The following is a 144,179-nucleotide window of genomic DNA, read 5'->3' on the forward strand; positions in this document are numbered from 1 at the left end:
AAGGTTTTTAATTGTGTGCCCAAAAGACAGAAAAATATGCAATTAGTGACCAACTATGAAATGTTTGGTAAAAACATTCCTTGGCAACATGTAAAAATTCTATGGCAGAAGGCAGATTTCAAATGCTTTAGCCCTCAAGGCTCTGTGTCCTTTTTCTGTAGTCCTCTTCATCATTGACTCCCAAATGGGAAAATTGTGCCAAATGAAACAAATTCTCATGGAAAACAATCTGCTTACAAAAAGGTTTCCTTTTTACAAATTCATCTGAGCAAAATGATAAAGCATAGGATTAACTTTCAACACGTTATCACACTTAGCAGTAATTAGGAATACCTCAGTAATAACTTACTTCTGTAGACAAGGGTAAAAAAAAAAAAAGAAAGAAAAATTACTTTCCTTCTGTACACATCAACAGTCGACAACAAAGTTTCTGACATATCCCACTGTGGATGTGGTACATGCATGGCTTACATAGTGTAATCAAGATAAGATACATTGAAAAGTATTTTAAACCTTGAGATTTTAATACAAACTAACCGACATTATTTATTCATCCTTTCCAGGAATAACCTTAGCCCCTCTTACATGTGATGTGCTTATCCATATCCCTTCTGAGCTAAGGTGTTGCTGACTCTGGTTTCCCTTGAGATTATAGGGAAAGATACTACAAATTTCATGTGTGTGGAATATGTTTCCTTTTGATTCTGTTCACATAACACTGCATCAGAAAAGATGAAACAATAGAAATAAGACTGACCAACTACAATATTCTTTCCTTTTTTTACTACTAAAACAGCATGGGCATGGTAATTTCCCAACACAGAGTAATCCATATATTTTCATTTAACTCATAAATAATTGTAAATATCTGTCAAATTCGGAGCATATAAATCCTGGGGGAAAAAATATAACAAAGAACCCAACCAATTTAAAGGAAATATAACATAAGTCTCTTCATTTTTATTGCTGCAAAAGAAGTTCACTGAACTTAAACAGTAGTTTCAGTAATAGAGCCAGTCAATTTAAATAAATAGATATATATTAAATATATATAAATATATATTTATATATATATTAGTATATATAAATAAATATATATGCTGATTATCCTATATGCTATGCAATTTAAAAGCAAATATTTACTATGAAGGTTCTTCCCATTTCTTACTTCATCATATCTGATCCATATAATTCTCATGAGACAGAAAAAAGACTCACATGTTCAAAACTACCAACAATATTATAAGTTTTCTTTATCTAGAGCTGCTATTTCTAGCAAATGTGTATCTCAGCAATATATTTTCATATACAGACATTACAATTTTGCTTCCAACATTTAGGAAAAGTTTAAATTAATACAAATTTTTTTTTTTCCTCTTTTGCTGCCGGTCAACATCTAGTACTATGCCATAATTCCAAGAATAAAAAGTGTAATTTGATAGTACTGTATTCAACAACTGTATCCTTTTGTATATTCTAAATTGTAACTACGTGTCAGAGATGGCAAATTTAACTGGGTTCAATATTGGAAAATATCTGGAAACATCTATATAATAGACACCTCCCTCACATTCTAAATACTGAAGTGTAGTGAGTGACATTAATACGTGCATGCACATTTATTTTTTACAATCACACAGATTTTGAACACGTAGGGTATTTTCACTTAGGTTACTTGGGTAAAATACAACATTTTTGGGAATCTGTAATCCAAGGAGACTTGGGAAGATGAGAGACACTGGAAAAAACTATCAACTGGGTTTCACTTAAAAAACACTGTGTTATCATTGAATAGCATGAAGATAGTAAAGATTAGAGTCTCCTTTCTGATTATTATTGTGCTATCATTGTGAATAATTTACTATTTGAGCTGGTTTTTAAGGGCATAAAATCTATGATTTTTGGTAACATCTGGAATTTCAACAGAAAAATTTACTGCAAACTAGACTCATATGAGGAAGAACCAAGTTAAATGGCCTGGAAGCTTGACTTATATAAACACTTATGTTGTCACTCTAATTTCAAAGACACAGTTTTGTATTTCAAAACAGCTGACAGCTTTACACTGTGGTACAAGCCACTCCACTTTTGATTGACATTTAGTAACCCTAAAGATGGATTTTTAATCATGTTTTGTTTACAAAAAGTTGTTGTTTCCTGTTGGTTGTTTGATAGAAACTGTGAAATAATTTTTTCCTCATGTTTTCCCCATTTTACCAACTCTTATTCATATCAAGGAGTGTTATTCCTTGTTAACACCAAGATGAGTAGTGCAGTTGATGCTCTAGGGGAAAGGGGTGCTTGGGGACACCATATTGCAGCCTTTCAATACTTAAAGAGAGCTTATGAGAAAGACAAAGAGAGACTTTTTACCAGGGTCTGTAGTGATAGGACAAGGGGAATAGTTTTAAACTAAAAGATGTAAAGGAAGAATTTTTTTTATGATGTTGGTAGTGAGACACTGGAACAGGTTGCCCAGAGAAGCAGTTGATGGTACTCATCCCTGTAAATCTTCAAGGTCAGGTTGGATGGGTCTTTGAGCAATCTGATCTGGTGGAAGATGTCCTTGCTTGTGACAGAGGTGATCTTTAGGTGTGCCTTCTGACCTGAACCATTCTATGATTTTATGATGGCCTTTCGTGAAAAAATGCATTGTGATAATTTCTGTTGTTTTGTATGCTGTTCTCATTTAAATACTAGCCTTTCCCAAAGAAATTTTGATTCCCTTCTTTCACACACACTTTTCTCCATTTAGTTCTGTCTACTTAACCAAAAGAGGGATGAAATGTTGGTCTAAATAAATCAACATTACAATATCCATTAACTTCCCTATGTCAGCATGTCACTCAAAGATCCCATTTTTTAAAGCCATCTTTATATTTTATCAAAGCTATTTCCTGCATTATGAAAGCTCCAATAACCTGATAACAAGCAACTAGCTTTGAAATAATAATGAAACACTGAGAGAAGTTGTAAATGACAAGTGTGGTTCAAGTTTCTTAAATTGAACTGTCATTAAAATTATTAATGTTGCAACATGGGTGTAGGTACAGTCAGGTCTCCATTAAGCCAGAGATTTGTAGCATTCAGCCCTGGAAGAACAAAAAAATTGCCTAATGGTCTTAAATGTCACTATTCCTCAATTTCACTTATGTCACAGTCAAACATAAAGATAACTATGGGTCTGAATGAAATCCCACAAATATTGATGTCAGGAGTAGTGAGACTAAAAGCTGTCACTTTCCCTATGATCATGTCTCAAACATTAATCATGCTTTCATTTTATAGCATTTTTGGCCTTATTTCTTACTTTAAATTTTCAAATTTCAGTTTTCTTGTTTTGGTTATTGCTAAACCTTCCTATTATAACCTACGGTATCTCTACCTATGATGGCTTTTATACTGTAACTTGGTCACCTCATCTTTTAGTCTTCACTTGGTTTCCTTAGGATTGAGTACAAAGACTTAATGCATTTCACTTCTTGCTGTGAAAATGTTTTTTCTAGCTCTTACATTATTTTTTTTGTTTTGAGGGTTTTTTTCTAGATTGTTTTCTAGGTGTCTATCTGCTCTTAAAAAGAAAATAATAAAATTTAATAAAACATTCCAGCATCAGCATCACCAGGTTTGCATGTCTAATGCTCTCATTCTCTTTTTTTCATCTACTATTGCATTACAACTTTATAACTGTGTTACTGACTCTGACTTCTTAATATTTTTTTTGAAATTCCAATTCTTCTTTCGAAGTAATGTAGCCACTGCCTAAATTGCTAGGTACTGTAATTGTCTTTTACATGTTGGAAACAACTTTAACAGTTGGAGCCAGTTAATATCTCCCCTTTTATTTCAGTTGTTATTAAAGCAGTGCCCTGAAATTAATTGTTCCTGATTAATTTTTCCAAAGTCATGATGCACTGTGTGCAAAAGCTCTTATTTTTTGTTCCAATTGTTCTTTTCAGAATTCTCAGGAGAACTTTTTCTACCTTTGCAAATTACACAGATATGAGTTACAGCTTAAGACCATCACCAGCTGTTTTGTTGGAGCTTTATCATGCTCTTAGCATTAATATGTTTGTGAGAATGCAAAGTATTTGAAAGGATTCAAAAAAGTGGAAGTGCTGCAGGCTTTCTACCTTGTTTTTCTGTGCTGCTTTCTGTTTGTGCCTGTGTGTTTGTATCCTAGGAAACCACTGAAGGTGGAATTTGTGAACTGAGAACTTCTGGTTACATTAAACATTAAAAAGATTCCAGATTTGAAAAGTTTTTAGGAGATTAGGTAATACCAGTTTCATTTTCTATGAAAAAAACAAAGTTCTGATTGCTGTGTAGAAAGATTATTTTAATAAGTGAGCCAAAGTACTGGAAAATATAAACAAATTAACTGATGACATTGTCAAAATATCTAGAATAAGGTTCACTCAATAAAGTTCCTTTAAAAATCCAGGGCATGATTCTCATCTCTGTGTCAGTATTATATCAGTGAAGTTCTACTGAGAGTAATGGAAGTGCATAAGTGTAAAGGAGTATATTTCTGATTTGATCATTCATCAAACTATTGTATTTATTAAACAGAAATGTGGTAAGAGATACTAAAACCAGGACATCTAACATTAAAAATCAGACATCAAGATTAAATTACTTTGTACTTCATACAGAGAGCAATATGCAGTGAATTACTGAAGCAGATGATGAAAGTAGCATGCAAATAAACTCACATTAAACCTAGATTTAACCACAGAAAATCAGTAGTAGGTGAAAATGTAGAATAGAAAAAGAGAATACTGGCATAAAAAAAAATATATAAAAAGTAAATGATGGGTTTGAATTTGTTAAATTCTTGTGAATTTGTTAAATTTTTGTATATATTGTTCTGAAAACAGGTAAAAGAGGACAAGAAGTAAAAATTCTATATGCAGCTACTCTGTATGCATGGGTAGATAAGTGTGCAATTAATTGACAGCTATTCATGATTAAGCACTCAGAAACCCATAAATAGTGGGCTTCTTGGGAAAGCATAGGACTAGCAACTGTTCTGTCCACAAAATACCAGTAAGCCCAAATTACACCTTGCATTCTGTGAAAAAAAGACTTGCTACATCGTTGATTTTGCTGTGTTTTCAAAATGTTTTTTGAAAGAATATTTATGTGAAACATAGATCATAGTGACTTATTAAATAATTTACAAAATAAAAATAAAAACCTTCAAGAAACTCAGAATGTTTTGATATTTTATAGTATATATTATCTTCAGTTAATTATGTGGAATTTGCTGATATTTAAGAGTTTTACAAAAGGACCATGTTGCATTTTATACTGTCATAATTATAGTTTTAGATTCTTCTTGCAGAGACCTGGTCTTATGTAAATGTGGGATTTATCTGAAAGTATAATTTGGGAGGATGGATGATCTTAGTATTTGAACACCAGAGAAGGTCACAAGAGGGTTACTTCTTAACTTTGCCAGACATCTGTGTGACCTTGGACAAAAATCATACAGCTTCAGTTTTATCTGGTTAAAAAAAGAGAAAAAAAAGAATTTTTTTCATCTCTACCCCTCACTCCAGATTATAAAGTTTGAAAGTTTTCAGCATTCAGCATATAACATATTATGTATTATACTTACCTGTATTCTTTGGTATCATGAGCAGACTTTCATGGGACTATATATTGTACATGCCTATATAGGAAATGTTGAGATAAACTTTACAATTCACTTTTCTGGAAAAAAAAAAAGCAGACTCTTTTCCAGTGAATGTTTAAGTCTATGCACTTACATAAAAAATTTGGAAGCGTAGTACCACCTGTTTGGAAAACATACGTCAAGGGGAACAGAGTCATAAGCCAAGTTTTTGTCTTGCCAAAGACTGCAAAGACAAAGGTCTGCTGTTTGTACTTTCTTGTCTTTGGATACAAAACATTAATTGAATTGCAAGGAGAAAGAAATCACTATTCACACTGTATTTGCAGTATTAGTATTGTGGTGGTTTAAAACCAGCTGGAAATTAAACTCCAAATAATTCACTCCCCTTCCCTCCCACCCCCTTCCAGTGAGAGAGACAGATAAAGGCAGACACTATAGGTTGAGCTAACAATTTACCGAAAACAAACAACAATGGAATATGAAATGCACAGTAACAGCAACAATATTAACAACAAAAGTATACAAAAGAGAGGGTGATTTACACACAAAAGGTGTTCACCACCTTGACTCAGTTTGATGTGGGTTCCCAAGACAAAGACAAGATCTCCGCAGCCAGTATTCCCCATCTTTGAGTATGAAAAAACAAACAACAACGATAGACAAACTCCCAGAAAGCTGAATAATCTGTGTTATGCCTTGGATGCCTGCTATGCCTGGTCCTGGATCTCTCCATCCGACTCTGCTTGGGTTTGACTCCACACTGTGCTGCCCCCTCCCCTCAGCTGTGTTTGCCACCTCAGCTCAGTGCCCGTGACTTGGCTGTGTTCCCCTGAGGGACAGGAAGGGCCAGCCAGGGTGGAAGAGGGACTGAGTCCAGAGTCCTGGTCACTGGCCATTTCCCCGAGGAAAAAATGGAACAAAATGTGGAATTTCCTTTTTCTACCCCCCAAAACACGTCCACCAGTGATGACATGGGTGGTATAGAAGAGCAACCTAGCCATGCCCACACAGCTCTAGGCTCCAGCCCCCTCTCTGTAACTAAGACAAGTATATGTGGCATTGCTTTTCTTGCACATAATCATTTATATATCCAATATGTTTTATGTTCAGTACAGTTAAAAGTTCTCCACAGTCTATAAAGCAAGGAAACATATAGTGTTTTGTCACTGCTGTCATCCACTTTCTGTCTGATAGTGGTGTTTTTTCCTCTTATATCCACTATTTTTAAATCATTTAAGATTTTCTACCAACTCAGTGGTTTTGACCTGTGTACAGTGCTTTTCAGGGAAACTTATAAAAAATCTGAAAAAGATTCAGGTAGCAATAATTCTTCATACACATCAAAATATATAACAATCAGCAGTTGGGAGTAGCATATACTCAATATATATAATATATATATAATATATAATTATATATATATAGTATATACCTGGATTAAGGCTGAAGGCTAAAATAGATTTATTTGGCTTTTTTCTGGTTATAACTATAAGGTATTAGTTCTTCTAATATTTTCATGTCATGTTTTTATGAATAGAACAAGTAGAAATTGCATTCAAAGCAAAGAAAAAAAAAAGTAAGATTAATTGGTGACCTTAACAGTTTCATTCTGAGGTGCACTAACTTTTTTCATCATATGTTGTAAATTTAAAAAAAAATTGTTAGAAGTCAGTGAGTCAATAACGGATTCAAAGCTAAACATACATTTAAGTATTGTCTTAACCTGCAGTAGACTTAAACATATACGTGAGCAGTTTCTTCAGTTTGAAACTAAAACACACATAGGTCATAGAATATGACGATAAATAATCATGATGAATGTAGTTCATCACAATGATAGTGAGGTAGCTCATCATCAAATAATGACAAATGTAGTTACATATACACAGGCATGTATATGTATACATAAATAAGGTATACACATACATAAAAATATATAAAGGTGGTCATTTACATATTTATAAATATGTATATACAGAGTTTTAAGCCTGAGAATCCCAAAGTCCTAATTATAGCTATTTTACAAAGTATGTTACAAACAAAAAACAAATCCACCTTATAAAATGCATATCAGAGACTGAAGATGTACATTTTATTTAAATTTCTTTCACATCATAACAGTTAAAGGTGATTCACCTACTACTATTTCTTTTTTAAACATAAGCTTTTACTTTAAAAAAAAAGTATAAATCCTGTATTAAACCTTGGATTGTGAGCCCGATAGAGTGTAGTTAAAGGGAGAACAACTATAATTTATAGAAATAGGATTTGATATGAATTAATAAAAGCGATTTCCAGGTAACTTGAATTAATCACTATATTCTAACTCTCAAGCTATACTTTTGGTCCTAATATATGAAAGATATTTAACTGTTGTATGTGAATCATGTTTAGAATAATAAAGCATAGAAAACTAAATAAGGCATTTCAGTAATGACATGATTTGACTCTTGCTACAAAGAGGGATACTGTACCCTACTGATATAATCATGAGCACAGTATGAGTATGTCTTATTACATCAACACAATTTAACATAATATAAAATCCCACAGAGCAGAAATAATAAGCTGGAGAAAGAGTGTGAGGGATGAACATTAAATACTTTCCACTTTACAAAGGAGATATTGAGGTACAACACAATTATTAGCTTCTTACAACACGTGCAAAGTGCAGAGAGAACTACAGATAAAAATTCTATATACTCTTCTGAATATTATTTTTGATGTTACTATTGTTATGACTTTATTAACAACAAGAGGACAGAAAAGTAATTTAACATTACCGATAGGTCACAACAAAGGTTGCTGGGTAAAACTGAGAATAATTTATAAACAGCTTGATTGAAGAAAGTTTAGTAGCCTGTATATGACAAAGGGATTCAGAGAATACAAATATACCCATTCTATTGTAACTACATAAAATGTCATTCTAAGCCTATCTCTGCATTTTAGTTAGAGTCACAAAGCTAGGTTTTGACAAGCCATGCAATGTTGAACCACAGATTACTAAAGATGGCGTTTAGAGAGGAATGTAGGAACAACTAAAATGATCAAGTGAATTAAGGTTACTGCCAAGTATTGCCATCAGTAAAAGACATGCACTCCTCAACAGAAATGGTGGTCTGCCAGATAGAGTATACTTGTTCAAGTTAAAGGTACATCTTTTTTGGGTATAACAAATTATTCTTCTGCATCTCTTCTGGAAACAATAATTCAAATTCTATGGCTCATACAATGTGTGTATGTGCACGTAAAGTATGTGTGTACATGTTTAATGTAAGTTTTTTCACATTCTAAGCTATGTTTGTGGTAAAGAACAGTGAAACCTGCTTTTCACTACATAGTCTACAAAAAAAGAGTTTCTTTCTCCAAAGCAAGCTTATGTAGCACCATTCTAGAAAATTAACAATTGCACCGGCGAAAAGTAGAATAGTACATCTATTTCTTTTCCAAAGAAAAAGTTTTATTTCCTTTTCCATTTATGTATGCCTTCAGTTGTGCTACTGTTTCATTCAGATACCATTATATAATTTTATAATATTTAATAAATAAGGGAAATAATTCACAGTTCATTTTTTTTCTGTCTAGGTTTATCTTTGTAGCACTAGAAAGCAACACCATGGTTTTTATGCTACTTTTAAGAGAGACATAAGGTCAGAAGAAGTTGCAGTTTATCTACCAAATTGAACAATTGTCTTAAGCACATGTGTAAACACAGTCTTATCTGTGCAATACCCTTCTTCCTAGTCTAACACTTGCACAAGTTGGTCTTTGGGAAATTCTGAGCATCAGCACTCTAAAGTCCTCCATGTTTGAGCACTTTTCCTGCATAGCGTAGGAAAGAAGTGAAAACTATGCATAGAAAAGAATAAAATTTAAATCCAAGAAATCCGGTAAAATAACTGCTCAGAAGCTTTTGGTCTTTTGAGCAGCAAAGGTATTTATGTGTCGACATTGGGAACAAGTGGGATTATCACCACAAAGCACTTGTTTGAAGGTATCGGTGCAAACCAGGGTAATTTATATAGTCTAACTTCTATGATTACAACATCTTACATACATAATTCATATGATTACAACATCTAATCACACATATTGACAAGAGGTGGAGTCTGGGTGGAGCTTGGAGCGAAGCTTTTCTTGGCCCTCAATTCTAGTGGTACATCTACCTTTCTTCATCATTGAGGCTGGGGTCTCAATGATGAGGAATCTGTGGGAATTCAGATGAAATGCACTATTTTGGTTTTGAAATGACCTGATTCCTTGAGAAATTTACCTTAGAAGAGGAATAAATGTATAAATTGACACCTAGTAGGTAATTTTTTTGAGAAAAAGGAACAAAAACTGTTTCTTAACAAGGTCTCTTTAATGCTCAAGAGTAATAAAACTCCGTTGCCTCTTCAGGTAACTCTCAAGCCATTGTTGTTTAAGTTTGTAGTAAACTATTGCAGCCAACAATCTGGAAGTGAGAAATGGTTTCATGATATGGGAGCTGGATTAATTCCATTTAGGAAGAACAACTTAAAGAAGAACTGCATCAAAAGATCTTTCCAGACCTCAGGTTCTGAAACAGACTGAGAAGCCACTTGTACCAATAAAGGAATGGATGAAGAAAGGCTACCATATATGATGTAGTCTAAAAGAGTTGATGATAATGAACTAAAGAAACCTATCTAGGCACCTTAAAACTATTGTGATTGAAGAATAGGTCGATTATGTTGAATCTAGATGCCAAAATATCAAAATAATCCAGAATCATTAGTCTACTGACAAAGATGCCATACACAAAATTACAAGCATCAACATACAAGTCTCCTCTTGTCCCCTCCTCTCCCTTCCTCCCACTTTCATCTTCCCTCCCCACAGAGGGGAGGGGGAAGTGAATGAGCAGCTGCATGACTCTCAGTTGCTAGCTGGGGTTAAACCACAACACTCAGGCTTGTTTATCACCTTCACTTTCTCAGGTCTGCTCTCCTGATATTTCTAATTTATTTTCAAATCCCCTTTTAGCTTTTAACCACATTCAACTGAACTGAAAATCACATTTCTTCTTTAAAAGAACTTTCCTTATTTCATCATCAAAGCTTTCTCTTGAACCCTTTAGAAAGTTGCTGAGCTAGTACGAGCTTCTTCCAAGTGCCCAAAGGGCAAAAAAATTTTACCCTCTGTTGTGCTAAGTATGTGAAAGTAATTATTGATAACCTAAGTTCATCCAGTGAATACTGAAATAAAAAGAGATTGGTCAACAGAGACCTTTTAAAAATTATCTGCAAATGAAAACACTAATGTATTTGCTACTAGCAACAACCTCAGAGAGAATACTTTTTTAAATGATTATCTTGTTCTAAGAAAGTGCTATGGAGTGATGCTTTTAAATTAGCTTTATAATCAGTCAGAACACATTTGAAGAGGATTTTATTTGCAAGGTTTAACCATCAATCTTGGCTTAAATCTGTAATCTCTGGTGGGTTGGTCATTTTCCCAAAAAAGATTTTCAGCACCAGCTGTTCAACCTTTGCCAAAGCTCTGTAAATTGATTGATCTGTCCCAGTTCACACCCTCAGGACATGGTTGGTCTATTGACCCCTATAATCCTGAATGACAGTGTGGATTAAAGCATGCACAGCATCTGAATTAGTTTGTATTTGTGAGTGGAATGAATTCTGTAAGTATGCTCTAAAATTTTAAACCAAATTATTTTTTTAATTAGACTTGTGTATTACAAGAATAGCACTCTACAAACACAAACACAATTAACACATCCATATACAAAGAAGTTTATATGCCTAACAGCACAATCTGGATAAAACCACATTTTACAGTCCCAAGTCCAACTGTACCCAGTGAAAGGAACCTTAGAGGGCAGAGGGATGGAACAGATATCTAAAGAACAAAAGTTATTTTTAAACACCAAGTGTTCATCATGATGAAACTGGAAAAACGCCCTTCTCTGTTTATTCACCTGGGTTTTTATTAATTGATGATATTAAGATACTAGTAAATACTAGAATAACTTCTTAATCAACATTGAAATAAATCTACATATGCTTATTTCTTGTCACAGATAGGGTATTAATATCTTCACTGGCTCTTGTACTCCCTGTGCATAAGAACACAGTGAAAGGATACATTTTTACATTAAACTCTAAATTTTGCAGTAGGTGGTAAGAGTGTGAAGACCTAAAATAATGATCACTTTTCCAACTTATTATCAACAGGGATATGAAAAGGTTAGGATAACGTGCAATAGGATGGCTAATCATTTAACAAGTCATCATGTTCCCACTGTCATTGTTTGAAGGTTAAATGAAATCAAAAGAGCTCTCTTTTTCTGAGTCTATATGTGTACATCATATTTATGGCTGGTCCAAAAAGTGCATATCATGGGTATATTTTAAAACAAGAGTCTGAACACCTGAGTTCAAATTCTGTGCTCCTTCTCCAATCAAATTTTCTTGAGCTCAGTGGAAGTTCTTACCTTAATAAATGCAGAATAAAATGGCTCCTAGATGAAAAGAAGTATGACAACTAGTCATATGAGATTAAATGGAGTTACCAAAAGCAGACATTTATTTTATAATCTTGTCTCTAAACAGTTTGGGGTTTTTTTGTGTTTTGCACATTATTTCATCTAAATTGGTTCTTCAAAAAGGCCACAGGTAGGAAGTGTTAGGTTTTAAAAATTTATTGTCATTTCTTGGTTTACACAGAAACACATTCTGTTCAGAAGTTATTAGAATTGCCAAGTGTCTTTGCTTTCAGGTTAATTTCTTCTGGGACAATGTGGCACTAAGCAGATGATCTATGACTTGATTTCACACAGTTGGGCATCCCAGCATGCACTAGAAATATAGTAAATGAAAGAATAAGGGTGTTTACAATAAAGATCTCTGCAGACTTATTATTGCTGATTTCATTTACCGTTACAAAAATTCAATCCTAAAAGCCCAGAAAAACACATTGGAGCAACTTGGAAATCATAAAGTACATGAATAATGCATTTTCCTATTATTTAATTACTATTTTAATAAAGTACTTGTTTAGTTAGGACTCCTACTTTCTTGGTAGTACAAATACTGAGCTAAGGATCTTTTCACATTCCTAAAGCTTTTATTTACAGTCATCATTAAAGTAGTAAGATGATCTGAAATATTTCCAGTTGCTATAATCTGTATGTTAATTGTCATCTACACTTGAGAATTTTGCCAGAGAGTTGGGGTAAAGACAGCCATGATTTTTGAGAACTCTTCCTTAAAACGTAAGGAAGAGGATTATTCAGACTATTGTTTTAGTTCATCTTTCTTAAACAGAATCTCCACTTGCAGACAAAGTTCTTTATGTAATACAATCTGTTATGTATTCTTCTTTTTTTTAATGAAGATTTATGTTAAAAAATAGCAACAATAGCTGAAATAAAATTTTATATAATATTTACTTCTTTGTTGATCAAAAAAAAGCATAAACACCTAAACTTTTTCAAAGAACTAAAAATTCTGCATAGCAGAAATAAAAAAATAAACTGTTAGGGAAACTGTAGAATTTTTAGCCTTTAGAATAGGCGATGGAAATTTACCTTTTATTTCATTACTCCTTTAATTTTGCATAATATATAATTAAGATTTTTTTAAAGATATAATTCTTATATATCTGCCCCATGTTACATATTTTACATTTGACACATGTAGATATGGCCTTCCTGAATGGGTTGATTTAATCTGCTTAAACCTCTGACTTTCATGAACACTGAAAAATTATGGAATTTTGAGATTTAAGGAATCAAAATCAGGTGCCTAAAGTTTGCTATTAGATAATTACTTGTGGGTAATTTTATATTTTTGAGGTTTAATTTACACTGCATATGACTAGTTTCATCAACTGAGCATTTTTTTCATATTAAATTAAAGGTATACATGTTAAATTTTTCACATATACAAACACACATACATACACAGACACATGTGTTATAAATTAAAAGGATCAGCATCTAAAGAAAAAATCTCTTTTTTTTTTTTTAATCATTTTCAACATCTGTCCAAGTATATACTAAACAAAGAAATTAAGATAGCAAATATAGCCAGTAGATTTCTGTTTATCAGCTAGGAAATACAGATATTTTTGAATCAGGTTGCTGATAAGATAGAAAAAGTAGGATAAAAGCTAGGAACACTTTTGCACACAGGCACAATCCATTGTTACTGATATGAATAGCCAATTGCAGTGACATTAAAATCTCTCTTTTTAGAGAATTAAAGTACTGAATAGTGAAGTTCTAGCCAAAAGAACATTGAAGGACAAGCTGGAGAGTAGCTGCTTAGAAGTCCTCTCAGATTTCTGCTGTCCTATCTTCGCCATGCCCATGTATATTGTAATTGCATATCAGAGATCTCTGAGGGGAAACTTTTCTATTTCCCTTTTCTTTTTACACTAAAGCTTCTCATTTCCTGTTCCTTATAAGAATGAACCCTTGAAGCAGCAGATATTCTCTTAATCTATTATGCTTGTTTTCATGCAGATGGGAAAAGGAATATCATGATTGAAAAGGAATAACTTAAATTAAGGTAGATATTTTTCGAGGTTGACTAAACCAAAACTTTTGTCATAAAGAATCTTAACTGTTAAAAAGTAGACTTAGAGTCTGAAAATTATTCGATCAGATGGGTTATGTAGGTAGACTAAAGAGCAACCTGAAGCAGATGATTGTACTACCAAAATATATCTCTTATTCAAGGGTTGCTTTTGAAACAGGAGTTTCATCAGGCACACTTTTTACTACAGTTATAGTTTCTTCAGTGTTTCAACATGGACAAGAACTTAAGATCAATGCCCCCAGTCAGGAGGAAAAAGTTATTATAACTAGAGTTGAGCTGTTGGGTTGACATGGCTACTGATTACACTTGCAAATTGATACACAAGACAGCTGAATTAATATCTTGTATGTTAGATATATAAATAATGTTTATTTTATGAAACACTTCATCCTGAAGGTAAATATGTGGCTGAGGTTTGAGGTCAGTGTGTTTGCTTTAAAATGAATACATAAATGCATTCAGAACTCCATTCCAAATATGAAAGGAAGCTGACCTTTAAAACTGAGGCTGCACATATTTAATTGCAAGAATATCATACTTTATTTGTGCTAGCATATCCAGCTTTTCCAAAAGTATTTAAAAAAGCAGCTCTGTCACTTTGATATTCCAGAATCTCTAAATACTCCCAAATTGTCTCCAAAAGAATTGTCTTAGGGGCCTCACTATAAAATTTAATTACAGTTTCTAAGAAAGGCAAAGTCCTTTGTATATATTCTCTAAGTTTTTGGCTTTAAAATAAATAATTATCATGGTATAGACAACATTACTTATTTCCAAGTAGAAAACCACCATAATTTCAGTTTTCTAAGCATCACTACATTCTCTCTGTCATGGCAAATGCTTTGATTTCCACCCTGGGAAAGTAGATTCTCTAAATACTCTTGTTCCTATTTTCACTGCAATGAGGGAAGGAAAGACAATGCAAGAAGTAATTTCTGATCCGAACTTTTAGCACCTCTCCTCTCTTTAATAGACAAGATATTCTTATGAAAGGGAGATTCTTCATGTATTAGAGTCTATTCATCTGGTGTGATGTGGGGAATAATACTACAGATATGTGTAAGATCATAGAATTGCACTTGTAAGTGAAGGAGAATTGTTAAACATCCTCCTCAGAAATTTTCCTTGTTTCATTTGCTTGTCAGATGAATTAGAAGGTAAAAATCAATCAAACAAGTTTCAAGGAGGATCATTAAACCATATTGCTGTTGAATAAAAACAACGAAGTACTAAATACAAAAGGATACTTCTTTTGGGTTGTTTAAAACAGAAAATACTACTTAAGACATTTTGCACATTACCATAAACTCTGCATTATTATTTTGGACCTGCGTAAGGAAATGGCATTCAAAGAATAAAAGATCTGACAGTGTTAATTAATGATTAAGTGAACAGCAAATGCAGGCATCAGTACCTTTCCAGAAAATTATCTGGGCACAGGAGCACAGGAAGAATACAGAAACATTACCCAGACATTCAAAAATATAATAAAGCCAAACCTCTACTGAACATGGAAATGAAGAAGAGATGCAGAGAACTAAAATAAGGCTTCTACACTTACAGTTGAAGTAAAACTAAAGGTAAAGTAAATTCTATTCTCGTGCAAAAAAAAGTGGGAGAAATGACAATGGACTCAGAAGAAAGTGAGGCCATCAGTGCTGCCTTGGCTTTTGTTTTTGGTAGCAACATTTATTCTCAAGTGTTTCAGGTTTATGTTACCTAGTGGCAGTGTCTGAAGGATTACATGAAGGATTACATAGTCGTGACAAAGGAAGATGAATTCAGGGATAATGTAAGCAAACTGGGTAAGTACAGGTCCATGAGAGCAGATAGCAAGGGCATCAAAGGAACTGAGCAATTTCTACTAGGCTACTCTCTGTCATCCCCTGGTGGTCTAGTGGTAAGGGCGCGGCGCTGTCACCGCCGAGACCCCGGTCAGGGACACTCCCGGGCTGATGAAGCTCGTTAACCCTTAAAAAGGCAATCCATCTACGTCCTGAGGACCTCGCTGCCACCGTCCAAGCTCGCTTGGCCCCGGCAGATGAACCTTAGGATTAAAGGGTGGGCTCAGTTCCGCGCACACTGTGTCTCACCTAAAAAATCCAATGCGCAGGCTGGAAGGTGGAAAGACCTTCCCCGGATCTTCGCTCATGAAGACTGGCCATTATTATTATATTACTCTCTGTCATCTTTGAGAGATCATGGTAGACTTTCCCAATGGCAAGAAAAGAAATGTTATGTCCGTTTTCCAGAGATAACAAGAAAATAAGTCTAGCTTATATTTTTTTAAAACTGATCTCTTAAGGTTTTGATGTGAGGAAATTTGAAAATACTGACATAAAATACTTGCAGCAGATCAAATAAGAAGTGTGTCACATAATTACTTCTGGTCATTCACAGATTACTTAGATACTGTAGAAATGTTTTCCACTACTAACTGAAAACTAAATTGATCAGTTTGGGTATGGCAAACATTAGTGAACTCTTAGAGCTATCTTACCTGTTCTTTCTGCTGAAGAATAATTGAAGAACTCTGAAATTAAATTCTGTTTCACTCTGGCTTAAGTTATTTTTTTTCTTGTTAGTTTCAAGATACTCCTGAGAGAAACATTAGAAAGTGCAAAACCTACTACAATCACACAGTTTGGTTTTTTTCCGGTGAATCATAAATTTGCTGCTGATAATGAAAACATTCAAGTGGGACAGAAAGATGGGTAAAAATAAGGTCTTCTAGAAGCCCTTAAGTAGTGAAAGGTAGACTAGGAAAATATGAGCCTGCTGACAAATGGGGCAGGGGCTCTAGCAACCCAGGACAAGGAAAAGGGTCAGGCACTGAATGCCTTCTTTGCCTCAGTCTTTACTAGTAAGACTAAGAAGTCGTTGCTTTGAGAGAAGAGGATCAGGTCAGGGAATACTTAAGCCAAGTGCATGCCTGTAAGTACATGTGTCTCGATGAAATGCAGCCAGAAGCACCAAGGGAAGAGGGCTGTTGTCACTGCAAGGTCCCTCTCCATAATTCTAGATTGACTGTAGCAATTGAGATGCGCCTGAGGACTGAAGAAAACCCAAAGTTACCTCTTTCTTCAAGAAGGGAAAGAAAGAGGACCCAGGAAACTATAGCCCTGTCAGCCTCACCAGTATACCTGGGAAGGTGATGGAGCAGCTAATCCTGGAAGCCATTTCCAGGTACATGAAGGACAGGAAGGTGATGAGGAGTTGACATGCACTCATGAAGAGAAAGTCTTGCCTGACCAACATGATAAAGTTCAATGATTAAATTACTTACTTGGTAGATAAGGAGAAAGAAATGGATATTTTCTACATGGACTTCTGGAAAGCTTTTAACACTGTCTCCTGAGTGTCAGAAATTAATATGACAGAGTAAAATTTTATTAAGAATTTTTTTCCCCAAATATTCAGAACCTTTTTTCCTGATATTTTTTAATTATAAAACTCAAACCTGTTGATGTTTATGAGAGTGTGTGATTAAAGAGGTAAATTGCAATGAAGATTTGATGACAGCTTATATAGTTATACTACTAATCTTTTATTATTTTTTTAATCACAGTAAAATAAGGGGGGGGGAAAGAATTCCATTAAATATCATACACTGACTGGATTAGACAGTTTGAATTTTTTCAAGAAAAGTCACTTAACTGTGAAAATACATTGCATATTCTTTCCATCTCAAAAAATTTTCCAAAACATGAAGGCAGTGTGAAAATTAAAAACTTAACAAAAACTGAGCATGTATTCCTTTAGGAAAAAAAAGGTAGTTTTTGAAGTTTCTTTATCCTCCTTTTTTTTTGTCATTCCAAAAGCATATGTATCTGTATGGTTGAACAAGATAGTCAACTGGTAAACTGATCCACCTGAAAAATTACCATTTTTTTCTTTCTTTTCTGAGTTAGCTTTCAAACAACTTTCTGATCTAATGCTTAATATGACATGGCAGAGCACAGCTAGGGATTGAAAGAGTAGCTCAAATGGAAAATAAGGATAAGAGATGTTCAATAGAGCTGAAACCATAATTCCAGAATGCAAAACCAGTTTAGAAGATTCCGTTCAGTTGAGAGTTCCTGCATTAAAAGAAGTTTTAATAGTCTGTGTGTTGGTTTTGTCTGGAATAGAGTTAATGCTCTTCTTAATAGTTGGTACAATGCTGTGTTTTGAATATGGTATGAAAATAATGTTGATAACACACTGATGGTTTAGTTGTTGCTAAGTAGTGCTTACTCTAAATCAAGAACTTTCCAGTTTCCCATGCTCTGCCATGGAGCAGGTACACAAGAATCTGTGCAGGAGCATGGTCCGGATACCTGACATGAACTGACCAAAGGGATATTCCATACCCTAGAATGTCATGCTTTTTACATAAACCATGGGACGTTGTCTGAGAGCCACCAATCACTGCTCTGGGACAGGCTGGGCATCAGTTGGTGGATGATGAGCTATTGTACTGTGCATCCCTTGTGTTTCTTGCAGTTTATTCCTCCCTTTTTCCTTTTCTTTATCATCATCTTCATCATTATCACTATCATAATCAAAAATATCATTAGTATTATTAGTGTATTTTATTTTTTTCTCAATTACTACCACATTTTTATCTCAATTCACAAGTTTTGCTTTCTTCCCCAATTATCCTCCTGGTAGAGGTGGGAGGTGAGGGAGTGAGTAAGCGACTGCATGGTACATAGTTGCCAGCTGGGGTTAAACCATGACAGTCTGTCATCAAAAAGATTCTTTTACTCTTTTTTAAAGGCAGGAAGAGATTAAATGGAATAAACACAGTCATACCATGAATAACCCCATGAGCAAATGTAGAGCCTTGGATCGAAAAGAAAGGATAGGGAAAGGAGACCTCAACAGAACTGGAGGAGAAAGGATAACTATGGCAAAGGCTGTAGGAAAAAAGAAAAGGATGAAAGAGTACAAAAAACATACTTGAAAGAAAAAATAAAACAGTAGAATGGAAATGAAATGTGTGAGACTAAAAAAAAAGAAAAGAAAAGGCATCTAGTGAGAATAAAAACCTGTATCTCAAAATGTCAAATCATTACATTAAAATTCATGTATATATCTTCCCTGCTGGTTACAGCACAAGTATAGATTCAAAGCATGCTCAACTTACCTAAATCTGAGTTATCATCTAAAGTTGGACATTTATTTAAAAGTAGGATTATCTCACAATAAAAAACAGTCAGAAAGAGGAGGCTTCAGAAAGTTTTGACCCTTTTTTCTTTTTGAGACACTGCTCTGAGGATGAAGAATTCTTGTTTCTCCATTGGTTACATAAAAAATTCAGGCAAATAGCTAAAACTTTATGTCTGCCTTTTATAGGATTAGACTTACAAAAGAGTTAAAGTCACTTGTCATTTATATTTGTGTTCATTCATGCATGATGTGCATGAACACATATAATTTATACTTCAAAGTTTTTAAAAAATATATTTAAATATAAAAAAAAGTATTCATAAGAAGTATTCTTAGGATTAAACATGATGGGAGGTCACAAATGTTCAAGGAATCTACCTAGATGGATCTAGAGACAATAAAGTTGTACAATAGAAAACTTTTTCTTCAAGTAGTGCAATAGTGTGAATTAATGCCTGGAATAGCAAAAGAATATTAACTTGCTTTTATATTTTTAGGCACCTTCTCCTATCAATTTTCTTTACATTTCATAGCTGTTTACAAGACTCGTATGTAATCTGCAGTACATTTCAGCCAGGACCTTGTGTTGCTGTAGTAGCGAGCTTTCCTCTCACAAGCATCTCTGTGCTGTGAAAAATTAAGTTGACTTTACAAATGATAAAACGTGCACAGGCTTCTTTTCTTCATTGTGCATTCTGCCCACAGAAAGCTGATACATACAAAGTCATGCAATAGGAGCTTCAGATTCCATAAGTCTTACATAAGTTCAGATCTTTAGCCAAATTTTGTATCAGACTACATGCTTCAGTATATTTTAGTTTTACTCAGAATACTATTTAAACCATCTAGGTTTTAAGCATTACAAATTATTCTAGGACTTACATTTGGCTACACAGATATAAGACTACTATGAACTTTAAACACTAGTTTGTCTTCAAGTATTCTCTTGGCGACACAAAGAAAGTATTGAAAACAAGACTCCTCCTAAACACCTGTCATTATGAATATTAGGCAAAAATTAAATTTTTTCAAATTTATCTATTTTTCATGTGATGCACTTGATTGTAGTTTTTGTACTTTGAAATACTTTTAGATGGTAAATCTTGAATTCACTGAGTGTAAGCCCCATAGTTTTAAGAGTATTGAGAATTAAGTTATAAATATTATCTCAGGACTTGGAGCAATCTCTAACTAAAATGAGTCGCTGAACATCCTAAACACTTTTTTAAAGTATAGAAAATATCATAGAGCAGCTACATGAAATGATTTTCTCTGTGCTTCCCTACAGCTTAAGCAGGAATTGAATGAGCAGTAACCTACAATAGTTGCAGGATAACCTGGAGAACACAGTAGAAACTGCATCGTGCACTATCACCTCAGTTAGAAAAAAATAGTAAGAGCATTTGTGTAGAGGTTCTGGTCTGGAACCAAATATAGACCACCAATGTCTAGTCCAGTATTTTACCCTACAGATATCAAAAATCCTTAGGTTTTATTCATGCAGCAAAATCCCCATGTGTTTCCTCCAATACAGAGTGCAATCTTCTTTATCTGGTATTACATGTGATGACTTATTTTGGAAAGTTGCTCAGGTTTTTCTATCACGTAAAAAAGTTATTTTCCCACTGAAATCAAGGATGCAAGGAGGCTCCATACTTCTCAGAATCAGATTCCCCGGAATAATCCCTTTTACTGAAATATTCATGAATACACACACACATAAACCCAGGAATATAAACATGCACCAACATCTGGAAGCTGTTCAGAATATTCTGATGTTATTCAGCAATGAATTAAGAAATTACCAGTGTAGCCTACTGAGGTGCTTTTATTGTGTTTTTAATAGGACTTAGAAAAAATAATGTGTAAGATACATAATTATAGTGAAGACTATCAAGGTCATATAGGTTCTACATACTGTAAAAGTCTGTTTGTCAGACTTCATGACACATGGCATTAATTAAGCTTGGCAGTGTTCTCATCCTATTCAATATGCCTTAAAACAAAATGGAACACAGATATTTATTTATTTATTTTTAATTACTAGTGGTCTTAAGTGCAAGTTAATGACAGAGATTTTTTTTCTGACTTGCTACTCTATAATATTGCTGGAGAATTTATCACTGATTTATTTATCCATTTTCATTATGTAGAACATCAGTTAGGGAATGCAGCTGCTCCATTCAGAATTACAAACTAGGGAGGTTTTAATGACTTTAAATATCATATAAAAGAACAAATAATTTTTACTACTTTTTCAAAAATGTCCTTTCTGAATCTAAATATTTTCAAATTGTTAGAACCCTATCAAATAAGGATAAAAATCAGTTGAAACATATTTGTACAAAAGAATGCAAATGAAAATAAAAGATGAAGGGAAAAAGCACTTTAAGTATGTATATGCTTTATAAAATAGTAGAAAAACAATATAACAATATATTTATAGATTCATAGAATCATTAAGGTTGGAAAAGACCTCCAAGAGTCCGACCACTAACCCAGCACCATCATATTTACCACTGAACAATATTACCCTGTGCAACATCCACACACCTTTACATTACTTCCAACATATGCAGCCATGCTGTTAGAAACCAAATTACCACTACAGCAAGTAGTGACAGCTTTTAACATTAGCAAAAGGTCCACATTTATCTCTGTTTACTCAGTGACCCAAGTATTGACTATCACACTAGCTTTTCAGTAACTTTCACTTGGTAAATACAAAAATCTAAGCTGTATCTATTGTGATGGCATTTCTAACACAGAAATCTCCTGTTTAAAGACAGTTTATAACCAAATGTGCAGATAAAACATTAACAAAGCATGAACATCTATCTTTCTGGAATCATAAAACAATAGGTATATTAATATGAAAGATTTAATTATATCCACATATCTTACAGTTTATGATTTTGTAGAAGAAGCAGAGCCCTGTGAAACACATAAATTAACATTTTACGGGGGCATATCAGCAACCTGATTACCAAAAAGGCAAAGGTGTTTTACATGGGAAGCATCCAAGTAACGGGCAGTTGAAAAAAACAAGAGAAATGCAAGGAATGTAAATACATATATCCTGTAAATACTATATAAATTAGGAGGAGTATTGGTAGAAACAAAACCAAGAAGCACAATATCAAAACACAATTTTAAGGTCCTTCTGTTGAGAGAGGAAGAAATAGCATTAAAAGAACAATCATGAAGAGAAAAGATTGAAACACCATAAGGTGTATTGTTGCTTAAGAGTTTAGTGAAGCTTAGTTTAAATATCTACAGCTGGCCTTATCACTATCTAAACAGTGCCACTACAGCAATCCCTAGGATGACATTTATTCACAAGAGTTAAGAAGCAGCAACAAATTACCTTAGTAGCAATAACCTAATGAAAGTAGTAAATACTCTTAAAATGAACTGCAAAAAAAAACCAAAAAACAAACCACTAAATAAATGTCATTCCAAATTCTACATTCATCTCTATATTTACTGAATATAGCTAATCACAGAATCACATAAAGTCTGAGTCTGAATTATGCTAGATTTCCAAAGAGTAATGGACAGAAGCTGTTTAATCAAGTCCCTTAAAACTCTGACACAATGTACTAATTTTTCTTTATTTTTTTTAGTACTGCAGTGAAGCATACAAAATACCAGACACTCTCCAGTTGAATCACTAAAAGCAAAACAAGTCTCTCATTGCAGCACAGTCAGTGTAACCACCTGGATTGAGAGAGGGTATCTAATTCTTTTGTTTAGAACTGACTTTAACTGCTTATTTACACCAGGGCCTAGATCACTTTGCTCCAAATACGACTTAAAATCTTTTACCTATCTGCCATCTTTATCATCTGACACTACTGACTCTGTTTCTACTATGAACATAAGCAATACCGACACTCTCACAAGAGAACGGGACAGTTGTTCCTTCTTTCAATCATCTCTTTGGTAATGTCAATGAACCTTATACATGCATTATGTCTTAGCCTTGAAAATATGTAACACAATGCAATAATATACTTGCAGTGAACTTCCTAACTTGGAATTTCTATGAGCTTGACCTTATTTAGCTCATTCACAAGGCTGACATAATTTGAACACAAAGACATCAACAGCACAAAGAGAAGCAGTGAAAAAGCTTATGAAATAGTCCAACTACACATCCATCTACACATCACTAAGTTTATGTAGTGAGATCCTATGAAGAATGTGAATCACCATTTTCAGATATTGAAGGAGACAGAATCAGAATTTTTCATCATTCCTTTTCCCTGAAAATAGTCAAAGTGAAAGAGTTCATAAAGTGTTTGATGCACTGGACAGAACTGTAGCAATTCACAGTTATTTCCCTAAAATATACCACAGAAACTAATTTTCAGTGTGTTTCTAAATAATAAGGCTTAAAAAAATAAACTATTCCATTAAGTGAAGACAATCAAGTAAAGAAGCATGCAGCAGAGTTTTTAACTTTCTTCTACGCCTCTCTAACATTTCTTGGGAAATATTACAATTTCCTGGGAGTAGGTTAAGATATTGTTTCTGATAATTATTTTAGTTTTACCATCAGTAGAGTATTTCCAAATTCCTCTAAACAAAACTTTGCTAAAACACATTGTTTCTTGTTCCAAGGGCAGTTATATTTCATATACCACACTGACCGTGCATATTATTCTTTCAAGAGTCATACATCATTCAAAAGATTGTCTCAGTAACTGGCAGCATGATTTCACTGATGAGCTGAAATACTGAAGAGAAAATAATAAGCTAAAATCTTTTATAAAAGAAAAACTATTCACTTTTGACCAAACCAAGCCTTTTCTTTCAATAGAAATAGAAAATTCCTTTTTGAAGTCCATTAACAGAAGCAAAGGAAATGAAGAACTACATAATGTGTCTGGAAAAGGAAGAATTTAATTCAAAAGTGCTTTTATTCAAAAGCCATTTCATTAGACCAAGGCATAAAAAGCCCCAAATAAATAAGCAAACAAAAAGCCCTCAGCTGAGTCTCTTAGTAACTGGAGTATTTTTATTGTGTGCATGTTGGGGCAAAGTCTCTGGATTCTAATTCCATGCTTAATGCACATTCAAATATACCATGTAAAACACAATAATTTGAACAGTATAAAATTAGAAACTCACAAGACAGGCTGTCAGTCAAGGCAGACCTGCCTGGTAGCCCACCCACACTGCACCCCTGGAGCCTCTGGCTGGTTACAGCACAACTCACTCTGGCCTGGAAGGCACTGACTGGACATCCTGCCTGGCAGGGAAAACTGAACTCTATAAATACACGAGACTCCATGTGAGTTCCCTCTGTCTCCTCTCCTGCAACCTGAACCATGTGGACCATCAGATCTTGTTGGTAAACATTTTTCCTTCCTCTCTCTCCTTCTCTCTTTTTTCTCCTTTCTTTACTCTTTTAATCTATTTTTTCTTTTTTACTTAAAACCTGTGAATTATGTTTTACTAAAGCTAGTATATTGATTGCTTGTATTGAATATTTGCTGTGGAATTTTTTTTTCTGAGTGTTTTAGTGAAATATTTTTGCATGGTTGTATTTTACTCTTGTAAAACCTTTTGCCAAAATATTCTATTTTTCTCACTAAATTAAAAGAATTTCTCTAAGAGAAGTGTGTTTGACTCTTTCTCCAGATGCTAATTTGAGGTTATAAGGAACCAAAAGGCTTATAAAATGTCTTAAATAAAATGTAACCTCCCTAGGCAGTTTATGGCTTAAAATCCAGAGTGTAACACTCAGTCAACATGTACTCCGGCCTGTGAATATTGGTCACCTGGTACTTACACTGGGATGTACCATCTACTTTCAGACTTTCTTTAGCTGGTGACATGAAAAGCTATTTAATCTTTGCAATTCATAGTACAAATCCAATGCTTAGGTACAGTTTTTCAAATTGCCCTTTTAAATTCATGAAAATATCAACTTATTTCAACACTTGGGAATCTTTTTTAAATGTCTTTTTTACTTCAGGTGAAACAAAAATTTCAGGTGATATAGAATAATTGACACAAATACTTTTGGTCACTACTCAATAGCCTTTTAGTGAATAAAATTACCTAAAAAAACAAAACAAAACAAAACAAACAAAAAAACTAAACCAGCTAGTCTTAAATTATTTTAAGTTGAAATATTCAAACATTGAACACTTTTATTTTGTGGTAAGTCCGTCATAAAGATCTGAAGACCAGGTCTTTCAATCAAAAGAGCTTTCATGGAATCCAAGCATTTATTCAGTATCAGTATTAAATCATGGATACAATATTAATTTCTACATGAGTTTACCTGCTTGTTTCTCCTTTACTTGAGGAAGTTACTGCAGTAAAATGTTGAATTGCTATTGCTGTCATGGTGCTTCATCACAGTTCAATACTCCCAGCTTTTACGTACTGCAAATTACTAGAGCAAACAAAGCTGTGAAGTAGGTGGGTATGTTGAACTTATACATAGTTGGAACCAAAGCAATTCAGTGTTATAATAATGACAATTACATATAAAATTATATGCACTTAGGCAATTTACTTAAATTGAAACTCTTAACACAGCATTTTGTGAACTAGACCATTGTGGAAGTCTTTTTGGTTTCAATTTTAGAAAATTATTTCAAAAAGTGTATTGTGTCAGGAATGCTCTTGAGAAGATAATTATGGAAAAATCTGTTTGATATAATTACACTAAGATATGTGTGTAGGAGAATAAAGCTGCATATGCAAAAAAAATAATCTTACTGTGTATAAAATATCTCAGATATATTGAACAAATAAATAAATTAAAATATTTCTTCCATAATTTTACTACCAGAGCTCAAATAAGTCACTTCTTTTCATATGAAATTAACTGTATGAGAAATCAACTGAAGGCCAAAACGTAATTTATTTAGATAATACCATCCAATGGAAGGTAACAAAATCTTTGAAAGGTCACATATATAATGCAATAGTAATTCTTGTCCACAATGGTCTTTCTTATCACTTCACTAGTTTACAGTTTTCTTTATCAATTCAATATGAAAGAAATAGAGATGTCTAAAAAACCACTGATAGAACTATTTGGGAGAGCAGAAAAATTCAAATTTGTGACGATATTTTAATGAAAAAAATGCCCTTTCTTACAACTTGCTACTGACTTTCATCTTTGCCGTAGACTTTGAAATTTAACAAAGTAATCAAATTTTATGAGAGCCAGAAGCAATTTGGATCACAAGGCCATTGTAAATTTGTCTTTTTCTGAAGAGAATTGTAATATATTCTAGTAAGTATAGAAATCATGTAAATGTAGATTTACATGAGCATATGCATACCTATAAATCCTTGTTTACAATAGGACAACTCACTTATTCTGTAAGTGAAATGAATGCAGCATCAATACAAAATAAATATTTATTTGTTTTTCCTTAGAAAAATTCTTTAAAGTCTCAAACTGAACACAAAACAAAACAAAATTAAACAATTGAACTTTGCAGAAATACCCTCTCTTCTATAAGAGCTGAGTAAACACTACAAATGAATTGCCTTGAAGTTGATAGTTTATTGTTTCACATCCTTTTTATCCACCCTACAAGGAGCTGCAGATGTCAAGTGTGAAACAATTCCCCTTCAAATATCCCTCCTTGAAAAATCTGTTCTCTGGAAAATGTGAAGGATTTGGAAGTTAAGGCTGCTCATGGCTTGCACAGGTGTACTCATTCCTGGATAAAAAACTGGCTGGGTGTGTGGGTCCAGAAAGTGATGGTGAATGGAGTTAAACCCAATTGATGGCTGGTCACTCACAGGGTTCCCCAGGGCTCAGTATTGGGGTCAGTTCTGTTTAACATCGTCACTGACAATTTGGACAAGGGGATTGAGGGCACCCTCAGAAAGTTTTCAGATGACACCAAGTGGGGTGGGAGTGCTGATGAAGGGTAGGAAGGCTCTACAGAGGGATCTGGACAGGATTCATGGATGGGCTGAGGAGAACTGCGTAAGGTTTGACAAGGCCAATCCTGCACTTGTATCACAACAATTATCACAACAATGCCACGCAACTCTACAGGCTTGGGGAAGGGTGGCTTGAGAGCTGCTCAAGGTAATGGGCTGACTGGACTATCTAATGTTCCTGTGTGATTAGAGAATTTGGAAACACCACAAAATGTATCTGCACACAGTTGGACATACAGCTGGAATATCAACTCTGGCTAAATTTAAAGTCTGGACCAAAAAAATTTTTGATTAATTTTTTTGAGGATTTTGGGGTTAAGTGTGGGATTTGTTGCCTTGAATTTGTGCAGCATCTTTTACTAGAGATTTTAACATTTCTTTAGTAAATTTGAGTCCCTCATATTTTTCTATTTCAATGTTCATTGGGATCTAAGTGGCACTTTCTCTAGATATACCGCAGGGGAAACAAACCAAAAAAATCAAAGTGATCAAAATAAGAAAAGAAGAACTCTACTCTCCCCAAACCAAAACACACCTCATAACTGAGTTTTATCTTTTGTCTTTGGACAGAATATACAAAAGTATAAGGCTGTTCAAATCATCATGATCATGGGGAGAAAAGTGTTTAAACCTTGTATTCCCCACAAATCAACATAAGGGATAAATAACCCCTCTACTTAACAAATTTATGAAAAGCAAGAAAGAAAAGGGGTTTTGCTTTCTAATAAAAATTAAATGAGAATCTTAAACTTTCATCTAAGTTGTACAACCTGCTGCCTTAGCACGATTTTTCATCTACAACAAGTTCCAGATTTATACTGCTATTTTAGAGGAGGTTTTGTTTTTTCGTTTTGGTTTGGTTTTTTCTCCCCTTTGGGGACCCTATAACCTGCCATATAGTTGACAGTCTTACTTTTTTCTTTCCATTTGAAGTACTTTCTCAGTAAATAGCAAGGAAAATTAATCCTAAATATATAATTTGAATTTTTAACAGTTCCAGTAGACTTTTAAAAAGGCATGATTCTTAGTTTCTGAATATTTAGGACTGTTAATGATTAGGATTACTCTGTGAGTACTTAGCACTGCACTTTGTATCAAAATTTTATTTTGTTTCTATTCAATTTTTTGGGATAATCTCATTCTTCTTCATTTACATTTTCTTCTGTATAAAACCTCCAGATCAGTTTCACTGGTAGATTTTCCTAGTCCATTCCTTTCTCTTCTTTTTTCTTTTTTTTTTTTTTTTTTTTTTTTTTTGTGTGTGTGTAAAGAAGATTGAGGAAAACATTCAATCATTCAATGAAGCTATTCCCGTGTAATTCGAAAGCTACATGAATATGACTTTCCCTCTGTGAACCTACAGAGTGGCATTCCATCTGTAATAATTTCATCCCCAAAATCAATCAGATTAGTCTGTAGGAAACTAGATATTGATTAAAATGCAAAAACCTCTGCCTCCATGAAAAGACGTCACTGGCCTTGATATGTGCATGACATATTATTTATTCTCTTCCTGTGCTCAGTCAGATAACTGTTTTTTCTGTATTTCAGAAACTGTTTACCAGGAGGTAATTTAATAAAAACTGTTTCGTTAAAACATATTGAATATTGAAAATATTATGCACTATTAAAATTTAATTTCTAATATATTTCCACTAAATTTGCCAATCCACTACATTTTTTTCCTGTTTTCCTTGTAAATTGAATTGTGTCATGGAAAATGCCACTTCACATCATTTCTTCAATTCAGGTTTTACAGTTACCCTGTCTTCACTTTATTGTGGCAGCTGTAATTACGTACTCATTTGGAAAAAAAGGAAAAACTAGGGTAAAAAAAAGTTAACTTTGTACTTAAGTGATTTGTATGAGACCTCTTTCCAATGGCCAATATACCACAATGCAGTCATTTCTCCCTCTTTTTTTCTATCTACTTTTAGTTAAATATTTATTTGGAACAAATGTCTCCTTCAAAACAAGCACACAGATTCATGAAAAGTCTTCTTTTAACCTTCTGAATGCCAAAATTACAGTTTCAGTTCCACGTAATTTTAAGCAGGATTGCCTTCTTTGTATTTTTTGAGTTACTTTTTTAGGTTTATAAAGATGCCACAGACAAATGAGTAGCTTTATTTCATTAACAATAAATAATTTCTTTTTTTGTCATAGAAAATATGAGAGAACAGTGTGAAATAATTTTAAATTTCCCACTTTTCTGATATGCTAGGGCACCATTCAGGGTGCCAACAGTATACATGATGTGTAGCTACAGAGTTCATAAAATCTATAATGATATCTACATCTTTGAATGTTCAATTTCTTTCTGAAAACAGAAAAGACCATACATGACATGTGAGAAATCCTCTGAAATTCAAATCCTTTATGAAAAAAAAAATGCTACATTATACCAGAAACAGTTATTGGTAAATGCATTTTTTTTTCATAAAGAAAAAAGTCTAACACACTTCCTACGAAATTTAAATTAAAATAAAATTAGGCTATAAGGTTCCTATGTTGACCATTTTATGGTCACTGACTAGAATAAAAGAGTTTTCAACCTTCTGGTAAACTGTAGATGCTATTCTCATATCACTGGATTATCAACCAGCAAACAATTTAGAATTCATGTTCTACTGTCAGACTAAATGGAAAAGGTTCATCCTGTCATTTTGCTGTTAAACTATAGTGTTCTCTATAATTAGGAATTTCAACTTTGCCCTGGACAACTTTTCATTGACAGAGTAATCTTAGTGCTAATTTTTCCCAATGTAGTTTTGTGTTCTAGTATTCAGCATGTTATAGGGTAACTTGAAAATTCTTATATATAGTATAAGATTCTCTCTCTTTCCCTTTCATATCCTTGTGCACATAATAGTAAGAGAGAGAGGACATTCACAGCCACTATTTTAGTTAGTTGCCTAAATTAGAGGCTTAATCTTCCTAAATTCCCTCTACACAGACATTGTGGTTAACCTAGGTAAGAAGCACTGCCAGAATAAAGCAAAAAAAGAGACATCAAACCAAACATATGAAAAAATTAGGTTATAAGGACATACACTGTAAGCAGGGAAGGCTATTGGGTAACAGCCATGGACTGTATGGGATACCTGTGCTGGACCAGCAGAAAATAGGATGTTCTGTGAATACACCAAACACATGAGAAAAGAAATTGTCATTACCCTGACTAAAATTTTAAATTTCTCATAAAAATATAGCAAAAGGTACCAGCCCTCTTGTTTCTGTGATCTACCTAAGTAGTGGCACACAGTCCCTTAAAAAAACCAATCAAACCCAATGCTTCGCCCGCATGTGATTATCATTACAAGTGATGATAATCCACAGAGAGGGACAGGATCTTCACAATTTGACACAGGACTTTTATGATATCATTGCATTTCTCTGATGAAAAAACAGCTGAAAACAATAAACCTTCAGTAAGATTTTTGCATAACAAGATTTTCATTGTTTTGTGGAAACCTTATTGTTCTCATATAAGAAAATCTCCAAAGTTTTGCTAAAAAAAACAGGCACAGTGCTGGGCTTCCTTTTTCTATTATTTATAATCATTGTCTGCTTGGAAGCTACTTCACAGAGGACCAAGTCCTTCTGATAAAAACCATCTAGTAAGGGCAATGGAAAATTCTGTAATAAACTATACTGTAGTCACTGTCAGAGTGGTGTGCTGAACACTACCCAAAAGATTCTATCAATACATAATTAATTCATTCTTCTCTATATTGCTTAGCAGATTTTTGCAACACTACCCAAAATTTCCGTAAGTTATTCAGGAATTTATAATTATATTATTTGAGTAATGCTCACTAAAAAGAAAATCACTTGTATTTGCATTTTTCTTATTTCCTTCCCTGACCTTTGCCTTGTTTAGTTTTTTTGGTTGGTTTGCTTTGGGATTTCTGTTTGTTTAGTTTTGTTTGGTTTGGTTTTGTTGGGTTGTTTTTGTTTTTTTTTTTTTGTGATGAAATCAGTCACTGCATGATGTCTGGTTGCATCCCGTTACAGTTAAACCCCAGGTGACAATGAAGACCCACACAGCTACTTGCTTACTCCCCCAGCCCAGCAGGACAAGGCAAGAGAAATGCCATGGTAAAAGTGAGAAGACTTGAGGGTTGAGATAAGAACAGTTTAATAATTGTGATAAAATAAAATACAATAATACTAATCAATAATAGCAAAACCTTTTAATGAAAAGGAAAATAATAATGGGAGAGAAATAAACCCAAAGAAAGATAAGTGATGCAAGTGAAAAAACTTGCTCACCGCCAACCAACACCCAACCAGACCCTGAGCAGCAGCCCTCCAGCCAACATTCCCCAGCTTTATATGCCATACAGTATGGGGTATCCTTTTTGTTACTTGGAGTCAGCTGTTCCATCTGTGTTCCCTCCCAGCTTCTTGTGCACCCCTATCTGGTGGGGAGGGATGAGAGGCAGAAAAGGCCACAACACTGTGCAAGCACTGCTTAAAAATGGCTAAAACATGTCTGAGTTATCAACAGTGTTTCAGCACAAAGCCAAAACACATCTCCATAATGAGTGCTGTGAACAAAATTAAGTCTACCCCAGCCAAACCCAGCACACATCCTGAGACTGGGAAACTTAACATTGTGAACACAAACCAATGAATATACTAATAAGATTTAAGAAGCTTGTACTTTGGAGAAAATTAACATATAACAGTGAAGAAATGTTGTACTGAATACTATTGTAGATAGATAAAGCAATTTCTTATTAATGTATGGTCATAAACCATTGCAAAACAATGGAAAACATACAGCTACCCTGTGAGGTAGAGTCAGTTTAATTCTATTAGTGCTTAATTTTATTTCTTTTACAAAAACAGTGATATAATTCAGGAAGAAATAGGAAGTGATAATAGCAGATGAAGTGTGTGTAGTATTTATAAACCAGCTCTGCTTTTCACCATCCCTTGATGGAAAAAATGGAATCCACAACTGTGAACTCAAAGATGAGATGCCAGTATCACTGAAGTGAGATACTATGAAGTCTTGTTCCTGAAAGAAAGAATGACGAACATTGAGGGTGGATAGGGAAGGGGGGACTCCAGGCCAGGGTCTTTCCCTTTTACCCCTGGCTCCAGGGAGGAGTGTGCCCTGCCCCTCCCCCCCACACCACCTCACGGTATCTCATGGCCCCCAGAGAGACCAGGACATCAGCAGCAAGCAGGGAGAGCAGGCAGAGAGAGCTTTATTGTTCTGGGTAACTGCTTAAATACCTTTTAGGGGGATCACAATGTGACCATTGGGAGTCCAGGACAATGATAACAAAGGGTTAACAACCAATAGGGAGACTTTCAGGTATCTCTCAGGACATTCCAAAGGTACAGTGAGGGATCTTGGGAAGGAGAAAGGTTTACACAAAGAGTTACACCACCATTTTGGAAGCCTGTTCACTTTAAACGACTTACAAATTCTACATCCTTTTATATATAGCAGAGAACAACAAAAGAATCCTCCAGGAAGGAAATCTCATGCTCTGCAAAATCTCTCTCCATTCAACCTTCCACTTCTGAGAATGCTTTAGTAGTTTTTATGATGTTCTTTATTTGCACCGTAACTGCTGACTTTGAAGTGAAAATTCAAATTCACTATGTCACATTTCTTGTATGTATACACAACCAGACTTTAAACAAAATACTTAGAATTAACCTCATAATTGATGTTTATCCATGACAATTATGTAGTAAACATCCATCCATCCATCCAATCTTGTAGTCACTGTATAAGAATAATCTTTTGGGTCAATTAAGACTGGAGGAAACTATTCTTCAACTTGAACTTAAATTGGGAACCAATGAGCTGGATGCCCATACTGTAGGAAGGAAACTGATAGATGCTGACTCTGAAACTGTTCATAGATGCTTTAATGGATATATCATAAGCTGTAGGAAGAGATATGTTTCAAATGTCTGTGGCATTTTTTGTACAGTATTGACTTGAGTTTCAGTGTCAATTTATGTTTTAGAATATAAGTGAGCTTATGAAAAGTCAGCAAATCATAAGCTTGCTCATGACATACTTTGGGGGTTTTTTGCATCATTATTAGATGTAGATTTTCTACATTCAGAGAAAATTTGGTCTGATGATAAAGATTGTTTTTTCACTGAAAGATCAATAGTATGCTTGGCTTTTAGATCAGCTCTTCATTCTACTATAAAGTGAGTACATTTATACATAATGCAGAATGATGACCTTTTGCTAAGCAAATGTGAGGATGTTATATTTTTCTCCAGAGTTTCTAAACAAATATTTGTGATATTGGTTATTCAGATTTGCTTATTTATGTGATCTTGTCTGAGTAACCCTGCATTTCTTTTTGAAAACTGAGTGTTTATCAGTTATTTCCTGAAATGTAGATGTTTCTCTGATAGATACTGTTCTTTTAGACACATTTAACATAATAGGAGTTCTGTTACTTAGGTTGGCTTACCATTTTTTTTTCTGGCTCAGATAAAACAGATATCAAATGGGTTTAGTCAGTTTAACTTTTACCATTTAATCCTAAAATAAACAGCTATAAACATAATGTTGAGAATTTCAAAGACATCAAACTAGAGTTTATGTAAATTGCACACAAATACACTTTTCAATGGAAAACACTGCTTTAAACTATGAAAGGTATTTTAAACTACCTTCTTTCCCCCAAAAACACATATATTAAAAAAAAAAAAAAAAAAAAAAAAGAGAGAGAGAGGGCTAAAATCTTTTCCATTTTGTAGTAAATCTGTTTTCTTTCCCCTCTTATGACCATCAAGGTATTATATTCAGGATTTCATTTTTTTTCCAAAAAATTAAGCCATGATTTACTCTGAGAATTTTAGTCTAATGTATTTTGTTCTGTCAGTTTTGTGACTCTTGGGGGTGGTCCTTTGCAGGGTTAAGAGTTGGACTTGATCCTCATGGGTCCCTTCCAACTCTGTGAAGATACAGGGGCGATACCTAATCTTTTACTGACTCGATTCATAGAGAGTTAGCAACTCAAATCAAAATATAGAATCACAGAATCATTTAGCTTCATCTCGACGTGTCACATCTAGACATCTTTAATTGTTTATTTTTCTTAGCTCTCTGAAAATGCAGCCTAAAAAAAGTCTGTATTCCTTTGAAGTTTTTCTTTATTTCCATCTTTTAGAAAGCCTTTATTTTTTTGGTTTCTCAAACACAAAAAACTTCTTACCTTAAAATTGACTGCACCAATATTATTTATTCAAATAGAGACACCAGAAGTTGTTATTCTGCATGAGATCTGAAGGTCCATCCAGTTCTATAAACCACTACTGATATATTACATAAACTATCCAAAAATTCTAAGGAAACCAGACTCTTTTTGGACTTGAGACTCAGCCTGAAGTCTAAAAATACATTGTTTAATATTATAAAAGTATTCTCGCGGTATTAAGGCAACCTAAGAATCTAGGAATCCATAGTACTGTTTTGACAGTGACCAGTGGATGATTTTTAAAGAAGGATGAGTAAGAGCAGTGTATAGAGTGACTTTTCCCTGGCATACTGTCCTAGCCTCTGCCAGTCAGCAATTTAATAGCTTCCAAAGATAGAAATAGTATCTAGCTTTTTTCTTTAACAGCCATTACTGTTTCAACATTCTGCCATATTCTTTTTCAAAGATTGTGCATGTTATGTATATGCTCTGTGTATTTAATGCAGTATATTATGTGTACACATACAAATATTCATCTACAAAAATTTAACAGAATGGAATATAAGATATTATATTTTATATATTTTATTACCTAAATTCTACCTGAATTTTTTAAATGTATATATTTATAGAGATGTATCAACCAGAACTCTAAATAACGCTAAGGATATCAACAAACTTTAATCCTTCCAGATTTTTAGCACTAGTGTGGCATTTATTTCTCCAAACTCAAATAATTCATCTTCTGGTTTTGTACAGTCCTTTCTTATAAATATGTAGAAGAATTTTCATGTGACTGATTCTTTCTTTACATTTAAGGGCTGACATTTTGCCAGTTTACTCTTCCATGCTGATGGACCAGGCTTTCTTTACTTGTTCTGGAAGGAGATATTTGTTAGAAACATGCTTCTGTTTCAGTTTGCTCATTTTAACCTTGACTGCACTGTGAAAAGTACTGTCTCCTGTCTAACAACTGTATATCTGGCCATAATTCATGAAAGGACACAGTAAGCCCAAGTGTAGAAATGGTCCAGAAAGTTTCATGACAAAATGATAAAATACTGCTCACTTCAGTAGTTATACTTGTGATGACCCAGACTAAATGTGTTGCGATTATGTGGAATGGGCTTATCTTCTCTTGAGATGTAATACTAGGAATTTTTATGTGGTATTTGTATTGTTCTTGTTACAGAAAAATGTTATCACCTTGCAACCATTACTATTACCATCCTCAAAATACCCAAATAGGAAAGCTCAGATACAGAAAAAAGTAAATCTCTTAAAAATGTTGAAGTACACAAAAATGTAAAAATAGGACAAAATGGTTTACAAGAGCAAGGTTTTGAAAGTTAGCTGTGGCCAAGGCAAGCACAATAAACTGAGGGTACATAAGCTTGAAGTGCCTATTTGGTTAGAGGCAACCAAATTGCTGCTTCATTTTCTTTGGTTTTTTGTTTGTTTGAAGAAGACAGGAAGCAGGATAGGAAGAGAACTTACATCCACTTTTTCTATAGTCACATGAGTCAGCAACTCTGGCTTTATTTTTCAAGCCTGTAGTAGCCTATTCTAGCTAGCAGGCTCTTGTGCCAGGGAGTGCAAGGCAGTACTGTGACCTGGACACTAATTCAGATTTTGTATGGAACCTTGGATAAAAGCAGAAATAGTTCTGAAATAAGAAGACACATTTTGACCCTTCCTTCAAAATAGTCGAAATGTTGAATTTTGTATATACTTGTCCTACTGTCTCCCCCCATAGGACACCCACCCCAACTTTAAAGCAGCCCAGTCTTACCATGGGGAATGAAGGCACCCCTCAACACACTGTTCTGCCAAAGTAGCAGCAGTAATTCCTGGGCCTTCACTGCAACAAGTCAAGTGCAAACTTAAAATACCTTCTGACTCTTGGTACCTGAATGCTTTTGAATCACCCTTTGGGTCTCAGATACCTATCTTGTACTTCAGATGTCTAAGTGCATTTTTGGATCTTGCTATTAATATTTATTGATTTCAATAGTACTTAAAAGCTGTAGTGATTTCAAAAATCCCATTCATCATCTATCTGTATTTTTAGGAAGCTATTTCTTTTAAAACCCATCACACAGCAAAAAATCTGAACCTGGATTAGCTGAATAACAGGCTGGCCAATCTAATCAATGATGTGGACTTCCTCACTAATCATGCATCTGCTAATGTACATATAGTTAAATAATAAAAGTCTTTTCCAAGAGTCTGAGTTAGTGCATACACTTACTTTCATAGAGCCCAGTGAACCAAAAGGTCAGTTGATGCAGGTAACTATTTTACAGCATATATCCCATTTTTATTTACAGATATTTTAATTTCTTGTTGATGTTTAAAATTTTTCTTTTTATATTTTTCCCCATGGAACACTTAGACATAATTAGAATGAATGGAAATACAGCTAGTGACTATCCACTGAGTTTTATGTTAGTACAAAGGCACTTCTCCTTTTAGGAAAATGTATTTAAAACATTCATATTAGGGTTAATACCTTTTATGATGAAAATTTATTATTTTCTGTACAGATACTAATAACAACAACAAAACAATGGGGTTTTATTTTCTATCAAAAAACCCTGTTCTGGACATGTTGAGGTCACACATGAAATATCCATCTTTTAGTTACAATGGTTTCTTTGGACAGATACAAAATCCAAAAAAACTACAGAAATACCATAAAAGTGTGTTCCTAAAAGGATGATACAGAAAGATGTATCTGTCAGATTTTTTTTTTAATTGTACTGCATTTCAAAAGAAGAGCAAAGAAGAAAATATTTGTCCACAAAGCATACAAGAACACTATGTACAGTATGAACAGTATTGAAACCATATTTTTCCATTAAAGTTAGCTTGCAAATAGGTTTGCCTAATATAAAAAAAATATTTAGATGAAACAAAAGCACTTTTGCATACTTTTAAAAATAGCTATTTGGGTGGAATTATTTCACAGAAGAGAAAGTTTGGTTTACATTTTGTCTTTAAAATAATTTTGGTATTATAATTTAACTTTATTATTTTTTTAAATACACCTCTTAACATAGGAAAGACTGCATTCCAGTGTCTTAAAATAGATCTGCTACTGCTTTTAAGATGTTTATAGAAAGCTTAAAATATTTATGAATCTTTAGGTAGTATTCTTTTATTTTTCTTTCTAAAACTTAGGGTTTTAGATAAAGGATAATTAGAAATCTTACTGGTTAGTTAAAAATTTTGGTGAAATTTTCATTCTGAACATACTCAGAGCTGCATGATCTAAAGACAATCAGTATAAAATTTAAGACTTTTTTTTTTCCTTTATGTGGAAAGTCACCAGATTGAAACTACTGTCAGGTAACTCTGATTTTACTTTTCAATATCATTACCTTTTTTTATTTTTACCTTTTTACCTTTCTGGCTACCTTAAACAGGAAAAATTAAATTTCTTAAGAAATAAAGATAATATAAATATATTCAATTATAAAATGAAAATAGAAACACAAAACAAACTAATTCAGAATGGGTTATGGTGCTGCTTGCATCATAGATTTAAGAGCTCTTTAAATGTTTTCATAAGTTGTTGAAAATATTTCTGTCACATGTTTTCAAGGAGAAAACTGAGATAAAATTGTAAAGAATTACTGAATTTGCCTGAATGAATTTTATTCTTGATATCTCCTATCACAAGTCATGTCCAATTACTAGTATTATTAGCTCACAGGTAAAACAAGTCTAACTTGGTTTTAGTATCATTTACTTTGGTAGGTTGTAGTAGCCCTCACTCCAGGAGGTGTGTGGATGTAGGTTGTAGACATGGATGCTCCAGGCTTTACACAGACCTCTGGCATTACCTGTAGTCTGCTAATGCTCCCAGCAGTGAGAAGTCACACCACATGTCTCAGGGTCCCTGAGTGCTCCGCCCCATGCTGTCACTCCCAGAGGTTGTGCAGACTCCTTACAGTGTCTGATGGAGAAGCTGTTCTGTCCAGCCAGCCTGACAGAGGACATGATGCCCTGGGGAGACTGCCAAAACCAAAGGTGTTGCTGTTTCTTCTTTGACTCTGTTAAATCACCCCAAAAATCTCAAAGTGGAATGGAAGTCTTTCAGGATTCAGAATGTCAGGCATCTAGTAGTACAGTAACTGAAACATGATTTTCATAACTGTTGCTGCTGTAGAGAGACAAGTAAGACTTTATTTACACGTGCAAAAAAATAAAGTATGCACAGGTTAGTTGGGTAAAATTTTGCTTTGTCACTATTCCACTCATTTTTTTTCTTATTTATCATGTATCTCCCCTGCTTATGCCTTCTCCCAGCCTTCAGACAGGCAGATCTTTTCTTAACATGTAAAACAGTTATGAAAGTATTTTACATGATGGTTTGGTTGAGTATCCACACTGGGTGATGGATAACTTTAACTTATGATAACAGTCAAAACAGCTGTCTTGTTTTTATCTTCATGGCAGTATGTATTTGATTAAAAGCCTAAAAATACATTGCAACCTTTCCATGTTCAGGTGATATTCTAAGTGCTACGTACAGCAGCGGCATTTTGGTGTGACCAGGACATGTAATACTTTTGTGCTTTTCCATTCAGTGGTTTCTGTGACTGTGATAAATAATTTGCTAGATTTGTGCCTTCAATCCAATAGAAAATCAAAATGAATTTGTAAAAAACAACTTTGCATGGATGACCATGGTTTTTTTTCTATATGGTAAAGTCATAAATTATATTTGAAGATGAAATCAGCAGGTTTTCAAACTGCTTTTATGTGATGAGAGCCTCACACAGTAAAACTGTTCAAAAATTAGATTTAAAAACTATCGTTATTACTTCTGTAATATGGTTCACAAACTAAGTGAAAGGAGAGTATTTCCATTTGTAACTCCATTTTGTATTGAAAATAAAATAAGAAGTTTGTGGGGTTTTTTTCATATTTTCTGAGTACCTAACACTTTACAAAGGGTATTCAGTAGGAGGGAAAATGGTGACATTAAATAATTATATAAGGAAGTCTATTGATGGAAACCTCTCCAAGATTTTGTGTAAGGTGAGGCAAAATATTTCACTTCTGTAAGTGCATCCAGATCAATGTGGTTTTTTTCTGTAGCTAAGGTAACAGATAAACATACTCATAATCCAGAGACACATCATCTAGACGTAACAATGTGGATGAGATGTAAGACAAGTTTGAGGAGGAAGTCCAGAGGAAGACCATGAAGGTTATGAGGGGGCTGGAGCATCTCTCCTATGAAGATAGGCTGAGAGAGTTGGGGTTGTTCAGCCTGGAAAGGAAAAGGATCCATGGAGACCTTACAGCAGCTTTCCAGTAACAAAATGGGGCCTCCAAGAAAGCTGGAGAGGGACTTTTGACAAGGGTATGTAGCGATAGGGAGCACCCAAGATTTGTAGATGCCCGTGGCTGAAAAAGAACAGCAAAAGGCAAAGTAGTCCAAAAAAAAAAAAAAAAACAAAAACACAAACCCCACTACTACTCACTTGGCATGGATATTGATACATGTTTTGCCCCTACTTTCTAAGAACAAGTGAAATAAAAGAAAAAAGGGAAGAGGGGAGAAGGAGAGACTGAAAGAGAAATTAGATAGGAAAGGAAAGAAGATCACCAGTTGTGGGCCCAATGTCAACATCTGGCAGGGTGTCCAGGGTCCTGGGCTCATGCCACCTGTGCTTTGTGGGAGTGCCTTTTTACCTTTTTATAGGCAAGTTCTCCCAACCCTGAGCTTAGGTCATCTGGACATTTATGGAAATGGGTTGGGGGGCTTTGAGGGTCTTCTGGTGGTCTTGATCCCCTCTATTGGTCTTGCCTGGTCTTTGACCCCATTCCTACATTTCTGCTGTTCCATGTTGTGCAGTCTCCATGGACCAAAACAGGGAAGTTTCTTGAAGAAAAGTGCTGCCCTACCTCACCTTTCCAGTCACATCCTGTTCTAATTTACATGCTGGAATGACCATCAGTGTTTGAGGCATCCCAGCACATTAACTCCTTACTGTCCAGGTTTCTACAGTTACCAAAGAAATTGTGGATGCCCAGTCCCTGGGAATGTTCAAGGCTGGGTTGGATGGGACTTTGAGCAACCATCTCTAGTGAAGGATGACACTACTCATGGCAGGGGATTTGAAACTAAATGATCTTCAAGATTAATTCCAATCCAAACCATTCTATGATTCTATGAACATTTTAGAATATATTAAAGCAGACAAGTGGTTTATGAAGATTCATAAAAGAGAAAATGACTGAGACCTCAGTGACATTCACCTGAGACACATTAATTATAGATTTCTTGTCATTCAGGAATAAGTATGTCTACCCGTAATATAAAAAGGGGCATACTGAAGAAAGAGAGAAAAAAATGTAGTCTTATGCTGAACAAGGGCCAGAATAAGCAGAACCTTCCTGTGCCCATATGAACTTGCATTGTATTTTCCTTCCTCCACATCATAGCACATGCTGTCTTTTCTTAAGGTACCATGAGACAGATAGTAGAAAAAGTCAAAGACTACTTAGCCATTTCCAATAATGAAGATAAAAGTAAAGAATCATTTGACAAAAATGTTTTTTTCCTCTTACTTGCTATCTAGGTCAAGCATTGGCATGTTGGTGTTAAGTAGTACCTTATGTCTCCCTTAATGAAGCAGATATATACAAACCAAACCACACTTTGGCTTATAAAAAGGTAGAAGAACTGTATAGATATTTATTCTGCCCATTCTGCATCTCCATCTTTCATTATTGCCTTTTTTTTTCAATATCTGGTTTGCTGTAAGATATTTCAGTGAAAGGAATTAAAATATAAACAATTTTTCTGTCTGTCACATAGCTTCTTAAACTGACAAAAGCTAACAGGCTTATCTGTGGGAAAAGAATGCTCTTCATAATAAATTACAATTTGTGCCTGCAGGTCAGAGGGACCCTTTGTCTCCCTGTACAAAATACAAAGATGACACAATGACATTTATCTCTGTGGGGCTTCTCTAACAACATCTCTAATGGCGAACAATATATTATACATCTATAACAAAACACTAAACTGACTGCAGGTCTCAGAAAATGTTTTTCTGAAAGTGTGATACATAGCACAATACACTACAGACATTGAAACTACCCACATTAAGTTTTTGTGCAATTAAATTAGAATAGATTAGATGTCACTCATGAATTATCTTCTGCTCTTCTGCAGTAATTCATTTAATTGGGCTCAATGATCAACTCAGAGGTTTCTCATCTCCAGTGAATTTGTTCTGCCCAGGAGCAGAGTTTTCAAGAGATGTATCAATTCTGAATGCTTTTCTTCAGTTCACTCCAGGTTCTCAAGTAATTACATGACTAGACAAGCATTTCAGCAAAAGTCACCAAAAAACCCCCATCATCCAGACAATTTTAAAAATATTACTTCTTTAAAGTTCCTAATTAATTTCTACCTATCCAGCAAGGCATATCTTTAAACTTATTTCTCAACAGATTATTTTTCATCAAGTAATGTCCACAGTTAACAGAGTATAACCACCTATAATATTGCAGTTAGCACATGCCATTTATATACATCGGTAGTACACAAGGATCATGCTGGTTTTTTGGTGGGTTTTCTTTTTAAAATACCATTTAAAGCAGAGCAGTATCCAGAAGAAGAGGAAACTATTTGAAAGTGAAAAGCATATACATTACGACAGGGAAAGCGAGGTATTAATTCACTGTAGGAAAATCTCTCTTCCTTTACCATTAGCAGATGTGCATGGGGCGTTGCAATGTATAGGTACTATTGATGAGTTTTACTGAGTACTTGTAGAATTGAAAAAAGCAATAATATTTTTTTTTTTAGAAAATCAGGTACCTCTTGGTTAAACTGTTAATTGTCATTTTAAAGTGTTTCCTCTTGTCCAAATTTGCTTGTTTCACTATTCTGACAGACTAATTTTCCCCTTTTTTACTGAAACAGAGTTTTGAAAGTTCAGTAATGGAAAACTTTTCTCGTTCTCAGGGAAAAAGACTTTTCTTTAACCTGTGGTCTGCTTGCAAACCTCTGTTCAAGCACTGCCACAACTGTCAAACATCCACAGCTTTCTGTCAAGCCCTATAGTCAGCCACCTAACTCACAATAGCATTCTACTATAATGACTAGCTGATTAAGCTTCATGAGTTGTCCCTGAAGAGAACTGGCAGGAGTGGCAGCAGGAAAGGATCAGGCCTGAGGTTATCCTGTAGAGTAGCACAGCAGAAGGAGGAACAACCAAAGTGATGTCAGGAAGCCACTCCATAGCAGTTCAGTTTTCCACCCTGTTTTCCACCTAGTTAGGGAATGGGAAGCACCAGGATAGGCAGTAGGAAGCTTTCAAAAGAGTGAGAAAAAAGAATAAAATTATGTCTCTTTAAAGCTAGATGCAGAGAGCCTACAAAAGCACAGGTGGATTGATATCTCTTTCCATTATATTCCTATATGACCTCTCAGACCGGTCACAAAATGAAAATGTCATTCACAGAACTCTTGCATTTTACAGGGAGAGTTGATTGAACTAAAATTCAGTGCAAAAGTGAGAAAATACAAAATCCAGATATTTTTATGAAATAATTTGGAGACTATTTAAGATAACAGTAAACAAGGAGCTTAATGCCTAGAGATAGAAACAGTAATCAGAGCTGAGGAAGCTGGTAGGAAGGTGAAAGGAATTGTTTAACTGGGAGTCTTTGTTCTCAGGAAGGACTTTAGCCTCTGACATCTCTCGAAGTTGCAACACAGCAGGATGCAAGCAATCATGAAGATTTCTTGTGTGTGTGAGGGTACCTTCTTGGTACAAGTATCACAGTGATGCACAGTGGGAGTGGGAGTGTACTCTGAGTACTTGTAATTGCCCTCCTAAACATGTTTTTATTCCCTGTACAAATGCATATTGGTTTGTTCACTGTATGAAGTACATAGAGAAAGTTCTCTTCAGTCTGTGAAAGAAACGTGTTTCTAAATTTAAAACTTTTTCAGCTTGCACTAAAATACAATTTGTTTTATGGTTGCTGTCAACAGGAACATGAGTCTCTAAGTGCCACATTTTTGTAACATGGATATTGGTCAATTAGTTTAAGAATTGATGGAATAGAGCAAAATTATTATTTGATATTTGAGGACATAGGAATTCTCTTTTCTATGTAATGGCAGCTACTTTGATTTAAAAAATAGACTTGAATAATTTGTTTCTAAGTGAGCAAGCTGCCAATGAACTTGTCTGAAGCTGCACCTGAATTTTCTTAATACCTATGAAAATGGAGGTTTCACAGCAGTCTGCAGTGAACTGTCAGATCATTGCAGGAATAGAGTAGTATTCATCCCTTTCCTCACCTAAGCTGTTGCATTTCAGAGCTTCAGCATTTTAATTTATGCCTGAGTAGTTATCTAAAGACAAGATTCCATACAGAATATTCACAAAGGTGGTTCTAGAAAGAATTCCCCAGAGCAAAATCAAAATAACATCCATCACAATACCAAAGTGGACAATTTACACACATTCTACCCTCTCATCCTATCACCACAATAAGACAACTGAAATTTCCATGATCCTTCACTCTTTATTCTCTATCTCTGTTCAGTCCATGTTTTGCCCATTACCTCTCCAAATTATTATCCTTATCTCAAATTCCTCAAAGGCTGCAAGTTTTTTGCCAAAAAAGACTATGGCGGATGGACCTTGTCTGGACAATAAAATGATCACCAAAATCATCTGCTACTTAAGAGACTAAAATATATTTGTGGAGATGTTCCTTAAAAAAATATAAACATATATTCATGTGAGTTTTAAGCTCAAAGTTTAACATCAAAAGCCATCATGATGTGAAGTGCTAGTCTAGAATAAAGTTTCTCTGCTTGTATAGATTATTAACAAGATGTTGACAGACTGCTCTTGTATCAGTCTGCTTTATCTTGGATTGTTTACCAACATTTCTCACCCCTCAAACTTTATGTCAGAGGAGACATAATTTCTCATCTCACATCCATAGTAAAACTGACATTAAGGCACTTAGCCTAACTGTAACTGAGAACACTGTGCTCCAGCACATTTACAAATGCAGTCCTGTGCCAATAACCCTCCCAGGAACAGCTATCCTCCTGGGTGTCTGCCTGGTGCACAGGACAGCTGCTGTAGCACACCACTTCAAATAAAATAAAAACAATGGAAAATTATGCAAGTCTTCCAGAGTACACTGTAATAAATTTTACTTAACAGCGGAATCCAGATATTTCTCTTATGATACAATAAACAATCTGGTTTTTAATTCACTGACCTTTTCCTTTTACAGAAGCATGAGGTGAATCTCCATGACTGCCTACATTTAGTGCTTAGTTGTTATGGAAATTTTTTAACGAAGGCAACATTGTATTGCAGTACTCCTGAAGATTCAAGTTTATAAAACTGGTAACTCATGATAGGGTTTTATTCAAAGAGGAGAGTTGAACAAAGTTTTTACTTTCCAGTTCTCATAATTTTTTTATTTTTCAATGGTGCAATGACTACTCCTAAATAAGATCAGGTCTGGGGAATTTATATGTAAGAGAAATTGTTTCTCAGATACATTGTTCAAATGTTAGAAGAAAAACTTGGCAGTTTCAGAGAATATTTCAACTGCTTTAAATATAGGCAACCTAAACATCTGGGCAAACTGTCTTATCTTACTGTACTTGGGTGTAAATGTTTTTCAGGGAATTCAAAATTGATTCCTACTTGCTTCATTACTGACCATACTGAAGGCTAAACCTATGCATATATCAAATTCTTCCCTTTTAAAAAAACATCATAATTGCAGTTCCAATCCTTATTCTCTATAGAAAAGAGAAAGCTGCTAAATAGAGAATATTTATGAAAACTTTATTTGAAACATTATCATATTATTTGTATGAATGTTGGAATTGTGGAATTTCAATATTTTAAATAAAAAGCTATTACAAGTTCTAAAAGTAAAACTACTGTGAGAAAAAAATGAGAAAAAAAGTAAATATAACATTATGGACTACGACACTATTTTTGGTAAATACTTAATTTCAGTAAAATACAATTTATAATAGGGAAAATAAATCCTTTGTGAAATGTGTTGAATTTCTTTGTCAGGCTAGACTGTTTTAGAGCCCTGTGTTAGAAAATAAAATGTATTTTTCAAATTTTTGTGTAGGATAGATGTGTTCATTTTGCCTTAAGTAATATGCATCTCAAAATTATATGTGAGGCATTGCCCTGTCTGAGTGAATAGCAGCAGAGTTTTTTTTCCTAATTATAGAGAAGCTAAGAAGAAATGAAGGGGGGGGGGAAATCCACTCAAGAACAATAGCTAAGTTTAAGGCTGGGAAGAAACTACTCCTCAGTCTTGGCAATGGGGATTTTATGCTCTGGTCAAAAGAAGTAAGATCAAAAGACAGCAACCTATTAAGAAGAGAACCCTACAGTGAGGCTGAAGCTGTCAGCTTCTTGAGGCTGACATAGACTTAGTGAGGATCAAGATTTACAATAGATGAGCATTTACTGAGTTCTCAAACACCAGTATATGCCATATCTTTGTAGGGACTGAAAAGAATGACAAATATAAGTCAGTTAATAATTGTATTTATGCTTCAAAACCTCCTCCAGCTGCTTTAAACATTTTAGTAAAATGGATCCCACTTTGTTTATAAGTATCTGCTCTTCAGTTGCACAATCCTGTTACTTTCCAAGGCTTTCAACGAAAAATCTTCAAGACACCAGGAAAATGACACTATTTCTAACTTTAAAGTTAGCAGTCAAGGTGATGTACTTCAAAGGTTATAACATGAATCATCGGCTCACAGAGGTGTAAGTCGTCTGCTTTGATCAGACACAGTGATGGAACTGAGCAACAAGAGGCAAAGCTGACTCAGGAACCTCCTTATTCTGAAAGATGTGCTTCAAAAATGGGAGTCAATTACTTAGGTCCTCAACCGTAAGTGTTCTGTGGTAATGAATAATGCTTTTGTTTTCAAAATAATGGAAAATTTAAATTTTGGAAAGGCATTTTACTTACTCTAGATGGCAGAAATCAGGATGAAATTTTATGTGGGTACACTTGATCAGTCTAGTGTGCAATCCTCCACTTTATTCTGTAAAATGAGACTGGGGGGGTCAGAAAAAATTCTTCTGGGATAGAAGTGTCTAATAACAATTCTTGTAAGATTTAACAGGATGGTTAAATATACATTTATATAAACAGCATGATAAAACATAACAACTTGTTATATAAATACCCACTACATTTCTTCCCACCCTTCTTTGATGCTTTTTCTCCAGTTTTCCCTTCCTTTTCTGACTTAGCAGCCTACGTATATATAAGCTGTTTAGATATGAGTCAAACTTTATTCATGCTTCAGCATTGCTTTTAGCTACCAGAAAGAAAATTATTTTATAGTAATAAAAGTTGAAACCTTAAAAGAGTTACACAAAGTTTATTGTTCATAAGGTCTACTAGAGACGTGTTTCAACTGTTTCAGCCATTTTGATTTCAAGGAAAAAAGTACTCAGGTTCTTACAGTTTCCCAAAGGAATATACTAGGTAGTTTAATGGATTTCAGCAGAAAACAGTTTTCAATACAAATGTTTCATGCTTGGATTCATCCCATTATTTCTAGAATCTCCGCATATTTCACAGAAATAATGACTTATTGAAGAGGAGGGTTGTGATATTGAGACTATTCAAATATATGGAAGATGTGATGGTTTTCTCCTAGCAGTCATTTATTCTGTAACCCATTAATCATTGTGTAAAAAATGAAGACAGTAAAATACAGAACAGTCTTCAATGATATCTATGGTGATTTGCACATTCTTTGCAAGTGTATTTTATGTTTCGTTTTGCTTTACCAAATCTGTATACTTTTGATATGCTGTAGTCTATTTGGAGTGAATAATGTGTTTGATTTCTCCCTGCCTATTGGTTCCATAATGTTAGAAAATTAAGCTCTAGAACTGAAAGGAGAAGAACATGTTCTTATTGGTAGACCACTCAACAGAAGAATCATGAAAGCCCTAGACTGATAATTACATCACTCTTTCCTGAATGCAAGCAGCTGAAATCTAACTCTCTTGCATATATAATTTAGGAGCTTTAGTCATTGAATTTGTAGAGCGCACTGAAAGATCTGGAAACAAATATATAAATGCTCTGATCCCTTTTTCCTTCCCCATAACCTCTAAATTTGTTTTATCTGAACCTGTAATTTGTCCATATCTGACTACAAGCAGCCCAAGATTTATGAAGAAAAAAATAGAGGTTGATCTCTATTTTCATTGTATCCCCAGTAAAACTTGATTATGTTTGACTTTTAGGGTATCATACAGCAAAGAAGAAGTGGTTTTGGTAAACATTATTAAACCTAGTTATTCCACCTCCTGAGCACAAATTATTACTTTGGAGTAAGAAATTAGGTCACTTTTCCACCTCTTTAAAACAGAATCCCCATGCTATTAGGCTCTAGGAGAGAACTAACAGGTTTGAAGTCTTTGTTGATGGTGACAAGGTGTAGCCCTGGTGGCTTCTGGTATAGAAACATCTCTAAACTTAGTTTTTCAAGTGATCTGTATTTAGACTGAGGGTATAAGAATTTATCTGTAGCCTGATGACAGGGATACTCCTACAGGGGAAAAAGAAAGAAATCATATACTTGAATCTTGTGAAATATGCTCCCTTGTTTTGGGGAAAATATTGCAACCAGAATTTTATATTTTGTGCACTTTTTTATTGAATAAAAGTGGTTGGAATTGCTAATCTACTTTCCTAGATTAAGACAAGTAGAGTGAATATTCAATTCTTTTGACATATTTTCCAAACATACCACAATATCAGTTGATTTTGCCAATGTTTAGATGAATTTCTGAAAATTTGCAGGCATCCAAATTTAGGCAAGTAGTTCGTATGGGAGGCGACCATTCATTTTAGACTGTTCAAGTTGAATCAGTTCTGGAGAATAGGTTATTTAGAGTTTTGACATACCTTGACCTTCCTGAATGCCCAAATATATGACTTGGATTAGTCTGAAGTCATTTAGATACTGTTAAGCACTCATTTTATCCCACAAACTTTTCCACATAAAAGTTCCACGAACTTAAGCAAGCTAGTATTTCAGAACACAGTATAATTGCATAGGACTTAAGGAAGTGACACTCTATTTCCACAGTCAAACAACACATTTATTGTATACTGAGACTATGCAGACAAAAGGAATTTTTGCCATGATACTTGAAATTACTTCTACAACATCATATGCTGTAAAGAAAAGTTCTGCACTCTCCTTTACTTGTAATAAAGCACTTAATGCCTTCAGTTTCACTCCAGGTATGATCATCCTCCAGGTGAACTAGTGAAAAATTTTCACTGACTTCATTTGTTTTGCAAAAAATAAGGAAATATTGCTGAAATCTGTTTGTAGAATCCTAGAGACCTTATTTTTAGGGGACAGGAATTATTTATTTTATTTTTATATTTTTAAAATTGAAATTCAACTCTTTTCTGATTCTGAATTTGATGGTAATAAGAAGTAGTTGATTTTTAATTGCATAAAATTTAATAAAAATCATCAAGTTAAATGAGAATGGTCATGTGTTTAAGACACACTGTTAAGGGAAGGGATATCATGCAGATATGAAAACCTATTGTCTTGGGCAGTCAATATTTGGTGAAACAATCTGCCAGCTTTAAAATGCAGTGTGACTAACTTACTTGTGCATCCTTGCATTTGTGTGTAGATAATAGTGTTACAACAGCTAAAGCTCAGCAACTGCTTGGTATTTTACAACAAAGCCATTAATATACAACTCTACAAAAAGCCACAGCCTCTGGTTGTTTTGTAATTCCTTCAAATGGACTTTTTGAACCATTTTTAACATCACACCACCACTTTGTCAGAATAGAAACTATATGGACATACTCAGTTATACTTGTGGTAATCATTTTCTATATTTCCTTTAAGTTGTCAGGAAAATAAAATTTAAAAAAAATTAGCAAGTATCATCTGCAAAAGTAGAGAAATTAATCTAAAATTCCCACAAAGTCTTGTGACCCAAAGAAGGTGATATACAATGAAGAGATGACAACAGCGACAATACATATGGAACAGGATTGATGTCTTAGTCCCACTTCTATTATTGACTGAACTTGACGCTTTTCATGAGCATCATTTTGCAAACATGAGATGGACTTAAGATTGCACCTTTAAAACAGGGATAGCTAGATGAGATGTACCAGGGGACCTGACTTTTCAAAATGAGTTTTAGAATCCATGTCCTTTGTGATAACTGTGCCTCAGCAGGATTAATGACATTTGCTCTCTTCAAAACTGTATTACGAACATTTAACTAGTGTTCTCAAGCAGTATTTGAACAGAAAATACTATTGAAGACATTGCAACGAGTAGAAACACTACTTGGAAATTCCTGACTTGCCTTTCACAGTAATTTCTTTAGGTTCTGTACATTCCTATGAGTGAGCTACAGCCAGAATCTGAAGTTTGCTGTGTTCTGCCTTATCCTGCTTGTTCCTCATTTTGACAGGAAAAAGGATTTCTAGATATGTCTGAATTACATATAGCAATTTTTTTCTATTCTGTGGTCCTCTTTTCATACAAATAACCTGATTAAATGGTTCAACTTAAAACATGTAAGAATGGCAACAGTCACTTTGATAATTTCTTAAATTAGTACTCACTAGAAATGGAGGGGGGGGGGGGCTTGCAAGTACAGCAATTTAACCATAAATCCTAACTTGCAGATTTATGAACTGCACACATATCCAGATACATTTGTTATGTAGTATAAAGGTCAGTTTATTTGAAATTTCCAGTGCTGGTTACAGAATGCCAGTAGGCAAAATACAGTTCATGTCTGTTAATTAGAGATGCATTACATAAAAATCACACATTGATCTAAAAGTGTTTCATCTTCCCAATAAGAACTGTGTATATCCTAACTATTCTTCACTTAGAATGTTTCCTGAAGTAGGAAATTTCAGCCACCACCCTTTTCCACAGGTTTCCAGATACTAGACTATTTTTTTTTCCATATCAGGTTTAAGTCACACTTTTTATTCACCATGAGGCCTGAACTAGTAGCTCAGAGGCAACCTACCAATACTCCTTTTCCATCCATTAAAGCAACATATGCAACTTAGCTAAATCAAAGTTAGAGGGTACAAGCTTTTTCTTCAACAGTTAACTTTTTAAATTCCATACACTCATATAACTCATTATCAATACTAAATAAGTCATTTAGCTGATTCTCCTCCTCTACTCCACTCTTGTGAGACCCCACCTTGAGTACTGCATCCATGTCTGGGGTCTCAAACATAAGGACACAGGTCAGCTGAAGCAAGTCCAGAGAAGGGTCATGAAATGATCAGAGGGCTGGAGCACCTCTCCTATGAAGACAGGCTGCGAGAGTTGGGGTTATTCAGCCTGGAGAAGAGGAGGTTTTAGGGGATACCTTATTTCAACCTTGCAGTACCTAAAGGGGACCTAAAAGAAAGCTGGAGAGGGACGTCTTACAAAGGCATGCAGTGACAGGAAAAGGGTGATGGCTTTAAACAGAAAGAAGGTAGATTTAGATGAGATTTTAGGAAGAAGTTCTTTTACTGTGAAGGTGGTGAGACACTGGAACAAGTTGCCCAGAGATGTGCATGTCCCATTCCTGGACAGGGCTTGGAGCAACCTGGTCTAGTGGGAGGTGTTCCTGTCCATGGCAGTGGTCTGGAACTAGGTGATTTCAAGATCTCTTCCAACCCAAACAGTTCTATGATTCTCTGAAATGAAATCATGCAAAAGACCAGAAAAAACTCTGTTTTTCTCCTACCAATGTATAACCAGCCACAGAACAAGCTGTTTTAAATAACCACAGAATATAAGGATTATGCTGGAGGTTAAATTGTGTCTGCTTAAAGTCAATACAAGGAAACAAATATCTCCACATCCCACAGAGCTTGATTTTAATGGTTATGTAATAAAAATAAACTCTCTCCTGGAGTTTTATTTCTTTTGTGTGTTTATGAAGTTTCCACCTGCATTAGCAATGAGATGTTCATTTCATCAGAAAGTCTTGGGAAAGATCAGTTGCAACATACCAGCCACCTGAGAACTTTTATTAATTTAAATCAGTACAGTCTTTGTAAATGAAGATATTTCTCTTAGGTTTTATAAATTTAGCATTTATGTATCGATTTCAAGCACTGTTTCTATTACATTATTTTGATTCTATTAAATAGTATTTTTTTCCATCAAGTTCTTTTAAAATGAATTATTTTCCATTTAGAGTGTGTTCTTTTCATTCTCAACTCCTTCTACAGCTTTTAATACTATTAGCGCTTCTAAATCCTTTAGGATAAACATTATGCAAACAAAATAGCATTATTCTTCAATTAGGACAAGCCTGTTCTTACCTATATTCTGATATCCCAAGATGGTAAAATCACTTTAGCATGACAGTGTCCTCTTTAAATGAAATGGCTGGTTGTTTGGGAATCCACATATTGTTGTAGGTTTTATGTGTAGTTTTAATATTTTTAAATATTCTTAGCACCTTGAAATTTTCACTGCCTGATTTTCAGGTGAAAGATCAAAAGTAACTTACTTGCGGATAACTTCATTTAAAAATAAAACAAAAAAGCCATCAAATTTTACTGATTTAGGAGGCTAATATGGTTAAAAAGGAAAATACTTGTTTGTAAACAAACCCCAAGAATGTTGGACTCTGGCAAATCTAAAGGGTATATGGCACATTTGCCTTCAGATTTAACTCAACTAACCTATCCCTACTGTTACACTCCTGGTTGTCTTCTGAACTGTTGGCTCCCACAGAAATGTTAATACCATTAAGCACCAGCTCAGAAACGCTTCTTCCTACAATTGGTTGGTTGCCTGATTTAAGGGATTGTAATTAATTTCTAATCTTCAGAAGAATTCAGAGACAAACTGTGTTTGCTAGTACCAGTGCCAGAATTTTACAGTTTTGCAGTAGTCTGATGAGGTAAAGAGTTAGAAATTGTTTCTTAAATATAATAGTCCATTTAAAACTTCTGCCCTCATTAGCAATAAGCCTCAGAAGTAAAGCCAAGAAGGCAGTAAATTCACTGGAAATTTGAGATTCACTAGGGTTTAGATTTTTTTTTCTGTGAATTAGGATCAAATACGACACATCACTTTACCTCTGAAAAAAGTAATTTTAAAATATTGATAAATTAAGAGTGCCATGTAATTAAAATATTTTATTTGGAAAATGCTAAATACTTTCTTAGAATATATTTTTAAAAAATACTTTAAGATGGTAATTTAATTTAAATAATAATATAATATTCTTTCAGTAATTTTAAAAATTCAAGTGACACAAGAAACAAAGCATTGTGTTCCATACTAAAGGTTTTATTTCCATCTGACTGAGAAAAAGTTGGACAGTTTTGTTTCAGTGTATTTTTTTCCTTCCTCTCACTGTTTTACTTATTGGTTTTAGGAAACCTAAAAAAAAAACACCCTATGATTTCTTCATTTCTCTCTAATACAATTCCATTCCACTGAAAGAAAACAGAAGGAAATTTAAGAGACAAAAATAAACAGGCAAATTTGTGAGAATTCATCAATCCAAGCCATGAGGAAGTAGACACTAAAAAGGCTATCCACAATAAAATTGTATAAACTTCACCTTCTCCACCTTCAAAATAAAGAACAAAATAATCAATTCTATGAGCAAATCTGCAAAAGTCTTATACTGTCTGCACACACATGAATAATGGTTGTGGTGATCAGGTTATGAATGACAGTGTTCTGCTGAACGGAGATGAGTAGACACACATGCACTCGGCACTCTTATGAAAAATGTGTGCTTTATTTAAAGCTGAGAGAAAAAATAGCAATCTGGTTAATTAATGAATTATTTTCCAGGGAACTGCTTAAATGAAAAAATAAAATACATAATAACTCTTAAGAAATTAATGTTTTACTCCAAATGAGGTCAAAACTTTTATTAAATAGTATTCATACAAATGACCTAGTAGTCATTTATATCATAAGAGTATATGAGAACTGGACAGCTGTGCAAAAATTTACATGTATTTACATCTTTTAATTCAATTTTATTTGGAGTGTAATGTGATACTGTTTGCATCACACTATAAGCAGTAAAACTGCCTCTTTCGAGAACTCATTCCCATAATGTGCCACTTACAACAGATGGGAATAGGAATAATAAGGAACAAATATTTACAGCTCTCGGCATATCATGAGCATGTCAGCCTGCAGCAGGACTAGAATATATTCTTACTGATGTGATATTGCAGTGTTTGAAGAAAGCATGTCTTCTCTGCTGTACGCTTATCAGTTGGAATATGATGTCAATTGATTCCAATTATAATAAAAATTACTTGTTTTCTGTCATTTCAGTTGAATACAGCTTCTTAATAACATCATAAAGCCATGGTAAAGTTTTGACAAACTCTTTAGTCCACCTTTTCTAAATATAGAATATTTTTTCCTAGTGTGTGTGGTTCTATGAGTAATACAGGACATATTACACAAGTCTTTGAAGGATCAAGTTCTAAAGGTAGCAAATAATGAGTCTACTCTTTCCCTAAAATCTATTTCAATTATTAGGGGGACAGTCCAGACTTTACTTTAATCTCCTTTATAGTCATCAGTCTTGACTAACTGTGTAATAAATTATGTTTCAGTAGCTAAATGGTGTATTTTTAGAGTAAAATAATTTTAAATATTTGTGGTTTGATGTCTTGCACGTGTTTACACATGCCACATCAGTTTTAGAATTGTCAGAGTTCACTACTCTACTGTAAAATATTGAATCTCAGTGGACTTTCCTGGGGTGTGATTCTATTATTGTACCCTCTGTATTTTTTTAGAGTTTATCATTTCTCTTCTTGATCACTGTTTCTCCTCCCTTACATGCTTGAAACCTAGTTTAAAGTCCATTCTCTCCTAGTTTATTAAAAACCAAACTCTCCAGCAGCCACTTAGAGCTTCTGCTTAAGGGCCATTGTCAAGAATTGATTCTCATAAGATTTATCAGATAGCCTGCCGCTTCTTTTCATTTGGCTCTAAGGAAGACACCTTTCATGTCAACCTATATAAAGCTTTTAAAATGCTTTTCCAGGAAACTCACAACTAACATAATTACTTTGACAACAGAATTGCTAACATCTCTTCCTTTAAATAATAGCAATAAAAAATTTTGAAAGGAGGGATTTATTGTTCAGTTCTAGTACTACAATCAACAATTGTAGAATTAAAATAAAAAATTGCACTAATTCCACCCAAGTCTGTAAACATATTGTTGTTTACAATGATTGTTGTCCATTTTAGCAATACATAAAACAACTTTAAATGATTAATTGTATAATATTTAGAAATAGAATTTTTAACCACCCAAGAGATGTTACTTTTTCTACGTCCAGCAAAGCACCCACTTTTAAAGTGTAAAAAGAACAAATTTATATCTTAACAACATCAGTTTTGACTTTTCTTCTCTGAAAATCATAGGCAGGTTATTCACCATTATTTCAACAGGCTAATTGCAAATACTTTCTGACAGCAGTAACATAAAAACAAATATTTTTTTTCTGCATGAGAGTGAAAAAGTAAAATAAAAGATAGGTTAAAAGGAATCTGGTTTTGATCAAATAATTACTTTCCAAGAGTGAAGAGAGGGAGAGAGAAAAAAAAAAAAAAGAAAACAAGAAAACATGATACACAAAAATTAAAGGGGGGAGATATTCACACTGACATCAAGTGATCCATACTTTCACCTAGAATTTTATAGAACATTTTTGGTATGTCACTAAATAGGTTAGCTAAGTTTACTGTAATTATCAGTGGATGAAATATATTCTTACATTACAAGTATTCATTCCTTACATTTAGATCATAACATGATGCTTTTTAGATATTCCTATGTTCTTAGTTCATGAAGAAACATCATTTTGTGTATTTTGAAAAATAGTATAAAAGGATACGTTCTCGTATTCTTGGCATCAGGACTAAAAATAAACCTCAGTTGGATTTCAGAAATTTCAAAACAGGTTTAATACAAGACTGAATGTGTAAGTTTTTCTAAGAAACAATAAAACTATGAAAAATACCCAGAATTACTTGATTTAAAGGGAGATATTAAAGGAACTGAAACTTTGAAACTGTAGATTATTGACAGAAGGTAAGAAAATCTTAGTAAATAATACATCAAAGAGAAAGTCAATTGCTATAGATGAAGTGTTCCAAAATGTTAAGAAAAAAATCATAATAGAAATTAAATATTTAAAATGTTAAATAAGAGTACTGAAGTGTTTAAATTTAGTTGTTCTATAGGAAGAGAATATTCTTGAGGCACTGTCAGTAGTATACCAAAATGGTGACAGTAACAGAGACATTTTGTAGGAAATTAGAGAAACCACATGGGTAGAAAAAAAAAAAAATTGCACTAGTAGTACCTGTATATAGGATGGACAGTTTCTGGGTATTAAATTTGCAGGAGTTAATACAGAGAGGAAATTGATTAATGCTGAAGTGATCTCACTTGGTACAACTAGTCTCAGAAAAAACTGAATTAGTTCCTGTTTCAGTACTGCTCTGTACCTGGGATTGGTGTTACCATTGAAAAAATAGTCTACAACACAGATCACAAAATGTGCCAACCGATGATTTTATATGAATGAAAAACCAAAAGCAGAAGGCCATTCAAATAATAGAACTTCAAACTGTAAAACTATATAAAAATGAGAAAACTTGTAAAAAGGAAATAAAAACAAAACCACCAAACAAACAAACAAAAAAACCACAAACAGAAAGGAACATAAATTATTTTATGTGTCAAACCACAAAAAGACAAGTCAAAAAATTACTTTGAAGGGCAACTTGGTAAGGACATAAAAACCCCAATACTAAAACATATAAATTCCATCGGTAGCAGGATTACCTTCCAGAGATTCAATGAGGCTGACAGATGATATAGGTATAGAAGAATTACTCTGAAAGGACAGGAAAATATAATTCTTTGTCTCAGTGACCACCACTGAGGGGACACTATAGACTGATATCAGGGACCTTTTGCAACAGGTATAACTGAGGAATTTTCTGAAACCAATGTTGATTCAGGAATGCAGGGTGCACTGCTTACTCCACATATCCACATCTCTTGTGCTGTACAGATTGTGAGTAGAAATGTAGTGTATGTGCCTAGTCAAGGAATCATTCCTTAAATGCTAAAACCCTTTTGCTGAAGTAATATTTCCTGATAGCTGATCTAAACCTCCTCTGGTGCAACTTGAGGCCATTTCTTCTCATCCCGTCTCTTGTTATCTGGAAGAAAAGTCTGACCCCCACCTTGCTACAATCTCCTTTAAGGTAGTTGTAGAGAGTGATATCTCCCCTAAGCCTCCTTTTCTTCAGGAAACGCCAGTTCCCTCAGCTGCTCCTCACATGACTTGCATCCCAGACCGTTCACCATCTTCATAGCACTTCTCTGGACATGATCCAGCACCTCAACGTCTTTCTTGCAGTTAGGGGTCCAAAAGTGAAAACAGGATTCAATGTGTAACCCCACCAGTGCAGAGTACAGGAGTACGATCACTGCCCTGGTCGTGCTGGCCACACTATTCCTGATGCAGTTCATGATGCCACTGGCCTTCTTGGCCACCCAGGCACACTGTTGGCTCATGTTCAGCTGGCTGTCAACCAGATCCTCTTCTGACAAGCAGCTTTCCAGACACTCATCCCCAAGACTGTAGCATTGCATGGAGTTGTTGTGATGAAAATGCAGGACCCAGCACTTCACCTTGTTAAACCTCATAAAACTGGCTTCAGCCCTACAATCCAACCTGTCCAGATGCCTCTGCAGAGCCCTCCAAATATCCAGTAGACCAACATCCTCACCCAACTTAGTGTCATTTGCAAGTTGACTGAGGGTGCATTCGATACCTACATCCAGATCACTGATAAAGATATTAAACAGGACTGGCCCCCCTACTGAGCACTGGGGAACACCACTAGTCACCAGCCACCAAATGGATTTAACTCCATTCATCAGCACACATGGTCCATCCATCCAGCGAGTTCTTTACCCAGGAAAGAATACACATGTGAATGGCCTCAAATATGGGCTGAAGCAGCTGTCCCTAGTACCAAATTCTTTGACCCAGGCAGAAATCCCAAGGGACAGTAATGCTTTCCAAGGCCTCTTTCTGGAGCTGGGGACAGCAAAGTGTTTACCTGTAGTAGGTGTACTCTGGTTGCAGCTCAGGGTCACCAGGTGAAGGTAGGCACAAGGAGGTAGGTAGGCATCTCTTCAGGGAAGATGAACAGGTAATGCAGGGTCTTCAGGTATTCACAAAAACTTTACAACATCAGGAGCCCAAGCCTTGCTTTGCTAGGAAAGACTCATAAAAGAGGAAAGGTTCTTGGAAACAGTCAGCGTGGATCAACCAGGGGTGAACCACCTGCATGTGAAGAGAAAAGGGATCTTTCAATACCTATGCATAGTATATTAAAAATACAGATTCAGACTTTTGGCAGTGGTGCATGACAGGAAAATTAAAGGCAATAGGCATTAATTGAAACAGAAAAGGCTCCAAATGAAGTTAAGGAAAACTTTTTCTTCACCCAGAACTGGAAGAGGTTGTCCAAAGACAAGATGCATTCTTGAAGGTTTTCAAGATTGGGTTGAAACAAGTGCTGAGAAACCTGGTCAAATACCATAAATAAACCTATATTGAGCAAGAAATTGGATCAGTAACCTCCTCAGGTCCCTTCCAGTCTTAAATAATTCTTTGGTTTTAATTAGGGATAAACAGGAGATGGACCTGAAAAGTACATAATTTTCTAAACTAAAGTACTAATTTAGGTGCATCCCATAGACATGTACTGTATACTGAAGTAGTGTTGATACAGGAAATAAAGGATATAATGCATCATAAACTCATCAGAGTTCTTTGAAATTGTCAAAGTGCATTCAGATGAAGATGATCATGCTGCAATTCTTCAAAAAGAAATTTGGACACCAACCTTCACCCAAGACTTTGACAGAAACAGAAGAAAAAAGGCATGATCTTTTCATGGTTAATATGTTTTAAAGGTAAGAAACAAAGATATGAATAAGTAATTAAGTTTTCTAATGGAAGAAGATCAACAGCATGCATCTGTACTATGGATACTGATATGAAGATACTATGATCTCACAAAAGAAATGGGGAAATTACTTACAAATTCGACGCTGCTACCAAATTATTCAAGTTAATCAGTGTGTAAGTAATGCTATCTCTAAAATGTAATTGGATAATGGAATAACAGGGGACATTCAGTATTGATAAAAGCTGAATAAAAGCAACATAAGGCATATTTAGAAAAGCAGCCCTAATTATGCACGCATAGCGATGAGTCTTAAATCAGTCATTAAGTCAGGAAACAAATGTTAGAAAGACTTGAGACAATCCAGGCTCATGTAAAGCTTGTACTTAATTATGATACGAGCAAAATCACATCTACTGTAGATAACTTTCTGTTCTATTGCTCCCCTGCAATAACCCTCATATGAGATAGCATGCTGATAGCTATCTGTGCTAAATGACTGATCAGTACAAAGACATTAGTGACTTTGCAGCCCTGCAGGATAGCAATCCATCTCTGTATCTAACACCTGCTTAATGGGCCACAGGACATCTCTAAATCTCTTTACTGACATATTTTGCAAAGGCCACCCTAGTGTTAAGCAGCAATGAAGCTGGTTTTACTGAGACAGGACCTTCTATTTGCCCAGTGGAAAACAAAATATGGTGCATACAAAATCTCTTTGAAGTGACTGTTGATGTTTCTCAGTACCTGCAGTGAAGATTAAATTAGCAACCATGGGATGTGTTTGGTTTTTTCTCCTCTGGAAACAAAACATGAAGTTTTTTCTACAAATAAACCTCTCAATGATTCTCCTTTCTATTGGGAATATTTAGTAAGGAATGTATTTAGAAACTGACTATGTATTTCTTCCTGGTGTATGCATATCTAATATGCACAGCAACCTGCATATAACATCATAATTTTAAAATATGAACAATTTTTAGAATTATTTTTAGTATTACCTCCTCTATGCATATTGGCATATTTGTTTGTTTTCATAAATCCAGGGGAACATCCTATTTCAAGCTTTAGGCAGCAGCCTTCCCAAAATCCTAGACTCAGAAGATTCCTCTTTATTCCACAGGATGCACATTACTTTAGAAATATCAGTCGTTCTCATATTTTCATCTTCCTGAGTAAATGCCAGAGTTTATATCTTAGTACTCTGATCATTTTCTCTTATCTTGTCCATTAATTTCCTTTCTCCTCTCTTTTGTTTGCCTACTCCCTCCTTGTTGTGAAGGTGCCAGTAACACTTAGAAACATTTTGAATAAAAAATATGCTTTAAAGTGCATGATGGCTGTGAATCACATATAACCTACCCAAAAAAAATCATAATCTGCAAATTAATTTAGTCATATTCCTGTGCCTTCCTTGTCTCTTTCTCCCCTCTTATTTTAAAATATATGGTTTTTCATGTACCTGTTTAAAAATCTGCAGTTGTTCTTTTTCTGTTCTACAGGCCAAACGAAGGCACTTTGTGCAGTTTGATATAAAATTTGATCATGCAGGTTTAGAAAACTCTCACCAATTCCATGTACATTCTGGAAAATATGAAATTGCATTAGCAATGCATATATAATGAGGTGGAAAGAAGAAAAAGAAAAATGTGAAAGACATGGAAAAAGAAACAGATAGTCCAAATTATGTATTTTCCCTACAAATCATCTTGGTTTATGCTGAGTAATCCAGTGAGTCACATTGACAATCTTTCCAGTTTCTTGAAATGGGCAGATTTTTCATTCCCTTGTCTGTCTTATACCTTAACACTGAATGCCCTCTAAAATGTGCTTATGAAGGGGTCAAGAAAAGAACGTGTACTGCAGATGAGAGCATATGAGCATACAACTTTTCCATATTACTCTTCAATTTAGTTTTTCACTTAGACCTTTTTTTTTTTTTGTTTTGGTTGTTATCTTAGGTACTGGACTTGACATGTTCAGTAAAACAGTAAAATCCAACATTCATATCCTAAGCTGATACAACCAAATTTTATACTGGGCACAAGTATTCAGACAATTCTATTTGTATTGCTTTTCCTCTATCAGCTGTGATTTTTCTCCATGGTTCAGTTATAGATCTTCTCAATCATCAAAATTCTTTGGTTCTTCAGTTTCACTCTTTCCACCTTTTTCATCAGTGAATACCATGCTGCAGAACACTGTTTTTTTGCTGTAAGCCACAGTTATCCTTTACCTTTGTTAAAAAAATAATTAATCTCATGGGTTTTTTTTTATTTTAGTCAGTTTTTGATTTATGATAACACTTGTCTTTTACAGAGCAATAATTTAACTTCATAAATAGCTATTTGTGAAGATTTTTCTAAAAATATCTGAAAAATATTTGAAAATGTTGAGACATCTAGTTCTCCACTATTCAGTATTATCTGCAATTCTAGCAAATTTATTTTTGGCAAGAAAAAAAAAAAGAGAAACAGAAACTAAGCTTGAGCGTGAGAAGGATGAAAATTTGAATGTATATAATAAATGCATGGTAAAATTAGACATCTATAAAGAAAGAACAGGCAGTATTAGAAGCAAAGATTCGGCATATTATTTCAGTCAACAGAAGCACCAAAGTTAAGGTTTCTTGCTTTTGTACTTGTGTGTTAGCTCCTCCCATTGATAATTCATTATAGTAATTTTCATGGAAAAAATGCATTTTCTTTCAAAATGTTTGCAAACTAACTGTCTCTAACTGTGCTCTAACTGTCTAGGAGTTCCCTCTCTCTTTAAAGCAATGCCTTAGCCATCTGTTATTTGACTACATATTTGGCTCTTTCTTCTTTCCCTGTTAAGAAGCTAATGGAGAATAGACAGGGAACTGTGAATTTGAAACATTTATTTTAAAGCATTCTCTATTTATATACTATTAAAATTTGTTTGTAAATCTTCCTCTAATTTTTAAGCTGTCATCATATCTTGTCAGAGATATGGTCACTCAGTGTTAGGAGGCCCTTATTGTATATAGTTGGTGATCCACACACTAACATTACAGATTAGCTCCAATAGTGCATTAAACATTTAAAAAACATTCTCTGGCACTTAGGACAGTTGACAAAAAAGAGTTGTCATCGTTTGTTCATAAACTCTTTCAGTTCACAAAACAGAATGGATTCACTCAAATTTGCTATCAGGCTGCTGAGAGTAACTCCTGGATCTGCCTATGTGTTGAACTCTATCCAGCAATTCTTGGGCAAAAGACTAGTTGGCATATGGCAAACTCGAGTCACATTCTAACATCTCTACTAGAGATGATCAAATTCCATTGCCTGAGCACATTCACAGCAAGGGCTTATCTTAATTACAAGACAGCCTCATTATACTATAATTTAGCTCAGAATATTGATTTATGGGCATATACAATTTAATTTCTAATATGTTACTTTGTTCCATTCCCACTTCTTTGCCCTATTTTGCACTTAGATTTTGAAAAGTACACTTTCCAATTTTTCAATCTTTCTTTAAGATTCCCATGTTTTGTCACATTTAATGTTTCTGTAGGACTGCAATATCTATCAACACTTGAAAACATTTTATATAAATTGAGATGTTCCAGTGATATGTGTTCACACATCACTATTTTTTATTTTCCTTTTATGAAAACATACCTGTTTTCAAGTCGTTCAGATGACTCTTGCTTAGGTCCTGTTCTTGTATATACACACCGTTTTCACCTGTCCACAATGTAAGCAGAATGATTGATAAGTCTCCAGTTTTCTGGCTGGGTTATATAGCATGATGTGATTTATTAAATTTAGTAAGTATTTTGTGATAAACTGTGTCACAATGATCATGGAAAACTACTGATACTGTGTTTATCGATGTGTCAAAACTCTTGGTTTGGTTAATTTCATGAGAAATTAAGAATTTCAGAGGGTTGTGATCAAGTGGTAAATTGGTTTTCTAGTTACTTAATTTTCAGAAACAAATTGTGAAGCTTCAAGGTACCTGATTGCAGCCTCTTACCACAGCCTTACCAGAAGGACAGTCTGTTTTACGTCACATTCTCTAAATTATTCTGTCAGCAGCTCCTACACTCAGACATTCACTTACATGTAGTACATATCTGACTACAGCTCACTGTCATAGGAAAATTAGAAACTATACCATAGTTATGATTTATACAAAAACTTCTTTGAAATAGACTATTTTTGAGGCTGTCAGACTCAGGATGGGGAACTGCAGGGGCTCCCCATAGGGATGGTTGGAGAGAAACCTGCAGCCAGGAAGCGAGGACAGGCTGGAGAGAGGCAGGGGCAGCCTCAACCCTGGGCACTGGGCACCTCCATGGGGACAGGGATGTGCCAAGGCCAGGTCGGGACATTTGGCCGCAAGTCAGGCCCAGATATAGCAAACTGGTAGTTTACAAGATTTTCTTTAACATTTTTGACTACAGAAATACATGAAACATATCATCCTTCAAAATATTTAATTTGGTATTTTTTTTTTAATCAGGCAATTGATTATTATATAGAGCTAGAGAAAAAAATTTTCAAGTCTTCAATAACAAATATTACCAATCATTTATAAATATACATGTTAAGATAGATTAAAATATTAAGAAATGTTAGAACTAAAATATCAGCTAATTAAATTATGCACTTGATAACTGCACACAGTATTTAAAAATAAAACAAGCAAACCCCAAACTAAACTTAGAAGTTAACAAAACCAGAAGTTAATTAAAGCCCAAAAGGATTTTTCTTCCCTTTATCAACTTTCTTCATTACTATGCATTAACAGCATTAGTTCCAGTGGTGTCTCAACTTATAAACAAATTTGAAAAATTTCAGGGTAAAGATCAATCGCCTTAAATTTTACAGATTCCCCCACACACAGGTGGGATACCTTGTTTACAGTAATAATAATCTGTGGTACTAACATTGCACTAGTAGTAATAGTGTCAATGTCAATGCCGATGAATTCTGTGTCATTATTTCTAAGCTGTGTTTAATTACTTAAAGTTAACAGCACACTTGGAATAAATTCAATATTTCACAAGAAAAAAGTATAGCAGACTAGATGTAGAAAAAAAGGAATACTGCAGCTTAGAAAAGTTTCAGAGAAGGTGATATATGACAAAACATCTGGAACAGCCTCCATAATGAAGGCAGTGAAATCATGGAATCACAGAAATATTCGTTGGATGTCACTTACAGAAGTTATTTAGCCCAGCATTCTGCTAAAAGCAGTGTTATTGCCAGTTCTAGATCAGGACAACCATGGCTGTGTTTAGACAAATCCTAAAACTTTCACGGAGAGAAATTCCACAGCCTGTTTCGGTAGCCTACTCTGATACCTGCTCTGTACAGTTCTGGTGTTGCCTTACCCTCCCACAGGAAAAAAGGATTTTCCTTATGTCCAGTCTCAACCTTCCAAGCCACTAATTGTGATTGTTGCCACCTGTCATACTATCTGCCACTATAGAGGAATTTGGTTTCATTATTTCTGTAGCTCAAGACATCAAGTAACTGTAAACTGCTGCTTTGTGTGTCCCTTCATCCTAAAGAAGACTACACAACCAACATCTCAGCCATGAGCTCCAGCACAGAGCATTCTCCCACACCACTGCACACTTTCTATGATTGTAACAGGATATGTTCAAACACTCCAATAAGAGTTGTTGAGAAGAGCAGGAAAAAGCCTACAAGGTGTCCCTTCTTCATTCATTTTGGAAACAGATTAAAAAGCATACTGGAGCTTTAGCCCCATAAATTCTCTTATTTATTACTACTATTTATCACAAAACTGGATATAGCTTTTAAGAATAGGGGAATAATATTAGTTCCCTGAGAGTACTAACTGACCTTAATGACCATTAACAGCCCTGTGGCATCCACCACTCAAGCTCTCTTCCACTGAACCAGAGATTCCATTTAAGCTCATGTTGGGACCTTTAGTCCTGGTCTGACATATCCTGTACATTTGCAGTATTGTGTTTGGCCATTAACCCTTGACTGTGGACTGACTGCCAGGATTGTCATCAGACCTCCAGTGACTGGGTTTTCCTGTCAGTCGCAGGGATGTCTGATGCTAGTTCCCATGATTAGGCCAAAGACTGCCACAAAATGACTTCCTATCTTTACCTTGGACCTTCTTCATCAGCCATGGACTTGCCTGATGATCTGGACCTGGCTGAGCCTCAGTGCCATATCTGTGCCTGCCCTGCATACCTCACAGAGCTCTGACTGGCAAGGTTAGTGCCCTCATGGATGTGTTAATGCACTTGACTTCCAGCAGCCTCTTGTTTGGGGAACAGCTGGCCTTACTGCACACTGGTTTTTTTTTTAATTGGGCCAATCCTTTTCTGCCAAGTTCTCACTCAGACAGCCCCTTCCCAGCTTGTCATGATGCATATGTTTATTCTTGATAAGCTTCAGAAAGCTTCTGTTGATCAATATGGAGTTCAGGGATGCTCCACTTATTATCAGCCATGAGACATGAAGTCATTAACCATCAGCCTATGAAGATGATAGACTACCCAGTCTTAAATCTATCTAAAACTTGATACATTCAGTGTATATTTCCTACAATAATATTCTTCAGCCTCGAACACACAACTGAAGGTGAACATGATAGAGGTCTTTAAAATAAACACTGACATGGGGAAATTGAATAGACAGCTATTCCGTGGGTTTTCCGATGTAACTCTTAGAGGTCATAAGAGGTACAAATTCAGAACAAAGATAAATAACTTCTTCTCAGAAGAAAAAAATCCCCACTGGAATAAATAAAGAAAATAACACAAAATTCATCAAAATAAGAGCTAGCATTTCCATTGAGCAGAGTGATTGTACTACATACCACTGTAAACTGGTAAAGTGTATCAGAAAAGAATGACCAAACCAGTTGTTACACTCATCCATTGATGAGCTATTGACTATTAGATAGTGAGTAAGATGGATGCTTCTTCTAGAACCCAATGCCATTCATGTTTTAAAGACATTGATTTGAGTAAGAAAAAGTAAATTTTTTTCTTACAGAAATGAAGCCTGACCTTCCTCCCTATTATTAACTGAAATAGGAGAGGTTACATAAAATATTACAGCCTATTTTAAAATATGTATCTACCGAAATACAATGTGATACTATAGTATAGTAGCCAAAAGTATCTGTCATACTCTTCCTTTTTGATCACCTGATCTGCATATAGCAAAACTCCAGTGAAATTATCAGTATAGATTATTTGCTTATGTGGACTTAAGTTGTTGAGGGAAACATGGCTTTGAAGCTTAGTTTCTTTATCCTTTCCATCATTTAATGACTAGAACTTCATCAGGAAAAACAGATAAGAGATTTTCTTTGCAAACAAGAACTAATTTGTCAGAAGTTGCTATTTTAAGTGTATCCTGTTGTTAGGGTAACTAAAGTTCTAAAAATACTTTAAATAAAAAGGACATCACCTTAAAAGCTACTCAAGTAGTCATAGCAACAGCATTTTTTAGAATAAAAGCAGTTCGTAGGGGTTTTTTATCTCCTGACCTTAAGCTTTACAAAAATACATAGACAACTTTTTTTTATAAAGTACATGTGTGTATCTGAAGTCAGACAAAATTGAAATTAAAGATGTGCTGAAGTATCCCAATGAATTTTACATATATAGCCAATTTAAGAGGACTTTAAAATTTATATCTTTCGTTTCTTTATTTCCAGAGAGCTTGTTTCTTCTGCAGTTTTACAAGGGCTTATATAAAAAAGCACTTTCTTACGTTAGTAGACTATAATAAACACATTTTAAAATTCTTTTTAAACATTCATGTACATTCTTTATCAGATAGACAATTTTCTCCACTGTTTCCTTTCAAAAACATGTGCTAATGAAATTTTACTCTCTTGTTAGTAACAAAGACATCTATTCCTGCAAAGAAGAAATGTCCTATTGAAACCTAAAGTACAATTTTACTACACACTGTCATTACTTAAAAAACCAGTATTTTTTCAAAACAGTGACCCTTCTGTGTACCTTTCTACTACATTGCTCTTCAATTTGTAAGACACTATTATTCTCATTCCTGTATTCAGATACTTGTTTAAAATTTGTCTTCTTTTTTAAAAAAGAATATTTTTGTTTATTGTTACTAACCAACATAGCTAAGAGAATGAGAATGGTATTAATCCTTCTTGCACTTCATTAACAGAGATGTTAAATAACAGGTCTTATTGAAAGCTTATTGAAGTCAGTATAATGATACATGTTGTTTTCAATAACCTTTGAATCAGGTTTAAAATCTATTAGTTACAGGTGTACCACAAAAATGAAGGTTATGAAATTATGGAGTTATCATTGAGGACATAATACAAATGTAATGGAATTTAATCTGTAACCAAAGGCCTAATTTGGCATGCAAATCCTTATTAGCAGTGATACAAAGAGAAGAACACAGCTTGAGCCTGACAGTTCAGGTTGGGATTTCAGGAGTGAAATTAGAAATAAATAAATTAACATTGTAAGTAAGTACATTTGATGTCATTGAGAGGTATCAAGCATAGAACTCATGAGACAGTGACTCTTCAGAGGAAAGAACTAGTAAAAGTTCCTTACCATCTCATAACAGAATAATGATTCTCCTAAACCAATAAAATTTCAATTTGAAAAATGGTATCTGTATGTGGATAAAACCAGAAGAATTTTGCATTGAATGAGGACTTAAGGGAAAGGATATGGTTGAAAATACATATGGCATCTTTATTGCCTCCCACAAAAGTTTTTATAGTATATCTCTACAACTTAGCAAAAGATTTTTATCACTGTCTATGTAGACAATATTTTAAAATATGTTTATGGAATTATTCTAGAGAAATTAAAAGATGCATGGATGCTATACTACATGGAAATATGCAAAAAGCAGCGTTATAAATTTGTCATCAGGATTATTTTTTTAAAATACAACAAAGGCAAAAAGTCAGCTTTGTGAAAGAGCTACAGAAAAAAACAGTTAAGATGAAAAAAAATTAAGATTAAGGTGAAAATAAGAAGAGTGAAAATATAATGGAATAAGAAGGGCTTATTAACCAGTTCATTCTGAATTGACAGGTCATCACTCACACCCAGATATCCAAAACAGAATAGTCCTCAGAGTCTTTCACAGGTTCACTGCTCCTAGAGCACATCTTCAGTCTTCTTTGCAAAATGCTTTCCTGAGGCTACCAAACCAGGGAGACTGAGAGACTGAGGAATGAGTTGTCTCATTCCTTGTGCATAAGAATTCTGTGCTTATTTTGTGCTGGATTGAGCACAGAATAGGCAAACACAATCCTGCCTAATGGAATGATTAAGTGTTTAAAATGATGTTTTAATTCAATCAATTAAAAGCATAAACAGCATGAGTTTGATTGAATCAGTTTAAAGAATTACACAGAAGCCAATGTGGTTGTCAGCAGGGGTGAAAAATTCATGTATCACCTAGACACAGCTTGAATTCTGTATTTCTCAATTAGATATTACAAACAACCTACTCTATCACAGAATAGCTCTTGAGTGAGAAAAAAAACCATAGCAAAGCTTTCAAAACATGTGCAGTTAATTAAAATTTAGGCACTCAGCAACCATTGTCAAACATTTAATAAATATGACAGCTTGATTAGCCTTTATTTGTTCTGTGTCTTCCACAGACAATTTAAAGAAAATGTTTAATGGATTTAAGATTAAAATATGCTTTTAAGAGGAAAAAAAAGATTTAGCATTTAATGAAACATCTGTCTTTTAGGAATATGTCATTTTTATATCCAGTAGATGCATTCTTAAAACATAATAGATTAGAAAGAACCATAAATATTTACTTACTGTTAATTGTGTATCAAGTACTTAAAAGATAGCAACATGAAAGAAAATAACAACATCCAATTTTATATTAAAATTGCTTTTATCCTACAATACACTCACTTCTATGGTAATTTAATAAGCTAATGTTAGGGCAAGACTTTCCAGAAATGCTCAATTTTGGCCTAGCAAAGCACTTACATCAATGTCAGAAATCATTGTATTTAAGATAGTTTTGATTAGAATGACAAAAGGGAAACAAGCTGCTTTTAAAAATATATGTTCCAAAAATTAACACAAATATATAAACATCAAATTTCTTATTGGAATATATGCATTCCATTCCATAGTTACATAAAACCAATCTAATTATTAAAGTAAACTGATGTAATTTCTTCAATTTCTACACCTTAGTTGATGTGCCTATGCTTAACAATTTTGTTTTATAAACTTTAGGTTTTAGTGCAATCAACATATGATATTTCACTTTACCTGTTTTTTCAGTATAACCGTTTCAGATTGTTCTTTAAAATCTTAACATCATATTCATTTGTTTACAGAAGAACTTTGCCATGAGAAGAGCTTAAAATAATACAATTTTTAAGAATAATATAAAGAAATGTGTGCATGGGAGCAAATAACACATTCAGTAATACTCTCTTTTTTGATTCTTCTCACCTCATACTTTGTCTATCAGCTTGGCTCCAAGAGTTCATCAAGTTTTAGAAGATTAAAAAAGACTATTTACTGGACTGATATTTTTCATATCATTCATACAGCAATTAATAGTGACAGAGGGAGAGCTGTAACCCTCTAGTACAAGATCCTGAAAGAACCACTCCACAAGCAAGTCACTCTATGACAACAAAATGGCCATTTATTCAACGGGGGCACTGGCTCATAAAGGAGAGAGCTTGGAACTTGCTGGAACAAGGGTGGAGACTGGGAGGAGTATGCAAAGGAGCGGCCAAATATGGGAAATAGGGATGGATTTACCCAAACATGGAAAGGAGAAATACCATTTTTGGGGAATGATGTAATGTAATAGAGATGGACAAATAGGAAGGAGTTTAACATCGAAGCAATAGGGGAGAAGATAACAGGGGTACAAGAGAGGGAATAATACATAACCATAATAAATGTATTATATCAATGACCATTACAACTTTTTAACTGTAGAACATCTTATAGTGAACATAACATTGGAACTAAACAGTTCTTGCGCTCAGGATGTCTACATCCTATGCATCACAGAATAGGTGCACTCTGTGTCAGCTGCTTCTCTGCCTTCATCCTCTTCTCAGTGAGCTTCCTCCACCATTCATAGGAATCTCTTGGGCCACCTCTAACATTATACCTTGAAATGAACTTATGCTAATATTTTAATAGCAATATCTAGCTCTTCATCTGCAAAAAAGGTTGCAGTATTAAACTACTTCAAATAATCTAAAACACATAATTAAAACCGCTAAAACTATCTTACATGTTAGTGCAAGAGTTTTGCAAGCAAGGAATTTGTGAGAGTAGGTTTAGATTAGATATCAGGAAAACATTCTTTACTATGAGTGTGGTGAGGCACTGGAACAGGTGGCCCACAGGAGCTGTGGATGCCCCATCCCTGGAAGTGTTCAAGGCCAGGTTACATAAGGCAGGCTACAGGGCTGTTGGAGCTAAATGATCTTTAAGGTCCCTTCCAACCCTAACCATTCTATGATTCTATGAATTAAAAATACATAATTCAGCAGACCTTGATAGAGAAGGTACTCTTAAATATGATGGAATTCTGTAAATAATTGGATGCTATGTTACCTGAAAACAAACTATCAGAAAGCTTACTTTTGAGACTGCACTGTACCTGAAATTTGACTCAACCACTAATGAGATTATGTTTTTGAGAGAAAAGGATCATACAAACAGTCTCATATTGTATGAATGCTAATTCACAAGTCAGGTCATATTGCAAGACTAGTGAAAGATTACTGTATAGTACAGTATTAAAGGAAATAAGTGTAGTAAAAGACTTGGGAAAATTTAGATAGCTTTATTGTGAATACAGTCAGCCACATAGCAATAACTAGAAGGTATACTAGCGAAAACTTTAGAAAAGTGAATTATTCATACTTTTTATTAGTGGATGTCTAGAAGAACTATTTTCAGATTCAAAAAAAAAAATTAATCTCTTGCTTCATTATGTCTCTGATATCCTAGAAGTCACATAATTTTTTTGCAAAAAGCAAAATAATATAAATAATCAATGAAACAACATTTTCTGTCTCCTCAGTTGACAATTGTCCAACTTGTGTCATTGCAGTCCTTTATCAGAAGCAAATCTATCCATGTTTCTGTTCCTCTCACTGGCTAAAGAATGGCTTAAGTGATTTAGTGGATTTCCTATATCAGTTCTTAAACAGTCACATTTAGTGTTTCATTGTAAGAAATTTTATAGCCAGGCATGAGTTGGGGGGGCCATGTGCACATCACCATTCATTGACATAACACTAAAAGAAGAAATTTCATCATTTGCTTCAGTTCTTACGTTCCTTTTCACATTGTTTTTTTGCTTTTCATCATATTCTGCCTTTGCTTCTTTTTCCAATACTACTTCAGGTTACTGAGTCCTACAGCAGTACTGTTCTAATTGTTGTGCCTGATGATGAAACCTAATGATCTGAGCATCCTGCCAAAAATGTAATCTTATTTCATCCTACCAAGATTCAGAGACTTCACATATTTAATAAAGTCTCAAGTTACTTCAGTTCTAGGCCCAGTCTAAAGAAATCCAGAAATCACATCCTGTGTTCCAGTTTAGCACAGCTGCTTCCAGCTTAATACAAATTCTTAATGCACAGAACTTGTTCTAGCCCTGTAAGTTTAACAAGACTGTTAGTACTTTGAAATTGTCTTACTAAAGGTTTTCTTTCTGGTACAACCTTCTGCCTGTGCTTTGTTTATAATTTATGTTTAAGTTTAAAGCTATTTTTTACCTTCTACTTTATAACTGATGATAACTCAAGTGAGAGCTGAGACAAATGAGGAGTTTTTGTTTAGTATTTCTATCTATTTGATTTTTCTCCTTCCCTGCTTCAGTGTTTCCACAGAAATGACACTAGTTCAGTCAATTCTTACAAAAGATTTTAAAACTCTAGAAAAATAGAAAATGTCAGCAGAATAGAAAATTAATACTGATTATGAAACATCGACGTTAATGGCATGTCTTTGAGTGTAAAGCTTGGTAAAATTAGTCAGTTGATAAATACAAAACCACTTTTCAGAGCAAACACAAATAAACTAAGCATTCTTTAGACTTTTTTTTTTAATGTGTCCTAGAAATTTTTCTTAGACATTCTTTCTTTGTCCATTTTAATGTGATATTGGGATTTATCTGATTATAATATAGTATAGCTGGGTGAAATCCTTATTTTCTTGGAGAATACAGATCATCTTAAAGACCATCTTAAATAACATTCTGAACAGCTTGTGTTATCACCATCTGTACACAAAATTAGAAAAAATTCTGCTTCTTATCTGCAATAGAATTTCTGTGTCACAGCATTTTTCTGGGAAGCTGAAAATAGACTCTAAGAAGAGAGAACTGTATCTACTGTCTTTTGGAACCTCAGCATGTTCTCATATTGTCCGTGAGACATTTAACTTCTGCTAAACTAAAGATTTCTGTCAAATAAGCCTCTCATATTTGTTAAAGAACACTATGATTCATACTTGGCATCAACTCCACCCAAACTAGCAGACATATTTGGAAAAGGCAAAGTCTAAGCATACTGGTTCTGATTCATACAGAATTAATCTGAAACTTTACAGTAACAAGAGGCCTGACTTTCTCTACAGTCACCTACTGATACCTCATAACCAAAAAGCTCCTCAGCTTCTCAGACCTTCACAGTTTCTGTTCTGAATAACCCAGTAATCTGTTGCCTTGCTCTATTAGCTTTTCATATTTCCCTTTCAAATTTTTTAATACAAAAGGAAATTGCAGGTGGATGAGGAAAAAGACAAGGGTGACCATGACGTGTTTCACTGACTTAATGACCTGTGATTAGATATCCTTGGCCCCGGCAGATGAACCTTAGGATTAAAGGGTGGGCTCAGTTCCGCGCACACTGTGTCTCACCTAAAAAATCCAATGCGCAGGCTGGAAGGTGGAAAGACCTTCCCCGGATCTTCGCTCGCGAAGACTGGCCATTATTATTAGATATCCTTGGTCAATAGGTGATGACTTTCTGGAAATTAATCCTCTTTTTATCCTTGATCACATTTTAGGTTTTTACTCAATTTGAGACATCATCTTATTCTATCCAGGTATCAGATCAAGGATACACTGCCCGAAAAGTAGTAAGATGTACAGCTGGATAACAGCTGTATATTATAGCGTTCTTACAATTTAAATACAGTGCATGATCCAGTCATAAACAAAAGTAAAAGCCTAAAAAGAATTAAATGGAAACAGTTTAGTGGTAAGCATTTACTGATTTTAAATTTATATATCTCTATATTATTATTAATTGTATCTGTAAATACATTGTCATTCTACACTATATATTACAGAAGTTTTCTGTTGTTCAAAACATACCTAAGAAAACTTACAGTTACATGAAAAAAAAGAAGTATTTTTTGGAGCTGAATACCTTTTTTTCTGTTTTCTATTTCTGGTGGCAGGTGTCTACTTACATTACCATTTGCTGGTTATGTGGGAAAAAAAGCAAAGTAGGCAGATTGCTCAGTAAAAGGGAGAGAGAAGCTGATTTTAAAAAGTTTTATCTTTAAACTGAAGTGTAAGATAAAAAATTAACAAAGTTACAATAAAAATTTTCATGTGCACCATTGCGAAAGAACAATTTCACATTGTTCTTGAAAGAATGTTGGATTTTCAAGGATCAATAAATAACATATTGACAGAAAATAAAAGAAATCCTGTATTTTAAACATTTCACTATGATTTTTTTCTAAAAAGATATAATAGGAGGATTCTTCACATTTTACTTCATTTTGTAATTGCTATTTACTCAAGGGAAAAGTTTTGAAAGGACATATATGCCCAGGTAATTCTGAACTATGCCATGTTCTAATGTGTTGAATGCATCAGAACACCTCATTCTGTAACATAAACAACTGTACAATTCCTTTGCTCATGGAAAATAGTTTTTAATTTAAATAAAGGTCAGTCTAAGTATTGATGGTTTCATCCAGACACCCATTAAGTACCTTAAAAGATTAGTTGATGAAGTGTTATTGCTGAGAAGTACCCCAAATAATTAATTATCATTAAAAAATCTAATTTAAACATTCAGTGTAATGTATCTAAAAAAATTATAAGCTACTGTTGCTTGATGTTCAGAAAAATATACAGTAAGGTAAACCTTCCATTTAGGTGACTTTCCCATTCAGCTTAGTCAGGACCCAGCTACTAACCAGGTACTTATTTTATTCTGTGTTTTTTCTTATAGAAAGGCTTATCTAGTGCATGAGATGCAAACAATAAATTGTAAATATGTACAAAAGTCCCTCCAAGCACAAAGAAACACAAAAGGGACTCTGAATCAGTAAAGCAAGCTTCTTATCATCTCCAACTTTTTTCCTGAGTCATTGATGACAATAATATGCAAACTCAGATACCAAATCCTGATTTGTTAAGCTATTCAGAATCAATGTAGTTAGTTACTTCTAAGTATTCTTAAGAAACTGAATACAGAATAATACATATGGCATTGGTCAGGTTAGGTTTTAAAGATTGGCTTAAAAATATTTATCCATTCATTTTATGCAACAGTTCAGATTTTAGTAAGCCATAATCTTTCAGGCTTATGACTGTACTGATGTTACAGACTGTTTCACTTCCAAGCTATCATAGGTCTTATTCCATCAAAAAAAGGGAGTGGAGCAGGAATGAAAGGGGAAGAGGAAAGAGGGAAGTTTTGACCTAAGTACAAAATTTAAAAAGCACACAGACAATAGCAGAATAACTACAGGGATACCTTATGATTTCAAAGTACATCAGTCATTAAAAAGTTTTGCAAGAATAATCGAGTTTAGCAAATATGCAACCTCTAAAGATTCCCCTTCTTTTCCGCAAATCTTATGCAGTTCATAGGACTTCTCTCTTCTTCTATAAGTGTGAAGAAAGTTCTTTATGAGATTAAGATGGAAACACTCATCTCTGGTGACTGCCTTTAGCATACTAGCTAAATAAAATCTAGCCGAAAACAATCCTTAATGGTCTTCAAATATCAATGCAATAGCTTTCTACAGCCCAGTCATGGTTTTAAAAGCAAGTGAATGATCTTTTCAACATGAAATCATGAAAACAAAGGCATAAACAATGAAAAAAGTATAAGATTTTATTATAAGTAACATAACTGTAATTACAGTTAGTTAGAACACATTGCACTATATTATTTGCAGCAGTTTTTACATGACCTTGTCCAAGTTCTATTATCATCAGAGATCACAGTACAAAGAAGATTAGGAAAGAATGTTCAAAAGTTTAATGCTCACAAGAATGAGGAGAGAGTTAGGAGTCTGGGCTATTGTCATTTTCCTTAGGAAAAGTATTCTTTTGGTAATTTTTTTTTTCTTCCAACAATTACACAGGTGAAAAAGCAATTGTAAATCTGGGGAGGAGGGGAAGGATCAACTTGACTTGCATGTTGATATATACATTTTTCAGGTTTAGAACACCAGCAATCTGTTAGAAGACTTGCAAGAAGGAATTATTTGTGTAATTGGACACAGCCAAATATTATATGTGCTCAAGAACATATGCCTGCCTATGCAAAAATCCTTCTGAAAAAGCTGGCATTTACTTACTGTGAAGCACACTGTTCAGTAACAATTCTATCTTCTAAATGTAAGGCTCACCAAACTCCTGTTGATGTAGCTTCATGTCATAATCTAGAAGAAAGATTTTTAAAATTTTAAGGATAATCATTAGAAGGCTTCAAAACATACACTGTTCCATACAATGTGACTACTATGAATATAAATGTACTTAGTTTGTACATGTTTACGGTACTTTAAAAAGGCATGTCTTAAAGTTAATAATTTTGAATAATTCTGAATAATTCTGAATAATTACATGCATCAGAAAGCTGGGGATATCTTATTTCCAAAATTATAAAACACTAATCCTCAATTCAGCAGGTTAGACTTAATTGATTTATAGACATGGTATGACTCCCCAGCTGTAATACTGTGTCTGGGTCTGGGGCTTCCAGCACAAGAAAAGCATGGACTCATTGAAACAAGTTCAGTGGAGAGACACTAAGTCAATACACAGGGCTGGAACACCCCTCCTATGAAGACATGCTGAGAAAACTGGGGCTGTTCAGCCTAGAGAAGAGAAGGGTCCAGGGGAGACCTTAAAGCAGCTTTCGAGGAACCAAAGCAGTCCTACAGGAAGGGACTTTTGACAAGGGCATGTAGAGATAGGACAAGAGAGAATGGCCTTAAACTGAAGAAGTGCAGGTTTAGATTACACATTAGGAAGAAATTCTTTACTGTGAGGGCTGTAAGGCATTGCAACAGGTTGCCCAGAGAGGTTGTGCACTCCCCATGCCTGGAAGTGTTCAAGACCAAGGTGGGTAGGGCTTTGACCATCCCTGGTCTAGTGAAAAGTTCCCTGCTCATGGCAGGGGGTTGAAGATAGATGATCTTTAAGCTCCCTTTGGACCCAAACCATTCTATGATCCTATGATTTTTGTAATTTTTGATCTGTATGCATATGCAGCTTGGGGGAAGGTAGAAGTGATTCTCTGGAAATCAGATCAAACTTTAGCATTATGTCTCCAGGAACATCAGACTGAGAATTCCCACAGGGGAATGCAGAATGCTGGAATGGTCTCAAGGCTATGCATTGGTGAGAACAAATTTTTGGTTTACTCTCTATCAATGGTCTGCTGTTCATTCTGCTGACACAACCTCTGTTCTTCATGTATTAACAACGTATGGAGTCAATGTCATTCTGCCTAGTCTCTGAGCTAGGGTATACACACCAATCTATTTTTTTCAGTTTTTCTTTTCTTGTAGATATCTAGACATGTTTCTTACAATGTTTTTGACTACTTTTTGCTAGCATAGCTTTAAATGGTTCACTGAATTTTACCAGCTTATTGTTTCACAGGCTGCACAACAAATAGTAAGTATTTTTTTATGTAGCTACATTTTCTTATACTTGAGACCTCTAAACTTCCTCTAGATTAATCGTATCATTTGGAGGTTTTTGCTTCAGCTTTTTAGCACCATGCCCTACAGCCCTTGGTACACAGCTTTTTCCTTCAGTACAGAGAGCCTTTGCTTCAGCTGAGCTTGTTAATTATCTCCTCTGTTGGTATAACAATTCTTCCCCATGTAGACTCTAACATTTTAGGTTAATTGCTCTGTAAAGAGTGGGAGAAATGGAAGAAACACAGAGAATTTTGTCATGCACCTAACTGGATAGAAAACCAGCTAGGTGATCAACAAGCATACGATCAGAGAGGCACATGGCTGATGTGCCTCAGCAATGGCTTTTTCTTCAGCCATGGGTTTAGTTAAAGAGGATTGTATCTCACCCCAGAGCCCATGGATGAGTGCATTACTAATAAATGCCAGCTGATAACAAGTCAACATGATCACAGGAGCTGCAAAGGGAACCCTACTGTTGCTGAGTAAATTACTGCCAAAAACCAGAAATATAACTGTAGGTATCTTTTCTCTTTGACTCACTGACTGCATCTGACCCTTAATATACCAAAATTCTCTAAAATGTTACCATAAGGAGTGTCAAAAATGTGGTCAACAATAACGATCTTCAAGCTGCTATAATGATACTTACTAAACTTTTAAGATACCTTCTCTTCTAGACATATATAGTGATCTGAAATTCTACTACAAACCATATGCAATTTTTTTGCTGAGTAGATAATCTGGTACCGTTGTAAATTATTTCACATAAAACCTAAAAAGGAAAAAAACAAATAGTGAGAGAATGATTATCAGTTGCAAAATGCTTTACCAACCATGACATTTCTGAGCAGAGTAATGGTATTAATAATGCCTAGCTGGCATATTCCAGAACCTAATATTGAACACTGGCTTGGCTATAATCACAAACATAATCAGAAGGACTTGAAACTAACATCAAATGGTGGCTAAGGATTTGATTGGGGATGTCCCAGAGTCTTGTGAGTTCTTGAGTGAAAATCTAACTGCTAAATCTCAATTGCTTTGATGGCACTGCAGCATGAAGAACAAGCTTCTGCCCACACTGAACAGGGTGTTGTCTCAGGTAAGGTCCAAGGTACTAATTTAAAAATCTGCTAAAAGGAATATATTCTGTATAATTCTCTTCCTGTATTTTTCTTGCTTTCACAGAACTGCATTTATTGAGGCCCCAATCATATAACTAGGAGAAATATGTGGAAAGGAAAATTTTAAGGAAACAGTAAAAAAGCTGGATAAAGCTTTCTTCATTTTCAGCAAGCAAGAAGGTCAAGAAGGTTGTTTATTGCCTATATCATAGAAAATCTGGATCCTTTTCTTCCTCAATCATACTTTCCTTACTCTCCTTGTGAGTAACTCAGCTACTGCATGACTCCTCCACCTATATGGACAAATGAACAATATAGCCAAGGTAAAATCACTCCCACATCTTCCAGAATTCTGAATATCATTGTATACTATTTTTTAAGGGATTACTTAAAACCCGAATTGGTAATTTCAATTCTTTTTTTTCTTTAGGTTAGTAATCATCTGCTTCTTGTCTGCATAACAAAGCATAACTTTACTGTAGAAATTCTGATATCAAATAAAACTTTTATGTAAGACTACAAAGGATACGTTTTTCAATAAATTGTTCTAACAGCACATGTTCCTACTGCCTGAAGGGATATTTACTTTATTTTAGCTAGAAGCTGGAGTTCAATGTTAGTATATCAGGCTAGCAAAACTTCTGCAAAATTTGATTACTGTTCATAAATATATGTGTAGATGAAAATTTATTTCCTTGATGGCTTGTTAGAATCTACTAGAAAAACAAAAATGCAGAAATAGTTTTCTGAAGTGCTTGTTTATACAACAGCTTACATATTTTTTCCCTTTCCCTTCTATCCCCAGATTCTAGTAAGAGACCCACTTCATCATTGCCCCAAAAAATCAGAGGTAACATTTTTTACCCATTTTGCAATGTTATAAAAGAGTACACAAACCAAAACAATGAGTAATATGGCCCCAAGTGATATGTGCTTCAAATGCAATAAGAGTGTAAGATCATTATAAGAAATGCTGATGCAACTAAAATGCTCTGTGGGAGTCACAGGGACAGAAGCCAATGAGTTACGCAGACGTACCTAAGAACAGAATGTTGTCACTAAGCTTTAGCAAACAATCCAAGGAAAAAGCTAGAAACTATTGCCCCATGTAATGTACTTGTCACTGTTTTCTTGGAATCAAGATCTTTAAAACAGATTTATTTAATCTGGTGTTTCTAGTATATAACACTTGGAGCCTAAGTCTCCTTACACAGAGACCCTTTTCCCTACTCTGACAGTTGACAGAATATAAACAGTCCAGAAGTAATCTATACAAGCATAAATGGTTTTTTGAGAACAAAAGGTTAGTATTCAGCTTTGAACTTTCCAAACAAAATAAAATATTTGAATTTGGTCTTGTCCTAACAATCAGAGTGTGGTTCTTATGTAGAGCACTATGCCTATTTCCAAGGATATACAAGGCAGTGAATGAATCTGAGAAAGCACTAATGGTGTCTTGTACTTAATTTGAGTCTATACTAGGATATGGGTTGTCTTAGAATGTCTCAGTCTAGTTACATCTGACTATAGCTAAAATCACACTTCCTTTTCTCCCCTCTTCTCTAGATTATCAGTAAAGCAAATGAGGGTGAAATTTTCTAAATGTGCTGAGGGGAGGGGTAAAACCTTCACTGCTTGTATAAGGATTACTTACTACCAGTGTCCTACAGCAAACTACAAATATTATGAAAAAATATAGAAATGAAAACTCAGTTCTTAAAGAAGTGGATCATGTTTAAGAATGGGATCAAAATCACATTACCTCAGATTAATTCATTATGTTTTTCTGTAGTTTGTCTAGAAAAATTTTGTAAGTAAACAGCTTTGTGCAGACTGCTCAAACTGTCTGCTCAAACCATGTTTTTTTCAATAGACTAGCTTTTAAAATTGTGATGGTTAAAATCACCGGTAGAAAAATTATAGAAAACATTGACTAAAAAGTTGTGATTTATGTGAGAACAGGTTTTTTTCTATTTTTACATGTTTTAATTAAACCTTTTTGCTTCAATATCCCTTGCTTGGGTTTGGTTACATTTTCTATTTAACTTGGTTTTTTGCTAAAGAATTTTTTCCTATAAATGGCACTGAAAATAACAACTAAAAATGAACTTACATATTCTTATCAGTCTTTATCCCCAGTTCACTTTTTATTTGGTTTGGTTTGGCCATACTTTGATTTTCTACTTTTTACTTCATTTCTTTCACTTGTTATTTGGGTTTACTTTTGCTATCTACTTAGTTTTTTCTATCATGACTTGTTAGGGTGATTTTTGTTTGTGCATTAGGGACCAGCAGTCCTGCTCCACAAAGAATGATGAGCATTGGACAAAAGGTGACCACAGTACAGGCATTGCTCTCACTAGGAGGGCACAGCTTTACAGGATCTGACTACTGCACACAGAGCAGGCTACAGACAACAAGATCCATCCAGAGACATGGTTTATCTGAGCTCTTAGTTTTTTTAGTAAATAGAAAATTATTCATATGCTAATATAACAGTTATCAGTTATTATAAGATTCTTCATTAAGTGTTAACTGACCCTCTTGCAGTTCATATGTATGACTAGGAACATAACAGTATGATCGAGCACCTCAAAACATATCACCTTATATACATGAACAAGTACAAAAATATTACTGTAAGGCTTCCCACCTGGATTAGGCTGTAGTGCTCAGACTCCACCTACCACCTTATTTAATATATATTGAAATTACAAAGGAGAATTGGACTGACCTGTATATTCCCACAATATACATTTATTTGTATATATGCTTTTCTAGTGCAATAGAGAAATATAGCTCCTACCAATTGTCATGGTTGTTGATTGCAATCTTAATAAACTTCTTTAAGTGTTTTGAAGAGTGCACAGAAATACCATCCTAGGCAGGCTGCCAGCCGAAAGTATATTATAAATACTGCACTTGCTCACCAGGGGTTTCCCACAATATCTCTCCAGCTGGTAGCCTGATCTGCTAGACAGGAATCTCTAGAAGGGCAACACTGTACCTGCTGCTGGTAGATTTGATCACACAGTAGGGGTGGGAGTGTCCTGGGAAGAGCTTTTAACAATTTCTTTGAGACTAGGCATTTATGTGGTTTTACTTCCCCACACCTTTTTGCTTGATAGAAATCTCCCAGTTTTCAAAATAACAATACCATATGAACTCAAAATTTTCCCAGTTTGTAGAAATATTCACAGAATATTAAAATTTCTAAACATTGTCACACTTGATCTGGGAATAGAGAATCTTATATCATTAGAATAAATAGGACAGTCTTGAACCTCAACAGAGATCTTTAGTGCAGATGTCAAATAGATCACCCAGATTTCATTGGTCAACTAAATTAATATGGATTGTACAGTGCTTTAGCATAAACAGGAGTTGTGGCTTCCTTAGTAGTTTAGGACCATAACTTTGACAGGAGAAGCAAGACAAAAAGGATGTCTGTTTCACAAGTCAGACAAACTCATTTTGAAAATCTCATTGAAGGATCTGAAGATTACATTTTTGTCTGCTTTTCAAAACTGCCTTTTGAGGAACGTAAAAGACGTTTCTTGGGATAGTTTCTCTTCTCTGTGGTGACTAGTGACAGGACTCAAAGGACTGGCATGAAGTTGTGTCAGGGGAGGTTTAGATTGGAAAGGTTCTTCACCCACAGGGTGGTTGGACACTGGAACAGGACCACAGGGAAGTGGTCACAGTACCAAGACTGACAGAGTTCAAGTGTTCAGACAACACTCTTGGGAATGTGGTGTGATTCTTGGGTATGGTCCTGTCTGCAAGGCCAGGAGCTGGACTTGATCCTTGTAGATCCCTTCCAACTCAACATATTCTGTGATTCTGTCTTTTCTTGAGACTGAACAGACCTAACTCTCTTAGCCTTTTCTCAAAAAAGAGATGCTCCTATCTCCTAACCATCTTTGTAGCCCTCCACTAGACCCACTCCAGCCAATCCATGTCTCTCTTGTACTGAGGAGGCCAGAACTGGACACAGCACTCCAGGTGCACCTCACTAGGGCTGAGTGGGTGGGCAAGATCACCTCCCTCAGCTTGCTGGCACTGTTCTTCCTAATGCACCCCGATACCACTGGCCTTCTTGGCCACAAGGACACACTGCTGTCCCATGGACAGCTTGTTGTCCACCAGGATCCTCAGGTCTTTCTCCACCAAGTTGCTTTCCAGTAGGTCGGCCCCCAGCCTGTCCTAGTGCATCCTTCCCAGGTGCAATACCCTGTATTTGCTTTTGTTGAATTTCAGATGGTTCTTGATCACAACAACCCCCTGCAGCGCTACAGGCTGGGCACAGAGTGGCTGGAGAGTAGCCAGGCAGAAAGGGATCCGGGAGTTTGGATTGACAGGAAGCTGAACATGAGCCAGCAGTGTGCCCAGGTGGCCAAGAAGGCCAATGGCATCCTGGCCTGCATCAAGAACAGTGTGGCCAGCAGGACCAGGGAAGTGATCCTTCCCCTGTACTCAGCACTGGTGAGGCCACACCTGGAGTGCTGTGTTCAGTTCTGGGCCCCTCAGTTCAGGAAAGACATTGAGGTGCTGGAGCAGGTCCAGAGAAGAGCAACCAGGCTGGTGAAGGGACTTGAGCACAAGTCCTATGAGGAGAGGCTGAGGGAGCTGGGGTTGTTCATCCTGTAGAAGAGAAGGCTCAGGGGTGACCTCATCACTCTCTACAACTCCCTGAAAGGAGGTTGTAGCCAAGTAGGGGTTGGTCTCTTCTCCCAGGCAATCAGCAGTAGGACAAGAGGGCACGGGCTTAAGCTCTGCCAGGGGAGGTTTAGGTTGGATATTAGAAAGAAGTTCTTTACAGAGAGAGTGATCAGGCATTGGAATGGCCTGCCCAGAGAGGTGGTGGATTCACCATCCCTGGAGGTTTTTAAGACAAGGCTGGATGTGGCACTGAGTGCCATGATCTAGCAATCACAGTGGGGTTGGATCAAGGGATGGACTTGATGATCTCGGAGGTCTCTTTCAACCCAGTTAATTCTATGATTCTATGATTCTGTGATTCTCTGCACATCCCTCCAATCTGTTGAGGTCCTTCTGGAAAGCTGCTCAGCAGTCTGCAGACCCTACCAGTGCACTCAGGGTCCTCACAATAGCTACAAAAAAACTACCAGAATGAATTGCAAGATTTTGTTAAGTCAGAAGTCCTGGAATCAAGTGTTCATGCAAGTATATCCACAGGAAAGTCTACAGAAACACAAAAAGTTTCATGCAAATAAAGAATAAAATAAAAAATAGTAATCAGTGATTGTTTTGTATCAAATGCAATGAATTTGGTCTTTGAATTGGCAGTTGCATAGGATTGTTCAAGTGTCAGCAAGCTGACAGTGGGCTTTGCTAGAGATTCATTTTCAGACTTGAACTATTTATTGTACTATAAGCAGAAGTCAGATATGTGCCTTGGTGTAAGGGCTCTCAGTTTCATTTCCTTTCAAATGAGCTGTACTGATAAGAACTTTACACTGTGTGACATAGCCAACCTTTCACTTTCTAGTTTGTAGGGTCCTTGAGATATGTCTAATTAACCAGATTAAAAAAAATTACCAGCTCTCAGTGCTACACTCTTATACGACTTTCACTTTTAATATGAAGAAAGTTAGTCTCTTCAGTATCAATAAATTTCAATTTTCTTCTGGAAAGTGGCCAGGAATAGCTTTCTCTCTGAAGAAGGAAAAAAATATCATTGATTCCGCATTACCTGAGTTTTCTAAATTTCATTATGTGATCCAAATCAGTAGAAGAAAAGTATTAGATATAAATGTGAAAGTCTGAAAAAGTGCAGCCTTTGAATAAGACACAATTTCACCTTAGTTTCTTGGGCCTTGTGCTTGAGTATGACTTGATAAGCAACATCCAAGAATCACTTCAGACAGAATAGTCTATTACATTGTTGACTGTTGAGGATCATCATATTGTAAATAGTAATGTAAATTTGATATATATATATATGATACAGATCTCTTTTGGGACACAATAGCCTGTATCAAAGGGTTCTGAGAAGACCAATTGATGTTTTTGCAAGGTTCATCACTCTGAAAGGTAATAGGAGAAACTGACATGCTTTCAAAATGAAGTTGCTTACTCAGATGATGTTGTAAGTTCTGAGAGCCTGCCTTTGGGACAAGCCCTTTGTAATGAAGATAGAGGCTATGCTGACCAAATACTAGAACTAGAACGATATTCTATATATAGTATATCAAATATTAGAACTATACTAATACTCAGAGTGGCAGATCATTCCCCCACAATTTGCTACAGAATAATGAAAGAGTATTTGTCTCCTTATGAACAAAGAACGACTTGATGAGTCTCAGGAGTTTGACTTACTGCAGAGAGTTTGTAGAATGGACACAAGGCTTTTCATTTTTTATTTTCTTAATTGAGAAAAAAAAAATTTGTTTAAAAGCATGAAAAGCGTTAGCTTTCATGATTCTATTAACACTGTCATTGTTGTAATCTATCCCCCATTTTAAATATGTACCTTTCATCATGACTAATTTCATTCTAGGTTACAAGGCATGAAACAAATATTATGTTTACCATTGCCAAAATTTATGTTTACTGGAGATATGTACTAACATATGCTTACTGTGGTCTCTGTGGTCTCCCATTAACAGGTATTTTTCAAAAGCTATTATTTATTTTAAAAAATTAATTTAATTAAAATTAAATTAAAGCTTTCTATTTCACCTAAAGACAGTTTAATTCAGAGAGCTCAATTAAACTATCATTGTATCAAATATATTAATCAAGCCTTAAAAACACAAATAGTCATCTTGTTGCTCATAGCTGACCAATATGGAACATCTGTGATTTTTCTTTTGGGTGTTTTTGCTACTTTGAGAACTCTGTGTGATATAGAATTACATGAGTCAAAGGAGGATATAGATTTGCAAATGTAGTGAAGGAATAGCATAATTTCATGACTTCTGCATACATTCAATTTACACCAATTACTTTAAAAGGACGTCTCAGTGGAGTACTTTTAAGTGCTACAGAGTAAAATAGGAGAAAGTAGCACAGAATTAGAAAGAGATGAGTTACTTGGATGTTTTATTTTATGGTGTTATACACCTGGACTTGTTACACCTTAGGGCAAGTAATAAATTTTATAATCCAAACATTGGATAAATCCCATATCTACAAAGGACACTTCCTGAGTTAATCTTCTGGGTGGCCTTGTGGGGTCTGTGAATAGTTTCCCAACAATTCTAATGTAGATTGATATAGAACTATTTTATTTACAAAAGGCATTTCAAATAATAATAATGTTTTTCACTCTGTCGTGGTTTTGCCCCCCAGCCCATCCCTGGGGCTGAGGATGGTTTTGTCCAGGTGATTTCCGGACAAAAAAACCAATCAAAAAGTTCAGTGACGCCTTTGCTAATTACATCTTTAAGAAAACGGAAGAGAAGGTTGTTGCGCAGTTGAAATTAGGAACAGCAGCCATGTAGGAGAGACGCGGTGGGCCCGAGGAGGGCCAAGGCCCCCTCCTCCCCGGCTTGGGCCGGGGGCGGGGGCAGGTGTAGTACTGAAGCCTCCCTTCTCTCTTGTGAGAGAGTGAAGAAAAAAAAAGTTTAAAAGACGAACTACTTAGACAAGAAACCGCTGCAGAAGAATTCCAGCCATGAGATAACAGGATTTTCAAGGTCGAAGCTGGCAGCACAGGAAAGAGAAGAAAAGTTCGAAGGGGGGAGAACTGCTTTTTCTCCTTTTCGCTCTCCCTCCCTTCAGCAGGGTAAAGACTGAAAAATAAAACCCTGCCACCTGTAGAAGTTTGTTGGGGTGAAGAGACCCCCATGCGGCTCACAGAGGAGCTTGTGGATGCACCAGAGATTTGTGACTTTAACAGAGAGAAAGCCTTATGCTGGAGTAAAAGCGGCTCAGATGAGGCAGAGTCCTGTTAAAGACTTTGTGACCCTCGAAGGGATTGATACTTATGCTGGAATGAGACGACTCAGATAAGCTTGGGATCTCAGTGAGAGATCCATGCTGCTGCTGTTGAAGATTTATGACCCTGACGGGTATTAGAACCTACGCTGGAACACAAAACGGTTCAGGTAGGGATGTTGGGATCCATGTGTGGGATCTGTGCTGCTGGTGCTAGAGAGAACCTACGCTGGAGCAGAAAATGGCTCAGGTGGGATATTGGGATCCGAGTAAGGAATCCAGACTAGACCCATGCCGAGAAGTCAATCAAGGACTGTTCTCCCATGGGGAGGGACCTCCATAGGGAAACAGGGGTGAACTCTTAAACCATTATCCCCTGTAACCCTGTGGAAGAAGATCCATAGTAAGCAAGTGTCCCCTTGCAAGTCTATGGAAGGAGACCCTTCAGGACCTGGGTAACCCTCAGCCTTCGGTTTTAACCCAGGAGGGGGGTAGGCCCAGCCCTGGAGGCCAACACAGAATGAAAGAGAGATAAAGAAGTTCCGACTGCGACGAAAGTGCTGCAGAGTTACTAGAGAGAGAGAGAGAGAGCTGGAATTCTGAGAACAGAAAAAGACTGCTTCTCCTCCTTGGACTGATATAAAGGGAGGTGGGGGGAAAAGTATCTTCTGTAAATACATAATACCTTTTACTTAAGTAGAATTGTTGTAAATATAATTCTTTAGTTTTAGTTTGTTAATAATAAATACTCATACTTTTTTTTCAATTCAGTCTCTTTTTGTCTGCATAAACCTTTTCTCAACTAATAGTAATTGTATGTGGGAGTATAAAAGTAAATTGAGCCAGGGCAAAACCACGACACACTCATAAAATCTGAAGAAATTGTCCCTAAAAATGTTGGACAAATCAAAGAATACTACCTTTAAACAGCATAAATTATTAATACTTATGAGACAGCAATTGAAACTGAAGCATTTACCTCTATCACATCCACTAAAAAAGAAAGGACAAAACACCTGCCTTAGCAGAGCTATTTTATGTCATTATTAAGCTGAGCTGCTTGCAATTTTTTGGAACTCTACAATGAATTTTAATTGCATAACTGTACTGTAATCACAGGATGATTGATTTAACATAAGTAAGTTTAATAAACTATTAATGATAATGTACTCCTTCGTACCTGTGTACCACCAATTCTATCTGTACAAGGACTGAAATGATGCACTTAATTTACTCTAATTTCCTTACTTATTAATTTACATGTTCTCACATCTACATTTTTCTCTAACATGAACTATTCTTTGTGCTTGTCAGAAGAATTTTCTGAGTTCACTTTCAGAAGCTTGATAACATTGCTAGAGTACAACCATTATTGATATAAAGCTAAATAATTAAAACTTTTCTATAAGCAAACAGAATACACTTGAAAAGTGGCTTTCATACAGTTTCCTTTTATTATTTTATAACTTTCTGAAAAATAAGTATTTGAGTATAATGCATCCAAGTTTAAATTCAATCCTATGAAATTTTGGAGAAGGAATTAGAGAGACATCAACAGGTGTTTGACATAAATCTGTAAGATTATTCTGGAGGTGATTTTGCTCTGTAAAAACTGTTTGTACTGAGGAATAGCTGAGGCAACTAACAAAAGAATCATAATTTTATGGCTTCCTAAAGGAAAAAAGAAACCCAAACAGAAATAAATTACAGTTATTAGTCACGAATTTAAAATATTACACACAAGTAAGTTGCAGTCTTATCAGAAAAAAATAAAAAGGAAATCCATTAATTTGTATGTGATTATATAACTGAAAAAAATACTACCCTAATTCATACATACAGGAGGGTCAAATTAAGGCTGCAGAGACATTAGGTTTGTCCTTTTCATGTGCTAAGTAAAGATGCCTAGCTATCATGCTGAACTATATTGATCTCATAGTCTCAAAATCATCAGTATATTTAGTATCATAACATTCATCAATTGATGGACTATTCCTGTAGTTATTTCTTCACCCCCTGCCCAATTACCCAATTATTTAAGGACTACTAAACAGTGTGACTCTATTTGTGCCACCAGAATTTTGGGGCAGACAGTGATGTTTATAAATGTATTATGATATATAATTAAAAAATTAGGAAATACATTTATAAACACTTTCATACAATAATCTTGGCTTATGTAAAGTTTGATGTATCTTCTAGAGAATAATGTATACCTTTTAAATGAAAAAATCATCTTCTAATGCAATACAATACCATAATATAAAAATAAAATGGGAGCAAAGGATGTTTCAGAGCACTATATCCATTCAGACGTAGTTAAGATATGAGTCTCTTTCAGCGAAACTATTCTCCATCTGTAAAAATAAATACTATTTTAGTGGTTAAGTATTCTTTTTAATTATTATTATTATTTCACTTTTAAGACTTGCGTCTCTAAAGAATGTTCCATTACACATATAAATTAATCTGCACTAGGAAAACAAAAGAATAAAAACTGAGAAAAACCAGTAGTTGCTGGACAAACCATAGGAACAGTGATAAAGCAGGCCCCTGGTTTAAAAACCCTCACTTAAAAATACCAGACATTTGATGTGAATCTTGACTTTCTTATTCATACAGCAGAACAACTTCAGTACTACAGCCAGAGAATACTAAAAGATAACTTTATCTTCAGCTGGTACATTGATCTCTTACTTTTTAGGCAAGGTGAGGTTCACTAGTTCTTTATGCACCAAAATTTTTTATTCTCTTGTCTGACAGGAATTTTTTTTTTTATTTTGGCTTGGATAGATTTTTTGTTGTGTTTGTTTGGTTTTTTTAACTATTAGCACCCCCCTTCCACCCTGTTTAGAATCACCACACTGCATCAGGATAGGGGAGCACAAAAAGGGTTGCTCTTCCTCAAGGAAGAGCAACCAAGTGTGTCCAGAGCACCTATAGTGCAGTGCCCTTCCCAATCAGGGTGAATGGTCCTGTCTTCTGCTGCTCCTGACTGAATCTCTGGATAGATCCTGTGCCTGGTTCATCTCCTTGCTTTCTCTGGGACTCCATTATCAGTGCACTGACCAAAGACAAAACTGGAAGCAAGATATAACATGCATATGACATCCATGATGCTTGTTTGCTACCCAAAATTCTGCTTTTGATAATACTGAGACTCTTCAAGTCCAAGGAATGTTTAGCAACAAAGCACTGGGCTTAGGCCCGAGGTTTGTCAGTGTCCACAAGATAAGTTTATGCCCCACTTCTGCTGGAATTCTCATTGATAAAATCATTAGACTGGCTGCAGTTCAAAGCTTGTCCAAATAATAGGGAGAGGTATTACTAGAACTATTAGTAAATAAATATTCATTCACTTTTTTTACAAAAAGTTGCAGCTGTCTACTTGGACAGTAGGCAAAAAGAAAGGCTATGGGGAAAGTAGTAAAATCATTTTCAGTCTTTGCTTAAACAGCAAACTCTTAGATAGCCATAATGTGAGCTCAACTGTTGTGAAAGATATAGAGGATGCAATGCAATGTTACTTAGAAATACATACAAAGAGGTTGACTTCTTCTCATGCCCAGCTGACTGATATATTTTTGTTTATACATAGCAAAGAGTTCATTCTCTTTTGAAGTATCTGTTACTTTATTCCATCATGGGACAGAGAAATTTGTCACGAGGAAAACTTTGTTGAAGGCAACAGAGGGAAAAAAAAAAAAAAAAAAGAAGAAAAATCTGCTCTTGATTTTCCAACACAGGGCCTGTCCATTCTTCTGTCACATACTTGCAAGCTTAATTGTACTTCTATCAGTATTTAGGACATTGGACTAAGTATTGTTTTCAGAAACATGTCAAAAGCTACTGAACCTCTACCACAACTAATAACTTCATAGTTAAGACAGAGACACTTCATACACAGAAAAGACTGAGGGGTCATTTTCCTTTTTTTAAAACAGACCATTCTATATCCCACCACACAAACTAAAAAAATATTTAGGTAAAAGATAGAGGTTTACATAAAAAGAAATTAAGAGAAAGAATTAGCATAATTTATTCTGAAAATAATTTTTTTTAAAGCAGCGTTTTACCATCAATTTCTTATTCCTTTTATGCTAAAATATTCTGACCAGACAGAAAAAGTTATTGCCAGATGAAGTATTATTTGTACCTAACTATAACTTCAATTTATGACTTCATGCATCTTTTCAATATACATTTTAAGAGTTCCATTACATTAGCTATATGTCAAGTTATTTACATAAGATTATAACACAAAAGAACCTTATAAAAATTTTATCAACTTCTTTTAGGATTATAGTAACTTCAATAATAATTGTAAAAATTGATAAATGTCACAAGCCTTTAGTATTTTATGTTTCATCAATTGAAATTAAATTTCTAGATTTCATCTAATTAATAAAACTTTTCCTTTCATCATGGTAAAGGCAACCTTTTTCTGTTATGCCTATATGGAAAGTTTTCAGCAAGACAACTTTCTCATGAACTCTTTCTAATCACAAAACTTACCCAAAAATTTCACATGGTCAAAAATTGTCCCTTATGCTCCTTAAACCAAAAACTGAAATTAATTTTGTTATTATTTCTGCATCCTCACCTTCCCAGAAAAATCTCAGCCACATCATTTTGAGTAAGCCCATATATCAATCTGTTAGCATTTGGCACCAGTCTGGGGAACAAGCACCTGAAGTCGGACCAACGATTTCCAATAGCAAATCTTTAACTAAAATAGTAGATTTCAATGTCATTAGACACAAAAGCACTTTAAAAGGCTCTATAGTATTGCTGTCATGTTTCATCCATACATCTAAGAATTGGGCTGGAAGATTTATCATCTGCACATGCGACAATGCACTGCAGGGATAAAAGTTCCACCCCCCCCTTGACCTATCAAAAAGAGTGTTCAGGAATAAAAAAGAGAACATGTTAAAACAATTATTAAAAAAAAACCAAACAAACAAAAAAAAACAAACAAAAAAACCCCACCACCCTGTGATTCCTTTACAATCATTGGAAAGGTGACCATCACTTAAAAGGCCAAGATTTGACTTTTTTTTTGGTGACAAAAGGAAGAAAAAGATAATTCCAGAAGAGCAGTCAGGTATGCATCTAAAGGGTAAATTCCTCTGTCAGTAACTCAAATGCAGCAGTGTCCTTTTCAAAAACTAGAGGTAAGGAGAAGAGATTAATTTAGCAATTTATTTAGAAGATCAAAGGACTCATTTCTATTCGGTTTGATTTTTATTTGTCTTGAATTATATACATCAAAAGTATATACCTCAGGCTTATGAGAAGAGAATAAGAAAGCCGAAGCACTGAAATTAACATCGGGGGAACAGATCAGGAAACAAATTCAAGACCAATGAGTAGCTATGACTTTTTCTGTTATAAAGATAAACATTTTGACCTTTTTAAAATATGACTTCTGGAACTGCAAGGGCAACATAATCAGGTCTCTTTCAAAGGACACTGATTCAATGCAATAAATTGAAGAGTTCTCAAAGAGCTGGAAAAAAGTGGAATTAATAAAATGTTAAAGTACAATTTACTTGGTTTAAATAATCTCGGCCATTTGAAATTCAAGTGTTAGAACACTGATAGGCTTCTGTACATTCGATAGCAAATTCAAAACTTTTTTGAAACTTTTTCAAGGGGTGTCTGTGTAATGGTATTGCAACTGCAAAGGCACTGCTAACATAATCTTATTGCTAAGAATATATATCGTATTGCTGTGTACATATGTCCAACGTATATGAATGAAAACATCATTATTTTTAAGGGATGCAGTTCCAAGAAGTCCTTACAAGTTTACAGAAAATGTGTTAGCAGAAAATATGATGCTGCTCTATAAAAAAAAAAGCATAGAAAACTTTAACTTGTCAGAGAAAAATAGCATGCAATGTGTCACCTACCTAAAAAAATAGAGAGCTGTCTGTGGGGCTGAGATGAATAACAGCTGAGAGTATTTTCCTTTTCCCTGAGGCAAATGACTTATAATTTAGATGAATCCTTTCTCACCCACATACAAGTTGCTCTCTTGAGTATATTCATTATAATGGAGTAGAGTGAGCCAGCAGCTCCCTGTGGGCTGGTAACTGAGAGCCCCAGGGAATCCCTAGGTTGGGTAGCCCCAGCCAGAAGGGGAGTAGGGCTGCTGGAGGAAGCCCCAGGAGCCCCACTGGGCACCTTCCTGATGATGGGCAGAGACTGATTCTGGTACAGGGCATGGACCCACACGTGGGCTTGGCCCAGGGCTGGTTAGGGCTGTGGGGATTTGGAGAGCAGCCCTAGGGCAGGGACTGGAGTCCCCAGCAGGCTGTAATGGGGTCCAGGGCCCAGGCAGGAGCTCAGAGAGGCCCCAGGTACATCAATTCCTGATTGTATTAACCTTTACTTCTACATCCAAATGATCTATTCATGCAGCTTCAATTCTCTTCATGTTTCAGAATTCTTCTTATTATCCTTTATGATTATCTTCTTCATCCTTCCTCGTGACACCTTGCCATTGTGGCAACTTTATATATTGTGAAATCAGACATAAAAGTAGTTCTTGATTTTGCAGTTGGATGGAAACACTGATGCCAGAACAAGTGCAAGCTCTGAGTCATTATTTAGTGTTTCCTAAGCAAGGCCAGTGCTTATGACCTAACATATGTGGGAAATCTAACATTTATTGTCTCTATCATAAGTCAGAAATTGATGCTTTGAGTTAGGTAAGCAGTGTCATTATCTGGGAGTATTTAAATATGTCTGAGAAAGAAATTCACAAAATATCTCTGCATTGCTGTAGAAAGTACTTAAGACAGAGCAGTCTCTTGATTAAAAGCCAGTGGATGAAAAGATGCCCTTCAGTGAGGTTGTCTTGTCCTTGCCTATCATTTTCTCTCTTCTGCCCCTGTTTTCCACATCTCATATTCTGCAATAGAAAGGTTCATGTATCTCATCTGCCTAGGTGTTGTTAGCAGTTCTGTTTTTCTGCCTAGGAAGATCAGCAACAATTCCAAGAAAGGCATGGAAGATATAAAGCTAAATAGATCCTGAAATGGTGAGTGAAAGATTTAGGGTTCCACCAGGAAAGTGAAAATTCAAATTGACCTGTTTGCAGTGTTTCATGGTAAAAGTATAGATTTTTTAAAAAGAAAAGAAAATGATACAAGTATAATTCTTCAGCCTATTTATTGGAGTCCTCACTGATGCAAGGATAACTCTGGATTCTAATTCATATTCCAGTTATTTTAATTTCTTTTTTTTTTAAAAAAAAGAATAGCTTTCATTTGCAAACCTGCTAATTCTGAAGTTTCTATTCTCTTGAGGAACAGCTTTATTCATCCCTACTTACCCTTGCTTTTTCTCTAGCCTCCAAAACCATCAAAAAGAACACTGCAGATCCTCATCGATCTATCCAATCCAGAACAAACTGGCAGTTCAAATATTCCTCTGAGAGATCCTTATTTTAGGTAGAAATACAAATAAATACCAAGCCTTTCATATTCTTGATAATCTATAACTGCTAAGGTAGTGCACAAATGAACCGTCTATTCTTCTGGCTTTGGGACAAGAATATTGACACTACTATACTGGTTTTGTCTGGCTAGAGCTAAGTCTCCTCATAATAGCTCATATGGGTCTTTGTTTCAGAGTTGTGGTCAAACCAGTATCGATAACACACCACTGTTTTAACTATTGCTGAACAGTGCTTACACACCATCGAGGCCTTTTCTGTTTCTCATGTTGCTCCATCACTAAGTCGGTTGAGGGTGCATAAGAAGTTGGGAGGGGACACAACCAGGATAGCTGACCCCATATGACCCAAGGGATATTCTATACCATAAGGCATCAGACGCAACAATAAAAGGGGACATTTGGAGTTCAAGGTTTTTTATTCCTATGTCTGTATTTGCTTTCCTGGAAACGTTCAAACACCTGCAGAAAAGCAGAATGTGAAAACTAGTGAACAAATTCCCTATTTTGTTCCCCTTGTGTGCTTATCTTTTGCCTTACTTCTTATTTTGTCTTTATCTCAACCCACGAGTTTTATCATTTTTACCTTTCCAGTTCTCTCCCCTATCCTCCTTTGGGGGAGTGAGTGAGCTGCTGCGTGAGGCTGAGCTGTCTACTGTGTTTACGCCACAACAGATAAGTTATTTGAGTAAAATTGCTTGAATAATACCATAAGTGATTGTGTAAGTCTGATGTAAATTAAAATCATTTTACTAACTAGTAGATATCCTAATCAATCAATAAAAATTAGGAAGCACTTAGGAAATTGATAGAAGGTAATGTTTAAAGTTTGTAAATTAAAGCATTATTTGGGAAAACATTATGTAGAGGTTTTCCATTCACTAAAAAAACCAAAGGAACAAACCGATTAAAAAACATAGAGGGAAAGGATCACTTCCCTCGACCTGCTGGCAACACTCCACCTAACACAGTCCAGGGTGATTTACTGGATTAAAAAATAAAATAATCTTAATTTCTGACTCAGTGTCATTCTGTATCTCTATGATATTTTTAATATAAATGGTTAAAGATTGACCTTGGTAGTGTCACAACAGTTATTGAATTTTAATTTCAATCCAATCAGAGGGTCAACAAATCTATTCTGCAATGGTTTTTTTGGCATTCAGTTTACAGTTTCTTCTCCTTAATTTAATGCTGATACTCTAGCTACATCATCTTGTCCTGCACTAAATTATTTCTCCCTGACTTAATATTTCAATCCATTTGCTATTTGTAGCCTGCTAATTCTCCCTGCCCCTTATCATTGCTGAGTTAAGCTGTACATCCTTCCTTCTTTTATCTTTCCTCAGAAATCAATCCCTCCACCTCCTTCATCAGGGTGAGGTGGGGGGGGTGATGTTCAGTTTTGGTCTGTTGGGGGTTTTTTGGTGATTTTTTTTTCCTGTCATCAGGACTTCATACAGTTTGTCAGTATACCTTTTGGAATGTAGCATCTAATGTCAGATGCGATATTCAAAATATATTTACTCCAAAACACCACAAAGAAAGAGCTGCTTCCTTGGTGCTGAAGCAGTAACAAACTCTTTGCTACCTTCTGACCACTTTGTGCCCATTATACCACTTGCAGGACCATAAGAAATCTCTTAAGTTCTTCATAACAGATGTGCACCTCTAGCTATTCTCTACCTGTCTTGCCAGGATCATACGATGACAAACTTAGTTGAAATGCCAATGAACAAATCTCTCAGGACTGAACAACACCAGTAATCAAGGCAAAGCACAACAGAAAGAGTTCTTGTAAAATCATTGTCTATCTTATGTTATCTTTACATTAAAAATTTATATCAGACTTTGTGGGTTTCGTAGATTTATTCAAAGCCATACAAGTTTCTTGCAATTGTTAGTAACATAAGATCACTTAGGACCCAACAGGTCATCAGGTTTATTTCTCCAGTTATCATAAATTGTATTGTAGATTTATTTCTTTATGAGTTTATCAAGTTCCATCTTAAAAAGCCTCCAACTTTCCTGTCCTACATTGTAAATTACTCATAATCATAAAACAGGGATTAAAACTGTTACCTCTGTTTTGCAGACATGGAAAAAAAATGTACAGATTCTTAAAAGATTTTTCTGGTGTACACAAACAATAGAATAGAGATTGCCAACTCTGAGGTATATAACTAGTATTGCCTAAGTTGTTTCCAATAGATTTGCTATGCAAAACAATAAATTTATGAAAAGTATCAAAAATAAGTAATTTACCATACTGTTCTTATTTTCCAACACTGGTTTACTTATTAAAAAAGACATGTGGTAACATACACAAATAATAATAGAGATATTAATAAGGAAATGAAAAACGTCTCTATGCTACAAAGCAGTTTGTGACAAACTGCAGAAAAAAAACCATTACTGGCTAAAAACAAGTAAAATTGGGAGGAGGCAGGGACAGGGTAAGTTCTGCCAAGACTGCTGCACATCCACCACCCCTGGAGCTTCTAGTCCAGTCCAGAATAACTGTTAGCCACTGGCACACCACAAGCCCCACCTGGAGGGAGGGCCCCTAGAGACCAGAGCAGATAAAAGCAGTTGCACAGGAGTACATGGGGTCATGGCCCACTGTTTGGATTTTATAGCAGCTGAGATCGCGCCAGAATTCAAGCAGTGACTATTAATCTTTCTCTGTACCCTTTCTTTCTCTCTCTCGCTCTCTTCTAACTTCTTCTCATAATCTGGATAACTTAAAATTTGAATAGGTTAGAGTTTGCTAAGTCAATGCTGAGTGAAATGCTTTATTTCAGTTGAATGTTGCTTTAAAATTTGCCAAGCACCCTTATTTTCTAAAGTTTGCCAATGTAAGCTTGTTGTTTAACCTCCTGAGAATGCTGTTGCAATTTCCCTTATGCCTGCCTCAGAGAATTGATGTACCTAAGCTACCTTTAAGAAACTTGTCAAGCGAGTCCATGACCTTACACAGTTCTACTTTTTTTTTCTGTCAGAATTATTCTCATTAAAATTGCACAATGACAGTAAGAAGTATTCTCTTAGTTGTCTCCTAAATCAGATTAAAAAATTCTGCATACAATATATGTGCAGTCTGAAAGTCTCATATGTATAATGTGAGTTTGCTATCCTTAGCCTCAATTTCTTCTGTGTCTCTGAAGTTAAGGTAAAGAAGAAGAAATTCTACAGAGTGATTTTAAGTAATCTGTATACCTGGCAGTACCACACACTTGCTGGCAGGACAAAAAATTTAAGGTTATGTCACAGTTAATAAATTTGCTGCATTCCTTTACTTACACTCACACACACAAACAAACAAACAAACAAAAATTGCAAACCTCTGAACTCCTAAAAATATTTTTTTGTTCTCAATCTGATTAGAAACTTGACAATACAAACCTTAAAAATGTTGTTTTTATTGTAAGAAGTCAGTCTGTAATTTTTTTCATCTTTTTCAGTCGGCTGCAGCCCATCAGAAGGCTGTTTTCTTATGTCAAAAGTGAACTTTCCATTTCTTGTTCTCCATTCATTTATCAGCTATAATCATAACACCATAATCCCCATCATACCTCTGGGATGGCGATTGCCTTCCATTTGCTTTCCTTTATTTGTCTTACATGTGAAAGGTATTTTCAACTCTTACACAGCCTGTTACATGCTAATCCCACTCCAGTTCACATAATCACCAAGATAATTTTTTCCATAATTTTTTGTATCACTCCCTCATCTCTTCTCTCAGATTTCCCCAAACACATTCAACTGCATTAAGTTGGGTTTCTTAGAATACACATTTCTTTTCACATATGATTCCATTTCTTTTTACTTATGTTCTCTATATTATATCATACCATTCTCTTCTAATAATATTTTGTTCTACCAGTGATAAGAAAACTTTAGTTCTTTTAGTTGCTGTTCATCTCTTTCAGAAACTTGATTTTGGAGCTGGTCTGTTAAGTTATTCCAAGTAAGGAGATTCAACAAGCTTTTTGGATTACCTGTTCTAGTGTCATACTACAGTCTTAGTGAAAATGTGTTTTTTTCTAATGTTCAGTCTGAACTCCATGTTTATAAGAACTCAATGATTTCAAGATTCTGCCTTTCATTATACCATCTTCTACTTTGTCTCCATCATGTCTTTAACTCTTGTGAGGGACTGAGAAAGGTTATTAAATTTATTATTGGCTAGAAACAACTCTCCATGTGGTGGAAGGGGGCAAATTGGATTCTGCCAAGGTGGAATTGTGCTTTGCCCCCCTTATAACCCCAACTCTTTGAGAGCCTTTGATGCAGCTCTCAGTCATGGCACACCAGGAGCACTGCCCCATATGCCCGCACCCCCTCCTCCCATCATCCCTGAAGCTTTTAGTCCACCCCAGAATGTCTATTAGCCATTGGCACACCTGAAACCTCACACCACACCTCCTGGAGCCCTTAACCCAGAGCCACATGGCTGGCAGACCAGAAGCCACACCTGGGGGAATGGCCACAGGAGTCCAGAGCAATTAAATCAGCACCACGTGGTCACCACACAGGTCACAGCCCTACCATTTCTTGGACCTCTAGTAGCTGGATCTATGCTGGACTCAAGGCAGTAGCTATAATTCTCCCACTCTCTCCCTCTCGTTCTTCCTCTTCCCTTAATTTCCTTTTCTTGATGTTTGCATAACTTAAACCTGGATGTATGGGGTCTGGTTACACCACGTGCTGCAAAACATCCTGGGAGTTGTAGTTCTAAGTACTCTGTCACACATGCTCTGTTGAATGCTTATATGGGATAAGAAGTTACCTGTGTGACGTGGTAGCATTTGAAACTGCTGTATAGGCTGGGACTCCTTGAATAAACGGACCTCTTGTTACACATCACGTTGGTGTCGCTATGGTCCCCATGGGACTTATTATTTATTATATTAATAACTGCTACATGGATGGGTTGGAATTTGCTAACTCTATGCTTTGTGAAATGCTTTATGTGGATTGAATGCTTGGTTTTAACCTTTTGCCAAGTTACCTTATTTTCCAAAGTTTGCCAGTAAAAGTGTGGGATTTTGATCCCCTGAGAGACTATTTGGACTACACCTTAGTCTTCCTTCAGTGTACTAAACAAGACCAGTTATCCCAGTCTCTCTCTGCAGAATTCTGTAGATATATCTTAAGTTTCGTGTGTTAACTGTTTCAATTTTAACATCACCAACAAACTTTCTGAAGATGTATTTTAACCTGTCATCAAGGTTGCTGTTGATATAGCATAATATTAACATACTATCAACACAGAGATGTTTTAGAACCACAGAATTTAATTCCAAAATAAAACCAAGTAAAGTACAAAGGGAATTTTCAAGACAGGGAAAATACTGACGTTTTTCTCCCAAAGTTTATCCTTCAGTTAATTTTTTTCCTTCTCAATAAACACTGATTCTTAAAATATTGTTAATAATCTTCACCACTGATTTGTTTAGATGTGTGGAATTTTCACACTTATGATAGCAGATACATAAAGCTTCCCAGTTTAATTAAAGAAAAAAAAAGTTATTTTTCATTATGACAGAGGCTATCAACTTTTTTGATTTAAAGAATTTGAAAACTGAATCAACTGCAATACAGAAGCAAAATTGCTACAGTCCAGTAATTCTACCTCATTGAAAAAACAAATGGAAAAGACAATTTTTACAAATCTGATTCTATCAGGGTTTTAAGTGAGTTACAAGTAATACCACAGTGGCCAAACCTTTAGCACAGTACGAAGAAGATAAGGATATGTTTTGCCAGGGTGAGTAGGAGCCACCTTTTCTGTTAGTAAGGATTTGTTGATAATATTAATGAAACTTGGAAATGCGGCTTGAAAGTAATTTGAACTGATTAATGAACACTGTATAAACAACTGTACAACTGGAAAGAGAAGAGCAGAGTAGGGTTTCAGGAAGAGGTATTTCTAATAAGCATTAGGAGGTGTCTATTTACCTTCATTACAACAGGTTTCTTGAATTAAAAGACCATGCTAGCAAGATGACATAATGACAATGGAGTTGTCCAGTGATTTCACATCAGAGGACTCAACTTTTGTGGCTTCTAAAGAAAGAAATTACTTCAGTTCTTTCCAGCATGCAAGTGGTTGTAAATGCCACAGATAGATTCACTATATCTTCTTTCCTCTAGTGTTCTACAGGTTAGCAATCTTGTTCTGCTCATGAGATTTGACAGCATCAGTATATTGTTATCTGCTGCAGCACATGGTCTTTAGCTGTGACTTCCCATATTGCGAAATTAAAGCCATACAACTGAAAATTTCCTGAGCATATCTTTGTAGATATTACTGGCCAGAATTTCAGCCACTTACCCTATTTTTACAGGAATAAAAAAGAGTCTATCCACAACAGGTTCTCCAGAATTACTCAAACCACCCTGAATAAACCTACAGGACCTATGATTCAGTGCTAAGTGGTTAACAAAAGAAATAATATCTTATATAGGAATATCAGGTATATGAATGTGGCCACATTAAGTCTCCAAGTACCCTGCATGAAAAAAAAGCTCACATCAGATATGTATTTCTGTAACAAAAACATTCCTTTTTTTTTTTTTCTTGGCTTGTAAACTTTACTCCCAGTTCTTTATTAAGAATTTAAAAAGTGACATACTCTTTGCTTTTTTAATCGAGTTAGAAGTGATAACTGGGTAAATATAGTTGACTACAGTTCTCTTTAAGCTGTTGCTTAAACAACTGAAGCATTTTCTTGATATAAGGATGTATATTATAGTGAAAAGTACTAAAAGAATTCACAGGGATTAAAAGAGTAAGGGAAATTAGCCTAGCATTTATTTCACAGTATCCTAATTCTCATCTTATCTATCTTAATGCACTGGCACTCTATCCAAGGGATGCACATGTGAGAAAAATCTCAATTTCTTCACCAAGTGTATTAAAACTGGAACCTCTTCTTTTTGGTCTAACCTATAAAAAATCCTAATCAGGTGGTCTGACAAAACAGTTCCTGACAAGGCATACTGACAGATATAATGAGAACAACTTTAAATTGAAACATGGTGAGGTAAGGAGCATAGGTTGGGGAAATAATAATGTAGAGAGAATGATAACTAGCTGAAGATAAAGTTATTTTAATGGACTTTAAGACTCCTGAAATGTACAATGAGGTGGTATCTGAATATATAGCTAGTTTGTTATCAACTGAAGAAAAAAACCCTGCAGTATTATATCATTCTAAGACAACTAAGTGAAGGCAAACAAATGAGAATCAAATATTAAAAAGTTGTGGGAAAGGAAAATTATTCTATTACATCTTTTTTTTCTCTCTCTCCATTCCTTTGCCAACTGTCTATTTAAACTAAAAGTGCTTCAAAGTAGTAGCTTATCTTCTTGCATGAATATAAAGACTCTGACATGCTTCTGCGGACCCTACACAAATGCTCTGAAAAAGGGATTTACTGACATTATTTAGACTGATTAAGACAGCAATATAAAATGTGAAAATTAACTACTAGCACATTTGAAAACAATGGAAAGACTTTGACCTTGTTTGAGGCAAACTTTCAGTCCAAATATGAAAGTATCTCTACATATACCCTATAATATGTACATTCCAAATTATTTTACATGTCTTTCCTATATGTAAATCTCCACAAAAAAACTTGTGGGTGGGTTTTTGTTTTTGTTTTTGTTTTTGTTTTCCTGAGTAGTAGTATATATTCTTTGAAGAATAAATTCAAATGGAAGTACTTAAGTCCCGAAGGTTCAAGTTCCAAAGAATTCACCTTTAGGGAAAGACTGTCCCGCCAACCTAAAATAGTGCCTCTGAGCAGCCCCAGTAAAGCTACTGGGTCCCTAAGAAAGATGTAATTCAAGAAAGTCCTTGGTTTTAATATTCTTTGTATAGACTATAATTCTAGACATCTTTTTATTTTTTTCTAGGGAGAAGGCTTTTGTTTTCTGTGGAATCCATTGTGAAGTGCTTGTTATTTCCTTTCAGTATACATGGAGCCTAGGTGTTTGACTTAACATTCAGGAATGGTCAGTCCCTTTTTGGATTCTCTTGAGCACTGAAATATCCATCATGAAAATAAATACAAACCTTTTCAGATATTAGTCCAGGTTTTTCATTAATTGAACTAGGGAAAGCCAGCAAACATTTTTACTTCAATATCTCCATCTTTAAAAGGCATTGATAATATTCCTTTCCTACAGAGAAATATTGTAAAAATTAGTTTATCTTGCATTTTGAACACAATGGGGGTTATAAAATGTTATTACTATTTTTTGTTCCTGATGCTTAAGGACCATAACTGCTCATTCTGTCCTTGTTGGTTATTGAAAATAATTGATTCCCTCACCTTTCTTTTTGTACCTTTACACTTGCACAGATAGTCATTACATCTGTCCCTAACATTCTTTTCCTCAGGCCAAACAAAGCCAGCTCTGTTTTAGCTATTCTTTCCAGGTTCAATTGGCAAAACATTTCATGATGTTTTGTTTTTTACTTTTCTGAGCTATATTCAATTTCTACAGTTAATTTTGAGCTGCTGCCTTCCTTAATGGTTGAAGGGCAGTGACTGAGGTCTACTATTGCAGAACGGAGACAATTTTCCAAATGCTCTTTATTAGACTTCTATGAGCTAGTGTTTACATTCTGATTTTACACCAACATAATGACATATTAGTTTTTAGCTACATCAGTTCCCCATCTTACTACACAGACACAAGGACATGAGTGTGGACAGAAGAGGTCTACAGGTAAAACATAGGGAATGGGGAAGGTATAACTGTCTCTTTCATAAGTACTTTTTCCTTATGACAATTTAAAGTCACCAGTTTTATCCTAATGACACTTCCTCTACTCCTTCCAACCCTAAATCATTCCTCATTGCAATTCTTTTACACTTTATTTTTAATAGCTGAAACTCCTCATAATTCATTTTTCTTTGATGTTTCTGTGTCCAATTTTTTTTTTTCACAAACTCTTCCTAGCATTTTCTGCAATCTTTATGGTAATAGCTCAGAAATCCTAAAAGGAGTCTTCTTTATGTGCAATGAAAATGTTATTAACTGAGGACAAAGATAGAGGTAAATATGAAAGAAATAATAGCTCCTGGCTCTATGTTCCTGCTGAGTTTGAAAGTCAGTGGTAAGATATTTCTAATCAGCACTATCATACTCTAAGGCAATATCTTACAACACCTATTAGTTGTAAACTCAGCAGGATCAGCAATCCCCTGCTTCTCAAAGAAACAATATTTTTCCTCTGTGTGATGCAGATTATCCAGGAAAAGGAAAAGAGAAATACAAATTATATGTGAGGATGTGCTACAGTCCTATTCAAGCTGCTGTTGACAATGCATTATACAAAAGTCGTGATCCCACAAGCTATTGAGTATTTTTCACTTAAATGAATTTTGGTAGGAATCGGATTTACCGATTACTCTTCCTGTGTGCCATGAGCTCCAAGGATCAGGAAAAGATTTCCAACTGAATTTTGTACACTCCACTGGGCGTAGAAGAACATTCTATCCTGCAAATGAAAACAAGCAGTATTGAAAGGGATTAGGCACACAGAATTAGTAAAATGATCACTTTTTCTGTGTCTAGGAGCCCCAAATTACCTAAGTAAATTGCTGATCTCCTCAGTAGTCTTTGTTGGTAGCATAGTGTCTCAGTTTAAATGAGACACGGGTGTTTTGCTGAGGATTAGTTATGAGGAAGACCCAAACTCCTCCCTCTAAGCAATTGTAAATCCAAAATTAAGAGGCTCCAAGCGAGGGGAAAAAAAGTGTGGAAAAATGAAAAATAACAGCCCTTTATTAAAAGATATATCTGTATTGGCAGAAACAACGAAAGAAAACAAGTAAAACAACCAAACAATACTCCAATACCCACAAATAATCCCCTTCAGAACAAACCAATAAACAAACAAAGAAAAAAAGGTAAACAGTTCAGTTTGTGCCCCTTGGTGCAATTATAACCACAGTCAACAGGGGGTGCTGTTAGATCACCAGAGATGCAGAGCCTGCAGTGCTTTGTACCAGTGAGCAGGGGGCGCTGTGGGATCACTGGTCATTGCCACATGGGGAGACACCCTCCAGGGTGTATTGGAGAAACTGAAAACGGGTTTCCCTCCCCTCCAACCCCCCCTCCACTGGGAAAGGGGAGAGAGAGGTAAAAAAAAAAAAAAAAAGGTCTTCCCCAAGGGGAACTCAGTCTGTTCTACTGGCCGAATTGTGTGGTATAGTGTTTCCCTTTCTCTTTGATGTGCACAAGAACCACTGCCAAGAAAGAAACAGATGGCAACAGGGAAGGGGAAAACCTCCCGAAACAGTTCCTCTCTGATGAAAATCCAAGCAGAATCCACAGCTGACAGCCAGGCTGAGAACAAAACCCACTTCGAGCTCCTACTCTGAGATTGTTCCAGAACACCTGAACTCCTCCCTCCCATTTCCCAGGAGATGAGAGGAAAAAAAAAGTAAAGAGGAACTCCTCACCCTTCCCCAAAAACAAGATTCTGAGGGCCATTAACAGCCCTCAGAATGTGGCCTTACCAGCAACTTCTTTTGTGTTACTTTGTTGCAGTATGCTTTTAGGATATAAAATAATGCAGAAGTTTGTAATGTTGTTAAAGTGTTACTTGACTGTCCATTTAAACATGCCCATCACGCAGTGGGCAGGGAGAAGGGAAAATTCCTGCTTAGTTTCTAAGAACCAGCAAAACCACGACACATAGCAAGTAAGGCCTGGCAGAAGTTTGAAACTGTTCCTTTAGGCACAGTTGCAATAAAAGCAGACCAACCTATCCCCAACCTATCTTCTTGGAATTAATCATCCTTTTGATACAACTATTATAAATGATTCAGATTGCAGTTCTTGCATTTCAATTCCTACATAAAACATACAATTTATTTTTTCTGTTATTGTTTTCCAAAGAGGTAGACAAGGCACAGACATGGAATAGGCCAATATCCTTTAAAAAATTGGAATTTTTCAGGCACAAGAAAGGAGTCAAAGAAGTCTTTTCTATAGAAGAAATTAGTTTTCAATAAAGCAATGATAGGAACTTGAATATTTAGAAAGGAGACACCACAGTCTGTATCTCACAAAACACTCCACTAAAATATAAGACTGGAGAAATTTAAGATTTTTTTCTGCTTAGGCAGAGATAACTGTCTTCACCATTTGCCTGAAGAAATATGTATTTGATGGCACATCATTGCCTTTTGCTGAGACAGCTTAGAAAATTTCGAACCCTCATACTTTATTTCCCATCTTTTCGCGTTCAAATACACCCTTTTTCAGCTATAGCACATCAAACTCACAAGGTTCATTAAGTTATAACAATCTTCATATAAAAATTTTCCTCCTCACAGCCCTCTGTCAATTATGTTTCAAGAAAGCAAGAGAGTTGACTGAATCAGACTGCATATATGCTCAGTTTTCACATATTATCTCCCAGCTACTTAGATCTTTGCCAAACTAAAGATTTGTGGGCAAATCTCTTATTGTTTCTTTTTTTTTTATGTTCTAATCTGGACTATTTTTTACCTCTATTTGTACTATATATCTCTTGCCTAGCTGGTCTCTATTTTATGACAGTACCATAATACAAGTACTAATAACAGCAATCTAACAAGAATTCACCCCTAATTGTATCTCAGGCAACACTTTTCCTCCCCTCTTATGGGTAAGAGCATTCACCTCTCCCCTCCTTTTCTAAGTTAACAAAAGATAGCTGTGTCTTGAATCTTGTCATTGTACACATCTGCTAAGAAAAGGCAGGTCTCACAGATACAGCAACTCATGTTACTCTCTTTTAAATGTTACTAAATTGCATGCTACTTTTAGTGCTTTAGCAGTCATCATTCTGTTTAAAATATTTTCTCAAGTGCAGTGGGGTTTCTTAATATTTCAACAATTTAAAAGGATTTTAGGAGCATTACACATCTGTTGGACACCCACATGAAACACAGCCCTGAAATGAAAAAGTTAATGTGGATAAATAGATATGAGGATTTTTAAAATTAAAAATGCAAACTTTTTTTTTTTTTTTTTTTTAAAGCGGTACATATATTAAAACGGCAAAGGGTGTCAGCACAGCTTGTTGAAAAGTGGCAGTCAAACTACATCATTACATTCTTGTTCTGCATGATGCTCCTTTTGCCACGGCTCTCATTGAAAGGCAGAGCACGGCTAACAGCCTTCAAGCTTGAAGAGGAAGAAGACAGAAAAATTGAGGGTTTTATTTAGGTTTTTGCTGTTGACCATAAAGTTCTGGAAAAACCTTATAACTCAATCTCATTGAAAAAATGTTAAAAATCAAAGTTCACAAGAAAGAGATGATGTGAAGAGCAACAAAGGGAAAAGTCATTCTTCAGTTCACATTTTTTCTTTTTTACACTTATGGCAGAGGGTATAAGATCAAACACTTTTCCCCTGCTACTTCTTCGTGTAACTAATCTTCCTTCTGTCCTCTGTATGTTCTGTAAGTAGCAAAATGCCTCTTTGTGTTAAATTCCACTTAGCCTCTTTGTCCACACAAAATCTCAGGTTTGAGAATGACTTCTAAATGGTATCCTCAGCCATGTCTAAAAAAGACCTGTAAACAAGTAAATAGAGTAAACTGCATGCAAAGGTTGAAGTAAAGTACTGTTTGGGAAAGTTCAAGATTTTAACATTATTTTGGCTATATTATAACTGATAACTATCATAGAACCTATCCCAAACTCAAAATTCCTCTGCAAGTACAGTATAACTATACTCTTATGAGCAACTAAAATAAAATATATGTTTCTCATCAACAATATTAACAATATTCTGACTTCCTCATTTTAAATAAACTTTATGCTATTCCTGGTGGGGTTTATGCTCTCTACCTGGTTATGGACACTTTTGTTTTTCTTATTTCTTTAGGACTTCAGTTTTCTATAGTGTTTTCCATAGCCTAATTCAAACTCTGATCATCTTATTATTGAGAATTAATTAACACATCATAGAGAACATTATCCACTGCTAGATGCTTAGCTTTGCATGTCAGTGGGCTGCTGAGCTCCTTCTTCATTCTCTCCTATTACCTTAGGGCATTTCAGTAAACTGTGATTTCAGAGTTATAAAACAAACTCTAAAGCTGAATCACAATATGGGCCACCCCAGGTTTTCTTATCATTATACTTCATTGAACCAAAAATATATCCTTAACAAATATATGGAAACCTTTTAGGAAAGGAAAAAAAAATATAAAAGGGGAACAAGAAGCAGCCAAATATAGTTCTACTTTGTTCAAAGGTCACAGGTATCTTTCAGCTGCAGACATTTTCTTGTAATACACTATGTGCCCTGCTACCCCAAAAGGCTTCATTAAATAATACCATTCATAGTATTTTCAATATTAATTTCTCTTATGTTTACAAATATTCCTGTAACTCATAAGCTAAATTTGGTCATAGAAAGTTTATACCTGTTTGATCTTGTGCAAACACTATATTTTACCCTAAGTCATCCTTTTATCTGGTTTATTTCTGGAGGGCAAACATATCCTTTCCTAGACTTTACTTTACCAAATACTCCATGATCCTTAAGTTGCCTCCAATAAAACAAAGTGTCCATCCTTCTGTTAATCTTAATAACTACTCTGTAAACCTCATCTAAAAAAAGAGGTGTCCAGAACTATGTAAAAGATTCTAGACAGGATTTTACCAATGCCTTGTAAAATGTCATTGGTACTTCATTTTCTGTAACAGAAATAATTTTCTGATAGAACCTCACCTCTTCCCCTTCTCCCCTTGAAACTCTGTGATTGCTTAGAATGTTCATTTCCCCCACTTGGGTCTTTCTGAGTAGAAAAATCCCAATTTATAGAAGAAATTATTTTTATTACTACATAATAGATAATCACCCATATTTCAACCCATTTTTAATGTAATCTAATTCTTTCTATCAGATATTCTGAAATCCTTCTCTATTAACTTCTAATTTTCTATCATCAGAAAATTTCATGAGCACCTTTTGGCTTTTTGTGAACATCAATGAAAATCAAATCACCTTCTCAAAGATCCTATAAGATAAAGGTTAAAGTCTTCTTGGGTTTCCAAAGGCTGTGAAAAATTTCTTTAAAAGCCAAATGCTTTTAAAGAAACTGATCAGCAATGGCATAAAAGAGCTTTGCAATTTTAAATTATTTAGAGTATGATAGGAAATGAAGGTAGGAAAAGTCAGTTCTCACAGGAAAGAGAGATTAACTACCGGTGGCCTACACTGAGTGATTGGTTGTGAGTTACACCAACTTGACCTGTGAAAATACTGATATAGAGCTTAGCAAATGGGTGAGAGGCAAAGTGACAAAGTTTGCTGGTGACAGCAGTTTATTCCAGATAGTAAGGATAAAGTGAGTAATTGCAGCAGGATCTTACAGAAACTAGGTACTAAAATGGCAGATGAACTTTAATATGAATAAAGATAAGATTAAAGGCAATAATAATTGTCTTTACGATTTTAATAAAAAATTTAATAAACCATTCTAACTTCTCATAAAAATGATCAGCTCTGAGCTGCCAATCAACTCCTCAGAAGCATGGTTTGGGGTTACAAAGGTGGGTATCATAAAAATCATTAGCTTGATATTCAGTAGTGGTCACAAAAGCAAATCAGGATATTATGGGTTAGTAAAAAAGTGAATAGAAAATGTACTTTTTCCACTGCACAGAACCAACATTATCCTGCATTTTCAGTACTATGTAAAATTCTGTTTTACTCTACTCAGTAAGAATATAATGACAATGAAAAAGACAATGGAAACAAGTAAGATCAAAAGTATAAAAAAAGCATCCCTAAGATCAAATCTTACTATGAACAAAAGGAAATGCATCATAAATATTTTAAATACATATACATATAGCCAAGAATTTTTGTTTATAAAAACTGGGCAATCTAATCAGGATAAAGCAAGCAATAATAATACCAGCAATCATAGTCTAAATGAATACAGAAAGCCTCATTAATAATAGTACCTTTTGTTGCTGTACAAGAAAACTTAAAAATATCTTTCCTGTGGTATTATGCTTATCCCTATAAAGTCCATCTTGTTCCCAAGGTCAATTTCATGAGTCTTCCTCAAGCAGAGAAGAGTTGTAATCACAGGGAACTACTGACACCCTGAAGGGGAGGTCCTTTGTTCTTCAGTTCTTTGTTCCCCATGTGTCCCATTTTGAGTGTTCTCCCTTGTCTCTGTGTCGTTTTTGCATCTCCTGCCCCCAGTAGCTGCCACTCTTCCTCAAACATGCCTGAGAAGAAGTGACATGTGGTCCTCTGGTTGGTTAAAGTTCTGGGCTATGAAGAACTATTTCCCTCCATTTAGAGCTGTCTGGACTCCACTGTGATGTGCACAGGACAGTTCACAGACTCCTTCCACAGAGAGCACCATGCAGTCACTGCTACCAAACCCTGCTTTTTATGCCCAGTGCATCAGGGCTTCCCTGCCCCCTCCCTGGGGCGGGTGTGACAGGCGCCGGCTGGTGAGGATGGTGCCCTGACAGCCTTAATGTCTTATGAACCCTTAATGTCTTATGCTTTCCGAACCCCTGGGCACAATTGGTCTTTGCTGTGCTGTGACACAAAGAAAATAAATAGGTTAAACGATTATGTAGCTTGTGAGACTTCTACTATACCAGATATTTAAGGAGCTGAAGTTAAAACAGGTGTGTTGAGTGGCCACCAGCAGGTGCTAAAACAAGACAAAATGAGCTAAGGCCAAACCTGCTCTGTTACTTCATTAAAAATCCTGTGACTCTTTATTAAGAATGACAAAAATTATATTCAGTGAGTTACGGTATTAGGAACAACTAAGTCATTCATTTTCTGGCCAGCATGAAAACTCAGCAATCAGAGAATGGTAGATAAAGAGTGTGGATGGAGCTTATTCACTCTATCTTAAAAAAAAAAAAAAAAAAAAAAAAAAAAAAAAAATTTGGAGTGTGTCAGTAAGGTATTAACAGTGAGATTTTACAAAAATGTAGTTCTTCATGCAACATGTTCAGCTTGCCACAGATCAAAATCAAAGATCAAAAGCTTACTAAGTCTGAAAGTGTCGAGACCCGACCACATGCACAAGAATCACTGAAGGCTACAGAGCAGACTTGTTATCTGGATTAGAGAAGAGTTAGAGGATGGGAAAGCATTAGGATGAAGCATCATATGTTGGCTGTGTTCTTGTTCTGCCCTAGATAAATTTACAGTCAGTGCTGAAATGGTACTAGAGGATGTGGACGTCTCTCACACCTACTATAGATATTCATACATTCATGCTTTCTAATGCTAACAACTACTAAAATTGCTTCCTACATTTCTGTCTAACATAACCATCTGATCCTCAGAATTCACATTCAAATCATTGTTTGAAACCTGAAGTATAGAATTTGCTTTGTTGAGACCAAAACTAGGTCATTTTTAATTCCACACTGACTCAGTCAGTCAATGTCTGATTTTTCTTTCCTCATTCTCTACTTATTGACATATCTATAAAATACACAAATTCTCCAACTGAAAAGAAATTTAATGTCTATTGTTGTTCTTCTAGGTTGTCTTTTGAGATGTTTTTTTCTCTACATGGAAGCTCCAAATATATTTGTAATTTGGATCTAGAGAAATTTCATACAGTATCCACTATTTGTCAAAATCAAAATGAAGGTACCATAATCTTTTTGATAACTGTTCTGAGAATAAGGGGGTTTTGCAATATTGGTAATGTGTATAGTATTGTATGTTATTTTATTTATCTCCACCCACTGTCTCAGTAATGGAGTTAAATGGGGCCTACTGATCAAGTTCGAATTGTTTAATGTGCATAAGATGTTCTGTCACAGTTTCTTCACTTATATGTAGGCTACTTAAATTCAGATATTCATCTTTGGAAACAGAAAACAGGATAAAGACAACTAAACTTGTGAGAGTAGCCAAAAATGCATACTCAGGACATTGTTCTTAATTTCATTCATATTTAGTCTACTTAAATGTTTAAGAGTTTGTAAAAATGTTCTGATTGTGTCTTCTGGTAGATCACAGAATCTTGGAATCGTTGAATAGTTTGGGTTGGAAGGGACCTTAAGGATCATCTAGTTCTAATACTCCTGCCATAGGCAAGGACACCTCCCACTAGACTTGACCCATCCAACCTGGCCTTCCAGAGACTGAGCACACAGCTTCTCTAAACAACCTGTTCCAGTATCTCACCACCCTCACAGTAAAGAATTTATTCCTAATACCTAATCTAAGCCTACCCTCTTTCAGTTTAAGGCAATGTTTTAATGTCCTTTAATCTTCTCCTATCACTACATACCCTTGTCAAAGTCGCTCTCCAGCTTTTTGGAAGGCTGCTGTAAGGTCTCCCTGGAGCCTTTTCTTCTCCAGGCTGAACAACCCCAACTCTCTCAGACTGTGCTTGTAGGAGAGGCGTTCCAGACCTCTGATCATCTTCATGGCCCTACTTTGGACTTGCTCCAGTAGATCGACATCCTTCTGATGTCGGGGGCCCCAGAGATGGGTGCAGTACTCCAGGTGGGGTCTCAGAAGAGCAGAGGGGGGAATCTCCTCCCTTGACCTGCAGGTCACACCTCTTTCATTTTCTGCACAACCTGCATTAGGATTGCTCTGACCCAAGTGCACAATCTTAATCTTAATATGCTTGAACTTCCTTAGGATTTCATGGACTCACTTCTTGAGGTCCCTCTGTATGGCAGCCCTTCCCTCCAGTATGTCAACTGCACCACACAGCTTGGTGTCATCAGCAAACTTGCTGAGATTGCACACAATCCCACTCTCCATGTCACTACCAAAGATGTTAAACAGTGTCACCGATGCCTGAGGAACACCACTCTTTGCTAGACTCCACTTGGACATCAAGCCATTGACTGTAACTCTTTTGGGGGCAGCAATTCAGCTAGTTCCTTATCCACTGAGTGTCAAATCCATGCCTCCTCAATTTAGAGACAAGGATGTCATGCAAGATATTGTTCATCCATGCAGACCTCCTGTCATTTTTGCATGACTTCTGGGATGCATTCTCCTGAGCAGCCATCCCACCACATCTCCATGATGCCAATAAGGTAATAGCCCTACAGGTGTGCATATATCTCTAACCCCTCTTGCTTAGTCCTCATGCTACATCCATTTGTGTAGAAGCATCTAAGTTGGGTCCCCACTGAAGGTTTTTACTTTGCACTAAAATGGACTGAAAAACCTTCAGATAATTAGTTAACACACTTCAGCAGATAGGCAGTACTAATGGCAGCACCCACCTGTCACAGTTTAATCCAAGATGGCACATCTGTGTATACCTTGATTTCCACCAACTAAACATTTGGTCTAGACAACATCAGATTTAAGCATAACAGTGGCTTATGCACCTTGCTGTTACTTTACATTCCAACAGGCAATTCATCTTTTTCACCAAGTGTTTTTAAGTAGTTTAATGCCAAAAAATAAAGAAGGAAGAATTCATAAAAATAACTATATTAATTTAAAATTCTTTGAATTGTTTCAAGCTGATCTTATGAAAAGCAAAGTAAATTATGTATGGATTAAACGGTTCACCAACAGCTTTTGTGAACATATCTGTCTTTCACTAACTGCAAATTAACCTCTGACATTAATATGGTATGTGTAGTGACTCCCTTCCACTTTTCCTACTCATTCTTAAGGAGAAGAGGTGACATCCCTGAAGACAAGTCTGTTTTATTTTCTAATTATCACTTTTGTTTCAACATTTTTATTTACATTAAGGTATTTCCCCAATAAGGATAAGTTTTATCATTGTATGGTAAGGTTTCCTTTTTATCAGAGTGAAAGACAAACACAGCTGATTAGAGGAGAGCAACCTATTTTCCTAATAGGCACAAGGCAGGTCAGACTAATTTTCACTTTATTGAGTAAAGGCCAACTCAGTATCAAAGTTGGCCTATTAATAAAGAATCATTCTTGTAATGAAAAAATTTGTTCTACATATGATGTCTAACTAATTGCTTTCCAGAAAGCGGTCATCCTGTGAATTTTGCCAAGGGCCCAAAGCTAGCAACTTCATCCCAAGCTTAAAATGCAGGACTATCTATCACCTGGAATATTAGAGAGTTCAAATCCTGAATCCAGTCCACAGAAATGTAGACACTGGTTCTTTAGTAGCATATGATCGGTGATTTCTTTCATGCCTGTTTCTGTTTGGCATGAAAATTTTTCAGACCTTTATGCTTAGACAAAGTGATAAAAAGCTGGCATCTCAGAGAACCACTTCAGACAAGCAAAAAGTGTTCAGGAAAACATGTTGATTCAAAACATGTTGATTTAGAAACGAGTCTACAAATTGCTCACAGAGAGAGGTGTCTTGACTCAATGTGAAATCAGCATGAGAAGCCATCCATGTTATGTAGAAAAAGCAAAATGGAGCTACTTTTTATTATTCCAAAATTTAGTCATTTTACTCAGAACTTATGCAAAAATCTTTTCCTAATATTATTTTTTAATAGAAGTCATTAAATGAAATTCAGAAAGAATCTTAGCAGCAAAGAGAATAAATCAGTTCTCCATTGTACTGAAAAGTTCTAGCCACTAGTTTGCAGAATCATACCTCCTTACATTTTTTCTTTTTCTTGCATTATCTCTTCCTCTCATTCTTTCCCCATAAATCTTGTATTCATAACTATGTAATGACAGATTAAACAGGAGGGATGGAAATCATCCTCCTTTTCATATTTGTCTCTCTTCTTCCCTTTCAGAATTGTCCACACTACAGGCTGATTAAAGTATTAAACTGGGGATGAAAGTAAATCTGGATGTCTGAATTTCCTCACTCTGAAAAGGTCAGTGGTCTGTCACTAGAACATTTTGAGGCAGTTTTCTATCCACCGATGTAATAAGGCAGTCTCCTTTCAGGGAACTACATTATAAAATAATCTCCTAAAATAAAATTTATTTTTAACGAGAATATTCACAAATACAGTACTACAGTTAATTCCCTCTGATATCAGACATGTATAAGAATACCTCCTGCATTAAGCCATTCAGAGGATTTAAACAAAGGAACAACTGAATCATTGTTTAACTTAATATGCAACTGTGTATTCATCTGGCAGAGGATATTTTAGCAATGCCCCGAAGTAGATGAATTGATGTAGGAATTAAACATTTCAATGTTTGACTCTCACATGCACCATTACCTGGTAGAATTTTTTGCTCTAGGTTAGCTGAGTTGCTGCACAGTTTACAAGGAGTAACAGTACTCATATATGCTGTTTAGAAAAGACAAATGGGGAAAAAAATAAATTCTTGCCCAAGGAGTAGGGTGGCACATTTTTCCATTCACTGCTCAAAGTTAAAAAATTAATTTTGAGATAGGAGTGTTAAACCAAGCTCTGTGTATTCTATATCCTCACAATCATCTAAGATTGTTAGGATATGGAACACACATTTTGCTTGACCTAGAAATAATGGAATGCCTATAAATACCACTAAAATATAAGCCATTCTAAACAAATTCAGCTGATTTCCTTTTGAAATTAATGCAATAAAATACTTAACTACATAAATATGTCTAAAATCAACGTAATACAGAACATCGTGTTCACATCAGAAACAACAGTAAAGAATATAGTTCTTTACTGACAGAATGCAAAAAAGTTCACAAGTATATTCTGCATGTATTTACTAGACTGAAGAACCTCCATCCCCAAATGTCTTCTTTCCCACAGTTTCTCACAGGCTCCACACACAGTTTGATATCAATTTCTGTTAGTTTTCAGTTTTTCTTATCAGAGGAAGATGTCTTAATCCAGGCTTTATTTGAATTCCAGGTAACACAGATTTACAAGAATAACCCAACTTTGTGATGTAACAGAATTACTATAGAGTGAATGTTCATTGAATCTATTTTTATGGCTAGGCAATTTTGAAAGTAAATTCAAATATCAAAAAGTCTCTAATATATAACAATGTCTTCAAACAAAGGAATTTTAAGTGAGAAAATAAGTGCAGAAGTTTTTTTTTAAGTTCTTTCTGGATTTTATTTAAATACTGAAGAAAATATGAAATAGCCACAATATTCTGCTTTAGGATACCTGTGTAATTAATGAACGGAAAGGTATCTCTTATCTTACAATCACTCATGCTAAATGCCTTGAAGGACTTAAATGACAGTAGTATGTATAATCAAACCTTTGGATTTGTGGGTCAGTATATAAGCTGTCTATTTCTGATATCTTAAGTTTTCTCAAATCACTCATTTTCTGTCCATCATGGTGCCAGAAAAATCTATCTTACTTACAAATAACCACTTAAAAAAAGCATATGTTAGGGGATGAGATCAAGTCCAAAACTAGTTTTAGTCTTATAAAGGTGCACAGCAGTACCTAGTGACAGCTCAAATTCATAGTCATTCCTCCACAAAAATTCCATCCAGCATTTTCTGTAGATGACACATCCTGTTTGATACATAAGTTTCTTTTTAGATGGTTATTGCTCTTCTTTCTTTTTTTTTCAGACTATAAGTCTTCTACTTAAGACCAGTGGAAATTAGAAAATAGACTAGACAGCAATGTTATATAGATGGTGCCAAAGAAAGCCCAGCACAAAAAACCTACACGTTTAAGAAAATATAGCTGTGACCACCTTTTTAGGTGGTAGGAAACTGTCCACTGTAGAGGTCAGAGAATCCCATTTGCCAACCTGCCTCCAAGAATAAGCCCTACAGTCATGAGATATACCATGAGATATGTGCTGATGGGATTTCCGTGGACATGATGGCTGAGGGAGTGATAGGTTTTCAGGTGGGGGATGGATGACCCTTATTGCTGCAATTGGCCAGGTGGAAGAGGGAGTGATGCTAAGGTGTCACAGCTCTGCTCCACCCTTGTGCAAGAACCAGCCCTTGCAATCTCTCCCTTTTGCAGCTTTCAGTTTCCCTCACTTAAAGTGGCTTTTCTCAGAAGTATAAGTTGGCATTTGAAATTTTCCATGGCAGAGAATGGCAATGCAGGCACCTTACAGACAAGTCAATGGGCTTGCTCCTTTCTCCTCACCACAGCAGTGGCTACTCTTTGGTAAGATTTGCGCCTCTGACTGCACTGGAACATAGTTGGGAACATTTGTACATAGTACTATACAATTATATTTTGCAGGTCTAGCAGATTTATCATCAGCAACCTAAAAGAAATTTTAATCTGTTGCTCCAGTAAACCACACTATTTGTGAATCTAGAAATTGTGAAAGAACCAGACTTAAAGTGTTGGAGGAGTTAACCACACTATTGGTGAATCTGTTTGTGAAAGTTCTTATTGAACTCAACAAGACTTACAGTGTCACATTAGTAAACCACACTATTGGTGAATCTGTGATTGCAAATGAGACCAGACTTACAGGATAAGCCACACTATTTGTGCAACTGGGATTGTGTTGGACACGACCAGATTTATAGTGTTGAATTGGTTCTAATCAGATATTAAACCCAGCCACACCCAGCCCCTCTGATCTCTGAGGACCAGCTGGAAAGCAAGAGGTTTTATTTTCTGCAAAATTTCTATATTCTTAATGCCACACTCGTCATACAGGGAGGTTTGCTGCTTCTCAGGTATCACAGGTAGGATACTGTGGGGAGGCTATGGTTCTCTATTACCCCTTACTGATGTTCCACTTTAGGCACTGATGCCAGAGGTGACCTGGCAAGTACCAAGTTTGACTACATGGGTCTGGGAAGAGTGGGCAAGCTCGTGGGGCCTCAGGTGTTGTTCTTTTCTGTCCTGCTGGTGAGGAGGAAGAGCCTAAGGAGAACCTTGAATCCTACATGCCAACAACTGGTAGCACAGCTGGTATTGGCAGCAGAATTTCAGTTTCAGTGACCACAGGATCCCCTTTGAAGGTCAGCATCTGTTTGGAAGGGATGAGATCCACGTGACTAAGCAGGGAAAAAGTATTTTTGACAACAGTTTGGCCAAATTGGTAAAGAGACCTTTAAACTATTAACAATGGGTGAGGGAGGGATTCTTCAACAAATGGATGAGGAAGCTGTGACTGGGGTAGGCAGACCCATGACCAAGCCAGATATGGCTGACTTGGATCTAAAAATTAATTTAGAATAAACAGAATCAGTTATCAGCACCAGACCCACCTGATCAAAATATCTTGATCAATCTAGAATGTTTGGGTAAATAGATATCCTTCTATCACTCTTATCAAATATGAAATCTAATATTTCTGCAATTTAGCCAGATATGGCATTATATGAGTGCCTTTTAGTCTATTTCAGTTTTACTTCACCATTTTTTATCATAAACCCTCTTTATAAGACATTTAAGAAATAAGCTGAAGCTAAGGGAGAGTACTCTCATTCCCTTCTTTTTTATATTTTTATTTTCTTTGTCATATTCATTAAGTGATGCCTTGTTAGAAAATCCTTTGTAGTCTTTCAGAAAGACTAATAAAGCATTTCTCTTGCCCCCCAGATGATCATTAGTGAGCACTAAAATAGTTCAAACTAGTACAGTTTGGTAGACTATCTTTTAATCCTTTCCAAGGCAAACCACAAGATGTAATTATTCTCTTAGCATTACAAGTCTCTGATTGCTAGTAGTCTCACATCTCTAGATGCCTGTAATTATCCACAGTAATTTGTTAGCTCATTTGATTAATTCAGAGAGACTATATGTTTCTTCTCATACAGAAATATATAATGATATGGACCCCTTACTTCACACAGTATACTAATTGCTAAATTTTATTTTGTATAACAGTATAACAACATTTGAAAGATCAGTGAAGAGATTAACTCTCCCAGTTCAAAACCAGAATAATTACTCATACAAATTAACTAGCCCTCTCTCCCATAAGTGAAGATTCTGTCTAATTGATGGTCAGTTCATGTACGAAAAATTAGTATCAGCTGTTAAACCATTATTTGAAGTTGTTTGCAATAAATGATACAATTTATCTGAATTTTAAATGCAAAACAATGTCAGTGAGACTAGAAAATGTATTGAGCATATGATTTAATAAATACAATTTATGAAAAGTACTGTCAGGAACATAATTCATTGTAAGACAAAGGCACATAATGTATTAGACACTAAAATCACAAGCATCTCATAATTGCATATTTCTTTCTGAAATATTGGGTTTTAAATTTGTAAAATGTCCCAATTAGATAATTTAATAGTATGTGCAAGAAAACTTAGCAAGGAAATGCAGTTATATATGCTGTAATCAATATTGCATTTTTGAAAAATTGGACCAAGATACATAAAAGAAATTAAAGATTTAGTTACACAGAGTGTGATTCAGGCAGAATTGAAATATCAAACTACAAACAGTTTATGTATTTATCTATTAAGCAAAGTTGGTTTCCTCTCACCTGGGGAACCCAGTCAGGGCTTTGGTGACTATTCTGTTCCTATTTATTTGATAAACCAACTGTAAGAAAGCTGCAGCAAGAAGAATTTGAGTTTTCCTTGAACTAAGAAAATTCAAACCCATGTATTTCTCACCAGTGCTTCAAGTACTGCTGTACTTGTGATAAGAAACAAGGTCATCATTTTTCTCAAAACTGACAGTATATTAAAAGAAATAGAAGAAATGTAGACAGATATGCTAGCAGAACTTTGACTCTGCAGTTTACTTTCAGGTATCTTGTTTATGAGCAGAGAGGCAGGATTTGGGTCTGTGTTCTTGACAATAAGTTGTCATAGGACAAAAGTCAGAAAGAGTTGTGTCCCTTCAGAACAGAGTCTTCCCAGTATTTGACTTTTTGTGCTATTTTTTCACTTTCAAAGTGACTTCAGGTCAGACAGCAGATTGCCTAAAAAAGAAGTCTAGATAACCACATTCGGTTTTTTGTCTTGTACTGTGGGCCAATCAATGTTTAGTTATTTATTGCAAGACAGAAAAAATTGCTTGAGCTCCACTTAAAGCAGGTGGTTAGGCATATACTGTTAAGAGAATTCTGCTAGTAATTGACTAAATTCTTCACAGGTAAAGGAAAGAACCTAAATTGCACCTCTTACATTTAAGGTGCTCTAACCTGTATAAAAGGGGAAGGTAGTGATATATATAACATATTTAGCTGTGTTCCAAATGTGTAATGTCCAGCTTCAGCTACAGCAAGTTTTACTTGGTCAGACAAGTAGTGTAAATTTGTTTCCTATTCCTGACAATATATCACATTGTATTTAGTCATGAACAGATTTCCTCATTGAACATTAAAGACAGAAAGCAAAATTTTATTCTTTGTAAATGGCTTTGATTTGTTTTTCAGGAGAGAAGAGAAAAGAAATATTCTATAATTTCTATTATTAAGAACTATTTGTTTCACTTTATGAAGAAATTAGAAAGAACAAGTATAATTTAATATACAGCTTGATTCATGCTGCAAGAATGCTCCATAAGCACATAATCAGATATAAATATAGAAACTGTTTATTAACAATTAAATTGCAATACCTAGAAAGCATTTAAATAAAAATTAAAACTCTGTTCTCTACTAGAGAGGATTAGTTAAACAAAGTAGTAAGTTTTAATTGTGTCACTCAAAACAGGACAAACTCCTTAAATCATTATTTTGTCCATATCATGATAACCATTATCTCTAGTCCTTTCTGAGATATATCATTAACTCACTCATGCAACTGTTAGAAATATGATTAATAAATCTTTTAAATTTGAGCTACAAAGTTTGTATTTGACAAAATGCTTGAACATTTCCTAGGGACGAAGAGCACTGTGTCTCACAATGACCTTGTAACTTGTTAATAGCTCAGCTAAGGATAAACAGTAATTAAATACCTGCCATAAACCTCTAATTGAAATTTCCATTGGTGTTTTAAAATAAAAAGGTAGAAAACTGAGGCTTGTTACAGATAAATACAGATAAATAGCAGATAAACAGCTTCTCATTTTGATTAAAGAAAAACAAATAAAGAGGAAAGGGAAGTGATTCTTCCCCTGTACTCAGCGCTAGTGAGGCCACACCTGGAGTGCTGTGTCCAGTTCTGGGCCCCTCAGTTCAGGAAGGATATTGAGGTGCTGGAGCAGGTCCAGAGAAGAGCAACCAGGCTGGTGAAGGGACTTGAGCACAAGTCCTATGAGAAGAGGCTGAGGGAGCTGGGGTTGTTTAGTCTGGAGAAGAGAAGGCTCAGGGGAGACCTTCATCACTCTCTACAACTCCCTGAGAGGAGGTTGTAGCCAGGTGGGGTTTGGTCTCTTTTCCCAGGCAGCTCTCAGTCAGACAAGAGGGTATGGTCTCAAGCTCTGCCAGGGGGAGATTTAGGTTAGATGTTAAAAAGAAATTCGTTACAGAGAGGGTAATCAGGCATTGGAATGGGCTGCCCAGGGAGGTGGTGGATTCTCTGTCCCTGGAGGTGTTTCAGAAGAGACTGGATGTGGCACTTAGTGCCAGAGTCTAGTAACTGTGGTGGTAGTGGATAAAGGGTTGGACTTGATGATCTCAGAGGTCCTTTCCAACGCATGCGATTCTGTGATTCTATGATACTCTTTAATTTTGTGAACTTCACTTATAAGGGAAACTGAATATTTTATATCCATGTTATGCCTCCAGTTGAGTTTCACTGTCTCTCCTGAGAAAACACAAACCAACTAAACCAAAACGAACAAAACCCCCTCACACCATTTGCAGGAAAAATGCTTCCAAATCCAAGAATTATTGAGCCACAACCTTTACACAAAATGATCACCAACTGTCAGCTAACAACCAGTTAATCTATGCAAATAAATAATTTGCCAAGAGGATTGCTAGTCTTTGAACAGAAACTACAAATTATCTTCATGGGTGTTTCCCTATCAATGCAGAATAAGGAAATCCACTGATAGCTCTATTTTTTTAGTCTGAAAATACAGAACAGAGATGGAGATAATGGCATGGCTTTAACAGAGGAAATTCAAGACCATCTAATCTACTAAAATAGATTAGTGGATAAATGAGAACAGGTTCATATAATTTATTTTGACCTTTCAGAAATCTTTAACAAACTGCTTTGTAGAAACTTTTATGAAAACTTCCTAATCAAGTGAAGAAAGGTACAATACTGTAATGCATTCTAAAAAGTTTTAGATATAGAAAATAAAGTGTAAGAATAAATTATCGATTTTCAGCATTAAAAAAAAAAGGCTAACAACTGGATTTCCCATAATGTTGTATGAGGAATGTGGTTATTATGCTCAGATATACTGATTACTGATATGGAAAAGATGATGAAGAGGAAGGTCATGATGTTTGCTAGGAGCACAATGTTATTCAGACTAATCAAGATTGCAGAAATTGTATAACATTTCCAGAGAAACTGAAAATTACTTCCATAATGACAACTAAAATCTAATTCTGATAAATGGAAGTTGCTAAAGACACATATAACTTGCAGTCTTAGATAAGTTCTATCCACTTACAAAGTTAGGCTACTGTATTGTTACAGACTATTAACTGGAAAATTCAGCTCTGTTGCAATAAAATAGAAAATAATGCAAAAATTAATTAGAAAATATAATTTCAAATATTGTGAGCCAACGCACACAATTTTCTGACACAAAATAGTAATTTTAATTATGTAACAAATATGTACCAGAAAAAGAGAAAAACAATTTTTGGGTAAGACTAAAGCTTTTCTTTGTATCCTGTGTGATCAAAATAGAATTAAAAAATAGAAATAAACTATTCATGTTGATAAATGATGTCATTTTCATACTGTATAATAGCTATGTAAATGTATATATAAACATGTATGTTTATTTTGTTTGTTACAAAATCTGCATTGCTACGTTTGTGTGGGTACATTGAACTTTCAAGTCCTAGTATTTCTGTGAGTTTAATTTTTGATGATTTAGGAGACAGAAAATAAAAATTAAACTTTCTAACCAAATTTAGTAAACTATTTCTTTTACCTATTTTTTAAATTTAATCTTCCTCCTACTCACAAAAATACCATCTAATAAGCTAAAAATATCATAGAGAAATTCTGTCTTGTTTCAACAGTTTAAGAACTAAAACTACTAAGTGAATAGTGAAGTGGAAGTTCTTAAACATACTGAAATAAAAAGATGGATTTTATAGTATCCATTGGCACTTGCTTTGAATATGGTACATAAGTGTACAGAAAATACAGTATATGAAATAATTTAATAATCCTGTATACACTTATGGCATATACATAAACTTGAGATCTGTATTTCCATTTAATAGGTAATTATGTAACTGTAAATTAAATGAACGGACTAATAGTTGTATAGTTGCTTGATCTTATTGTTTTGTGTGGAAGAAATTAAAATGAGTAGATATAATTGAATGATTCTTAAATGGAGAAGTGGCCTCTGCATTGAGCCATCCTGGGGCAATGATAGTCAAAATGAGATGGCTGGAGGATAGGGTGGACCTGCTGGTTTCCTCACTGAGCCTTCTTCTCTGCAGCTATTAGTTCTGGGATAGGCAGCAGGGAAAAGAGAAATTCTTCACTATAAGGGTGCTGAGGCACTGAAACAGGTTGCCCAGAGAAGTTTTGGGTGGCTCATCCCTGGAAGTGCTCAAGGCCAGGTTGGATGGGGCTCTGAGAAACCTGGTCTAGTGAGAGATGTTCCTGCCCATGGCTGGGGGATTGGAACTACATGGTCTTTAAGGTCCCTTTCCACAAAACCATTCTATAATTTTATGATTCTATAAATTGACATTGCAGATTCTATTTCAGTTAGTCAATATTATAATCTATGGGTCTAATTTTTGCACTTAGAGATCTGTATTGGTATCTGAAGGATCATGTAAATTTTATAAAAAAAAAAAAGTAAATTACCATTAGTGATAAATGGAGCCAGAGAATAGAGAATATTTTTAATAACTTCAGATAGAAAACTATACTGAATTCATCTGATGTGTAAAACCAATCTGCATATGATGTGCCTAGTGAAACAGTTTGAAAGTTCAAAAGATCTGTTTTTCATCCATGAACAAATTGATATTTTTGGGTGTTTTAGTTTTCATTTATCAATAACACCATTCTAAACAAACAGCCTTAGAATTCTTTTTAAAGTTCTCCCCTTGTAGAAGTTTAAAGGCTATTAAATCCTATCTCATTCATAGAACATGAAATACGTTCTACTGATATTTTTTGTCTCTACTTTTTATTTCCTTAGACTACAATGGCAAATAACAACTTACATCATTTACAAAACTTGTGATGGTAAAGAAGATTAAAACTCTTCCACTCCTCATACACCAGAAATGAATATAGGTGAGATGAAACTCAGTTGGTGGAGGAAACAGTAGAAAAGATTTTTCCAAAGTTTTCACAACGTTGTGGAAATGTGTCTTCACCAGTGTTTTGTTATAGTGTGTTCTAAATGCAACATGGATTGCTTTGACATCAGCCAGACAAATAAAGCTCATGGACCACCTCAATAATTTATTGAAGGGTCACAAAATGTACAGAAACCCCCAACAAGAATTTCATTCAGATGCTAATTCACAAGTCTAAAAGAGGTTCTAGGGTAAGAATCTATAGGATACTTTTTCATTAGAAACAGCAGTCCATTTTTTTTTTTCTGTTTTTAGTGTTAGAAGTATGATGGGGATCTGTCAATAAAATTATTATTATTTATGTGCAAATGCATATTTATGTATGTACATTTATGCATTAACTTCTATTTTTTGTTATACACCACCAGTAGCACCAAACTAATTTTCAATTTTCAACTGAACTCATTTTTTCCCTAAAGAAATACAGATATCCAGTGTGTGACAACACCTGGCTTAAAGGTGCACTGTTGATAATGATTTCTCTAGAGGTAATATTATCTGCTCAAAAAGAGACAAACCTATCTACCTATCTATTCTAACGGGCAGAATCTAATGGACCCTGTCTATTTTCAACTTGTTTCTGGATTCATGAACAGTATTCCTCTGTCCCAAAAGTTGTTCACCCATAAAACTGCAGTACCGATGTATTGAACCTTCTCTTTTTTTTCTACTGAGATGGTGGCAAATTGTTTTTCATCTGCAAAAGCAGCTTATTTAAGTTTGAGGGTTTTTTCTAGCTTTGTTAAGGGTGAATGAAATGTCCAGACACTGTGTACATTAGTCACCTTGCTACTAGAAGTCAGAGATAATAAGCAATTTGTGAAGTGTGATACCTATACTCTAGTATCAAAAGTAATATTATCCAATGGATTTTTCAATTTGTATAGCAGATTTTTTTTGCTCCTTTTTCATTTTTACTTTTCTTGTAGCACTAGCTTTTGCAGCCACCCTCACTTTTAATCCTCTTTTATGGCAGGAATCAACTAGTACTCAGCTTGCCTGCCTACTGCATCCCATTCCTATAAGAGAACCTCTGAGAGACATAAAGAACTCTGGACTCAGCAGAAGTCCATGTCTGCAGACCTGCAGGCTGCAACAAACTAAGTTGCTCTCCTAATTTCCTTTTTGCAGGCACTGGAAGAAATTTTGAGTAACTGGAACCAGAACAGAAGCTTTCTACTGTAATGAATTCTAATTGATCACTTGTTACATTAATAACTTCTTACTTGGTGTTTTTGATCTTTTTTCTTATGTGTTTTACTAACATCCTTACAAGGGAAGATAAATATAAGCAAAGCAGTAAATCTGGTTAGCAAGAGAGGGTCAAATCTGCTCATAAACAAAATGGTTTTTTTCAGATAAGACCTTGCATCATAAGAAAAACATATAAAAATGTAATGAAATAGCATTGAGTAAGCAGAGGGCTCCTCAGTACAATAACCTGTTAGTTCATGATCAAAGCTGATATAGGTCAATGACGTCTGTGAAAGCTATGTGTTGTCCTGGTCTTAGCATTTGCACATACCATACCACACCACAAGAACAGCACTGCAGTTGACATTAATGGATTTTGCTCTTGCAGCTTGAACAAAGATGGTTAAGTGAGCTTGGAGATCGAATGAGCTGCTGAACATACCATGTTAGAGTTTGCAAATATGCATAGAGGGGGAAAAAAGAGAAAATCTTTCTAACTAATGGACTGTGTGAGATAACTTTATGCATAAAAACTAACAATACTGTGCTACTTTGAAAGGCATGATTTTTCTCCATGGAGAATTCACTTTTTCCATATACACATTATTTTGAGAAAGGCAGGATTGTACACTGAAGATACACAAGACTAGTCTAGAAACAAGGTTTTACAAAATGCAGTAGAGTCTGTGAGTGCCATAGCATACCTGAAAAGTGAAACAGAGTAGGATCGTGAAGGAGTTAACTCAGGATGTAGAATCTGAGCAAAAGAACTAAAAGAATTAAAAACTCAAAGTTAGCGAAAATTAACATCTGGTCAAAGAATGGGGGCACACTGACACAGAAGGAAGATAAAGCAAAATACATGAAAACAGAAATCATTAAAATGCTAACATATATATATAAATAGGCATAATCAAGGACACTGGAAGATAAAAAGGAAGAGAGAGGACCAGGGTCGAGAAAACACTGCCAAATACACATTAGAGTCAGCCAAATTAAGGAAAGGTAAAAAAAGTCACTGATGAAGAGGAGTAGAAGACCCCTGCCCAGAGGCCGAAGAAACAGGGTCTCCCCCTTCACAGCTCCCCAAAAAGAAGACTCTGCCCAAACTCCACCCAGACTCCACCTGCCATGAATATTATAATTAAATATTATAATGTTATTAATATACATGTAAAATGATGTAATCTATAATCAAAAATTGTATAAATAGTCACACTAATCACTGACTACTTCGGACCTCTTTGTCCAGTGAGAGCTGGGAGTTCTCCCAGCGTTGGTTTCTCCAATAAATACCTTGCTGCTTAAAGACTCAAAACTTGTCTCTGAGCAGTCTCTACGCCTGTTGGGGCAAAAATTCGGTATCAAAAGGTTAACTGATGCTTCCTTGCTCTGCGGCATCACTACAAGAGTTAAAAGAACAGGAAGAGAGGATTAAAGGTTAGGAAAGAATTATTTTTACTCTCTTCAGCTACTTCTGAGTTAATTCTTTTTTGTCCTGATGATTCTTTCATGGGACTCTACTTGCTTTTCTGTTTCTTTACTTGATGCAGAAGAAGGTGGGAGAGAGAATGAGGAAGGACATTGCTACAGAGACTGAAGATACTAAATACAGTGGTCAGAAGAGAAACACCTGTCTGCTTGCTCACTGCCCCTCTACCATAACCCTCTGATTTTTCAATATATGCTTACTCTGATGCTGCTTCTTCAAACCTTACACATGTATTTAATTGTATGTCTCTGTCCATGTGTCTACTCCCCTGTTCCTGTATTTATTTACTCATGCACACCATCAGGCAGAATTGTTTGTATACAGAACTAAAGGCAAATGATATGTCAGTGATGGTGCAGCATGTGCACAATGGGTAGGTGAAAGCATTTAGAATGAGACAAGTAAAGGCTCAGTGGCCTTGGAAGTTCTGAGAGCAAAACATAACCCAAAAAGAACAACTGAGTATGAAGCACAAGCACTAAACAAATGGAAGGAAAGTGACTGTGTCTGCAGTTTGTTGAAAGTAAGCACTTCATATGAAAACGTTTGCAATGTGATACGATCTTACAATTGTTGTGCTTTAACCCCAGCTGGCAGCTAAGCATCACACAGTTACTCACTCTCTCCCCCTCCTGCTGGGAGAGGGGAGAGAACTGGAAGTATAAAAGTGAGAAAATTTGCCAGTTGACAGTTTAATAGGTGAAGTAAAACAAGTAATTCATTCACACCTTCCCCTGGGCAGGAGGTGTTCAGCCATCTCCAGGAAAGTAGGTCTCCATCACATGCAACAGTGACTTGGGAAAACAAACACTGTCATTTCAAACATCCCTCTCTTACTCCTTCTTTCCCAGCTTTATATGCTGAGCATGATATATATGTAATATCCCTTGAGTCAGCTGGGGTCAGCTGTTTTGGTGATGTCCCCTCCCAACTTCTGCATCCCCAGCCTACTTGCTGGCAGGGGATAAGAAGCAGAAAACACCTTGACTCTGTGTAAGTGGTGCTCAACAATAATGAAGACATCTCTGTGTTATCAACATTGTTATCAACATATATCCAAAGCACAGCCTCATAACAGCTACCATGAAGAAAATCAACTCCATTCCAGATAAAACTAGCAAATATATGATACATATCCTATCATATTTGATACTGTGACTGAGCATTAGCACAGATTGCTCAAAGAGGTTCTTGACTCTTCCATCCCTAGAGATTTTCAAAACCTGTCTGGACATGGTCCTGAGCAACTGGCTTTTAGTTACCCAGACTGAGTATGGGGATTGGATAAAATGACCTTCAAAGATCCCTTCTAATCTCAAGCATTCTGTGATTTTATTATGGGAACGTAAAATTCGAGAACTGTACTACATACACAGCATACCTGCAAAAATCCTATCTCCCTCATGTTCTTCTGTTACCACCCAACCTATGAGGTCTCAACCTTAACAGCAACTTCCAGACATACTTATAGTGAAAATATTAGCCAATGCAGTCTTATGATTAAACTCTTGTGTGTTAACCCCAGCAGGCAGCTCAGTCCCACACAGCTGGTCATTCACTGCCCCACACTGGGATGGGTCAGAGAATCAGAAGGGTAAAAGTAAGAAACTCATGGGTTGAGATAAAGAAAGATGAATAAAACCAAAATCAACCATATCAACAAAGAAAGTCAAAACCAAAAACCACAAATGATAAAAAAATTAGTTAATTTTTCACCACTGCCTGACCAATGCTCAACCAGTCTTTAAACAACAGCAGCCCTTGTAAACTTTCTCCCCAGTTTTTATTCCTGTGTCTGATGCTGTACGGTATGGAATATCCCTTTAGTCAGCTGGGGTCAGCCATGCCAGCTGTCTGCCTTCTCAACTTCTTACTCAACCCCAACCTACTCACTGGCAGGGCAGCTATTTTGGACACCTTTGATGAGCATCAAGATGATAAATAATGACATTTGGAATTTAACTGTAGGTTTCTTTGAGGAACTCCTTCATGACATCTTTAGAACAATCAGCTATGGGCATTGACTGGGGTTCCACTGAGCTCTCACGATTTTTTAGAGAGATTCATATAGCTGTCAAACTGCTGAGTACATTCCATTAAACATCTAAGTGTGAACTGGTTTTGTCTTTCTATAAAAATAATATAGAAATATCCTCAAGTAATGCAGATAGAAGCTCCTCTTCTGTGCATTAGATTTTTTTTTTGTAACTGAGTTTGGCAAAGCCAGAAACCTATGAAATCCAGTGGACATTTGGCCTAGAATAAAGTCTTAGCAGCCTGATGAGGAAAAATGAAAAAGGGTTCAGAAACTGCTTCTTGAAGGTACTTAAATGTAAAATTATATAATTTAAAAAACATGGTAGCAAATTTTGCTATAGAACAAGGTATGTCTCACAGCCACAGTAACTCTCAGTGACAGAAATTTAAATACCAGCAAATTAGATGAAGACATTTAAAGGAGGCATCACTGAACATATGATGGGAATTCTTTTCTTTTTTCATCCTGAAGATGACTAAAACTAAAAGTTGCAACAAATGTTAAAACAGATCTGTTCTAGCAATGTGCAGTGCTTCTGAAAACCAAATGTAAATTTTTGGAGCCAAGGAATTCAACGTATATTGGTTTTATTTCTCCTTTGCTGGCAAGTAAAGCAAGCTAGCATGGTGTAAGGAATGTTAAATATTAGAGCTGAATAGAAAACTGAATTGTATCACTGCTGCGTTGACTTGTTTTATGATTACATAGAGTTACATGATAATGAATTTATATTTCAGGTAAAAAGAGGTGGTTTTATAAAGCAAACAAAAGGAGTTTCAAGGCAATAATAATTAAGTAAAAGTCTTAAGTATTATTCTACTTAAACTTAGCTTTAATTATCCTTCACATTTTTCTAGATTATTTAACTATCAAGAAAATTTTCCCTCCTTTTCCACAGTTCTGGTGCACCGAGTTCGAGGGAGTGTCAGGAACATGTAAGTCCTCAGAGGTAAACAGATGGGTTTTTTTTTCCAAATGCCAGAAGAAATGATGTTCCTTTGCAATAGAGACACAAATAAGGGAAATAAACTGATTGCAGCCTGCACCAGTCTCTACACAGAAACTAACAATAATGAGTATACTTTACTAGAACAGTAGTATAGGAGGAAATGCACCTATGAAGTTGTGTTTTTTAATTTTGTAAAACCATGCTATGTTACCAAAATGTAATGTGTGTATATGTATGTATTACAGATTTCACAATCACTCTATGTTGAGATTTCACAACTTTTCCATACTTCACATCTTACTCCATAGTATGTCTCTCTCTAGAAAAAACATCTTGTTATGACATTTTACACTGATAAGGTGAGAACTGAAGCACTGGTGTTCTCACCCTGAGAAACTGAACCATATACAAGTAAATTTAAATGCAGTCTATTAATCTTATTATCAAAGAATGAAGTCTTAGGGGAATTTGTGTTGGAACAGTTGCTTCCATGACAACAAAAGCATAATAAAGATTTTAAGCAGGACTGTTGGTACCACCTATTATTAAGGTTGACCAGTGGTTCATATTTTCAGTTGATTATAACTTTGCTTAGGTTCAACAATCTGAACTCACATTTTCCATGCTAAGTGAACAACTCAGGATAGATTTATTTGCAATTTTTTTCTCCCATAAATGTTCAGTCAAACAGATCTGCTATTCCTAATAAAGTGTCTAAAGAAAACAAAGCAAAATAAAATACTATTTTGTGGTATAGAAATCCTCAATGCTACAAATTTTGGAAAACAGATTTTTGCAAAGTCTGTCAAAAATGTGTCTGTGGTTATCCCATGAAAATCTTCAAATCTACTCAAGGTACAAACCTCTGAAAAGCTTTCACATGTCCATCACTACAGAACTGTTAACAATAAGCAATGTGGAATTAACCAAATCTTTCCTCAGATAACTACTATTGCTTCGAACTCCTGACAACCTTAGTGGTTCTAAATTCAGGGAGTTCACTTTCTTTTTCTTTTTCATGAGAAGGTGCATGGGAATAAATAACTGAAAGAGAAGAGATCAGTGGGTGGACAGAAATCAAAAACATTGAACTTGTGATAGTAAACAGAGATGACAAGGAAAGATCTGAGAATAAGCAGAACAAAAGAGATTGGGGTGGCTGGCTAGAAGTCCATGTATTTGTGTGAAGCTAAGTGATGGCACAGAGAGCCTAGGATGAAAGAATAAAGAAGATAAGTGAAAAAGATGAGCATAGGAGAGAACTGGTAGCAGGCAGAAAGGTTGATGATCAAATTATAAAGGGACAAACTGGGACTCTATATTCTTGAAACTATCCATGAAATACCAAAGAGATTTTTATTCACATTTTGGTGGTGAAAGCTCACTCTAAGATTAGGAAGACTGATTTCTACTGTTTTATGATGAACTGAACTATGCGACAGGTAATTGCATGTGTATGCCATTGCATATTGAGGAGGCTGAGTTTGAAAATTACGAACAATTTATTCACTGAAAGACAGGTTAAGCATTGGAATGGGCTCCCCAGGGAAGTGGTAGAGTCACAATCCCTGAAAGTGTTCAATAACTTAGCACTTCATGATACACTTTAATGGGCTTGATGATCTTAGTGAATTCATGATTCTACATTCTGTCTATAAAGGACAGATGAACAGAGAAAAAGGCTACTTGCTCAGGTTGCTGCCTTCCTAGTAAAAAGGAATGCTTATGGGAAAGGGAAGACTGCTCTCTTAGGCTGAACATCTTGTCAACTTGAAAAGTACTGTGAGGCAGGCAAGCAGGCACTGAGGAAGGGCCTACCGGTTGAGGGAAACTAAGACCTTGTTCAAAACAAAGAGCTTGTTTCAGGTATAAACAAAAGCCAAACTTGGGAAGAAAAAGTTTTCTTAAAGACCTAGAGAGAACCTGTGGAGCTTTGATTCAAAAGCAAAGCTAGAAAAAAGGATATTGTTTGACTAAGGGAGAATTGTTTCAAATTTTATCAGGTAACTCTGATTTGTGAAACAGACTACATCTTAATTTTTTTATAAAAAGGATTACCTTGTTGCAGTTTATGTACTTCTATATTCTAAATAATCCACCTTTAAAGACTGGGAGCTTTTGATGTCTTTTGATGTGCTCATTTTAAATAAAGGAACATTGAGAGCTACTCCCCTCAAGATTCTCCTCTACTTGGGTTTGTCACAGTCCAGACATGCAAAAACTTCATGATACAAAACAGTACAACTGAATCACAGCATTTACACCAAACTTTTTTCCTGCAGCAGGTTTTGAATTCATCTTTTTTCCGAGAGTACAATTAATACCATGAATGGCTAACAGTTGAACTCCAGCATGCCTGTAACTGCAGTAGAAGATACTGGGAAAGTACCCAAACTGAAGGTCTAAGTACTCTAAGTTTCTAGGTACTCAAACCAGTCTTTAATTTATCAGATGATGCCCCTCAGTGTCCAAGTCACAAAATCAGGATAATTCCATCTCTTCAGCTCTCCAATTCAATACTATGTTGTGAGGCAGTGAAAGGGCACAAAGTTGTGGCTGCTATAACAGATGATGTTAAAATTATCAAGCTTCTTATCAAACCAAATCAGAACAGGTTTTCACTGTGTGTATTGAATAAAACATGGGCCATATACTGAGTAATGTTGTGCTCAAAACATAGCATAGTACCTGTTTAACGAAGAAGACAAAAACACAGGAGGGAACAACAGAACAACAGGACAAGACCCTGGCTCTCTTTCTTTCTAACTGATAATTTTCATCACAAGATGGCAAAAACAAACTCATATTTTACACTCAAGGTGTAGAGATAACCTGAAGTGCCAGGTCCTTGAAATGGTATCCATCAATGGACACAAATACTCATGGTTACTAGAATTTGCTTTAGAGTTGTAGCTTTGATGTTATACTACTCCAGATAATTTTCATTAACAGAAGTATGTTATTCCATAAATATATTTCAGAATTCCAAGGAAAGCAAAACATTATCTACTGTTTGGTTGACATTGCCTACCTACCAGGTCAAATAGAGAAGCCTTCCAGAATGGACCCAAATAAGAATCAAACGTCACTGTTGAATGGGATGGGGAGAGTGGAATGATATCAGCAACAGCTTTTTTATTCTACAGACAGCAAATTGTGACAGGTATAGTATTTTAAGACAAACTGAGACAAACAAAAACTATATATGACCTCTATGATTTCTTTTCCTGTCCACTTCGTCTGGCAGCATAACTCAGGAAAGTAAAATCTTTGTATTTTTGTTTAAAAACAAGGTTCTGTGGGATATGTGTACCCTTATTTCATGTTTGCATTCTATTTCCAAGGGAGATTTAGAGGGTTTTTTATTTATACAAAGCATTATATACTTCAGAGAAATTGCAGCATTCCTTACTTTAATTTCTGTTTGATTTTCCCTAGGCAGATCTTTGTTTGTAAATATTTATCTGAATTTTAAGCAATATTCTTATACCGCTTTCAAAATAGTTTTTTTGTCTTTTTTTGTCTGATATTCTTTCCATATCTTGCTCATAGTTACAATATTCTTTCTCAAACAGTTGCGATATATGTAATCCTGAAAGCTGCTTTAATCCCTGAAAGAAGCTTGTTGGAGCTTATCAGTGTGGATTTGGAAGATATGTATAACCAACTCTACACATGATTATAATCTGGATCTGTATACTTACTAAACCACCTGACTCCCCAGTCTTCAATAAAAAAAGTATAAATTTAGCACTGTGGCAGAACATGCAGTATCAGAGCCTTACTTAGAAAAAATTATCTTAGACAAACTTAAATCCTCCTTCTTTCTGAGAAAACTGTAATATCATTTTCTTCATACTGACATATATACTATATGTACCTGCTGTGATGACCTGCTTTTTGTCAGTGAAGTGTCATAATCACTCACAGGTTGTAGAGGTATAGACCTTTAAAACAGAAGTCACAGCACTACTAAAATAATCTGACATTTAGTAGCATTTCACACTGCTGCCTAAACTGAATTATTATCAGTTAATTTAAATATAATATCAAACTAATTCTGTGCATTAACAGAAAATTTAGAAAATATTTTCCTTTTTATCTCTTTGTCCTGTTGTTCAAGCACCAGAATAAATGTAAGAGGTATCAGATTCTCTCTGTATCTTCTCAATAGAAGAAAAAAAATTTCTGTGCTTCTGGCATTCAGATTTTATCAAACTTCCATATGACATTATTTCTAATAATGTTAAAATGAAAGTATAAGTTTAAACAATTACAGTTACACCATTCCTAACTGCAGGCAGAAAAAAATCTACAGAGATGCCTTGGTAACCAAGTAGTTTTAGCTACTTGATATAAGAAAGATTTTCTTCACAAAGAATAAGTGCATATAAATTATGTATAATTATTTTATAATAGGTACACTATGTCTATATGAAGTCCAGATTCAGTTTGTAAATCCTTGGATGTACAGAAAATATTTTTCATGAGTACTTTGCAATCCCTAGTAATGCAATTAACTAATTACTAGGAGCAATTACTTAGAGATGTAAATATGTGCTACTTAGTGAGTTAGTTTACCCTTATAAATATTAAATCACATAAACAAAGTTCTATCTTTAGGCTAACTTCAATACATTACAAGAAAATTCAGAGCCAATTTAGAGACCTCTTGTGCTGTTTCATTACTTTTAGGTATTTTAGGCCTGTACTATAAAATATTTTTATTGTAGGGCAAACAGCGGTAAAGCTAAAAATATGCTAATATTCATAACTTGTATTATGTACTTCATAAATTTCTTTCAATATTTTGCTCCAATAACTTTCACTGAAGCATTTTGAGCTACAACTTGAACTGACTTAAAACCCACAGTATATTGAGCAAAACTACTCAACGATATGTGATGCTATGTTTTCTTTGTACATATTTTCACAGTGTGTTTTTATGATTAGAGTGAATTGAATAGATTAGAGCAGAATAATGCAATAATAGAAAATAATAGAAAATGTTTGGATTAAAGCTATGGAACTGAAAAAAAAATTGACTGATACTTCAAGAGATGGATAGCAAATGTTTTCTATTTCACAAGACTAATATAGATGGAGAGATTTCAGAGAAGGAGGAAGTTAAAGGAGAATTGAATTCTTCTAACAAAGACATAACAAACAAAAATAATAAATCATTCAAAAAAAAAGACCAATAAAAAAGCAATTTCTATAAGTCAATAAAGAATTAATTGTAGGATAAGAACACTCTGCTGCTTGGGCCTAACACTTGAGAAACTGCTGAATACTTTAGTTTGATATGGAGTCAGAACCTTTTGGAGGACATGGTTATATGTTATAGTCATCTGAAATTGAAAAAAAATACTTGTGATCCTTTGTTATTTACTATAACATATGGGTTCTGCTGGTAAAACAGCAACAATACTAATTGACAAATGCAGTAAAGCACGTACGTCATTCAAGCACACATTAATAACATCTGTTGCTTTACCAAAGTACCTTCTGAACACTCTGTTCCTTGGCCTGTCAGTATTTTGTCTGTGATCTTTTCCAAGACATCTAATTTCTTTAAATCTTCACTTTACAGATAAAACACTAAGTCAAAATGTATCTAGGCATTTAATATTTCATGTATTCACCAGTACATGGGAGATGCACAGAAGCAGAGCTGACAGGAACAGTTGATATGAGTAATATGAATAAAATTTGTTTTAAAATATGCTTTATGCTTAGAAAATTTAGAAGCATAACAGAACTATTGGAAAAAATATTTCTAGTAGGGAGGTTATGGTTGTTAATGAGCCTGCAGTTAGAAAATAATTTTGTAATGATAGTTGCAATGTGGAAAAAAAACCCCACCAAAATTAGAAACAAAACCCCAAAACAAAACCCAACCATTAAACCCAGAATGACTCTGTTTACTTTTTGGAGGATGTACTATGCCACTATGGCATACTACCAGCAAATATAAAAACAGTTGTTTGTAAGTGTCCTAGTTGCAGAGAGGTGGCTGAGCATGTAAATGTGGTTAGGTTGCTATTCTATACCATGCACGCCATCACTGGGGTATCGGGGCAGAAATGGTGAACACGCTCTGGAAATGCACCAGTTTGTCTTCCACTCTCCAGGGAAGGGCTGTCTACATCAGCCCCATGGAGCCCATCCTCTGCTACCGCTGTTGACCATCTGCTACCTGTTCCTCTGAGACACAGCTCCAAGATGTAATGCTGAAAAGTGGCAAAGCAGCTTGAAGACATGATGCTGAAAAAAATCGGTGCTGGTGTGGGAAGCACTGTGTGGAACCAAGCAGCAGAGATGACCCCAAGCCCAGCCAAACTGAGCCTAAAAGAGCCAAGCAGAGCTGGGTGGAGCAGGGCTAAGCAGTCAAAAGCAGCAGTGGCAGCAGCAGCCACATGAAAGTGAGTCTGCTGTCTAAAGTGGCAGAGCAAAGTCAAAACCCCAGAGAAGCCTGAGCCCCATTGCAGCAGAGAGGCAACACAGCACAACGTGGACAATCTAACTTTTCTGGCCTTTGTCCGTCATCGTTTTCCGTTGTCTCAGGTTTGGGGGCAGGGGCAGCTGGCAGTGGGGAGCACCTGCCATTTGTCTTTGTCTGGGGAAACCGTGTGGTACAGTGCACAGGAACAGCCACCTTCTTTGTCCCAGCAGCTATGCTGAACTAAGCTAAGGTGGTGAATACCTTTTGTGGGTAAAGCACCTTCTCTTTTTTGTAAACTTTTGCTATCAATATTGGTCCTGTTATGGTGGTTTTTTTCTTATTCCATTCGTTTTTGTTTTCAATAAATTGTTATCTCACCCCACAGTCTCTGTCTTTGTCCCTCTCTTGTGGAAAGAGGTGGGGGGAAGAGGAGTGGCTTATTTGGAATTTAATTTCTGGCTGGTGTTAGACCAGCATAATAAGGCACTCTAACTCTTATATAATCTCTAATAATCTGTTGAATTTCATTATTCTTTATGAAATTCATTCATTCAAATTTTCTTCCTAAATCAACTAAAGACTGATATTTGCAGTTCCCTGACTGAGTCTCTAACAGAAGGACTAGTAGAGCTACAAAGGCAATGGTACTTGCAAGCTTTACTGTAAAGAATTAACTATTTTTTATTTGCACTTCATTCACAGTTTAAACTATAAATCTCCACTTTTTAAGTCTCTGTTACATACATCTGATGTTAGTTTGTCATTTATGTAGTCAAATGCATATTATATGTACATATTATTTGTACAGCAGACAAAGATCTGTTGCCATATCTAAGTAACAACATCCCACAAAATATCACTTATATATAAGGCCAAGTAAAAGGATACTGAAAAGCAGAATTAACCTTGGGAAGTGTGGTTATCATTCAGTAATAAGATGTACTAATAGATTAGAGGGTTTCCAGGGTTTCCAAATTTCCTATTTCTTTCAGGTTCTTGAAACTGGGCTGGAAGCAGAGCCCGGAAGTCTTTTGGGCTATAACATATATCCCAGGCATGAAGACTGCATACCCCTTGAAAATGAAGTTCTCATTTACTATTTTTTTAGCTATTCAAAAAGTACCTGAGTTCACACAACTTTATTGAATAGACAACCCATTCTACATTTCTCTAAGGGACTGAGGGAATGAATAAACAGAATGAAAATAGGAACCTTCCAAAGGCATAGGAAAGAGTCTCTGGGTAACTGAAATATCAGTATACTCATTTATAGTCTTGATTCCAATTTTTAAATATTATAATTGCTTAAGAAGTTTCATCATGATATGTGGTTTAGCATTTTAAGTATATATCAACTGTAAGTATATGCTAGCCTTAAATATTGAGTCCATCATTAACAAATTTGCAGATGACACCAAGTTGGGAGGGAGTGTCAACCTGCTGGAAGGCAGGAGGGCTCTGCAGAGGGACCTGAATAGGCTGGAGAGTTGGGCTGATTCCAATGGGATGAAGTTCACAACAACCCCCTGCAGCGCTACAGGCTGGGCACAGAGTGGCTGGAGAGCAGCCAGGCAGAAAGGGATCCGGGAGTTTGGATTGACAGGAAGCTGAACATGAGCCAGCAGTGTGCCCAGGTGGCCAAGAAGGTCAATGGCATCCTGGCCTGGATCAAGAACAGTGTGTCCAGCAGGACCAGGGAAGTGATCCTTCCCCTGTACTCAGCGCTGGTGAGGCCACACCTGGAGTGCTGTGTCCAGTTCTGGGCCCCTCAGTTCAGGAAAGACATTGAGGTGCTGGAGCAGGTCCAGAGAAGAGCAACCAGGCTGGTGAAGGGACTTGAGCACAAGTCCTATGAGGAGAGGCTGAGGGAGCTGGGGTTGTTTAGTCTGGAGAAGAGGAGGCTCAGGGGAGACCTCATCACTCTCTACAACTACCTGAGAGGAGGTTGTGGGTGTCAGTCTCTTCTCCCAGGCAATCAGCAGCAGGACAAGAGGGCAGGGGCTTAAGCTCTGCCAGGGGAGGTTTAGTTGGATATTAGAAAGAAGTTCTTTACAGAGAGAGTGATCAGGCATTGGAATGGCCTGCCCAGAGAGGTGGTGGATTCACCATCCCTGCAGGTTTTTAAGATGAGGCTGGATGTGGCACTGAGCACCATGATCTAGTAATCACATTGGGGCTGGATCAAGGGTTGGACTTGATGATCCTGGAGGTCTCTTTCAACCCAGTTAATTCTATAATTCTATGATTCTATGATATACACCAACAAATGTTGGTACATAGGAGGACAGAATAAGTAACTTGTAAGATGTCTCCACAATACACTACTCAGTGACTGTTTCACCTGCCAGTCCTCTCCTAGAAAGTGACTGTGATTACCAAGGAGCAAAATCTTAGTAAATGGAGAGAGACCATATGACACCTATGTACTACAGACATAGATATTCAGCCTCATCTCTGTACTACAACATGAGTGCAATTACTTTCCTGTACTGCTTCCCTGTGTAGCTACTTAAATATCCTACTTGGATAATGACAGCATACATATATTTTTCATTAATATTATTACTGCTGCTGATAATGTTTCACACTTCTAACATATAATATATTGTTTTCCTTACAAAGGGAGGTGAAAGAAATGATTGAAAAGTTCTTCCTCTGATTCAAATTATTAATTTGATCCTGTACAAAGTTATTTTACCTTTTATTAATACATACTGGTTTATTCTTCATTTGAATTTTACATTCAGCATTCTCTCATCATAATCTCTTGGGACATTATTGTTTTTCTTCTCCCACCCCTTGATTTTACACATTCTCTAGCTCTAACTTCTGAATGCTCTTCTAGGGACAGAATTGTGTTGTATCACCACCATTCACTTTTCAAATTCCGTCTTCTGCTTTATTGGACATTCATCTTCTCAAAAAGGGTATAGTCCATGGAAAAGTTGAAAGTTTTACTATACCTTGTATATCACTTAGTGACTTTTTATCTACCTTTCCTTATGATCACTTAATACTAAGCAATGCTCTAAAACCAAGGGATCTCAAAAAGAGTGCTGTGCTCATCCATATATTCAGTATAAGGCAGCAATTAACTTCTTTGCTGAGGCAATCATAATTAACTATTATCTATCACAAAAAAACAACTGGTTTCAAAAGATGAGCTATCAAATTAGAATTACTTGTATTAAAAACTTTGTTTGTAAAAATCAGTGTTATTCCCTCATTTTAGGTTTTTATTCATTGGAAACATGATACCTGAAAAAAAATGCATCTTTTATACCTGCTCTTTTTAACAACAGAATGATAGTTAAAAATATTTTGGACAGATCTAGAACGTAAACAGTATTCATAAGAGGAAATAAACATTCATTTATTTGTAATTAAAAGAAATGTGGTCTTATATAATAATAAACAACACACGCAAAAAAAATATTATACTCAGGGAACTCATCTGGGGTGGAAATCAAGAGATTTCTTGGAGCTCAAAACTATATTGACCTGAATTTTTCTGCTGATGTAATTTATTCCTTTTTGTTTTGCCTGCTAGAGCCAAATGCTTGTCACTATGTGTAGCCCTAGAGCCAAAAAGAATGCACAGCTCATGTAATACGGTAAGTGCTATCTCCAGTCAGGAAGTTCCTCCTGTGATATTTAAGTGCCAGAAAAAGATGATCTGCAAAGTGAAGACAAGTACACAGAATTCCTGAGTATCTGAAACTGCCAACAAGACAAATTGTTTTTATAGTAAGTGCCTAAGAAATCCATTAGTACCACTTCCACTTGGAAGCCAAAATGAATGCAACATAAGAGCACAGTCTGTTTGTAAAGCAAGCCTATGGCACACAATGACGTTGTTGGCACATGCAGCATAAAGGAGGAAACTGAGAAAAGTAGTCCTGGGTGTGGAGATAACTAATTCAGTACTATTAATGTGAGCTGCCAGTGTGGCTGGATTTAGCTTTACAAATAGACACACACAGAGGCATTGAATCCTGGAAGCTGCACAGCAGGAGCCTGGTGTTGAAGACTGTATACTCTGAGCTTTTACACTTTTTCTTATACAACATATTTTCAAACGAATGAATGTCAGGATGTAACAAATACATCCAGCTTCACTAGATAAATACATTTGCCTGATTGATGTCTCTGGTAATGAGTTCAGTCCAGAAACAAATAATGCTAAACAATGAGAAAACCTCCTATTTTTCTTTGAGTTATGTTTCATCTAACCTTCACAGTGTTTTTATCTATGAACTGTCATTCACAGTATTCCTGATATTTAACAGTTAATTAGAAGGAAAAATTGAAGGCATTATTTTTTTTAGATTACTTCCAACTTTCTTCAGTTTTAACTGTCTGATAAAAAACAGTCAAAGTGTTCTCTGTTTGTTTACGTGTCCTTTTGCAAAGGTCCTAGATCACTTGGATAGATATCTTTTATAAAAATTCAATTATCATTGCTGCTATTTCAACTGGCTTTGCTAACAGCTAAGAAGGACTCAATATTGTGTGTATTTAGGTATCTTCAAAACTAAGAGGGTAAGAAAATTCGAGCTTCACCCCATAGGTTTTTTTCTCATTTAAAAAAAAAATCTCTTGAAGGATCAGGCCTTTTAGACAGTTTCATTTGTTTGTTTTCTCATTACTAGTTTATCACCTAACACAGTTTCTAAAGAACTGGAAATCAAGTTATAGACTTAGTCCCCTGTGACTAATAACTTTCTTTTTGGGAAAAAAAATCCAAAATAATCTGGACAGATCAAATTAACTTTCTTTTAATTTTTTTTTCCTTTTAATTTGATCAGTATTGATAATTTGTCCACTAAAATAATGTTTGTGCTAAGCTTTTACCTGTATTACCAAATTCATTATTTCTCTGAGCTTATAGCAAAGTTCTTGCTCTGTTCATTAGAATCTAATTCCATCATTTCTATATAATTTTCATGTAATAACAGGTCTTTCACAGTGTTCAATAAATGATTCAGAATTTGACAAAGAATAAAAAAGGAAGCAATACAGGACCTCACACTTGGCCTTGTTGAAATTCATTAGGAACACACAAGCCCACTTCCTAAACCTATTGACGTTCCTCTGGATGACATCCCTTCCCTTCAGTGTGTTGGCAAAGAATAGGATGGAGAACTCTAGTGGGCAAAAATGGGTGTGGTAAATCAGTGAGGGCATGACATGTTAGTGAGGGCATGGCACAGTAGTTTGCATGGCAGTTTGGAGAGACAGAGCAAGCTGGGAGGGCTCTTATCATCTGGGAACAGCCAATAGAGGCAGCAAACAGATTCAGTAACTGGTAAGGAACAGCAAAGAGATTCTTTCAGCCCAAGTCTTATTAGTGTACTAGATTAAGCTTCAGTTATGGTGTTGACATCTCATAAAACTCAGTCCCCTGTAGCTGCAGGAGTCACTGTACCAGCCTTGTTAGAGGCCTCCAGCCAGCCAGACCTGCTGACAGCAGATGCGGCTCTCCAGGTCACAGGTGGGCAGGAATGCCTGATGCCCCTTCATGAGGCAGGGCAGACAGACAGTCATTTTGCAGAAGGTGTGCCATGGTTGAAGAGCTGTGTTGCCTGGCGAAGGACCTCCAGGAAGAAGAGAACATGCTGTGTAGTATTCAAGGCAATGGGAAAGATATAGACAGATTATTTTCAGAGATATTACAGTCTCAAGACTCGCAGGTGTCTCAAATCTCCAGTGTAGTGGAGAAGCAGGTGAACTTAGAACCCTGCAGGATAATTACTCAAAGGTAATTAAAGATGAAGGCTGGAAGCTGGTCGCTGAATGTACCAGGAGGAAGGTTACTCCTCCTCAAGATCTGACAGGTAGGACCTTCTACAACAGGTATGAGAACTAGAAGGCCAGACAACTGATCAGGTGGGCACAAGTCCTTCTGGGCTACTGGGATTTCCTAAAACAACACCTCTACCCTGTGTTAAAAGGAACCTCTGTTAAAAGGAAAAGAAGGGTACTTGTAATAGGAGACCTCCTTCTAAAGGGAACGTGGGGCCCGATATGCAGACCAGACCCAACTCACAGGGAACTCTGTTGTCTTCCAGGGGCTTGGTTAAGGGACATTACTGGAAAATTCTCCAGTTTAATAAGGCATTCTGCTATCCACCACTGGTTGTTCAAACTGGCATTGATGAAATAAAAAAGAGAAGTCTTAGGGTAATCAAAAGATACTGGGATGATTGGTAGAGGGATCAGGAGCACAAGTAGTGATTTTTGGGCACCTCAATATGAGAAAGATAGTAAGTTGTTACAGAGTGTCCAAAGGAGGGCAATGAAGACAGTGAAGGGCCTTGAGGGGAAGCCCTATGAGGAGCAGCTGAGGTCACTTGGTCTGTTCAGCCTGGAGGAGACTGAGGGTAAATCTCATTGCAGTCTATAACTTCCTTGTGAGGGGAAGAGGAGGGGCAGGCACTGATCTCTTCTCTGTGGTGACCAGTGACAGGATCCAAGGCCATGTGTTGAAGTTGTGTCAGGGGAGGTTTAGGTTGAATATCAGAAAAAGATTCTTCACCCAGAGGGTGATTGGGTGCTGGAACAGGCTCCCCACGGAAGTGGTCACAGCACCAAGCCTGTCATAGTTCATGAAGTGTTTGAATTATATTCTAAGGCACATGGTGTGACTCTTGGGGATGGTTCTGTGTAGGACTAAGGATTGGACTCGATGATCCTTGTGGGTCCCTTCCAACTCAGTATTTTCTGTGATCCTGTTATTCTATGATTCTGTGACTGCACCACACACCTTGGTGTTGTTGGCAAACTGGCTGAGGTTGTACTCAGTCTGACTGCCCATGTCACAATAAAGATGTTAAACAGTGCCAGCCCCAATACCAATCCCTGAGGAACACCCATTGTCACTGGTCTCTATTTGGACATCAAACCAGTGACTGCAGATCTTTTGAGTGCCTCATCCAACCAATTCCTTATTCACTACATCGTCCATCCATCAAATCCATGTCTCTCCAGTTTAGACACAAGATTATCATGTGGGACAGTGTTAAATGTTTTGCACAAGTCCAGGTAGATGACATTATTTGCTCTTGCTATATTCACCAATGCCTTAACAGTGTCATGGAAGACCACCAAATTTATCAGACATGATTTGCCCTTAGTGAAGCCATGTTGGCTTTCACCAATACCTCCTTATTTCCTTATGCCTTGACATACTTTCCAGGATGATTTGGTCCATGATCTTTCCAGGCAGGGAAATGAGACTGACTATCCTGTAGTCCCCTGGGTCTTCCTTTCTTCTCTTTTTAAAACTGGGGATTAACTTTCCTCTTTTCCAGTCAGTGGGAATTTTACTGGACTGCCACAAATTCTCAAATATGGTGGATATTGGCTTAGCCATTTCATCCACCAGCTCCCTCAGGGCCTACAAATGCATCTTATCAGTTCCTATGGTCTGTTCACCTTCAGGTTCTTTATGTGGTCTCAGACCTAGTCTTGTCCTACAGTTCTTCATTCTCCCAATCCCTGACTTTATCTTCTGTGGTTCAGGTAATGTGGCTGGAACATTTACCAGTGAAGAAAAAGTAACTTAGTCTTCTCTATCTCCTGGACAAACAGGTGTCCCATTTTCTTCCAGAGAGGGGCCACATTTTCTGTAATCTTCCTTTTATCACCAGCATACCTATAGCAGCTTTTCTTGTTGCCCTTGATGTGTATGGGCAGATTTAATTCCACCAGGGCTTTAGCTTTCATATTCTGATCCAAAGCTATGTATCCTTGCTTTCACCTTCTGTAGTCTTCCTTTTTGTGTTTGACTTTGTCCAGCATCTCCTTGTTCGTCCACACTGGCCTCCTGGTGTTTTTGCCTTACATTCTCTTTTTGGAATTCATCAGTCCTGGACTTGGGAGAGCAGATCCTTGAATATTAACCAATAGATTAACTATAGGCATATAGATATGACACATATCTATCACAGCTATGACACATAGATATGACACAGACTGAGAGAGGTCAAGAGGCATTTGGACAGTACTCTCAAACACATGGTGTGAGTCCTGGGCAGTGTTCTGTGCAGGGCCAGGAGATGAACTAGATGATCCTTGGGGAGTCCCTTCCAACTTGGCATATTCTGTGATTCTGTCATATATATAGGATATATGTAGGTATATAGGTGTATTTGTATATAGAGACGTTTTAACTGGGCTTTGTTCCTCATCTATTATGAAATATATATTCTTTTATGGGCATCTACGTATACAGTCATGATTAAATTGCTAACATAACACCATTTTTTAAATCAACGTGTACTTTTTCATGGCTTCACAGACAATGGATTTTCAAAGTGTTATTCTTTAGAAAAACAAGCATGAACAATAAAAGGTATAATCAGTCAATAGCGTGTGCAGGAAGTCTTTGTTGCAAATAGCATGTTTGCAGTATTAACTCCTAGATTTTGTTGCCTATCTGTCAAGAGGGATACATTGGAAGGAACCACACCAGAACATGCAGGTAGGGATGGTTTGCTCAAGGATCTTCCTGGTTGCCTTGTCTGCCACCTAGTGTCAAGCAAGCTGATCATTTTGATGCTGTAGAGGGTTTTTAATACTCATTTGTTGGCTATGAAGCAGCTGGATGTTCACATTGAAAGACACTTCTAAGAAGCAAGATAACACTAAATGCAAAACAAAAAATGCATTGGGCATGGATCCAATGCCTTCTGAAGCTAATATTTAATCTTACTAATGTCAATTTTGAAAGGACAAAAAAGGAAGGGGTTAAAAAGTATTTGTCAATGTGATTTTTAGGCAAATTTTTAAATACACAGGTGGAAAAAAATAGGCCTATAGGAATATAAAAATCTAAGTAGCCTAATTTTAAGGCTATTTAACATTCATAAATCTCATTGGTTTCACAGGATTTATAGGGAGCATGTCTGTTTCAGAATAGGAGAAAATAATTATCTGTGAGAAAGGCCTGCAGTGGGAGTTCTTATTTAGGAACTTTTTATTTTATTTCTGGGCTAATCAGATCTGATTACTTTTAAAATGCATTTAAAATATTGCACAATGACTAAAACATCTCTTTCGTGGCTGCTTGAAGAAGTGGCAAAGAGGCCTTGATGTCTCTGGTCCCTATTCCTGTAACAAAAAGTACTTTATCGGTATTTATTGTATACATGGTGTGGTCTCATCTATTGACTAATTATGAAGAGTTTTATACATTGATTAACTCATAGCCTATGCACTGAGCTTTCCAATGTCTAAGCCTCTACCAGCTTAAAAAGATCTTAGGTTCCTTTCTCTTAAATCTTCTATTTTCTGCCTTTCTCTTGTACCCCTTCAATCTACAGAAAACTTTCTTGAAAACTTGTATTTTGGGAAATTCTGAAAAGCTGGGACAAAAATAGCATCTGTAGTCAGAAAATATCTTGGGTGTTCAGCTGTGATGTCTAAAGGGTGTTCTCTTCCTCTGCAGCAAGCAGTTGCAAAAATTGATTTTCATTTGATAGAAGGTGCCCAATACAGAAGGCTAGACACATTTTCTTGGCCAAAGATGGATGTCCTTTGGTTTGCATATGCCAAAAGAGCAAACATCTTCTGTTTTTCATCAAGTCATTCTAATAAATTCATGAAGAGATAAACTGAAAGTTTATCTTTTGTCATGATCTCAGACTAAGCTATCC

The sequence above is a fragment of the Myiozetetes cayanensis genome, unplaced genomic scaffold (genome assembly GCF_022539395.1).
Source record: "Myiozetetes cayanensis isolate MyiCay16 unplaced genomic scaffold, myiCay2020 scf7, whole genome shotgun sequence".
Lineage (NCBI taxonomy): Eukaryota > Metazoa > Chordata > Aves > Passeriformes > Tyrannidae > Myiozetetes > Myiozetetes cayanensis.